At 39.6% G+C, this 126,853-nt stretch overlaps 9 protein-coding genes across 10 annotated transcripts; 4 read left to right on the forward strand and 5 right to left on the reverse strand.

Moving 5' to 3' along the window:
• Positions 1-252: 252 nt before the first annotated feature.
• rapgef1b (Rap guanine nucleotide exchange factor (GEF) 1b) lies at positions 253-28,727 on the forward strand. Its single transcript, XM_055231471.1, is given in 29 exon segments — positions 253-540; positions 15,793-15,938; positions 16,265-16,443; positions 17,842-17,998; positions 18,073-18,161; positions 18,242-18,391; positions 18,566-18,616; positions 19,099-19,213; positions 19,281-19,467; positions 19,548-19,850; positions 19,853-19,905; positions 19,907-20,072; positions 20,567-20,665; positions 20,668-20,745; positions 20,748-20,767; positions 23,979-24,071; positions 24,784-24,869; positions 24,952-25,057; positions 25,487-25,562; positions 25,664-25,748; positions 26,084-26,176; positions 26,260-26,445; positions 26,520-26,604; positions 26,686-26,780; positions 26,848-26,926; positions 27,012-27,113; positions 27,198-27,295; positions 27,381-27,509; positions 27,588-28,727. Coding segments are annotated over 29 exon segments (3,285 nt in total). The 5' UTR covers positions 253-512; the 3' UTR covers positions 27,739-28,727.
• Positions 28,728-29,148: 421 nt separating this feature from the next.
• On the reverse strand, positions 29,149-31,089 carry uck1 (uridine-cytidine kinase 1). Its single transcript, XM_033989416.2, has 7 exons — positions 30,932-31,089; positions 30,361-30,520; positions 30,194-30,290; positions 29,967-30,109; positions 29,805-29,899; positions 29,681-29,729; positions 29,149-29,605 (listed from the first exon to the last, which is right to left on the reverse strand). The coding sequence occupies exons 1-7, from the start codon at positions 31,019-31,021 to the stop codon at positions 29,418-29,420; spliced, it is 822 nt and encodes a 273-aa protein (XP_033845307.1). The 5' UTR covers positions 31,022-31,089; the 3' UTR covers positions 29,149-29,417.
• A 54-nt stretch (positions 31,090-31,143) lies between these two features.
• Positions 31,144-32,669, reverse strand: dnlz (DNL-type zinc finger). Its single transcript, XM_033989919.2, has 3 exons — positions 32,344-32,669; positions 32,112-32,251; positions 31,144-31,333 (listed from the first exon to the last, which is right to left on the reverse strand). Exons 1-3 carry the CDS (start codon positions 32,665-32,667, stop codon positions 31,186-31,188), a joined length of 612 nt encoding a protein of 203 aa, XP_033845810.1. The 5' UTR covers positions 32,668-32,669; the 3' UTR covers positions 31,144-31,185.
• Positions 32,670-33,062: 393 nt separating this feature from the next.
• On the forward strand, positions 33,063-38,715 carry lrrc8aa (leucine rich repeat containing 8 VRAC subunit Aa). Its single transcript, XM_033989408.2, has 3 exons — positions 33,063-33,203; positions 34,068-36,195; positions 36,410-38,715. The coding sequence occupies exons 2-3, from the start codon at positions 34,078-34,080 to the stop codon at positions 36,683-36,685; spliced, it is 2,394 nt and encodes a 797-aa protein (XP_033845299.1). The 5' UTR covers positions 33,063-33,203; positions 34,068-34,077; the 3' UTR covers positions 36,686-38,715.
• A 670-nt stretch (positions 38,716-39,385) lies between these two features.
• phyhd1 (phytanoyl-CoA dioxygenase domain containing 1) lies at positions 39,386-41,851 on the forward strand. The gene is made up of 11 exons (XM_033989471.2): positions 39,386-39,463; positions 39,606-39,764; positions 40,040-40,115; positions 40,195-40,242; positions 40,317-40,372; positions 40,839-40,901; positions 40,993-41,014; positions 41,118-41,246; positions 41,322-41,438; positions 41,564-41,690; positions 41,769-41,851. The coding sequence occupies exons 1-11, from the start codon at positions 39,431-39,433 to the stop codon at positions 41,815-41,817; spliced, it is 879 nt and encodes a 292-aa protein (XP_033845362.1). The 5' UTR covers positions 39,386-39,430; the 3' UTR covers positions 41,818-41,851.
• On the reverse strand, positions 41,844-44,843 carry dolk (dolichol kinase). The gene is made up of 2 exons (XM_033989379.2): positions 44,719-44,843; positions 41,844-44,371 (listed from the first exon to the last, which is right to left on the reverse strand). The coding sequence occupies exon 2, from the start codon at positions 44,238-44,240 to the stop codon at positions 42,669-42,671; it is 1,572 nt and encodes a 523-aa protein (XP_033845270.1). The 5' UTR covers positions 44,241-44,371; positions 44,719-44,843; the 3' UTR covers positions 41,844-42,668.
• A 376-nt stretch (positions 44,844-45,219) lies between these two features.
• Positions 45,220-100,556, forward strand: nup188 (nucleoporin 188). The gene is made up of 44 exons (XM_033989378.2): positions 45,220-45,272; positions 45,760-45,814; positions 45,905-45,978; positions 46,058-46,142; positions 46,238-46,318; positions 46,434-46,478; positions 46,553-46,645; positions 46,713-46,832; positions 46,913-47,124; positions 47,202-47,316; positions 47,396-47,596; positions 47,671-47,751; positions 47,835-47,924; positions 48,074-48,193; positions 48,365-48,491; positions 48,573-48,731; positions 48,800-48,926; positions 49,006-49,093; positions 49,155-49,231; positions 49,308-49,422; positions 49,498-49,618; positions 49,694-49,760; positions 49,876-50,001; positions 50,080-50,320; positions 50,397-50,603; positions 50,850-51,019; positions 51,098-51,167; positions 51,238-51,305; positions 51,381-51,576; positions 51,647-51,724; positions 51,800-51,885; positions 51,954-52,099; positions 52,161-52,339; positions 52,425-52,625; positions 52,709-52,795; positions 52,867-53,019; positions 53,100-53,237; positions 53,298-53,372; positions 53,439-53,654; positions 53,732-53,863; positions 53,930-54,003; positions 54,076-54,205; positions 54,284-54,454; positions 100,546-100,556. The coding sequence occupies exons 1-43, from the start codon at positions 45,247-45,249 to the stop codon at positions 54,452-54,454; spliced, it is 5,223 nt and encodes a 1,740-aa protein (XP_033845269.1). The 5' UTR covers positions 45,220-45,246; the 3' UTR covers positions 100,546-100,556.
• On the reverse strand, positions 54,719-76,871 carry cdk5rap2 (CDK5 regulatory subunit associated protein 2). Of its 2 annotated transcripts, XM_055231895.1 has the most exons (50): positions 76,681-76,871; positions 73,712-73,767; positions 73,305-73,366; positions 72,622-72,732; positions 72,425-72,501; positions 72,222-72,345; positions 71,977-72,146; positions 71,753-71,894; positions 71,615-71,668; positions 69,771-69,890; positions 69,543-69,662; positions 68,959-69,051; positions 68,670-68,888; positions 68,434-68,604; positions 68,249-68,359; positions 67,855-67,992; positions 67,599-67,778; positions 67,305-67,499; positions 67,003-67,194; positions 66,790-66,919; positions 66,564-66,700; positions 66,360-66,455; positions 66,146-66,289; positions 65,944-66,056; positions 65,709-65,848; positions 64,791-64,919; positions 64,597-64,706; positions 64,380-64,523; positions 63,884-63,937; positions 63,642-63,805; positions 63,285-63,558; positions 61,900-63,217; positions 61,693-61,794; positions 61,293-61,438; positions 60,955-61,211; positions 60,636-60,886; positions 60,002-60,047; positions 59,337-59,500; positions 58,570-58,860; positions 58,362-58,487; positions 58,175-58,285; positions 57,905-58,094; positions 57,460-57,581; positions 57,160-57,372; positions 56,592-56,666; positions 56,258-56,511; positions 56,041-56,190; positions 55,820-55,958; positions 55,698-55,744; positions 54,719-55,132 (listed from the first exon to the last, which is right to left on the reverse strand). In XM_055231895.1, the coding sequence occupies exons 1-50, from the start codon at positions 76,731-76,733 to the stop codon at positions 55,109-55,111; spliced, it is 8,049 nt and encodes a 2,682-aa protein (XP_055087870.1). In that variant the 5' UTR covers positions 76,734-76,871; the 3' UTR covers positions 54,719-55,108. The 2 variants fall into 2 exon arrangements, with proteins under 2 accessions (XP_055087870.1, XP_055087871.1); XM_055231896.1 differs by lacking the exon at positions 61,693-61,794 and having other exon boundaries at positions 76,681-76,838.
• Positions 79,469-115,357, reverse strand: col27a1a (collagen, type XXVII, alpha 1a). The gene is made up of 61 exons (XM_033989381.2): positions 115,006-115,357; positions 112,567-112,637; positions 109,667-111,129; positions 108,061-108,114; positions 103,700-103,753; positions 102,707-102,760; positions 102,569-102,622; positions 98,862-98,906; positions 97,626-97,679; positions 97,356-97,400; positions 96,270-96,323; positions 95,808-95,852; positions 94,158-94,211; positions 93,584-93,628; positions 93,203-93,256; positions 93,076-93,120; positions 92,828-92,881; positions 92,051-92,104; positions 91,919-91,972; positions 91,787-91,840; positions 91,632-91,685; positions 91,507-91,551; positions 90,321-90,374; positions 89,853-89,897; positions 89,721-89,774; positions 89,577-89,630; positions 88,346-88,399; positions 87,526-87,579; positions 86,370-86,423; positions 86,176-86,220; positions 86,040-86,084; positions 85,436-85,489; positions 85,047-85,100; positions 84,801-84,854; positions 84,660-84,713; positions 84,519-84,572; positions 84,340-84,447; positions 84,207-84,260; positions 83,756-83,863; positions 83,622-83,675; positions 83,476-83,529; positions 83,217-83,273; positions 83,080-83,133; positions 82,950-83,003; positions 82,801-82,854; positions 82,662-82,715; positions 82,442-82,549; positions 82,243-82,350; positions 82,056-82,163; positions 81,929-81,982; positions 81,627-81,689; positions 81,502-81,555; positions 81,393-81,428; positions 81,286-81,303; positions 81,170-81,205; positions 81,065-81,091; positions 80,939-80,989; positions 80,685-80,856; positions 80,504-80,613; positions 80,204-80,422; positions 79,469-80,128 (listed from the first exon to the last, which is right to left on the reverse strand). Exons 1-61 carry the CDS (start codon positions 115,056-115,058, stop codon positions 79,982-79,984), a joined length of 5,250 nt encoding a protein of 1,749 aa, XP_033845272.1. The 5' UTR covers positions 115,059-115,357; the 3' UTR covers positions 79,469-79,981.
• Positions 115,358-126,853: the final 11,496 nt, after the last annotated feature.

Here is a 126,853-nt window from a genome sequence, read left to right on the forward strand (position 1 = left end):
TAACAGGCTACATCAGCAACAGTACTGGCCTAAATAATAGACTAGACTTAAATACCTACTCCTTCGTGAAATACATCCGTGAATGAAATCATCTGAGGAGGGATGGGAATTGACAAACAACACAATTGCAAAGCGTAGAGCTGGAGAGTGTCGAGTCCACGCACCTATTTAGAATTGATGCGAAACACGCCCATCCTCTTGTTGTCAGAGCAGTGTCTGTCATTCCTGCCGCAGGGGGCGCTGTTCGTCTGAAAGTCACCGCTCAAGTGAAGGCTCAAGACATTACCAGCAGTGTGTGTGGATTCAGTGAAAATTACCCGAACGCGGACTGCCTTTGACCGTACCAATGTGTCTCGTCTGCAGATACAGGACCTTCATACTGGCTAATTTATTTCATGGACGCAACAGAATATCAGAAAAGATGGAATAAGTGAAGGAGACGTACGGGAGCCTGGTCCGCAGCAGCGTTTTGTTGAATTGCGAGTGGGATCACACAGCTGCTGGCTACGAAAATGTCGGGGAAAATAGAGAGCAAGCAAGGTAAGAGCTACTAGCACAATGCTGCACCTTTGATGCCATCTAACGGGAATGCTGGCTTTGACACGGCGAGGCAAACCGATGGATACGGGAAAAACAAACACACTTGTGACTTATATCACACCATGAGGATTGTAAATTGTGCTCAGTGATTGGGCCTCTGTGGTTTTTCAGGGGGGATCAGTAAAAACACGTTCCAGTCCAGCATCGTGTGGATCCCCAGCATTTTGAGTCCTTTGTATTAGGACGATAGACGAACAGCCTGTAAAGATGTGATTATTTTAGCACGAGTCCCATTAGCTCATATTAAGCTAACTACCGCCTAACAGACATTAGTATAAATGATTCCGTGGTACCGGTGTTTTCCTCGCCTCTTTTCACCCCACAAACCTGTCTTTGGGTATTGGAAAACGTAACTAAATCGTCACTATCATTGTATGAATTGACCACTGGATATGGTTAATGTCTGTAGCTGAAATAAAATGGTAGAAGGTTATGTTTGTTAATAATTGCGTTTGCCTTCATAGATCCGCGGTGCTAACGGCCGCTGAACCGTAGCTCTCTGAGGCTAACGTTAGCTTTGTTACTCGTACAATGGAGTGTTGATGAGGCCCAGAACCACACTGAACTGTTACATTTGTCTATGGATACGTGGCATTTTTGATCTGTGCAGGCCTTCCCTAGCATTAATGGACTGATGTAGTGACAAGGACAAATCTGTGCAGGGTTTACTGAGCACGAGAGCGTGTTCTCGGCTAAGCTATGCATTTGGAGGGTAACTTTATACCCATAACAGCTACACTTACATCCTTCCATACCAGTTGTCTATGGTCCAAACACCGTTTAACAAACTAGAAAGGTCTGCAGCGAATGGAGACGCGGCTCCCAGAAGCAAACAGAGGGAGTGTCATTCCTCAGAAGCGTAATAGTTTCCGATTCCTTCTGTCTTTCTGACAAATGCCTACATATGGTCACCACAGATTGAAAACAGCCCACACTGCTGACAGGCTTCACTGAATTTTGTCCTGTCGGTCATTCAGTTGTTCAGTGTTGGTGAAATCCAGCTCAGTGCATGTCACATGTGTTCACTGACGACACAAACAAATCCAAAGCTGGACTGGAAACTGTGTGTGACACAGGTGATGTGTCATAAACTGTATTTGTCCATGAAAGAAATGATTCCGGTGACTGAGATCTGTGACGCTGATAGTTCAGGTCTGAAAGATGGACTTTATATTTCAAATTGAATCCTACTGTGTGTGTTTACACCCACATTACCTCATCTCTCAGGCAGCACAATCTGTGAGACATTAGCAGTTACTGTCTTGTTGGTAACAACATTGTCATTCTTTCTCTAGCATTAGTGGAGGTCCAGTGTTTGGATGGTGCAATCTTTAAACAATACATGTAGGCCTACAGTTTGTTGTTTTATATTGTCTTAAGATGTACCGTATTTGCCTCTTCTGAGTCTTTACATGTCAGTGTGATCAGCTAATTTTGGCGCTTAGAGCATGATCAGGCTGAACAGTTGAAGGAGTGGGTTGGGAAAAGTACAGAGCATGTTTCTATGTTACCGTTTAAGCATAGAGCTGCATTAATATGAACACTGACAATCTCTCTAGATTTGCAAGTTGACATAAAGTCCAATCACTAAGAAATTAGAAATACATGAGTTGGCCGATATGTCTGACCAATATTTGCACTCTTTTAGCTATCTGCCTTAAATCTCCAACATGGGCTGATGCGTTGTTTCAGCTGACCCCTGACTAAAGGAAAGACATTTAGCTTTAATTGAACACTTTAATATCAGCTCTATATATCAGCCCTAAAATAATGGTAGAGCTTATTGGCGATCGATTCCCATTAAAGAAAACGCTGTATCGGTTCATCTCTCTACTGGAAATGACATTTTATCATATCACCCAATCAGTAATCAGTAAATAAGTTAAACAGCATTGTTTCATGTTGGTCAAAAAGAAGAACATTTAATTGGGGGAAAAAATAGAACTTCCTGTTTCCACAAAGCGATTGTCAGATTAGCACATTCCCCCTTTCAGCCAGTCCAGCATTTTTGTCTTGTCATTGCCGTTTTAAAAGCTGTGGGAGCTGCACTGTTTTATAATTAGTTGTAGACAACTCTTACTGGACAGTGACTCCATCAGTTCCTTATTTTAGCCTCCCTGCCCCCCTGCCTGTCTGGTGAATGTAGATAGTGGTTGTTCCTTTTTAGAAGGTTTAAACACAAGTAGTTTACTCAAACATTCCAGGACTTAACACTGTAGTGTGGACCATATTGGTCTTGTGTTTGCCAAGTGGTTACGGTGTCTCATGTACAGAAATGGAGCCACATACTTCAGTCACCAAAACTCAGAGCAACAGTAAAAGAAGTGGTGATTGCAAAAGAGTTCCCCAGACGATTAGGTTTGCACATTTCTGCGAGTTATCCCACTGTGGCAAAGGGCATGCTCTGGGTCTGACTTTGACATGCTGCAATTTTGAGGTTTGATGGCATCAAGCATTTCACGTCCCCCTGCCACAGAAAGGGAGGCGAGCTATTCCCATCCCTGAGCTGTGTAGTAATTATTTTGTGAGTGCTGTGTATGGGAGAGCGAGAGTGCAGAATATTCCTCTGAATATAGGAAAGAGAAAAAAGGGCAGAGATAAGTATAGCATGGGAACCTAGTCAGACTATAGAAATACATTGACCTGATAATGTTTGCCCAATAGGAGCATCTGCAGGTGATCATATTTTCAAAGGACTCCCAAAATAGCTTGCTTTGCTGCTGTGCACTATAAAAACACAATCAAGATTCATACACAGCAGCAAAGAATGTGTTTTTACAGTGTTATACTGTGTATTTACAGTCAATACAAATAATTTAGTTAAATATAATTTTTTTTATACTTCTAATGCTTTCCTTTTAAGGCTGAGTCAAGTGTGGATGATCACAGTGGGTTATGTGACTAATTCTTATTGTCAGAGTTGTGCTGGCTGCTAGTTTTGACAATGCAACACAACAGACTCGAGTGCAAACTGATAACAAACTGCCTCTTCAGGATGGATACAGAAATGTTACTAGGTTAGCTTCTATTCAGCTGGCTGGAGCATCATTGGGTGTCTCCATTAGTGTTTAAACCTTCCCTCTTCATTGTTCACAGAATGGTGACAGTGTAAGTGGCGTTGCCCCTTTGCTCTGGCTGTGCTGTATAGGCTGTGAACAGTAGAAATGAACTGAATAGGATGCAGGGGACATTCCTGTTGTGCTTTTCGTGTCGTGTGGCTTTACAGAACGTGCTCATTTGCTCTGCACAGCCTTGGGTGGACCCGGCATAAGCTTGGTCCACAGTCTTCTCATCATCATGGAGAATTTTATATAGATTTTACTATATAGTTTTAACATCCTTGGTTTTAACATTATCGGTTTCAAATGATGTTGCTATTTCCCCGTGGTCATGATCAGTAATGTTCAAATGACAACGTTGTAGCTCATTGAACAGGTATGGATGTTGAAAAAATCACATAAAGAGTACAAAATTGGACTGGTTAATTTTAGAATGGTCTCAATCTTTATTAGAATAGTTATGACCACAGGATGATATTATAGAAACTCTTCTGTGATTTAAAAAAATATATATATTATCAAAATCAATACTGAGCATCAAGCCTTTTCCTTAGTACTGAAATCGGGTTTGAAATTTTAGTACTATGACAACACAGAGCATTGGTGCCACTAGGGACCCATATCTTTTTATGAACTTCATTATTTCATTATGTTGTGACCATAAACCTTAGACTTACCGTAGTTAGACTGCAATTTCTCTGCATCGTTTTAATGTTACATATTGTGTTTTTAGCTTGGGCTCGAAGACACTAGGGACATTGTCAAGCTTATTTGGTTAACCAATAATTGGGATTATGCAGGCCACAATATTATCATCAATTTAATCTACAGTCCAAAAAAAGTAACAATAAATGAGAAGTTTTTTATCTGGCGGTTTATGTCACACTAACCTCACCCAGAATGATCTATTGGGCTAGATAGAGAGAGACACAGAATTACATTTCTGCTATTTGAAATGTATGTCATTTACTATTTCACAAAATACATGTTTTTGTCTAGTTTTTGTAATGGGTGGGGTTAGGTGGGCTGCTATATTTGCCATAGTGATCGTAACTGGATTCTGTGACTGTTAAAATTGATTTTTGACTGCATGAGCTTGCACATACTTTTTACATTGTTGTTGTATGTTGTTGTTGGACACTTGATTTGTGAAATTGTTATTTAACCTACATTCTTGAAATGTATATATTTTTTTATTTGTTTTATTTGTAGCTTTTGATCTTTTCATCCCAAATCAAACTGAAGAAGTGCATAATTTAACTCTATTGGATCTATCATCAGATTTTAGAATGTGATCATCTCATACACCGATATCAGGCTGATATTTGCACCTCTAAGCATAGCAGAGGCCAATATTTAGTTTTGGCTGACCTGCTGCTTCAACAGTCCACACAAAGCTCTAGTTGACCACTTAAATGCGAAGAGGACACTGCAGAAAACTTGACTACACTGCTCTCTGAAAGGCTTATTGTAATAAAAGGGCTGTGAGTGAGATTGTAATGAATTTAAATTACATAATTTGGGCAAAATAATATCTGCTCAAAAAATATCAGCAGAGCTCATCAGCCATTGATTTCCCTGGATTCTAAAGAACTGGTATCAGCATCGGCCATGAAAAAAACCCATATATCAGTCGATCTTTAGCCATGCTACAGGATGGGGAGCAAAAGCCATATTTTCTTGTACTTCACCATGAAATATCCAGAAAGATAGACTCTGGAACTCACTATATTACAACATTAAATTATGTATTAATTAATATTGGCCTATACAATGTTGTTACATCATCTGAAACCCAGCAGTAGAATAAATAAATAGCTGAAATTGTTGCAGTAATATTAAGTGTTATGCTTCCAGACAGAGGAGTTTTATGTCGACTAAAGGGGATGTATGGGTGTCAGGTTGTGATCTTTCTTATAAATCAGGAGCAGAGAAAAAAAAAAGTATATAAATAAGTCATAGTATCTTCTGGGAACATGTCTGGAAAAAAAAAAAAAGGTGGTGCAGTCTCACTATGTTCACATGACCAGTGGCTTGGTGCTGGACTAACTGCACTGCAAGCATTGACCCACTTCCCATTAAACCGCATTGAGACAGGTAATAATAATGAAAATAGGTTTTCTTTTCAATGAAACATTGTCATAGGGTTGGGCAATTAATCACATTTTAATAGAAATGAAGAGATCAAGTAGTTGGGGTCAGTAAACTTTTGTGGTAATGTTACTTTTCCTAGTAATTATTTAAAAGTCTGTATTGTTTGTGTTTAGGAAATTAACATTGAATTAGTTTTTAACCAATATAAAATAGAATTATACATTTTGATTGATCATTTTAATGAATAAAAATGTGATCTTTGTGTGCTTTTTTGTCATATTATCCAGCACTACATTATATTGGCAAAACTGGAAGACTTTTTGCTGCTATCATGGGATGTGATGAGTACGAGTACTTCATTTTGAGTACTTGCCAATATCGACTACCAATACAGACGTTATTATTTACAGTGATAAATCCAATTCATTATTTATGCTATTACCCTATTCATTTTTTCATTGTATAATTGATATATTTTTTTCATTATATTATATTATTATATTATTATTAGCCTGCTTTTTCACAGGATTACTTCTTTGAGAGGTTGTTTTAAATTGCTTCCAAACTCAAAGTTAATTTCAATATAATTTAGTGAAATACCTTTTAATATTTACTTTGCAGACCACAGTTTGCACTACCTGGCAAGGAGCCACTTTTAGCAAAACAATGAATGTTCTCTTAAAAGACCAAGACTTGACCAATATGGACACACAATTGACCTGATTCCACCCCTCCCACTTTTGCCATAAACTTGACTAAACAGCACTTTTTTTGTGGTGGTTAAGTGGGAATCCCATCCATTTCAATAGAGAATTTGGGAAAAGTTTTACTGCTAAAATATGATATAAAGAAGGTTTATTTGTGTAAAATGTTCTATGTTCATGTGCACCATCAAGTCCACACTGCGTCGTTTCTCTGGGAGGCTTTAAAACGGCTTTGTACTTATTTGCTGCCATGTTTGACAACCCCAGCAAAAAAATACAACCCAAATGACAATGGCAGCACCCACAGCAACTATCTCCTCTTTTAAAAGCTCTGAACCTGCTCTATTCAGTTGTGAGATTTGTTTTTCACCTACAACAAGTCCCAATCCTTCCACAAGCAAAGAATCACCAGCACCACTTAGCCACGTTAGCTTGCTAGTATGTGAACACAAGCACTCTGCCGATATCCTTTTGCAAACTATAAAAACCTTTAAGAGTCCTAAATATTTTTCATAGTTAATTTGATAGTCACATGTGATTAACGCTGATCTTAATGTGCATTCTTTAGCCTTGTTTCCATTTGTTCACTTTGGAGCAGTGGTATGGGCTGCAAGTGTCTCCATGTACCGTCCTGTCTGAGGGGTCCGAATAAGATGATTGATTAAGAGAAAATGCACACTCAAGACTGCAAAAAGCAGATATAAACAGAAAATAATAATCTCTCACCAAACGCTGACTTGATCTTGTGAAAAACCTCCATATTTTCAGTGATGATGACTTTATGTGTTGAGCTGCTATACGCTGCAAAACAAAGCACAAATGCTACAGATGTTTCCTATTTATTGAATCACAGCAGTTGAGTATAAATATCAAAAATGTTATATTTCCATTGCAGCAATGCATCTCACACGAGCCAAACCCACTGCATTACATAATGGGAGGTTAAAATGCGGGGCAGAAAAGTAAAATAAATTCAGAAAAAGCCACGTCTCTCAGCACCACAAACTAAATGTCTTTTTGTGAATTGCTGAAATCTGCTTTATAATTCTGAGTACAGTTTTATTAAGAAAACATTTGTAATTTTTGGGTGATGTAAATGTCTCATGTAGCAAAGCTCTACTACGTGTTCAGTGTGTATTACACAGCTGAGGTGAGCTGTGAGCATCAAATAAGATTCAGTGCAGTTATAGTGGTATCGGTTCTTGGCATCGGCAGGACATTGACGAGTAACTGACGTAATTGACGATACTGATAGTATCCAATATCGGTATCGGCGATTTCAGGGAATTGGTTCAAGATTAGGTAAATTAAATCAATTCATGTTATATTATGAACTACACCTTCTCAAGAAGTGTAACTCTGCAAACACCTCAGATGTCCAAGCTAAATGTCAACATTTGTGGGAAAAAAATCTCCAGATCATTTTTGTCATATGTGCACAGTCTTAGTGCAACATCACATGCCTTAAGATCTTGCAAAATAAAATGGACACATTTCTAATATTCTGGCTTTGAACTCTATACAGTGCTGTCCCAGAGTTACTTGAACAATAAATTGAATTTGTGTTTGTGTTTTAAGGAAGAGCGCACTGCACTGGTGTTGGTTTTAAATGTGGTATTGGTAGCTTTTTCAGTTCTTAGTGCATGGCTTATCAAATGACTGTTTTAAACTGTAAAGATCCAGCCTTATTATTATTATTATTATTATTGTAATTGCATATAGAAACCAAATGTTTTTGGGCTCAAATGTCTGATTTGGCAGCTGCCGGTCAAGTCATATACAGTGAAGTGGTTGTGCACAAAGCGTCAAGAGGCTAACGAGCAGCCTGCTGCTCAGACAACATGAGCTTTGTGTAGTATGCTTCGTGAGGAGAGGGGCACCACTCTTCTGCTTAAGGCCCTTTACTTCACAATACTGCTGCTGTGTAGGGCTTTGTGCTGTTAACAACGATGACTTCTCCTATGGGACATTGCAACATTCTCTAGTGCTTTATTATGTTTGTCTCTCCACAAACATCTGTCTTCATCTGACAACTCTCAACTCAGTTTAGTACATCACAACCACATCACAAAGTTGTGAGCTGTCACACTTTCTGCCCTGCTCTGTCAGTGATGCTGTTTGTATGATATTTATAGCATTTGTTTAAAGGTGTTGTGGTCTTATTTTATTAAAATCATTCTGTAAATCCCTTTGAATTACTTTGCGTACAACTTGTGCTATACAAATAAACTTGCCTTGCCTAAAAGTCATAATAAAGCAGTAAAAATGCAGTTGCTGCTCAGTATGTGTCCATATGTGAAGTCCAGGTGGGAGCGGCTCAGAAGGACAGGAAGTGGTGCCCATAGTCTTGGCGTCACGGGAAGGAACAGGAGGAGCCCTTTACATGTGTGGACCCAGCCTTGTCCAGTGACCTGTAACATCCAGACTACACCGTAGTAGTAAGTGATGAATAATGAGGGCATACAATGTCAAGTATCAATACTACTGTGAGTTTTGGCTTTATAGTACTTTATTTATTTATTTTATCAATCAGTATCACTTTATTTGTCTCCTAGTGGCAATTTAAGCACACTCAGCAATAAAATACAATAATAATAGAAGCTCAAAGAGGTAGGGTCATCAGATTCAGTGTCAGGGCGGGGAGTAACAGCCCTCAGGACAAAACTGTCCTGCAGCATTACAACAGCCTCCAGGCGGAGCCAGGTGAACTCTGCAGACAACAGAAAAGCCTCTTCTAAGCCTCACACTTATATAAGTATAAGTACTACTATAAGTCGTGTTTTGGGGGGAAATTTATTTTACAAAATCTGAGGCCAAGAACAGACATTTTATCTTTAAAGGCAAGTTATAATAATAACAATAAAATAGAGAACAGGCTAAATAGCAGAACAACATGGTAACATAACACAGACCACGAACTGAATACATATCTGTATGTATGTTAACGTAAGATATTAACTTAGTTAATCAGATAGGGTACGCTAATGTAACATATGCCGGCTTGTCGACAAACACAAGAGACACGGGAGTTCTTTTCGCTGCTGTTTACTGTGGTCTTACTTCATCACAGTAGAATGATCAAACACATAAAATATAATCTCTGCATAATATAAAATATAATATAAAGCTCTGGCTCATATTGCATATACAGACCACTTTGGCCGACTAGTAAACAAACTGGTGAACCGAAAACTTTATATTTTACTTTTCAATTGTTTCTTAAACAGCGCTCTGTCAGGTAAAGACTTCACATCAGTGAAAAAAAAAGGCTGAACTGGAAAACAGGATGTAGTTTTCCTGACCTTAAACTAGACTTATGATAAACGAAACATTTACAATATTGTTCCAAAGGAAAATGTATCACCTTTATGGTCTTGTAAATGAAGGGGAAATAATTAAGGGGGAATTAAATATGAAATGTATAAAAGAAAACGAGTCAAGTAAATTTTCTTACAGGTATTACAAACACACCAGCACCATCTATTGGTCAAATAAGTGAACTGTATATTTATGTATAACCAACACATATGTGTACAACAAACACATATTTATTCAGCTACATGAAGCATAGACAGCGAACTGAATACGTGTCTGGTTTGTTAACGCAAGATTAATTACATAACTAACGCCTAAAAAAACCAAGCTAACAATTTTACTTTGTTTCTTCATCCTTGGTGTCGCTTCTGAACTCCTCCTGCTCCGGAAGTAGATGAAGCGTCGCTTCTATGTGGCTGCCATACTGGTACACAAGCTCAGGAGATGAAAAACTATATATTTTAATAATTTCTCTTTAAGTCGCATTTGAGTATAAGCTGCACCCCCGGCCAAGCTATGAAAAAAAAAAGTGTGACCTATAGTTTGTATGGTGCTCTACTCTGTTGTTTCAGTCATTGATCAGATGGGACATTCCCTTGAAGTGTTTTGCCGTATTTGGTGTAGAAAATTCATTGCATTATAAAAAGTCTGTAGCATTTCAGAGCTAACTGAGTAGCATAGGTAGCTGTATGCTAGGTTGCTATGGATACAGGAAAAACAAACCACTGAGATCACACAATCCAAAAGTCCTCAACTTCCGTCTATTTAAACTGAACAAAATGCACTTCTTAGTTGGTCAAAATCCAAAAATATGAAGTTAAAATGTAAGATAAAAGTTTAAAAACTGCTCAGTGTGCCAACCAGTCAGTCACAAGAGGAGTCAACCACGACCATGGCAACCACAATTAATGAAGTATAGGACAGTCAATGTGTCAGAAAATGTCTTCAACATAAATATGCTGGAGTTGCTGCAATAGCTATTGGATGCTGTTGAATAATAGGATTTGTTGTCCAATAAAAGTTTAAAATTCATTTAGACAGCAGATACATGACATGGTGACAAACCTGAGACAAAACAGAGAAACTTATTTACAGAAAAAAACCTCTATTTGACTTTGGTTAAAATGGTCCAGGATAAAAGCATAAGGTCATCTATGCATACAGTGCGTGCATAACTGGTTAATTTTCAACCAATAGTTCTGATATTAATTGAACTATGGACATGGGATTTGCTGTTTGTGACTCAGGAGACATACATTTAGCGTACTCTAAAGAACCTTTAAGAAAAACAATTACCGTATCTGGATACGTATTGAGTTTTGATTCTCTGCCTGTTCTCAACTGAGACCATGGTAAGCGCCAATGGGTAAGCGCTAACAATGGCGGTAAACTAAAGCATCTTAGAGCTTTATGTGTTATCAGTGGAGATGGGACAGTTAACATTAACACGGTTAATACTTAAGATGGACAATAATTGTTCATGGGAATTTTTTTCTTTTTTAATCTTGATAATCACCAACAAAGATAATCAATGTCCAAAATGTGCAGAAAAAAGCTACTTCTCCCTGACGTTCTCTTCTAGATCATTGTTTTCATTTATTCAGTACTATAACAGTTATTTAAATATGAAACCTATTTACAATGTTAAAATTTTAATTATTCATATACATAAAATGGGTTAAAGCAATCATTAATGATTGTCAGCAATCATTATCGCAATATAATCGTTAATCTTAATTATTTTGGCCGTGATAATCATGACACCAAATATCAGTTCCATGCACAGTTATCACGTACTCCTTTTAGGGGAGTCCTAAAGGTTTTTGTTTTGTTTTTTAATGGTGGTGGAAACCAAGACAGACGTTGGGAGAACGTGCAAACTCCACACAGAAAGGCCCCACACCACCCAGAAAAATTGAACCCAGGACCCACTTGCTCTGAGGCTTAGGGTCTAACCACTGTGCCACGGTGTAGCTGCTTATTCTGACAATAAAAGACTTAGGTTGTGTCAGGCCAAGCCATAGGGAGTGATTCTGTCCCATTAAAGCTGGCATTGTTAAACATATTCAGTTGTATTAAGGATGTATTCAGTTCTCAAACACATTTGTAACCATCACAGTTAAATTTCACAGACTAGGACACTCCTTAAGCTGTTTGCCTGTATTCACATAGTTTGAAGCATGCTTTGTGTGTGCGGCTGAGTGAACGCTTCAACATTGTGGGATCTGTTGTAACAGGACAATTGAATGACCCAGACCTCAGGGCACACACCATAGATGCACTGGATCGGCCTAATACATGACTGTATGAGCTGTTCAGATGCCCACCACTAGGCTTTGACCTACATTAAATCCATCCAATCCAATGAGCTGTGCCAGCCAATAGATGGGGATTATTAGAATATTGAGAATGCATGAAAGGTCTCCTGAAGCCTGCAGGCACTGGTGCACTGGTACACTGAACTTAGGATAATTGCAAATAACCACTTTCCTGTTAAGACATGCTGTTAATTCAATAGGAATAAACTCTGTTAGAAACTTTACCCCCTACACTAACTAGTGGCATGTGAAATTATCTCCACTGTAAGAGCTAAATGGCACAATTGTTCTTTCCTTACATTACATTATCTTTGATTATAAAACTTGCAAAACACCCAGAAAGAAATTGAATGAGATTGCATCTACTCTACAAGCTAAAGAACAAATTTTTGGGACAGAATAAAACAACAGCTTATCTCTCAAGAACGCGGAGGTGTGTAGACTGACCAATTACAATGGCTAAGGTCATTGTAATTCAACATTATCACCTTTTTCTAATGTGATATTAGGTGAGAGAAGTTCCATCTTTATTTGGATGGTACTGAGATCGCGTGAGTCATTTGTATAATAATGACACAACTCCCCCTTTGCAACTTCAACACTTGTGGTGTGGTTAAACACACAGTTTGCATGGTTAGAGTGTAAATTAATTTTCAGCTCTTCGTGTTGGCAGGTTGTGCCAGGTAGAGTCATTCACTCTTCTGTATTCATGTGTGTGCTCTGTCCTCTTGAATGGCTTCCCTTGCAACCATCACCTGTGTCATTTCACTGATAATTGCATTATTTTTGCTTTTATAGTTTTAATCACCATTTGTTGATATATATTTATTATGCTAATAGCTTAGTTTGTTGTAATTTGGGTGTCGATCTGAGACCAATTCAGTCGCTCAAAACTTAGACGGGGAACTAGATATGCATTTTTATGACATTATTCAATATGGAGATAGAATTGTGTTTTGAAATAAAAGCTGTTTCCATATAGCAGTAGATTGTGTGTAATGAGTTGAATATCATCTGGAAAATATTTAAATAGTTTTTTGAACATATGCTAAATTACAATATTGATTATATCATCCATATTTTAAAAAAATGTCAATATTGGCCACCCCAATGCAGAGCATCAGTTCCAAATGGCTGCTGCTGATTTTCTGTACAGCACCTCAATGAAATGTCAAATGTTTTTTATTCCTAAACTGAGTCAGTGCTTGCACACTTTGACAGAGCCATCCTGACTGTAGGACACAACAGCTAACAGCTGTGACTCTTGTGTGTTCCATCATATGTTTCTGGTTTCATTCTGTCCAGAGAAGAAAGTCCCACCACCACCACCCTGAGGGGCCCCAGCTGCCCCCCTTCCCCACACTTCACACCTGCACTCAACAACAACCACACAATGCCACGCTCACCAGTCACCACACTGTGATCATGTGGCACTGTGCTCTGTATTGTTGGCCAAAAATAAACAGTCAGACATTCCTTTCAAAGCTAGTGCTAGGTATATTCATGTTGGAAATATTGTTTCTGTCTTCCCACTGAATGCTGTGTCAGGCAGGGGAAGCCCCTCTCATGTCGACAGTGCTGGGGTCAGACATGTCAACTGTAAAGTGTAGGAGCTGGGACACTGGAGCAGGTGGGTTTAACTGGTGGTAGGGAAACCCCCCTCCCATTCCCCCAGGCTGCAACAGAGGGACTACTTAAATTATACTCGAATAATTGAACCAACACCATTTCTCGCCACAGGAAACCGTGTCTATGGTGCATTGGTGCCTTTATGTTCCCAGTGAGCCAGTGTCTGCATTTATTTCACTGTAACAACTGCTCAGTATGTGCTCTCTCAGCTGTACACAGAATAGTGTAGAACTCTCCCAGGGTTTGTTCCTGAATTGTTCAAATGTAACCATTTGTTTTAGCTCTCCCTGTGGTCTGTTAGAGCATGAATTATTTACCTTATTTAAATGGCCTTCAAAGATTCACTTGCTAGGAGTGATTTTATCCCAATAATTAAGTAATAATTCCCTGTGAAGATGCCGGATGCAATATACTTGAACTACGTCCTATTAAATGACAACATGGTGTAGTAAGCATTGCCTTGCAGCAAAGGCCCTTGTTTCTGTTTCCAGACAGAATAGGGCTTTTATGTGGAGTTTGTGTTTGGGAGTTGTAGATGATTTTCTGCATTTTAGTGCAGGTTTCCTGTTTTAAATAAAGGTCAAATGAAAAGAGAACAAAATTACTCTTCCTTTGAACATTTGGGCTGTGCTTCACCTGACAGACATCTTACATACATCTTTGTTCCATCTTAGTTTTTTTGTAGAAATAATGATACATTATAAAGTTGTTTGCACTAGTCAGTTAGAATACAAGTTAGTTTGTGATGACCTCACTGAGTCTCATGAAAATATGGCAGAAGCTGGCAATGAATGAGAATCAGGAAGTGTGTGTCCGTCTGGTTGTCTACACTGCATGACTTTAACAGAGCACTTCTGTTCAGTGCTTTTTCTCTGCTTCTGCTTGTTCATTTATTTGTGTGGTGATGGTGATGTCATTTCCAGTGAACTACAGTAGTGTCTGGCCCAGAGGAGGGGCATTTGTGGCTGTTCTCAGAAGAGAAGACAGCAGTGGGGAGGTAAGGAAGGACAAGGCGTGTAAGGCAACAGCTGACTGCAGCCACATCTGCAGGACTGCTGCATCGATCAGGCTGGGACAGTCAGATCTGACTGTGAGCATGGATAATCATTATGTTGCGGTAATTTATAAAGTGTGACCAAAACATCACATCATTTGTACTTTGTCAGAATCTCAAAAATGGCAAAAACACTTTCTCCAACTCTCCTACTTTTGCAGTGTTATTTTATGTGCCACATGTTTTGTGTTATTTTCTGTTTGGTACATCAGATATACACATAACTCCGGGTTGAGATTCACTTGGCTTAGGCTCTTTGGACTGAGCTGACAGTATTGAACAGCTGAGATGAACAGGAATTTTGCAGACCTGTACAGTTACCACTGTGGTTCTTTCTGGTCATTGTGGGTGAGTTTACCACTGTATTTTTATGTGTGGGGTCAAGACGCCCAGCATGCACCACTTCCCTGGGTTTCTCTATCACATAAGATGTTAGTGAGCAAACAAACAGTATCCCAGACATTGTAATTCTAAAACTTACAGTTTAATTATCTCTGCTCATCACAGAAAGGCGTTTCTTAGCTAATCAATGTGTCTTCCTAGGTTTACTGGGAACTTAATGTAGTGAGTATTAATTGCATAAAATATAAACCTTAGTTAACCGAACTTAAAATGAAGTCACAGTATTCTTAGAATAAATATATTGAGTGTCCAGTTTCAGGGCAGCCATTTGTTACACATTGAGTGCACTATCATCCCTTGGGCAGTAGATTGTGATCAAGACATTATACATAGAAGCTCTCATGGTGATGTTGTGAGCTCTTTCCTTAGAAAATAGCTGATGTGGAATGCTGCTGTGGTCTTGGCTCTTGTTTGAAATCCAGGATGATCAGGATTAGTGAGGAGAGACTCAGCTGTGGAGTCTCTGCATCATGTGAATAAATTGTGCTGCTGGTTGGAAGTCTGTAAAAAGGAAATCAAAAGTAGCCAAATGTTCACACTTTATACAAACCAACTTTTGTCACAGATTTAAATGTACAACTGTGACTTTATTTTGTTTTCTTTTTCTCTGCCATCAGACTCGCAGAGGTCCCACCTGTCCTCTTTCACTATGAAGGTGATGAACAAATTCCACTCTCCCAAAATCAAGAGGACACCATCCAAGAAGGGCAAACCGCAGCAGCCTGAACCCGAAGCCAAAAGTACAGAGAAACCAGCCAACAAGGTGTGCAGCTTTAAGTTAGTTTGTTTATTTATAGTTTTCAAAACAACACTGTATTTTAGTGCTTCATTATTCTATGGTGTAAGTACAGGTGTCCTTTGAACTATAAAGGTACTGATAGGACCCAACTGCTTCCTCAAGCAACTACTTCACAACATCATTTGTTTCCTGTACTATTTTTCCTTATGATTATCCAAATGAAGAAATTAGAATGTGAAAACTAGATATAAAACCTGCCTATCTAACAAATTATAGGCAAGTAGGAATAATGCATAGCTGATTAAAATAATGTCATGTGATGCTGATGTTTTTTCGTTCTGTGTGTCCAGAAGGTGAGCCGCCTGGAGGAGCATGAGAAGGAGGTTGTGAGTGCACTGCGTTACTTTAAGACCATTGTGGACAAAATGGTTGTTGAGAAGAAAGTGCTAGAGATGCTTCCAGGTTCAGCCAGCAAAGTACTAGAAGCCATCTTGCCCCTGGTTCAAGTGGAGGCCCGAATACAACATAGGTTAGTTATTTACGCTACATTTTGCTATGTGTTGATGTTAAACATTTTTACAATTATGTTACACTGCAGATTTATTTACACAGTAACTTCATCAACAAAAATTAACAATCCTTTAAGTGTTGTTCTGGCTTTTCTCCTCATTCTTCCCATTCTTGTCTCTTTAACATTTCCGATGCTTCTATCCAGGCAAGTCCCAACTCGTGATGCGTGAACTAACATTCAAGTAGACGTCTGACATCTATCAAGATATCCTGTGTGTTTTATTTGGCAAAAAAGCTGCTTAGTTGCTTGGTAGTTATTGAAACTTGGATTTTGTTAGTACTAAAATACTAGTAACAGTCTAGATTTTAGCTTTAGAAAAAGTTCAATGCTTTTAGTCATCTGTCAGTGCAGATGAAAGCAGGAGGTCACACATGATGGGGAGTGCATCTGAGTGCTCTGTTTAGTGACGATTGATGGACTGTTGTTGCAACATTGAGGAACCGCCATCTGTGCAAATTTGACTCCAGCCACGACTCAAACCCCTCTAGATCATAGGTGGATGTACATCTTGCAATTTGTCTTTTTTCTTCTTACCTAGCACATGTTTGTACATTGCAGTTGCAACTAGTTAATGTCAAATATTGTTGTTAAAATATAGGAAGTACTATTTTGTTTGTGTCTGTGTATATATATCGTAATGGTAGGTGTGGTTGATTTATTTTCACACTGCTTAATTTGTAACACTGCAGCCTGACACCTGTAACATGTTAAATATGTTAATGCAGCTTCTCCAATTGTGGTTCTACTTGCATGTATAGTTCATATCAAAGTATATTATCCACTCTACAGCTCTCAAAATTTCTGAAACTAAAGCTATAGCTCCACTGTCGCTCACCATCCTCAGGTCTTGCATGGCCCCTTTTCATATATATTTATTTTTATAAGCTGCTAACAAATGTTCTAGAAGCAACTGAAAGAACCTGATTCAGTCATGAATGTCCCATCTCTTGTGCAGACACTGGACGGATATCCCAGCCCTTGTGTTCAGCTGCTGCATGTTAATACAGGCCTCTGCCCCACCTTTACTCATTTCTGTGTTGGAAGTTCACTGTAAACGCAAATAAGACTAGTCCACTCATACACTCTTGTACAATCTCATGTGCAGATATTCTTAACCCCTCAAGCCTCTATTTACACATTTTCCCTGGGTGTGTACTTTGTAGTAATTGAGGAATGTGCCTTGCAGTCATACGGCAAGGTGTTTTGTTTTGTTGTATTTGTATAGTTTGTTGCAGTCACCTTTTTTCTCACCTATTTAATTTCCTCTCTTCACTGCAGGCCTCCAGTTCTGTTTTTGTATTAATATAGCGACTTTTTCCAGTTTGGTTCAAAACTGCTCTTTTCTTCTTTGTGCAGTACTGCGCTGTCTTCCTGTCACAACCGAGTTTACCAGAGTCTGGCAAATCTAATACGATGGGCCGACCAAGTAATGCTAGATGGCATAGACTTGGAAGACAAGGAAAATGTGGCTGCGGTCACCAGTGTTATCAAAGCTGTTTTGGATGGTGTTAAGGTACGAGTATAAGCGTGTCATCATACGTCTATTTTAATTGGTAACAGACAATTGATTGCCATATTTCTTTAAAGGAACTGGTGAAGCTTACCATCGAGAAGCAGGAACAGCCATCACCTACCACTCCTAACAAACCTGTACCACCTGCTTCCCCGGCAGAGAAGTAAGCACAGTGGTTGCAAACACATTGGAACCTCTACCCATATTTTAGTGGTTAATGTTTTAGCTTTTTTGTCGATGCAGCAGTGAGACACCTTCACTGGAGCAGGAGCAGGAACTGTCCCCAAAAGTGACTCCAGCATCTCCTCCAGCAGAGCCTGCCACTGATGGACCAGATGAGGATGTGGCCCCCCCAAAACCTCCTCTTCCTGAAGCCAAAATGGCAGAGCTCAGGTGAGAAAAAACAATACAGTTTAGAGTGGTAGGAAATTGATAGATTGATCTTGAAACGTCTGTTAAATCTCTCTACGCTTTTCTCTGGGAATGGGTCATGAGTACAGTCAGTTTTCTGGTTTCAAACTCTTTCTGCTCTTTTCCATTTGTTTTATCTTTGGGTTCTGGGTGCAGAGCACAGTTGAGTGCTGATGCTGGCCAAAGAAGACCTTGCCAAAAGGAGAAGTATGTTAGCTAGTTGGATTGTCTCTTTCCATTATAACACCCTACAGTAGATAGTCCATTTAAAGCTTCTTGATTGGATGTGTTTTGGTCTGCATGGTTGCATTGTCCCAAAAGTCTTTCCTCCAAGGTATTTCCAGAAGAAGACATCCAATCAGAAGGCCATCCAGTGCATGACTGTGTGTGCCCAATTATGCTGTTATAATGAGTCCCACATCGTGGTCCTGTATATTTTAATCTGTCCATAACATGACTTAACAGCCAGCTACACAGAGTGGCTTTATTTCATTCAAGTCTAACATGATGCCCCTTCTACTTCATCTCACTGTTCACCAGAGGGGATGATAATATTCATGTATTCATACAAAGTTAGTGTGTGCATACATGCCATAAAATTATGTATAATTGCTTGCCTTGTAAATGAATTACTGTAAAAAAGACACTGTATTATTGAAGTATTAAGTTGATTTATTATGTTTCTATAGTCCTCCACCAGCCTTACCACCTAAAAAACGTCAGTCGGCTCCATCACCAACGCGGGTTGCAGTGGTGGCTCCTATGAGCCGTGGATCCAGTTTACCGTGTAGTGTTCATAGACAGGTGAGAGTTTGCCCTATCTTTAATGAATACACTTTTAAGATAATTCTCTAACATTGTACGTATGCAGCAGCAGGACTATGAGCAAGAGTTTCTTCAGAGGCGATTCTCAGGTGGAAGCCAGTCATACGGTGGAGACTCCCCTCGCCTGTCTCCATGCAGTAGTATGGGGAAACTTAGCAAATCTGATGAGCAGCTGTCCTCCATGGAGCAGGACAGTGGACAGTGCTCTCGTAACACTAGCTGTGAAACTCTCGGTAAGTCAAAAATTAAACTAAATAAAATGGTCAAATGACGCATTTAACAGCACTGACTGGTTATGCATTTTCCCATTTAGACAACGCAGAAAATTATGACCCAGATTACGACTTCCTTCATCAGGACTTGTCTAATGGAGAAAACCTGCCCCCTATCCCTGTGGGGGGATGTCTCAGCCCCCTCCCAGAATCTCACAGTGAATCCTCTTCCCCAGTGCCTGGACAGCACCCTTCACATCCTCGCTTCAGCGCACCCCCACCACAGCATCCACCGGAATACTGGACCCCACAGCCAAACCAGACCAACCCTTTACATGCATCCCGTATTAGTGCACCACCTGCATTGCCCCAAAAGAAGAGACGAAGCACTCAGACGTCAGCCTTTTTCAGATGGGGTCTAGGGTGCTGTATGAACGTTATCCCTCTCAATATGACAACCTTGTCAGAAGAGGAACTGCATCCAACACCACCTTTCCCCCTTTTTACACCCATCTCACCAATGCCACAGTCAAATGGGGGCGTTTTTGTTGCTCAGTACATGGCCAGTGAGAATGCGGATGTGCCCTCCAGCCCACCACCACTGCCTGAGAAGAAAAGTCGACACAGTAAGTGACGAATTAAAGGGCTGTTTTGAGACATGGTGGATATTGTTAGGTCTGGAAAAAAAAAGTTTTAACTTTTGACATAAAATGTTAAGAAGATAATTCCAACGAAAATGCAATCAACAATTTTGCACATATTTTATGGGCTATCTTCACAATTTGCATAATTCTCATCCATTATTATTGTCAAGCTAAGACATTTTCCCATCATATTACAGTATTATAATACAGACAGGAAATGGGTACCGGATATGCTACAATGGGGCCAGGGTTATTAAGAGGGCCACACATTGATTTTCCTGACCACACCTGCCTCTTCATCACTTCCCCTGGGCTACTGTATTAGGTCACTTTATACAGCCCTTCCTGTCTGTGTTCATTCATCACATATATGGCTAAAATTATACAAACCTAAAATGAATTCTCATGAAAAACAATGCAGTGTAAAATAAATGTTTACCCTTTCTCTCATTATGTTTTCGTCTTCTTTGTATTAGTTCTCCAGTACATGCAGTTTGTGGAAGACTACTCTGAGCCGCAGCCCTCTGTATTCTACAAATGCCACAAAGTGGAGAGCATCTATGAACAGCGTAATAAGCGCTTTCAAGAGTATATGGCTTTAATGACTCCTTTAGCAGCACGGACTCTGTCCATGAGCCAGTTCAACCTCCAGCGCTACCCCAAAGCAAAGGCAACTGGTAAGAAATACTGAATTTCTAAAAGATGCTTCCTAAAATAACTTTTTATGTTTGGTTTAAACAATAAACACTGCCAATCTCAAATTTATTTTCAGTCTTCTTCAGTTTAAATTAAACCAGACTTTCTTCCTATTTTAACTTTTCTCACCTCTGTCTTTATGCAGTACTTCCTACATCACTCTGCACTTACACTTGTACACATAAGGCTCTTATTGAGATAAAACTAACCTTTATAAGCATTATAATAGACCAAATTTGCAGCACTTGTCTCTAATAAGTGACACTAGAGCTGAAGAGGTTCAGGAAAAATAATGTAGTTTAAAAAATCAGGATTCAATTCACAATCCATCAAAGTAAACTATCCCAAGAAGAGCCTGATCAATGGCTGTATCAAATTGATCAAATCTTGGAAAAACAAAATCTCAAATGTAGCCCATCTGATTTTAGTGATGGGTGGCTAACAGAGCTAAGGCTGGGACAAGCTGATGTTTGCAGCAGCAAATCCTAATCTTGCCGCATGTTGTGGATTTGATGAAACTGTGACCTAGCTAAAGACCATCTTTACAAAACCGGCCTTACATGCTCTCCAGAGTTTACATGGATTAAAAAAAAACCTGCAGAGAGAAATGCATTGTGGCCCCATTCACACCATGCTATACTTAGTAGTTGACCTGTTTTTTACCCCTCACAGTTACAACATTTGTGATTTTCTTTTTTATACATTATCCTCTGGTAAACTGCTCTGAATTATTCTTTATAACCACCTTTCACCTCTGCTCACTTAATTATTAACACTTTCTTCTCTACCTGTCTTTTTCCTTCCTGGCCCTTGGTTTCTTCTCAGGCCTCTCACTCCTCTTCCCCTTCCTCCTCCTCTTCCTCTTCTTTGTCTTGCCACCTCCAGCCGTCTGTGGCGGCCATGGAGGACTTGGGCTCAGGGCTGGGCCTCAGCATGTCTGTCTCTAACTCTTACCTGATTGGCCAGACATCTCTGACCACGCCCACGGTGAGTCCATCGCCTCAGCCCCATCTCCTCATAGTCCTGCATGGCCTAGGTGCTGTGTGGTCTGCACCGGTCAAGGGTCACCTTCATCTTAGTGATCCCCATAAAACTGCCTGTCGTGTTCACCTGCCCTTGATGGGCTGGAGATGTGGCTGCTGTGTGTGGTCCTGTTTTGTTCACTCACCCATTTGTGTGTGCTTTAGCTGTGTGAATTCATTTGTTTTGTCTTTAGTTTAAGCTGTAGTGTCTTTGTACTCGTAAAGATTGTTTGCTGTGACACTAAGCTTTTGGTAAATCTGACTTTTTTGTAGGTAATATACATGAGGATTTGGAGAGGGAAGAAATTGAAATGAAAAATTAAAAAGCAATGATATCAAGCAATTGTGTACTTATATCTTATACTTAAATTTATATCTAAGTATAAGTAGTTAATATGGTTTTCTGACTATGATTTCGCAGTGAACTTTGCTGCTGATGGTGATGTAGGACTGTAATGGTTGACCCAGTGTAGGAGGCAGGGAGGATGTCCCTCAGGAGATCTGTGGTGGAATGCAGCTCCAGATGGACCTGATGGAAAACACATTTCTCTGTATGCTCCATCATCTCATCTTCTCATCATCTGACCGTAGCAACATAAGATGTACTGGTGGAAGTATTTTTCCAAATCCAACAAGTTTCCATTTCATCTGTTGTTATGTTAGTTTAGTTTATAGACATGTTGCATTCAAAACATCACATGTCTTATTTATGTAAACAAGTATTTAGCTTTTGCTTTTATACAGCCATTAAATATAAAATATTTGCTCTTTAATCTGTCAAACATCTACGGAAAAGTTTACAAATGGCAGGTGTCATACTGTGGTTTACTTTTTGCTCTATAGATAAAGGTGTGAACTGTGACCTCACACCTATATCGCCAGACAAAACCAAGCTTTTGTTCTAACCAGGTTGTGAGCTGTAAACTTCTCATCTCAGTGCCCCTACATGTTTCTGTCTCATGCCTGTCCTTTTTCTTTGGAATGTTTGCATTCCTCAGTTCCTTAGGGCATGAGGTTTTGAGGATGTCATAGAAGAGGAAAGGGTGCTGGGAAAGCTGTTTTGCATAGAGTGGAATAGGAAAGGCAGAATTAAATGTTATCGTTGTCATTTGATTGTAAGAATGAATTTCCTATTCTCATGAGCATTTATTCAGGGATTTTCTGTGTGCCTGCTGGTGCATGAATACATTTGTCTGCAGTGTTTATCAGGGATCTGCGTCTGAGCTGCTGGTATGTTGAAACAAAGTTGGTATGTGCAACGTGTTGCTACAGGTTAACAGTACCTCACTGCCCCTGCTGACTACCACATACGCATTTACCGTCAAGCCATCTCCAAGGTCAACTTTGCACATTGTTGGTACATTGTTGTTTTTATTTTCTGGGGATCATTTTGGGCTTTCTCATGGCAGATGTTTGTCTTGCTGTCAGTTTGTTGCAAATGGCGTACAGAGCATTATTACAGGTTGAGGCACATCATTTCTAAAGCTCTGGTTTGCCACATTTTTTTATGGAAGCTAAATGTCCCGTCCTCTGATTTGAGAATATCTTTATTTTCTTTTCTGTCTTAACCTCTCTGCTCCTGTGACACTTTCACTTCTTTTATTCCTGCCTTTTACCAATCACAGAGCTTGGACCAGGTTGCCTTGACCAATGCCACCTGTCTGGATGGCAGCGGGGGCGGACCCAACGGTTCACTGACTGGCTCAATGGGCTCTGTGGCTGTCTGTCTTCCCTCTGAGTCTTCTCTTACTGATTCTCTCCATACCTCTGCGGTGAGCTAACAAATGGACAGGCAGCCCATGTTTAGTAAAAGGTGTCCAGGATGTAAATGAAGCACTTATCCAAAATGTATGATACTATGAGTGGCCCTTGTTATCTTTATATTTCAACATCAATGACCCGTGACAACACTTTGATAATGTAGAGAGTCATGTTTGCTCTTTGATGACTGCCCTATAAACAAGACTCTAGTACAGCATTTTGCACTGCATGTTGTTTTGCCACTAATGTTTAAATGATGCACTCTAGTACCCCCTGGTGGTCTTTCAGACACTCGTGTGATACAGTCCTTTGCTAGCTGCTATCTTTGCCCCAGTCCCACCCATAGAAAACATGATTCCCCTCTCCGCTCCTTATGCTCTCGGCCTGTGTTCCTCCTCTCTTCCTGTAGAGCGAGAGTGCCAACGACGAGGGTGGAGAGGGGGAGTACGTCAACTTGTACTCATCCAGCCAGGCCAATGGGGAGCTGCTTCTCTCCCACAGAGTAAGTAGCAGAATGCCACCAGTGAAAGGTCAATTCCATTTGTGCATCGCATCACTTCAGGACATGAATCAATGAGAATAATATTTTTAAATTCAGAAGTTTGTGAGATTGATTCATATCTTGAACTGTTCACTCTGAAATGGAACTTGAACAAAGACAAACCTGACAGCATGAGCTCTGCACTAGTTTAACTGCAAAGAGGCTTTTGTGCATAACATATGGGTGTATGTTCGTACTCTTTGGCTGGCGACTGCTTTCTCCACTTGCTTTTCAAAAGCCAAGTGCTTTAACACTGCTTCATTCTAACTCCTGACATTTTGGTGTTCCTATTGGGGACTACATGGTTTGCAGGAAGTAGCTTTTCTAAATAATATTTGTCATAATGGCTATGTCTTGGTATGTATGTATGTATGTGGTGCGCTCTATGGGTCTGTTAATTTAGTCTGTGGAACCACAATCAACTAACTAGTTCTGGTTGATGATTGTGTGATTGTGTTTGGTTTTGTCATTTTAACTTGGTGTCTCAGGGTTTTTAGTCGTCTGTCATGGATGCAATAGTTCCACGTTGTCATCTTCTCTTACTACATGTCAACTTAACAATAATATTGGTTTATATGTTTCTACGCATTAGTCATTCCATTTAATTATTTACTGACAATGGATTATACTTTAAGGCTAATATTAGATTTTGCAATTTTCTTATATTAATCAGGAAACTAATGCTACTGAAGATGTACTTCAAGATCCAACCCCTCAAACGACATCGACTAATAGCAAAGAGGCTATAGACAAAGGACGGTAAGATCTGCAATAGTTGGTTGCATCTAATGTTTAGATCTAGTGCTGCCTCCGTTATGAGTGTGTTTTTCTTTCATTACAGAAGACCAAAGTCTGCAGATTCAGCTGAGAGTGACGAAGAAGATGTTGATGAGTTGTCCCTTATTGACCACAAAGAGATTATGAGCAGGTTAACACTGAAACAAGAGGTGATTTTTCATTATTTTTAAACTATTTTATAATGTAATATTTAGTTAAACCAGTTTATTATAGTTACCAGTAATAGTGCAGAATTTATAGGACAACATAACAAAGAATAGCTACTAAAACTCCCTCCTCTAATGAATGTTATGTTATGTAGTTCCCCTGTAAGATTAAAGTAGTGGTGCTACTGCTATAATGGAAAATAAATTTAACAACTAAAAACAAAGACGGGTTGTGTGATGTGCTTGCAGAATAGATCTCAGTTCTTTGATTATCAAGCCTTGTGTAAGTCTGGTTACTGCAGCCAAACATTGGATACTGTATGTGCTCCTTGAGGAGGAACTTAGTATGAGTTTGGTTGTCCAGCTGATGTTTTCTTTTCCTACCTTATATCCTGTCATCTGTTTCATTGTTTTCCTTTGTGATTTTCTCAGAATGATGATGGCCCAGATGTTCGAGCTGGATCGGGGGATATTTTATTAGTCCATGCTACAGAAACAGACCGAAAAGGTACAGTACAATATAAAGGGAACAGTTCTTATTTCTGTTTAGATTCTGTTGGCATTAATTTTCCTAACAGAAATTGAAATGCACTTGTTTTTACTTGACAGATCTGGTTCTCTACTGTGAAGCATTTCTGACAACATATCGGACTTTTATCACCCCGGAGGACCTTATTAAGAAGCTACATTACAGATATCCTTTTCTGATGACAATATATTTACTCTAGTTATTTACATGCTTATCTTATGTTTTTGCCCTTTCGTGTTGTTTTGTTGTTATTAAATTCAATAAAAGGAATAGTCCGTTAGTAGATGAGGCTTGTAATGGCGTCAACGCTTATTGTTTATGCAAAAGACAGATCAGTGTCTTGATGCACTCAGTAGGGTATTATGTTTTTAAATGGTATTTGCTTGTTTTTCTTTCTTTTCTTTTTTTTTTTTGCAAACAATGCATTTCAGTTTAACGGTTATAATCTAATTTTGTTTTGTTCTATTTGTTGCACTGTGTTATTCTTGACAACACTGCACATATACAAGGTTTTGTCACAGTCCAGACATATTCAAGAAGAGGGTCAGCAAGAATACTTTCTTTGTTCTGGTCAGAGTAGTGGATGAGCTGTGGTGAGTTTTTCAACTGACTACTTTTGAATTTCTGACATGGTTTGTTTAGCAAAGATTCAATTATTGTCTTAATTTTTGTTCAGTCTTGTGGAGCTGACCGAAGACATCCTTAAACAGTTAATGGACCTGGTATTCAGGTTAGTGTGTAATGGTGAACTAAGCCTTGCTCGTGTGCTCCGTAACTACATCCTGGACAAAGTGGAACAGAAAAGGTTGCTGCGCTACACCAACTCCCTGAAACCCCTCTCGGCACGGGGTGTCTCTGCCAGGTATTGGAAAAGTCAAACAAACACAAAATCTCCTGGACATCCAAGTGTAAAGAAGGTGTTGTGTGTGTTGACAGGCCTGGTACCCTCCATGACTTCCGCAGTCATGAAATTGCAGATCAGCTCACTCTTCTTGATGCTGAACTCTTCTATAAAATTGAAGTAATTATTTAGACCAATGTATTTTGTTTTCATTACTCCTCCTTTAAAATTGTATTTACCAATTTATCAATGTACATTTAGATTCCAGAAGTTCTACTTTGGGCCAAGGAGCAAAATGAGGAAAAGAGTCCTAACTTGACTCAGTTTACTGAGCATTTCAACAACATGAGTTACTGGTAAGACAAAAAGATCTGTCGTTTTGTCCAGGGAACTTGTACAGTCTAACAAAGTACTTTTTTGTAGGGTTCGCTCTTTGATAATCCAGCAGGAGAAACCTCAAGACCGAGAGAAGCTGCTTCTCAAGTTCATTAAAATAATGAAGGTTAATAAAATCAGCTGTGTTTGTCCTTTTCAGCTGTGATTGTCCTTTTCAAATGCCATAATTACATTTTTTTTCTTTATTGTAGCACTTAAGAAAGTTGAATAATTTCAACTCGTACTTGGCAATACTGTCTGCACTGGACTCTGCCCCTATTAGGAGATTGGAGTGGCAAAAGCAGACTTCTGAGGTTAGATAAGTTTGAAAATGTTGTGTATGTATTATGTATATATGCATCATCATATGTACAATATATATATGCTTTACTCCTTAGGGATTGGAGGAATATTGCACATTGATTGACAGCTCCTCCTCCTTCAGAGCATACAGAGCAGCTCTTGCTGAAGTGGAACCTCCATGCATCCCCTACTTGTGAGCCATTTGATAATGCAGTCAGACTTATGAGTGTCTTCATTATGTTTGCAGTTTGGTGAAAATTACCCTTTCTGTCTCTCAGGGGTCTTATTCTACAGGACTTGACATTTGTGCATTTGGGAAATCCAGACCTCATTGAGGGAAAAGTCAATTTCTCCAAACGCTGGCAACAATTTAACATCTTGGACAGCATGCGTCGCTTCCAGCAAGTGTATGTCTACTACTGTGTGAATAAAATGTTGGTGATGCTTAAAATTGCCCCTTTTTAAAGGCTTTCTGCTCATTCCAGGCATTACGAGCTAAAACGAAATGAAGATATTGTGTCCTTCTTCAATGACTTCAGTGACCACCTTGCAGAAGAGGCGCTATGGGAGCTGTCACTTAAAATAAAGCCCAGGAACATTGCTAGACGTAAAACGGATCGTGAGGAAAAGACCTAGGCCCATTGGGCCTCTATCCTGAGGCTTTAGAAATGACCTCCAACTGTGCTTCATGACACTATCTCCACTTTACTACAGAATGAAAGAAAGAAGAATGGATGCTATATACCTGCGCTATGGGAGACTCGTTTTGAGAAAACAGTGATGTTTACAAGGAGCTCCACTGCTGTGGGAGAAGTAATTGGGATTACTGCAGCTCTGGTATTTACACAATGAGTGGTGACGCTGAAATGGGAGGATGCCAGGGGACTGAGGAGTAAAGAATTTTAAGGCAGACAGGGCGACACTGGTAAAATAACCAAAGTCTGCTTACTGGAATCTGTTTTGGAGTGGAGCTGTTGAGTGTGAGTGAGCTTGAGGTGAATGGTCCATTACTTTGCAATTTGCTCTTTCCCCACCATTATATTATGTGCCATTTATTGGTCATGTTCTGAAGCCTGACTCTTCCTCAAACAGCAGAGCCTCAAGTAGAGCTTGCAATGAACTGTCGCGGGCCTGGGAGTCTGCTGAAGCTAGAGAGGAACTGAACTTGAAGAAAGGATGACCTTTTAAAGACTGGAACTGATGAGTTTGTTTTGAAACATTTTGTCAGAAATCAACTATGGTTATAATATGTATTATATACAGTTCTCCTTTTGTTTATAAAAGGATGTTTGTTTATGCTAATGAGAAGAGCTTGGCTTCTCGTAAGTGCCATACATATGTGCACTAAAAAAGCAAAAGCAAAAAATTATTGATTACAAAAGATGCTGTGATCTATGTACATCATACTGAATCATTGTGTGTTGTGTTTAACTGGGGAACCATCAGGCAATCACAATCGGACGTAAGTTTTGTGTGTCTGTGAGAGTGAAAGTGTGACTGAAGTCTACTGTGACTTGTGTGCTTGTCATTCCAAAATGTTCTAAAGTAAATCATTTCAAGTCATTTTTGAATATTGGTCAGAACCACACGTCACACTCTTAATCAATAAAACAAACGTTTCTACACATGTTTCCAAAGCTAATTCTTACTTTATGTAGTCACATGTTTTACCTTGTAAATTCACTAAGATCAAGAGTGATCACTTGAAATAAGACAAAGACACAGGCAGGAGAAATACAATGAGTATTAAATATTTAAATATAATACATATAAACATAAAACATATCATCAAACCAAATACAGTAAAAATGGAAGACCGTTAAAATAATTATTCTTGACATTAAAACGCACATTTGGATGGTTTAATTAGAACAAATTAAACCACAAATCTGTGGCAGTCTCATTTGTTTGTACACAGGTGAAGGTTAATAAGTTTTCATAACTTTAAAGAAACTGAACTTTGGTAGACTTATCACACTTTTAATTTGAAATTGATGTTAGTAATATTATAATTAATCATTATAATATAATAATAATTATTAATTAAAGGAGTTGCTCAAAAAAGTAGTACTGTTAAGTCTATTGTAATAACATAATGTTTGGGTGTCATTGTATCTAAATATTTTCAGGTTTTTTTCATGGTACATAAAATGCCACAGAATCTGACATTTATGTTTTTTCTTCCTGATCACGCTAAAATGGTAGCTTAGCACTTCAATAGTACCACCCTTTATAAATATAGAGTCCAAGTACTATTTGTTTTTGCTACACTACCCACCTCTGCTTACACAGGTGAATGATCTGCAAACCATTTCTCAGTGTGGTCTGCTGCTGGGTTCCAACAGGATCCTTTTTCCTGGAGGATTAGCAATGCCATTCTGTAGGTTGCCCTGCTCTGAAACGGCCCTCTTAAATCCACGACCACTGATAGATGCGCGTTGCCATTTGCAGAGGTCGCCATTCAAAATATCTTGAATATGCTGGACAATCAGGTTAATTGCCACTATAGCATGAGGACAAAAAAAGACAATGATTTAATACAGTTTACAAAATGGCAACATAAGAAGGTGGAACATACCCATATTATCAACGCCTCTTGGGATTATGACATCTGCATATTTTTTTGTCTGGAGGATGACAAAAGGAAAATATTTAAGTGACTGACATTAAACAAAAACGGGGATATCTGTCTTAATACATACAGGAAGACAGAACTCCTCAAACGCAGGCTTGACAAATGTTGTGTACTGAGTGAGAATTTGCTCCAAGTCTCTTCCTCGGTTCACATCTCGCAGAACTGAAGATAAAGATAATTGCTGAAGAAATGTATTTCCATGTGTGCTGCATGTTTGTTAGGGTCATACCTCTGCGGGACAGCCTGACATCCGAATCAGTGTCCACAAAGAGCTTCATATGGAACATCTCTCTCACTTTTAGTGGGTAAAAAACAAGGATGCCCTCAAACAAGACTACATCTGCAGGGTAAAAGGTAATGCTCTCTGGAAGTCTGGAAATATTTAGAAAAAACAATACACTGAAGAAGGATGCAAACAGTGCTGAAATAGAAACTGGATCATGTGATGGCTCATACCTGGAGTGAGTTACAAAGTCATATGTTGGGATTTCAACGACTCTGCCCTCCACAATGTCTTTCAATGTTTGGTACATCAATTCAGTATCAAACGCCTCTGAAGAAAAACAAAACAAAAATATTTTACTTCATTAAGTTATGAATACCAGTTTAACTTCATGGCTCACCTGGATGATCAAAGTTGTACTGTCCTCTAAGGGCCTTGGCTTTTTGCTCAGGAGTAAGTATTTTGTAGAAACTGTCTTGGCTTATGATGGCAACCTTTCTTTGGTGGCGGTCCACTTTATTCTGTCCCAAAAGCTCCATAATTTTGGCGCAGACTGTTGACTAAGAATAAACATAGACGTTTTATAAATAGTGTAATATTAGGACCAAGTGCAGAAAGAGCCTTGATAAAACTAAGAACTAAAATAGCATGCTTATAACCTCTAAACCTTCAGTGCAGGGATGCCGGTGTGTGATGCGTGTGATGCTTGTGATGCATTTAACATCAGCTAGGCTATGTTGTTTTCCACGAACAATGCAAATTACAATAAACGTCAGGGAATAAGATAGAGTATTTTCTATTTAGCCTTAGTTTCTCTTAATAAATCCTTATTAAATGGCGTGCCGCATTTGACAGCTTGGGCACCAAACAGGTAGTGAGTTTATGCTAGCTAATGCTAACCCGCTCAGCTGATCAGAAGTGCTTTGCTAATGCACATTTTATTGAAATGCATTAAGTCATTGATACTATACCTTGCCGCTAGCAGTTCCCCCGCTAACGCCAATTAAGAATGGATGATGCCGTGGCTTTTCCGATTCATTTAATAGTTCAAAAGCAGCCATATCAATATTTGATATTTCTACAAAGCTAAATGCTACTTAATGGTAGCATAAACAAACACGTGATCTCGCGAGACTGTGGTCATGTATCGTTAACGGTATAGTGAAGAACAATACACTCCTGATTAAAAAATACATTTTATTACCACATGGGAATTTTCACAGTTTTATGTTTTTGGTGTGTTACACTTTTCTTTATGCAAATCATTTTGGCATTTATCATTCTGAGATTCATCCACTAGTATTTCCAGCGCTGAGCTGCCTTCAACTCTCTTCACTATCTCACCTTTTGCAGCAAGAATTTCTTCAATATTCCTTAAAAGAACAAAACATGATTTATCAGTTTATCAGTAGACAGACAATAAAGAATTCCTATATAGTATTGTAATAAAAAAACATGTTAATGTGATTTATGAATAAGTGAGCTCAATAAACAAATTGTAGACCACAAGTCTCATCTGTATTTATTATTATTGTGATTTACAACTTTTATTAGCCACTCAAAGCGTTATACTCTAGTACTTTTTCATTCACACCTGGTGGTGAGGTAGACTACCTCTACTTGAAAGAAAGGCAGTCTATACAAATCACTTTCATACATGGTGAAAAGTTTTGCTCAAGAAAGCAACAGTACGCATGCAGCAGTAACCTTCCAGTCTATTCAATGCTATAGATTAGATCTATGGAGTTTAAGCAAATCTATTTATTTCCATCCCCGTTCCTTCCCTAGCTTACAGCTATCAAAATGCATTCTCAGATTCATATCATAATCTGATGGGCTTTATCTAATTTAATTCATCCTATTTCATTTATCTATTTTTTTGCATGAGAGATTGTCAAATAATAATATAACTCCATTGTTAAAGGAGCATGTTTATTTGGGTAGTTAAAACTTTGCTGAACCCTGAAAAGAGGGTTCTCTCTGACCTAAACCATGATGCCATATGACCATAGACCCCTTTCAGCATCAGACTTTACAATACTGAAGTAAAATGATTATCCATTCCGTTACCCTCAGACCAGTTACCCTTATCTTAGAGGGATATTAAACCACCAACAAACATACATAATATAGCATTGGATAAGTGCAAACCTTTTTCCTGCAAGGTCAGAGAACCAGCCAAGGTTATCAGCAATTATGTGATGATTTTTGCATCCTGAACATGTCACAATCACCACTCCTTGATGGTACGCCAACTTGGATATCTTCTCAGTGGATCTGGTCGAACAAACCTGCAACCCAGCAATACAATACAACATGATTTTGTTTCATTTTAGCAGTTACAGTATCGTTTCTTGTAATCCAAAAGAAACCACTATGGTACCTTGCATGTGTAAACAAGATGATAATGTGTTGATTTGACTTTTCCAACAACGTTACTACCTTCATCTGAACAAGTCGTAAAGGCCCTGAAGTCCAATCTTGGTCTGTCGTTTCTCACAAAAACATTCAAAAACTGTCCCCGTTGAGTGGAAACATGCGTTTCTGTGTTCAAAGCTGATGTGAAACCAGATATTGAAGTTCGATGTCTGTGGAGAACTGACCCAGAGCGGTAACCCCTCAATACATTTATGAACGTGTGTTTTTCCCGTGATCTTAAAATAGCCGAACGGATCATTGTAAACGTTTGAGAAAGTAGGGAGCTCATTCTATAAATATTTCTTCAATCTATATAAAAAAAAAAAAAAATCTGCAATCTGTCGCTGTTTGATGACATCACAATTCAATGAATATACAACACGTAGATATGTCCCTAAATATATATAATAAAACGCATCAAAAGAGTTACATTGTGCACATATTCTCAAAAAAAATAAAATATAAAAATAAATAAATAAACAAATCAGCAATCTGTCGTTGATTTATGACGTCACAGCTTTATTTCTCAACTGTAGCATGTTTTTAGATTTTACAATTCTTAAAATGCAATTTAGTCTTCTAGGTGAATATACAACACGTAGATATGTCCCTAAAATATATATAATAAAACACACCAAAAAAGTTATATTGTGTACATTATTCTCCAACACAGTAGGCGGCGTCAAACTGTCAAACAAAGGGAAAGCTCACAGTTAGTTCTCCGCACGGGGCCTTCAGTCTAAAACACTACAGCCCCTTAAAACGTGATAGAAATGTGTGAACCGAACGTGGGGAGGATTACAGAAATAAACTGCAACAAAGCTGGTAAGTCTGGACAGTGGAAGGTGATGATGCCTTTAAAAACGTTCTGTTTGTCTAGATAGGAAACAAATATTTCTCCGAGTGGAAAATCAACTTTCACTGAAAAGGTCGCCCCAGGGCTCAAAATCTTGAACCATTTCCAGACGTATAGGAGCTGTACACCGCTGTATTTACATTTTTTTTTCTTTTTGAAGAATGTTTTGTTTTTTGAGGGAGGGTATATATGTAGGAATGTGCATCAACTCGTGGTGTGATGGTATTTTAGGGAGCGATAACTAATGTGTTTGAATGGAATGTGGACTAATGCAAACACGCCTTTCAGAGACTTCTCCAATTTCTATATAATTATGGGCAATAGACCATGATAAAATGAACCAGATACAGCAATACATGTAATTAACATGTTGGTCATTATGCGTCTTGTTATAATACAGCATGTAAATAAGCTACTGCATATTTACCAAGTACCTATAGTCAGAAGCACTTTAAAACTGCAAATAATTGCTCTGATATGTTTTGTTGTTGCTTGTTGCGCCTGGAGCATTGTAACAGAAACTAGAGGAGAGTTTTCCATCTTAGTGAATCATCACTATTCTAGGTTATACTAGGTCCTGCAGCAAATCTTGTTATTTCCTTGGTATGATAATGAAACCGGGAGTAGCGTGTTTACATGTAGAGGAGTGTCAGATTATTGAACACCAATAATTATATGTAATTATTGTTGTTTTTGATTACTCTTATCTGATTTGGTTAGCCATGTAAATGTACCCAGTGATTTAACACATTTTTTTTTATGTGTATATGTATATGTGTGTGTGTGTATGTATATAATTTAATATATGTATGTTTATTTTTGTTTCTTTTCAGATAAACCATTATGATACCCATCACTGAACTCCGGTACTTTGCTGACACTCAGCCGGCGTACCGCATCCTAAAGCCATGGTGGGACGTTTTTACAGACTACATCTCAATCGTCATGCTGATGATTGCAGTGTTTGGTGGGACACTGCAGGTCACTCAGGACAAGATGATATGCCTACCTTGCAAGTGGGTGAGCAATACAACCTGTGAGACTCGGCCAGTGCCAAATATCACCATTCCCTATGCACCGGAACCTAAAGGCATTCAATATGACCTTGACCGCCATCAGTATAATTATGTGGACGCTGTGTGTTATGAGAACAAATTGCACTGGTTTGCCAAATATTTCCCCTATCTGGTGCTGCTCCACACTCTTATCTTTCTTGCCTGCAGTAACTTTTGGTTCAAGTTCCCCCGCACAAGTTCAAAACTGGAGCATTTTGTTTCTATACTTTTGAAGTGCTTTGACTCCCCATGGACAACAAGAGCTTTGTCAGAGACTGTGGTGGAGGAGAGTGACCCTAAGCCTCCAGGCAAAATGAATGGCTCAATGGATAAGAAAGCATCTAGTATCAGCGAAGATGTGGAGGCTAGTGTGCCCATGCTTCAACGAACCAAGTCCAGAATTGAACAGGGGATTGTAGACCGTTCGGACACTGGTGTTTTAGACAAGAAGGAGGGTGAGCAGGCTAAGGCACTTTTTGAGAAAGTGAAGAAGTTTAGGATTCATGTTGAAGAAGGCGATATAGTCTACTGTCTTTATATACGACAGACCATCATCAAAGTAATCAAGTTCATCCTAATAATTTCTTACACTGCTTACTATGTCCAGAATATAAAGTTTAATGTAGTGTGCAATGTAAAGGCCATGGAGAAGCTCACAGGGTACGGCATGTTTTACTGCGCCCACCCACTGGCCACTCTTTTTAAGATTTTAGCTTGTTTTTACATTAGCTTGGTTGTTGTTTATGGTTTGATCTGCATGTACACACTTTGTTGGATGCTCAGTCGCTCCCTAAAACGGTACTCATTTGAGTCAATCCGCGAAGAGAGTAGTTATAGTGACATACCCGACGTTAAGAATGATTTTGCCTTCATGTTACATATGATAGATCAGTATGACCCTTTATACTCCAAACGCTTTGCAGTTTTTCTCTCTGAGGTGAGTGAGAACAAGCTGAGGCAACTCAACTTGAACAATGAGTGGACTCTAGAGAAGCTTAGGCAGCGCATCACCAAAAACTCTCAGGATAAGCTGGAGTTACATCTCTTTATGCTCAGTGGCATTCCAGACACTGTATTTGATCTGGTGGAGCTAGAAGTGCTTAAACTTGAGCTAATACCTGATGTTACTATTCCTCCAATTATTGCACAGCTTTCCAACTTGAGAGAGATGTGGCTTTATCACACTCCAGCCAAAATTGAGGCCCCAGCGCTGGCTTTTTTGAGGGAAAACCTTAAGTCTCTCCACATCAAGTTCACTGATATCAAGGAGATTCCATTATGGATTTACAGTTTAAAGAACCTCAGTGAACTGCACCTAACTGGCAACCTCAGTGCTGATAATAACCGCTTTATCATCATTGATGGCCTCCGTGAACTGAAACGTCTCAAAGTGCTGCGTTTGAAGAGCAATCTGACAAAACTCCCCCAGGTTGTGACTGATGTTGGTGTACATCTTCAGAAGCTCTCCATCAACAATGAAGGAACCAAGCTCATGGTTCTCAACAGTTTGAAGAAAATGGTCAACCTCTCAGAACTGGAACTGGTTCGTTGTGACCTTGAACGTATTCCGCACTCCATTTTTAGTTTGCACAACCTGCAGGAAATTGACCTGAAGGACAACAACCTGAAGACTATAGAGGAGATCATCAGCTTTCAACACTTGCACCGACTTGTGTGCCTCAAGCTGTGGTACAACCAGATCGCGTACATCCCCATTCAGATCGGCACTCTCACCAACCTGGAGAGGCTCTATCTCAATAGGAACAAGATTGAGAAAATCCCCAGTCAGCTGTTTTTCTGCCGCAAGCTTCGATTCCTAGACCTGAGTCACAATAACCTGACGAGTATTCCAGCAGATGTTGGTTTCCTCCAAAACTTACAGTACTTTGCTGTAACTGCAAATAGGGTGCGTAACCACATTTTTTCTTATCCCAAATATCTAACATATTTGTTGCTGTTGTTAGCTTTGTCTGACACTTTGCCTTTCATCACCTTTTAAATATTCTTACGGCAGACCATACATATTATTAGTGGAAACACTTACATTTTATTGCTGTGATAGCATCAGCATTAAATATTTAAAACCTTTTCTGAACACTTTATTCTGGGCATTATTTCAGATTGAGACTTTGCCTCCGGAGTTATTCCAGTGCAAGAAGCTGCGCACTTTGAATCTTGGAAACAACTGCCTGCAGACTCTTCCATCACGGTTTGGAGAGCTCACTGGCCTCACTCAACTGGAGCTCAGAGGGAACCGTCTGGAGTGCTTGCCTGTGGAGCTGGGGGAGTGCCGCCTTCTAAAGAGAAGTGGCCTGGTCGTGGAGGAAGATCTGTTTAACACTTTGCCATCAGAAGTGAAAGAGCAGCTTTGGAGGGCTGATAAGGAACAAGTCTGAGTCAAACACAGTCCAAAGCTTTACTGTTGGAGGAATATGAGAAAAACAAGCACACTCCTATTGTTTTTATGATGGCAGGCAATCCTAACGAGGTGTACTTTTTAGGATTGCCAGTGTGTGCTTCTGATATTTTTGTTAGTACTGCCTCTATATCAAAATCATGGATGTCACTGTAATTGGCCCATTTAAATATTCACCACAGTGACTCTATATAATACTTTTTCATCTTAACAAGAAGGCCTTATGTTTTCTGACACCAAGCATGTCCTTAAGAGACAAACAAAGCTAAGTTCACCATTGGTCTAATCATGCACTAGTTGGATCAGTGTTTTAGCAATACTTTGCAATCATTTATTTCTATGAGACCCATGTCTAGCTTTCTTTCTTGCTGCCCTCAAGATGAATCAACAGCATACGTAAGCCTTAATCTGACATTGAACTATACCAATGGATATTGATTGGAACAACACTTCTAGATCATGTCTGAATGAGCACTTTGCATGGTAAATAATAAACAATTTCTTGTTTAAGTATGACTCGGTTCAACTTAACTGAGATCGTAGGTGAGTCTTAACATTTGTATCTCTTGAACCTGACATTTATATAGCATGGTTTTCATCCACACGTCATGTTTGAGCATGTAAAAAAGACTGATTCACAAAGGCTGGGTGCAGTTCTTTAACTAATGTTTTTATCCGTTTTTATTGCCTTTTTGTATTGTATATGCCTGTAATCCAGAAATGACCTTTATCCAGTATATGGCAGTATGTGCTTTACTATAGTGTAGAGTCCTATAATGAGGTATACCTTTTGTACAGGGTAAATAATATTTGACAGACTCCACACATAGTGCTTTTTTTATTGTCTTAACATGAATGACGCAAGCTTGCACAGTGTGATTGAGATATTTAAAGGTTTTTTTCTTCACTACTATTAGGCTAAAATACTTTAAGGGTGGTAGTATGAATATTTCAGATACAAGCAGCCACAGCATGCTGAATGTATCTTAGTAACAGGGTTGAATGGTGCAACTAACATGGATTAATTGAGTTAAGTTTACTCTAACCATGACAAGCACGACTTGTTAAAGCCTTATTATAGATGTATGTGATATTGAAAATTTAAAAAAGATTGCCTTGCTGGTACAGTGTATTACCAAAATGTAACTTTGGTACTTTTGTTATAACCAGATGTTTGTTTTGTTGTTTTTTTTTACAATGCCATTTTTAAAAATGTTATATTTCTTTTTTTCTTTTTTTTTCTTTTTTACATTTATTTATGTGGCAAATGATGTTTAAGGTTCAGTCTTTAAGAATGGTCTGTTAAATGAGATTCAAATAGAAAAGTCTCAAAGTCAATGCTTTATCAAAGAAAAAAACACATTTCGAAGCAACTACTTGTTTTCGCTTTAAGATGACCTTTTTCTGAACACAGACTTTTTTTGCTTTACTCATTTCCCCTTTTAACACATTTCGAAGCAACTACTTGTTTTCGCTTTAAGATGACCTTTTTCTGCACACGGACCTTTTTTGCTTTACTCATTTCCCCTTTTAATCATTGCTAGGTCTGTGACTCTGGTGACTCAAAGAAAGTTGTATCAGCAAATTCAACATCTGATTATTGAACAAGTTGGTTACATGATGTGTATTTATATTTAAGAGATTGTACTTTACTGTTTGTTTATTTTGTACCACTTCTGTAAACATATTTTAGGGAATATGTTTTTATTTGTGCACATTTTGACAATCCAAAAAGTGATCTTTAGGCTTTTTGTTTTAATTTATGCTCTGAATACAATGATGTTTTAATTTACAGATGATGGAGTTCACTGTTTTCACTTTACAGAAGTCTCCTTTAGTGTCAATGTTTTTATAAAGCGGACAGTTTGTTTGACCAGCTTTGAGTCATATGTATGCGGCAGGCGATCGGTGCGAACATTCTCTCTAAAACTTTTCTAATTGAAAAACAAATTTGTACACTTAACAATGGAAAGCAATCAATAAAATAGCAACATATCAATGCAAAATTGTAACATATTTTAACATCCTTCTTGTGACATAGCCATATACAGTCAATGGACATATGCCTGCTTCTAAAGGGTACACTGTGTAACTTTTTGGTGGAAGATGGCCTTCTGTCTGCTCTTTCATGGAGATGTTATTGCTTGGCTGGGGATGTACTATAGTATGACATGGAACTTGAACTTGTATATCTTCAGGCAGGTCAGAAATCTATAAGAAGTCTCTGGTAAGAATGCAAGTTTTTGTTTCTTTCTTAGCAGTAAACACAAAAGTATAATTGCAATTCCACACTGTGAACATTTTGGCAAAGTAATAATATCCCAATGGAGACAAGCTTTTAGTGGACTCTAGCAGAAAAGTGACAGTATAATTGCACTTCCACGTTGCTCCTGAGTCTGTTTTCCTCTGCAAAACCATGGACGAAACACATGACATCTAGTGGTTAAAATGCATCACTGCACATGTGGGGAAAAAAGTCTAAAATCCGATTAGTTCACTACTATGTAATCACATGATCGGAAACGACTTGCGCTTGGTTCAGTCAGGGGTTCAGTCCAGTGGGCCAACCCTCCAGCAAAAGTCAGGGGTCTAGTCCAGTGGTCCAGCCCTCCAGTAGAAGTTAGAGGTCCAGTCCAGTGGTCCAGCCCTCCAGCAGAAGTTCCAGTGGTCTAGCACGTAGAAGTTGACCATTTCGTCCTGTAAAGCCCTTGCAGAAAACTAAAACATGGACTTTATGACTGATTGTGATGTGCAAAAGGTTAGTTGCAATTTTACACAAACATATTTTCTGCAGATAGGCTGTGTGCATATAGGGGTTTGTCTCTGGTTACATAACGAGGCGAGAGTTTGCACAGTACGTGAGAGCTCGTGTCTGGATAGTTAAGCCTGTTTGTGTTCAGTACATAGAGGATGGCTATGTGGTCTTGGACGGACTGCTCAGCCCACAGGAGTGTGATGAACTCAGGCAGAGGATGACTGAAATTGTGGAGCAGATGGACGTCCCAGAGCACTGCCGCACCACGTTCTCCACCTACCACGATGAGCAACTTAAAACACAGGTAACATAATCACATGCACTTATTTAACATGATTTGGCGTGTGACTTTTTTCATTTACGTGGAATGCTTCTTTTGCATGCTTAATTGTGAAGATGCAGGTAATTTTCCACCTTTTCATGAGAACTGTCCTGTCCTGATCAGTATAGGCCTGTTTCTAGTGTTTTCTTTGACCTTTGTGACTTTTTGTGTAAAAGAAAACTCTTATGTCAACACTGTTTGACTGACTTTGGCCTGTGCCGTCTGTAAAGATGACCAATTACCTTTACAACTCACAGGGAAATGCAGATTATTTTATCACAAGTGGAGACAAGATTCGATTTTTCTTTGAAAAGGGAGTTTTTGATGACAAGGGTAGGTCTAGTGAAACAGTATAATTTTATTGTTAAATGTAATTGCTGAGGCCATATCACATTTTTGTCTTCTCTTGCAGGAGAGTTTATTGTTCCCAAAAATAAGTCACTCAATAAAGTAGGACATGGTGAGGAACAACACATTTTTGTCTCTGTTTTCATTTTTGTAGACCAATAATTTCTTTCAAATGTTTTTCTCAAGCCCTTCATGCATACGAGCCTTTGTTTAAAAAGGTTACACATTCACCCAGAATACAGGTGAGTTGACACTTTAGAATGTCACGCAGCAGCAAATACGTGTTTCCAAAAGGTGTCATTGGTAGGGTATTTTCTCCAAAGCAAAGTCATCCACACATGCAAAGAAATCAACCCTTGACAAACTATTGCACACATGAAAAAAAGAGGGTACGGAAAGGCAAAACACCAGCTGAGTTTTGTCTGCATTAGGTACTGAAGGATTTTTAAAGACTAAAAATGTCAAGGCTAAAAATCCAAAAGTGGAAGGGAAATAATTTCACAGAAGAAATAACCATGATCATGCTGTCCCTGCACATAAAATAATGGATATCTGGATTCATTTCTTTGCATGTTTAGATTACTTATGCAATTTTTCATCAGATATCGGTAATAACATAACAAAAATAGTATTCAATATCATCTGCAGCCAATGTCTAGAGAAGATACACAGCAAATACCTGTTTTAAATGTTTGTTTGTTTTCCTAGGGTATAGCAAAAAAATTGGGCAAAAGCAGGCCTGTTATTTTACAAAGCATGTACATCTTTAAGGTAGGTTTACAATTTATGTGCTCGAATGTTCATTGTTGTTAAAATGGTCTGTGCGTTGCTAGTTAACAGTCTGTTTTTTTCCATTACGTAGCAACCAGGCATTGGAGGAGAAGGTGAGATGATACCTTCTTGTACATTTTCATTTTCATACAAATACTGTTTTATATTACAATATTTTGCTGTATTTTACTTTATGTGATATTGTGTTTTCTTTAGTAACACCTCATCAAGATGCCACGTTTTTGTACACTGAGCCACTGGGCAGAGTTATGGGTGTATGGATAGCTTTGGAAGATGCTACAGTCAATAATGGCTGCCTTTGGTTTATCCCAGGATCACAAAAGAGTGAGTTCTTTACACTTTAAAGTATACCTCAGTCATCTGTTTTGAAAGTCATAGTTAAATGATATGTTTATGCAGGTGGCATAACCCGACGTATGGTGCGTACTCCAAAGGGCACCTATCCACTGACAAACTTCATTGGTCAGGAAAAGACATATGAAGAAGATAAATTTGTCCCTGCACCAGTTAAAAAAGGTACATTTGGAACATAATTGACAATTTACTTTCCTTTGTTACACAGTCCTGCACATTCACTTTTTATTTGGCAAAAATTAAACAGACAGGTTTATTTTATAACTTAATAATAATAATTGGTGCAGGTGGTGTAGTCCTTATCCATGGTGAAGTAGTACATCGAAGCGATGAAAACAGATCAGAAAATTCCCGTCATGTCTACACCTTCCATATGATGGAGTCCCAGGACACCCAGTGGAGTCCTGAAAACTGGTAAGTAAGGGTTTTATTTACATGGAGAAATAAAAATAATATTCTATACTATTATACTAATACTATTCTTATTTTCAGGTTACAACCTACCGAAGAACTCCCCTTCCCACTCCTCTATACAAAATAAAATGACTTAAATAAATAAACATGTCAATTCAAACCTTTTTATTCTGTTTATAATTGTTATTGTAGTCACTTTCTTCCAGCATATTGGGCCCATTATTACTGATAACCTTTTCAGCAGATGGTTTAAGTTTTTTCATTGTAAGACTAAAATAAATTAGCATGTATTATAAATAACATGGCATTGGAAATACACTGAAAACATATAAGCATTTGAATAATAATAAATTGAAAGTCACTGTAGTTCATCTCTTATGGTATCGTGCACCGTCACCTTGTTTTCACAGTCAAGATTTAAAAAAAACTATTAGTAAACAGTCATGCAGGTACAATGTTACATTAATATGTTCCTGATAATGATATCCAAACTGAACAGAAATGTTGTTGGGTACAAAAACACCTGAAAAGGAGCTTTTTCAGGTGTTTCTTATACCTACATTTTGCAAAACAATATATAAGGCCTTTGCAAAAAGCCTTATGATGCATGGGCTCCTAGGCATGTATTCAGACTACTGTTTTCAACTGTAAAAAATATTAAGGCAAACATATTTTTTCACATTTCACAAATAGGCAAACTTTACATATTTTACATCAAAGGCTGTTCTTCAAGGGCAATATTATTTAAAGGGTTAAGGTAGTACCATTTTGCTTGCCAGTTTTTAAGACAATAATCTTGAGAACAACAAAACCAATCAAATCATTGTGCTCCAAAGTTTGAATGCTTTATATCTAATAAATGTCATGTCAGGTGACAGAAACAATACATTATATTGCCAACTTGTAGTTTTTGGTTCTTACAAAAGACTTTCCTTGTGTATATGACAATTTCTGAACATTTTATTATTTATTGCTTGTTTAAAGCAACAGGAGGATGAAGAGGTACAATGGCAGGAGGAGATTGTCGATTTGTGAGGTGTATGCTTCTAGCATGGCCACCAGAGTGATGGAACCAACAATCCATGAGTAGGTTGAGTTCAGATTGATATTCCCATCAAAGATAAGAAACAATGCCACAGCAATGATTTGTGCAAAGACTGATGTTGCAGTTCCCTCCATGGTTTTCTTTGTGCCTGGCCATCGGATCTCCCCCATTGTGCTGCCAAATATAGAGGCCACAGTGTCTCCAACGCCAACAGCCAGCACACCCGCATAAGGCACCAAACCTCCTGCACCAGGGAGTACCCCTTTAGGAGCACAGGGCCCTGGGAACAGCCACACCGGTAATGACATTCCCATGAGCAGATAGATGTGTGTGAGGATGAGAGGCCCAGAGTCTCTTTCATCCAGGAATAATGTAAGCAACTGCCGTAGAAGCTGACCTAGTGGTCGTATCCGGAAATAACGCACATATTCCAGGAACAAAAACACAGCAAGGCAACCCACAGATGCCACATGGAGCAACTGTCGGTCATAGATCAGCCCAGGAACATATGTGGCCACTACAATTAGATGGAAGTACTTTCTGACTATAGTTGATGCTTGATGTTTTTTGGAGCCTGACTGTCGCTGATAATTTTGATGTAAAACAACACAGGTGGCCCCTACTGCAAGTAAGACCCAATATCCCAGAAGACAGAGTCTCTTATCATTTAATGCGAGAAAGTCTATAAGCCACATAATGGGATGACGTCTAATAAACAAAGCCAGCCACGGCAGGAGGATTCCAAGGCCCAGCACAGCAGTCATTATGTGAAAAAACAGTGATGAAACCCATGTTTCTGACTCCATGAAGCAGAAGAGTAAAGCAAAAAACATTCCCAGTAACAAGGAGCCCAAGACTACCACTGGCAGTAAATAGTTAACTGGGTCACCTTTTACCTCTGCCAGATTCAGTGAGCGTTTAATGAGCTGGTTCACAATGAAACTGATTCCTCCAACAATGAGAAGTGCTTCTCCAGGTGTGAAGCAGCGAGGCAGGAGGTAAAGCACAATCAAGCTGAGATACACAAATATTAATAGTACCTCCAAAACCTCAATGACCTCAGAGACGGTGAGAGTCTGTTTAGTTGTATAAACAATGGCACTGGCAGCCATACCTGCAATAATGCAGGTGTTTGTGGGCAGAGGTCTAGTGATGCCAAGAGCAATCAGAGAGAGAAACAGAGCCAGCATCATGCCTGTTATTGTGATGACCATGGAGAAGCGCTCAAAGTAAACATTTCCTGAAGCAAAGCATTTTTCTCTTAATGCTAGTCCGAGTAGGGGCATGACCATAGAGGCTGGGACAATGCCACTGTTTGCAGAAGGACGAAACTGAAATACAGCGCCTCCTGATTTGAGCAGACGGTCCCATTTGTGTTGAACATAAAAAGCTTGAATGATGAGGGCTATACTACACCAGGAGTGCTGGTTCCAGACTACCAGGTGAACACACAGCACCACGGCTAACACCACAATGGACTCCACTATTGCTGGGTTGATCTCCATGGCTGCAGGACCAGAGCGTCAAAAGTTCAGGGAATGAATCGGAGCAGATGATGTGCAGCGATGAACCTCTGTCACTTCCTCGGTAGGACACCATTCATCCTCTGGTAGGGTCTCTAGTGTAGTTAATGCACCTGAAAAATAAAATGACAATGTTAATATATTGATAATAAACTCAATCAGACAGAGAGGTTGTGAGACAAAGGCACAGAGTATTTCAGCTCATCTTACTTATCAACATGTCAACCTTAAACTTACCACTGGAAAAATAATATATTTACACATTACAACGATGGAAACTCAAGTGGCTGACGTGATTTTCAACAAGAGGGTAAATTCTTAAGGCTTAAAATAATGTATGCATAGTGTATTACTCACTATAGGGACGAGTCAAGCTAACGACAACACAGCTGCTCATTTACACTGACAACGAGCACACTGTGGATATAACGTGTAGTAAAAACAAACAAAGCATACATACCGCTTAAATGTTGTACTATTTCACACGTAAGACTCTCTTGTGTGCTCTCTGGACACAGATTAGTGTTTTTTGTTATCGACTGTCGCTTTTCTCACACCCAGAAGGAGGGGGCCATATTTGACAGCGCGGTCACGTGGTCACCTTCTTAAAGGGGTTGTGTCTTGCTTCTTTATTTAAAATGCAGCTCAGTCTTGAAAAACCCTATAGTGATCGGAATATATATTTAGCCTATATTTAAGAGCAGATATACAAAAAAGTTCAGGCCATGTTATGTAGGTTAATTCAGGTTTTAAGTCACATTTTTATTACAAGGTGCCGTTTTAATTCAATCAGCATCAACTTCAGGCTCACACACAACCAGGGTACATTGTATAATTTATAAAACACAACAGAAAATCCAAGTGAAGAAAATATATGTACACAAGAGGGCAGTAGTTAAACAAATTTCCAAATGTCAATATGTCACGAAGAAGAAAAAAAACAACATGACGTCATTTCCAAACAGCCAATCAGAAGTCGGGGGAGAAAATGGCGGATTCAGGGGTGGTCGTCAGGTAAGAAGTTAGCTATAAACCTTTAATAATTTACGTATTCCTCTTAGAAGTGTTCAAATAGTTTTGGTTCTCTTCTTTCACCGTTATAGTTTGTACAGTTTTTTCTGGGTAAAGAGGCACAAGTGTTTGGTTTTACAATTTTGGCATTACCATGCTAATTTAGCTTAGCATCTGCTTGAGATTCAAACGGTTCTAGTTTGCGGTGTGTTCGCCACATGACAACAACTGACATGTGAACGTGTTTCTGCTGACAGAATTAAAGCGTACAATATAAGCAATTAACACTAAATACGTTTTAGATGTATCTTTGAGTGGATTTATTCAGAGAAACAACAACCTGTGTAGCCACCACTAAGATGATATAAGAAATTTGAAAAGCCCCCCAAAATTATACTTACTTTATACTTTATTTTGAAACACACCTGCCACGTAATATGACATGCTGATAATGGCACAACATTGTCTTTATTGTCTTTGTGTTTTTAAGGAGCTGCAGGGAATTATGGACTATACTGTTGGGGAGATCTGCTTTACGTGAGCCGGTATGTATTTTTGCATTATACGGTTCACTGTGTTATTTCTTTAATTTAATTTATTTTGTTTCATTGCATCATATTATTTTCATCCGAAAGGCACAAATAGAAGAGGAGCTTGATAAACACTGGGACAGATTACACCAAGGTCTCAGTTACTACAAGCCACCCAGGTATAGTCACGCATTCACACAAGTCACACATGTCTCACTAATATTACACAAGAAATAAATATATTTGTTCCAAAACTAGCTCTGCATCTGCTCAGAAGCTAAAAGAAAACAAAGATGTTGCTCAAGCATTGAAGGATTTTGGTCTCAGGATCAGCAAGCTCTTGGTGAGGGTTTATCTTTTGTCTACTGTAAAGTCAAAATCAAGGCTGTACACTACATGATTAATATTGTTTGTTTGTGTGTTTTTTTTCTGTAACAGGGTCTTGATGAGCAACAAAGTGTCCAACTTTTGCAGTGCTACTTGCAAGAGGACTATAGAGGAACACGAGATTCACTAAAGGTGTTTGATTTAAATGTTAAACAATTATGTGAATATATTGGCTAATAGACAGAGATATTTTTTATATTTTTTTCTACAAAATAATTAAAAACAAGTTTGCATGTCTCATGCACAGGTTGTACTGAAAGATGAGAGGCAAAGTCAGGCTCTTCTTCTAAAGGTTGTGATCTTTGCTTGCTTTTTGTGAGGACATCATTTGACTGGTTCTGACTGTGTGCTTTTATAATTTTACAGATAACCGACTATTACTATGAGGAGCGTGTGTGTCTGCTTAGATGCATCCTCCTCTTACTGACGTACTTTCAGGATGAGCGACATCCCTATAGAGTAAGAAGAATATTAGAATAAACGCATATGTTCATATGATGTGTTGTTGATGTCCATTTCTGCACAGGTGGAGTACTGCAACTGTGTAACTAAACTTGAAAAAGACCTAGTGAACAACTATCAAACACAGTTTAGAGAACTTTTTAATGCTGAAGCCCCAACATGGGAAACCCATGGACCTCTTATGGTGAATATTTCTCTCTTCAGTTACATATATATGTGTCTTGCAATTTTTTGTTTTTTGTAATTTACAATTTGTACTTTCAGACGGAGCGTCAGGTTTCACGATGGTTCTTCCAATGCTTGAGAGAGCAGTCTTTGCTTCTAGAGATCATTTTTCTTTATTATGCCTATTTTGAGATGACCCCATCAGATCTCTTGAGTTTCACAAGAATGTTTAAGGAACAAGGCTTTGGTTTGCGCCAGACCAACCGGCATCTGGTTGACAAAAGTATGGATGCTCTGGTGGAACGTATTGGGTAAGGAGATTTTGGCAGGTAATTTACATTTATTTAATTGATAATTAATTAAATTTTAAATTTGTTTTGTATTTTAGCTACCTAAGCTCTCTTATTTTGGTTGAGGGAATGGACATAGACTTTCTTCACAAGTGTGCTCTGGAGGATCGTACTGAACAGCATCAGTTTTCAAGTGCTGTTGATGTAGTTAAGGTCATTATCTAATTTGTACTGAAACATTATTGATGTTGAGACCTGAGAAAAACAGATTTCTTTTTTTTTTGCATTTAAGGTGATGGACCAGCTATTAGTTACATTTGGAGACATTAACCATCATGGTCCTGTCCTGCTGGCATGGGTCCTATTGAGGCACACACTGAGGCCTGAGGAGACCAGTCCTGTAGTCAGAAGAATTGGCAACACTGCTCTGCAGCTGGGAGTTTTTGAATACCTCTCTACTATGCTCAAAAGTCTTGGCGCTTCAGGAAACAATGTAAGAAAATATACACTTTTGCAAAATGCCAAAACATTAAAGACAGTCAACAATAATTATACATTTTTTCCCAGTGCACAGCAAGCACAGCAAAAATGTGCATCTATGGCCTCCTGTCTTTTGTTTTCACTTCATTTGAAGAGGATAGTCTACAGGTACAACCGATTCCAGATGCTATTTTACACCATAAAATGTAATAATTATAGTAAATATATGAAAACAAAAACTCCTTTCACAGACAGAGAGAGGTACAACTGGTTCTCATCTGATTGATGCTGCCTGTGAAGTCCTCTCTGCTCCCAGTCTGGCGGAGATCTTCTGGGAAATGGTGAGAATTTTTTACATAATATTATTCATATACACCATGGTGATGAGTGGAGTTTGTGGCTGGGCGATTTAGTTTGTAAAAATTTTAGATTTAGAAGGACACACACAATGGTGTAGCTGGATTTGTTAATTGGATACTTTCTCTTTCAGAAGCCCAACATGGGATTAGGGATGATTTTGGACAGTGCAGTTGGGATGTTTCCTCATAAAATCGCCCCTTTGTTGCAACTGCTAACTGCTCTTTTATCAAACAAGACTACAGTCAAAAAGGTATACAGTCTTTCTTTTTGTTTGTTCATTACTGTTGATTGTGTTTTGTCTCTCCTCACACTGCTCTATAGTCATAGTTATTACATACAGTAAACATAAAAATGTAAATGTTTCCAAATTAAGAAGAATTTTCTACTTTGAGTTTATACTGGTGTTGCTTTTGATCTACAGGTTTACAACTTTTTAGATAAGATGTCATTCTACACAGAAATTCACAAGCAAAAACCCACTGACATAATCTCCAAGGATGATGAAACACTGTGGAGAAGGAGGACACCAAAACTCCTCTATCCTCTTGGTTTGTGTTATCCTTGATGCCCCCAAGTGATTCAAGCAGTCATGTTTCTTTCCCTAATAATGAATCTGTGTGTGTCAACAGGTTCAGGGCAGACAAACCTGTGGCTGCCTCAGGGTGTGCTCGGCCAGGTCCTGATGAGGCCTGAGCAGGACTATGTGGTGCGCTGGGATTATTCCTACAGCGCCTGGACTCTGTTCACGTGTGAAGTGGAGATGCTGCTCCATGTTGTTTCCACTGCAGGTATGGTGTTTTGTATAGAAGTGAGGTCACTACATCTATAATACTTTACTCATTTGTGTTTTTACTAGATGTTCTTTCGCATTGTACTCGTGTGAAGCCGATCCTGGACCTGGTCCACAAGATCATTAGCACAGACTGGTCTGTGTCAGATTGTCTTCTGCCACTCACTTCCCGCATCTATATGCTTTTACAGAGGTAAACATGGTACCTAAATGTGAAATGGAATATTTTAAAATACTACACAGGATTGTGACTATTTTCATTCTATGTGTAGATTGACATCAGTCATTAGTCCCCCAGTAGATGTAATTGCATCGTGTGTCAACTGCCTGTCTGTTTTGGCTGCAAGGTTGCCTGGAAAGGTAATTTGAAATTACATGTGTTATGATATTTGTCTTTATAATTTATTTAAATATCTCTTAGGTGTGGTCAAGTTTGCAGCACACAGGTTTTTTACCATTTGCATCTAATGCACTGACCTCTATGGCTCAGTGCATAAGGTAAATTATCATCATCAAATGTATTATCACTCTTTAAATGCATAAAAATAAAAGGAGCTAACACACACCTTTGCAGTGCTGAGGGCATGAAAGCGGGCAACTATGGCAATCTGTTGGTTCAGATTGAGCAGCCAAGAGGGGAATACCCTGTGACCATTGCTTTTCTACGGCTTATTACAACTCTGGTTAAGGTTTCTTGCAACAGTTTTATAAGATTTATTTGCTCACTGTTATTGGGGCTTTTACTCATCCACACTTTCTTTTAGGGTCAGCTTGGAAGCACACAGAACAATGGTCTGATACCTTGCGTGCTCTTGGTGTTAAAGGAAATGCTCCCCACTTACCACAAGTGGAGGTATAACACCTATGGAGTACGTGAGAGAATTGGTGAGTAGTCTTTTTTTTTTTTTAAACAATCAACAAGTATATTCTATTATGTAAACAAAACAACACTGTTGGCAGGCTGTCTGATATTGGAACTTATCCATGCCATTCTCAATCTGAGCCCTGAAGGAGAGAGTCCGGGGAGGTAAGTTATACTTCAGACCTTGTAGGATTCTAAGTGTAAAGAAAAAATGTTTTTGTGAAAGTTATGTTTTACATTATACAATTCAATGATTATACACACATGTCTCTTCCTTCAGCACTCCTACTTTGCAGACCTTATGCATCTACAGTTTGGCGAACACTGAGGCTGGTCAAGCCATCGTGAATATAATGGGGGTTGGTGTGGATACTATAGATGTGGTACTGGCTGCACAGCCAAGCAGGTGAATAGCTTTTAATTTGTATAACGCCTTTGTGATTTCCCAAGATGAAATGAGTCTTGACTGTCATCTCTTGTCTAGTGGTGGGTCTGAGGGTCCAGGTCAAATCCTTATTCAAACTGTGAAACTGGCTTTCTCCGTCACAAACAATGTAATTCGCCTGAAGCCTCCCTCAGATGTGGCCTCACCCCTCGAGCAAGCTCTGACACAACATGGTGGGCACGGCCACAACCTTGTAGTTGTCCTGGCAAAATACATTTACCATAAACATGACCCAGCACTGCCTCGACTTGCCATACAACTTCTCAAACGTCTTGCCACTGTAAGCGCTATATTCAATCCAAAAGCACTTGTACTTGGAGATATCGCTCTAGTCTACAGTAACCTTGTGCTTACAGGTGGCTCCCATGTCAGTTTACGCCTGCCTTGGTAGCGACGCCACAGCTATTCGGGATGCTTTCCTCACACGACTGCAAAGCAAGACGGAGGACATGAGGATCAAAGTCATGATTTTGGAGTTTCTTACAGTTGCTGTGGAAACACAACCAGGCCTGATTGAACTCTTTCTTAACTTAGAAGTCAAAGAAAGTAGTGAAGGTTCAAAGGTGAGAATGCCATGCATTTTATCTTGGGATGCACTGATAAATTGAGGATAGAGACTGAACTGTCGCTGACATCATACTGCTCTCCCCTTTTCCCAGCAGCAGAGGGAGAAATAGACTTTTAGTCTGGTTTAATTAGATTATTGAATCAAAATGAACAAATAATTGGCTTAAAATTTCGGTGCATCCCAAATTTGATCTGTTTTGAGTACTGGCTGTATTTGATAGAACACTGATTTATTGTGGCAGGAGTTTCTTCTGGGAGAATGGAGCTGTCTTCATGTGGTTTTGGACCTGATTGACTCAAAACAACAGGGTAAATACTGGTGTCCACCGCTGCTCCACAGAGCTGCTTTGGCCTTTCTTCTTGCTCTCTGGCAAGATCGTAGAGATAGTGCCATTTCTGTACTCAGAACCAAGTAAGTTTGTCACATAATATTACTTTATTTTAAAAATAATTGCAAATTTAGAATGAGAACTTACAATCCTTGTTTTAGGGAAAGGTTTTGGGAAAATTTGTCCACACCGTTGTTTGGGAGCCTTCCTCCTCCTTCAGACACAGCAGAGGTATTTTTGTTTATTTACACAAACGTACACAGTGCATTGCTTGACCCATTTTTCATACTTTATTTTATAGCCTTGTGTACTTGAAACCTGTGCTTTTGTCATGAAAATACTTGGCCTTGAAATCTACTATGTTGTGAGGTAATTGTAGACAAATGATCATATGGTAATTATTTTACTTGTTTGAATCTAAGAAAATACCTTCTGTTATTTAAGTGGCTCTTTGGAAAAGACTCTTAAGGATAGTCTCCAGAAGTTCTCCAACAGTCGGCGCTACGAGTATTGGTCTCATTATGTCAAATCTCTGGTGTGCCATGTCGCGGAGATGGAGGAGGAGGGTGTCTGCTATTTTGCTGAGACACAGATGTTGATTGCAGCCTGGAGAATGCTGCTTATTCTTGCCACCACTCACGTATGTTCCAGTTTAGTGAAGTCATTTCTATCCAAGGTATCAGATATTATAAAACTGCTTTCAATTTTAGTCTGAAGTGATGCATTTAACTGAGGATTCAACCAAGCTTAAGCTGTTTATGGATGTTTTAGATGGAGCTAAAGCTGCAGTAAGTTACTGTCATGAAGTTTTTTCGGTTGTATTTCAGGGCGGATTTTACTTTGACATGTGCTGTCTCTTTTAGCTCACAACACACACATCTGTGCCTTGTCTACGTCTTGGCTCCATGATGACCACTCTGCTACTCATTCTCCTCAAGCAGTGGAAAAGGTTTGCATTTCCTGTGAGCTTGGCAGATATTGTCAGGATTACATGTGAAGCAACTGTTCTCTCTCCAGTGTGGTAGCTGCTGCACCTGATGTCCTCTGCCCCCTCTCACTCATTCTGGAAAGTGTCTTGCAAGCTGACCAGCAGATGATGGAGAGGACCAAAGCCAAAATCTTCTCTGCTCTGATATCTGTGCTACAAATTCAAGGCCTCAATGGTACAAGATGGATTTATGTGATTCTTTTAGTACTGGCTGACTGTGTCTCTTTATGTTCTAGGAGGAGAGATTTCGCTGCTGCCTCAACTTTTACTGTCTGTCTGTGAAACCGTAAAAGATGAATCCTTGGCTCTCATTGACAACACTCGTTTACTGCGCCAAGCGGGAGAGAGCTTGGATGATGAAGACAGTATGGAAACAGACTCTCCTCGTGGCCAGCAGAAGGATCGGAGAGACGGGGTGAGCAACCACTAAGAGTAAATGCCCTATTATATGCTATAGTGGACTTTTGTTCTTACCATATCCTTTGCCGTTTTTCCCCCAGGTCTGTGTTCTCGCTCTGCATTTAGCAAAAGAACTGTGCCACAGCGATGAAGATGGGGAACAGTGGGTTTCAGTGATGAGGAAAGTACCAGTGCTGCCCTCTGTTCTAAGTGCCCTGGAGCTCAGCCTGAGATCCAAACACAACCTTTACTTTACTGAGGCTGCTCTTCACCTGCTGCTGACATTGGCTCGCACCCCACAGGTAACTAGTGCTTGATTCAGTTGAACCATGCTATTTATCCTGCCATCTTCTTCTCTTGATTTTGTAACATTTATTTTCCTCAGGGGGCTGCAGCAGTTGCTGGAGCTGGCATAACTCAAACCATCTGTCTACCTCTCCTCAGTGTGTATGAAGTGTCCACTGTATCCCAGGTAGTAACAGCTATATAGAACAAATACTCTTCTCTGTCAAAAAAATAAATAACATTAATATTTGTGTACAGAGTTTCTCACGCAAGTCCCAAGACTCTGCATGCTGGCCCAGTGTCTATCGTCTGTGCATGTCCCTGATGGAAAGTCTGCTCAAAACGCTCCGTTACACCTTCATCAATGAAGCCTTGGACTTTGTTGGAGTGCACCAAGAACGCATACTACAGGTAGAAGTCTAATGCTGAACTGCTTGAAAAATGAGTTAATTATTATTTTATTATGTGATTTTTTTTGTGCACATCTCCAGTGTCTGAATGCAGTGCGGACAGTGCAGAGCTTGGCTTGTTTAGACGAGGCAGACCACACTGTTGGCTTCTTGCTTCAACTTTCAAACTTCTGTAAGGAGTGGCAGTTTCACTTGCCCAAACTTCTTAGTGACATACAGGTAAGCCCAAAGATCTAGAACGGCCATAGAGTCCTGTCTTCACCTAATTGTGTTCCACAGACAAATCTGTGCTACCTGTGTCAGACATGCACATACCTGCTCCACAGCAAGAAAATGCTGCATCACTACCTACAGGTCAGTCCTCTTTATACAGCCACATCCATGATGATTTTATCACATTCTTAACTATATTTGTGTCAGGCAAAAAATGGTGAGGCGTTACCCCCGGGTCCCCTCCCACGGACTAGCCGGCTGCCTCAGACCCCCTCAAAAGACACGCCCAATGGAGGCGAGAGAGACGAGGTGGAACAGAAAGCCCTGTTGGCCGTTCAGTGCAGTCTCCTTAAGATCCTCAGCAAGACATTAGCAACACTGCAGCATTTCACTCCAGACTGCTGCCAGATCCTTCTAGATCAGGTCATTAATCAATTAACACATGTAACATAATAACAGTACACCAAGATAACAGAAGGTTTTGTCTGTATTTGTCATAGTGCATGGACCTGGCAGAATATAGGATCTTATTTGTGCTCAGTTTCACTACTCCTGCATTTGATCCAGATGTCCCTCCTTCCTTTGGGACTTTGCTGGCCACCATTAATGTTGCTTTGAGCATTCTGAGTGAGGCAAGTCTTCAGCATTTATATTAGGATATAAATGTTACTTTGCTTATATCTGAATTTTTACTTTAGATGGACAAGAAGAAAGAACCAGCCTCTTTGAGTATTGCGGCACTTGCTTCATCAGAGGAGATTCAAGCCCTAAAGTATGCAGTATTTTTTTTTGCTTATTATTAATAAAATAAAAAATTATGTTGACCTTAATGTACTCTCTCCAGGTCATTGCTTATATTCACGATGGAGAACTGTTTCTATGTGCTGATCTCTCAGGCTGTTCGATGTCTCAAAGACAGTTCTGTCCCTCCCAGAGACAAACAACGGCTCAAACAGGAACTCAGCTCTGAACTGGTAATGTCTTGATGAAGCACTCTAGAAAAAAAATACTTGCTCCAGGAAATGAGTTTGTGTTTTTTCTTCCTTTTACAGAGTACTCTTCTATCAAGCTTATCGCGACACTTTCGTAGAGGTTCTCCCTCCTCTCCTGCCAGTGGTCTCCCTTTGAGTCAAACCAAAGCTGCCACTCCCAAAAGCAGTCACGAGGGACAGGAGCCTTTTATCCAGCTGGTGCAAGCCTTTGTCAGACTTGTACAGAGATAAGACTTTTACATCCCATTATGTCTGTTCATAAAGTAAAGCAACTTTGGGGATGTGCATGTATTATCGTTCATCTCTCAGAAATGACTTGCAGTGTTATGGTCTAATGGCAGACTCAACACATCTGCTGCAAGTAAACTACCATATTTTGCATCTTTTTATATTGCAACTAACTAGAGCGAATTTCATAAGGCCTAGTTATATAGGTCACTGGGCATCAGAAGCAGCTGGCTGATGATGCTGTAAGTATACACAGGTTCCTTTGTATTGTCCACCCTATGTGACTTGTATTTTTATAATTGTTTCTAAATTGACTTAAAGAAGCTACCAAAGACATGCCTAAATTTGTCATAATAAAGCAACTTTTGTATCGGCAATTATTTTATTTTTCTTTAAAAATGTAATACACAAATTGCTTATTGCATCTTGAGACATGGTTAAATCCATATTTACACAAAGGCACTAAAAGCAATAGTAAAATTTTGTTTAGGAAAATATTAAGTACCTAGAATATCTCATTGCTCTTGCAAATAAATAAAAGTGAATCTGGATTAGTTGACAGCAGGTTTATCCGAGTTGCAGAGAGCTACAGCTCTTCTGTCCCTTTAAAGTGCTGAACAGTCTCAAGACCATCTCCTGGATCTGACTGCATATCTGCTACAGGCCAATCGCTGGGATCTCCTGTAAGAGGAATAAAGACTTTAGTACTCAAATAAAAAATACCCTTGAAGTGCACTAGAATATTGGAGATCTTTTTGGATGACGCTGCTAAACCTAACACATGTAAACAGTGAGGCTGAGTACAAGCCTCCAGCCTCAACTGGACACAGACCTCCTCCATCAGACATCGCACCAGGACGAAGGAATGGTCATCCTGATACGGTGGTTGGTGGCTTACATTGTAAAAGGGTGAAGGTCAGTGATTCACAAAAGGGCAGCATAAAAAAGGACAATAACTCTGTGTTCATGCAGCATTATGAACATATGCATACAGTAGGTTAAATTCTCTGCTGAACACAAAAAACAATAGTTTGGAAGTGGTACATGCATTAAAAAAACATCACGCCAAGTTCCATGCGCCAAGTCATCACTACCCTATACTGACCTTCCGCTGGTGATCCAGACAGACCTTTGAGCGTACAATAATTTGTCTAACATTTTTATAGAGAATAAGAAGGAAGAATGATTTTCTACTAGTAGATGTATTTAAAAGTTTTGTTTTTTGAGTAATAATAAACTCACTTACCTCTAAATTTCCTCTTGCTTTCTTCAAAATCCCATGTGTCAAGGACACTACAGAAAACACATGGAGGGAAAAATTATAAGAGGCTTCCATTTACAAGACAGTCTAATAACAAAATTACATACACTGATCAATGATGACCCTCTCCATTCCCTCTTTGAGCTGGTTGGTTGTTCCAAGACGTTTAACAGCTCCACTCAACATCTTCTCCTGCTGTAGCACTCTGTTCTTCAGCCTGGAGATCTCCCGTTTCAGCTGCTCATCCTAAAGTGAAGATCAACGTGAATCATTCTGGGTGCCTTTATAAGGTCCGGCTTCAGTTCAGTTCTTAAGTTGTGAACTGTACCTGCTGGTTGTGACCCATGTCTCCTGTTGTTACATTGATGGGCAGAGACACTCGCCATAATAGTTTGAGCAGACGGCTGGCCTCCTCCAGGACGTGCTGCAGTGAATTCATATTGGTGCACAAACTCTTCAGAGGCTTCTGTTCCTGAAACTAATCAGGCAGTTTAATGTAAATGTTAATTTATATTTATTAACATGCAAAACATTTAATCAAGTACCTTGTCTGAACATTGTTCTTTAAAGAACAGTATACACTCTTGTAATTGTGTATCCATGCTGTGGGAAAGTTTGCGCCCTTCTGAGATGTGCTTGCGAAGAGCACTGTAGTCCTCAATCAAGCCCAAAATATGGCGGCCATTGCGATTTGCCCACATGCGGTGACCGGGTACCAGGCGAGAGGGAGCACCAGAAGTACTGTCCATCGAGCTACTACTCAAAGATCCTCCATCAACTACAGTTTGGTGTTTTTGATCTGAAAACAAAACATAAGAATATGAATAACACAAATAATCTTACCGGTAATTTTACGACAAACAAAAAATTGTATCAAACCATGGGTGTTTCTAGCACGTTCCCTGTGATGAGAAGGATTCAAGTCGTCCAGACCTTGTGTCCTGACTGCCTCATCTACAACAAATGCAACATAAAATTTTTTTACTTTGATTTTTGATTATTTACGATAAATCTGGATCTCTATTGTCAAAGCCTAAAGCACCAAAAGTTTTTTTTCTAAACTATTTATTGTGAAGTAAAATCAGATTTTCATGTATAGGACATTTAAAAAACTACAGCTGACCAAAGTTCTTAACATGTGAACCACAATACAAAGAAGAAAACAAAACTAGATTAAATAATAACAATAATAATAAAAGCTGCATGTGGCAATAAAGGCTCTCACCCCCCAACCGTGGGGCAATAATCGGTCAATATCGGTTGCTGCTATGTCCAGTGTTGTTTACTACTTAATTTTTGCAATTTCTGGGCTCCAAACACAATTTTAATTAGTCCCTCGGCTCGGGCCTAATAATCAGAATCAGGATCATAATGATAGTTTGACTATTACGTATTGTCTGTCTCATATGTTGTGCGTGCTTTTTCCATTGTTGTAAAGTGATATTACCTGGAGAAGAGAGCAGGTAATTGATGTTAATGGTCTCAGAGTGGTTCGGTCCATGGTTGATCTGCTCCTCCAGTCTTTGCCTCAGAGCGTTGTTGGTCTGGATGCTCCTCTCCAGCTGAAGTCTCAAATGTTTAATCTCAGACATCAGCTCTCTCAGGTCCACTGAGCCAGACGAAAACCCAGGCTCCTCTCCACGTGGTGTCTGTCCATCTTCTGTTTACAGAAAATAATCATTATTGTTAAATACAATAAAAACACTAGAAGTCAAGAACAATACAATACAAAAAACCTGTTTTGTACCTGTAGATTTCAGATCTTGGCTCTTCAGTTTTTCATAAACCTGCAGCTCTACACGCAAAGACTGGAGAAGATGGTGTGAATCCATCAGCTGTTGGCCTTGAACTTTCACTTCACACTGAAGCCTAAAAATTAAAATAAAATAGATTGATGCAGTAATCTGATTGTATGGTAACAGCATTGAACTGTGAAAAAATGCAAATAGAAACCTAAATATAAAAAGCTATAAACAGGAGATATTGAGGTATTTAGAAGGAAAGTGGTGTCAGGTTTCATTTATCCCTGCGTGTAAACTGAGGACTACCTAACCGATTCTCATGTTTCAGCTTTGACAAACAATATTGCTGACTCTAATAGTCCATTGAAGCGGACATGTGTCAGTGAAAGTGTGTCAGTGAAAGTGTGTAGATTCCATGTAAAAGGTTCAGTCATATGTCCACGTTTGTACCTCTGGAGTTCCTCTTTACTGGAGAGCAGAGAATCTTTTAGTTGAGCATTTTCTTGGCTCATGACCGCCAGTCTCTCTTGCACTTGCATGTTGTCCTGCCGCAGCTTCTCACACTCCTTTCTGCTCTGCTCCAGTTTTGCGGCCCTTCTAGCCAAAGTCTCACGCAGTTTGTCATTCTCTTTCTGCTTATCTGCAAAATACAAAGAAATGAACTATTATTAGATGGTTATTTTATCTGATTTTTTACCCGTATCTGTAATTTATATTTACCTTGAGACTCTGAGATCAGCTGCTCTTTCGAAGTTTGTTGATCGTGATACTGCCTCTCTTTGGTAACTTGACTGTGCTCCTCACGGTCTTTGATGAAGATGTGAGTGCGCACTAGGAGATCAAAACTATGGTCAGTAACAGAACAAGGTCTCTTTGTAAAGCTTACGCATTACAAGTGGGAAAGTACCTGTGTCTTTGTGCGCCTCTGCAAGCTTCTTCTCCAGTTGTTCCCTTAGGCTGTCGTTGTTTCTAATGCTTTCTTCAAGACGTCGACGCAGAACTCGGATTTCTTGTAAATGCTCTGCAAGTAGGTCTGTCAAGAATTCAAAAAAAGTTTAAATTGTATTGTAGTTACTTATACAATAACATGGGCCTATCAACAGTGATGTTAGTACCTGAAGTGAGCGGACAGTCCCTTGGAGAGCTGCTGTCTGCCCGTGGTCTGTCTTCAGGTCTGGACTCACTGTGACCCTGTGAGCCGTTCTGAGCCATGATGGTACACTGCAGGTCTAGTTCACTGCGCAGCGTGGTGTTGAGCTGCTCGCTGCTCCTCAGTTGTTCCTGCAGCCGAGCGTTCTCCCTGTGCAGGGCCTGCAGTCTGCCAACGGTGTCACGGTGATCAGACACACCCCTTTCCAAAACCCCGCCCCCTTCGGCTACCGGCCATTCAGCGGAGTGCGATCGGCCTGGACAATGTAACATGAAGAGCAGACTAAGTGATGTACATGGGCTCTTAACAAGGAGAAAGCTTAGGGAATGGCTGCTTTGAAACTACTCCAATTATCATTCTCATTGACAATAGTATTTAATTCATAAAGAAATGTGCATTAAAACATTGAACTGGATACGTGTCACTGAATAATGCAACTTTAAGAGGGAGGTGGACTGTAACTGGACACCCGCTGTGCTCCTCACCCTCTGTTGTTCTACGTGAGGCCTAAATGCAACAATAAGTATCTGAAAAGTGCGGTTAAAAGCTCTATCTATGCACCGCTAATCTCATTGGGGTGTGACTGAATAATTAACAGTTGTCCATTATATTATCCTAAAAATTATGCATGATAAAAATGCATGTATTACGATTGTAGTCACTCATTTGGAAGACATTTGATAAAGGGAAAAAAACTGTACACAATGATGTATTTTAGTTGCATAAGCTTACTCTGTGCTGGTTTGAACTCCTGGCTGCTGTGGGAAGATGAGGAGGTCTTGTTTAAGTTGTGCAAATTAGGATGAGAGCTGTGGTGACTGCCTGAACTTTGACCACTGGTTTGACTCTGCAAGTTTTGGATGAGGCGGTTCTTCTCCTGCAGCTCGTTCGTTAACCTGAATAATTCAAATTGAGTAAAATAGGTTATACTATTATGAGAGAAGAATAAAGTATCACCAGAACAGAAACGATGAACACAGTTTTGAAAGAAACTAGAGGCACTACTAGTCAACTAATTCTAGAAAATAAGTTGGAAAGTAGGAAATAAAAAGCTCACTGCACACTACATCTCCAACTAACTCACAGGTCCAGCTGGTCCCTAGTGCAATCAGCCAGGGTGAGGTTTTGGTGGACTAACAGGCTGACATGCTGCTGTAGCAACTCCCTTTCATCCTCTAGATCCACTCGTAGTCTATCTATTTCCTGCTGAATCTGAGCTGGGCTGTCAGAAGGGGCATGTTGCTCATCACTGCTCACATCAGGGACAATGATAGAAACAGCATTTTACATCCAAACAACTGTTTGATTGATTAAACTCATTTTTTAATCTAATTTTGTCCTCCTCCTGTTTAACTCAATTAAAAGCAGAATGAACATGATTAGAAACAATAACGAACCTGTGTGAGACTTTTGCACTGTGTTCACTCCCCAAAAGAGATTCTCCTGTTGAACAGTAGAACAATTATGTGATTGTGATTATGCGATTGGTTTGTAAAACACTTAAACAAGTTATGGTCACAGCAGCTGAGTTGTGCCAACACGTCTAACAGAAAAGTGTCTGAGTGAATTATACTAATAACTAACGTCTTAGTCTTATATATCGCTTTTTCAGAAGCTGAAAGTCACTTTACAATTTTGTGCATTATTCATTCACTCACATTTGGTGGCGGTAAGGTACTATTGTAACTGACAGAGACAAGGCTGCCAATATGCGCCACCTGCCCCTCCAACCACCACAACACTCACACACATACCAATTTCATACTAGGCAATGTGGGTGAAGTGTCTTGCCTAAGGACAACAACAGTCTTTGCCACTGGCACCTCACTGTGGCACCTGAAATTCCCAGCAGTGTCCCATGCAGGCACTAACCAGGCCTTAGCTTCTGAGATCTGATAAGATCAGGCTTTGACAAGGAGGTTTGGCCACTAAAACTAAAAAGATATTTGCTGCTGAATTTCCCCTGTATATGTATGTCATGTGTTGTTATATACAATAAGAGCAACATCATATAGAAGTAAAATAAATTACCTTCCGAACGGTGTTGACTTCTATCAAGACGTCCTTCCAGACTGTCCATAATTGCAATACTTCTATCAAGCTGCTTTTTGACCTCCTCCCCCATGAGGTTGTCCAGTTTAGCAGACTGTATCAGATTACTAAAGGCCTTGCCCAAGTCCTCAAGCTGCTGCCGTTGCAGGGCTCCCAGCCTCCGACTGTCCTTGATCTCCTGTCTCAGCTGGGACAGCTCCCTGGCCTGGGACTGAATCAGTGACTCCAGTCTGTGGGGGACAAACAACAGTGTAACATTGTACCTTACATCAAGAATCTAATGAAATCAAACTCAGACCTGGCAGGTGATGTTGAGCCACTTCGACTGTGGAGCAGGTCACTTGTGCTTAAGGCGAGTGATGTTCTTCTCTCAGAGCTCACATTCAGGGAGCTTGTTTTGTCCTTTAGTGCTGTTCCCTTTAAATGCATGGATTTGTTATCTCTTTCGTCATCGTGAGGTTCTGCATGGTCCTCTTCTCTAATTGCTGAAGGTTCATATGTGCTGGCAACCACATCACTAGATAATGAGCTTCTACGCAAACTTTTTATGCTTGCCTAGAAAGAAAATGACACACAATGCACCCTAAATAAATACATCAACATGTGTTCAAAAGCAAACTGCATTTTTAGGTTTACCTTAGCGGAGCTTAGGACAGGGGATGTAGGGTATGTGCTGGATGCTGAGTAAAGGTTTTCTGTAGAAGAAAAAATTGTTTGTTCCTGCTTCAACAGGGAAGGCAGACTAGATGCACCGCAAATGGGTTTAAATCCGACCTCCAAATCTGTGAAACATAAAAACATACACATCTTATCAGATGCTATTTAACAATATTTGATAATGAGGTCTACAAAACGCAGGCGACATTCCCAGAGAAAACACATGCAGTTTTGGTCAGTGAGAAACCGTTAAAACCAAGAACCGTGCAGCAGTTATTATTAGACCCAACCAGAAAAGAGCAAATAGTCAAATTTTGTCCACTCTTCATGCAGAGATCATCCTGTTAGTTTTCAGACAGTCTGCCTAAGAGCCAGCTACCTGTGCTACTGCTCTCCTCCCTATCGTTCTCACTCTTGGCACTCGTTTCGTAACCCAGGTCCTGCAAATCGACCTGCACGCCTTTCTCATCTTGCTTCAGAGCTGGCATTTGAGGCAAGACAATATGTAATTAATGGGTTCATTGACCAGTCATCACATTAAAACATGTTAACAAGAGTAAAACACAGGAAATATGGCATATCTTACCTTTCGGTGTAATTTCTGGACTTGGTGTTTTGGACTGTGCTGTGGCTAATTTCTCCTCTAGGTTTTTGCAGATCTTTCTTTTTTCCCTCAGTTCCTTGTGAAGAGTCTCGATCTGGTTCTGCACATTCGGTGGTAATGCTTTGGTGTTTTGTAAAGGTCTCTGCACATCTGAGCTCTTTTGTGAGGCCTGGAGGTCTGACAGTTTTTGTTGAAAACTGCTAAAGAGTTCATACAGGATTTGTAGGTTGTGATGAGGACCTTGTTGGTGTTGATCTTTAGATTGAGGTGAGCTGGAGCACTCTGCATTGTTAGTTTCAATACTAAACTGTGTGATGTCTCCAAGTGTCTCTTTTTCATTGAATGCACTTTTTAACTTATCTAGACATGTCTGCAGCTCAGTGGAGGTCACTGATGAGCTATCTGTACAGTGTGCAGTCAGAGACGCAATGGCCGACTTAGTGGCATTGAGACAGTTCATTAGAACAACCACAATTCTTTTTTGTGAATCGCTCATGTGAGAACCTATTGTCTCAAACTGGTCTGATGGTGTTTTGCTTGAACTATCATCATTTTCATAACTATCATCATCATCTCTCACAACAGAATCAGCAGTTTCAGCATTTGGGGGTAGCTCATGACTAGATCCAGACAAATCATCTTCACTCTGTTTTTTGCTGTAGGGATTTCTCTGCAAAACAGCTTTGATATCAAGGGCACTCGTACCATGGTTTGAACCGTGACTTTTTGATGAATTTAAAACTTTATCAGCTTCATGAAGTAGTTCTGTTAACTCACAAATATACTCTTCCTTCTCATCTAAGGCATGCTCAAGTTCTATGCATTTGTTTTGAAGTGTGGCATTTGAACCACTTAGGTCAGACCCAAGAGCACCCTGGCTATCTAGACTGCAAGCAGTTAAATACGCAATAGTGGACTCCGCTGCCTGGAGGGCCTCTGTATACTGCAGAATAAGACGCTCTTTTTCTTGAAGTTGGGTTTGGAGCTCCTTTAAGTCTGCTAGATTTTCATGAAGTTCACTGATTAATGCCTCCTTATCCTGGCACTGTTGCTGAAGTAGCTCTAACTGTGTTGCGAGAGGAACATCAGGCGGAGTGCTGCAAGAGGTTTGTTTGACCTCAGAGCTACTGTCAGACACAAGTGAGTCATGGGAGAAGGAGCCAGACTGTGATGAGAGGGAATTTAACAAGAGAATTTGCTGATCGCTTCCATGGACCGCATCTAAAAGCTGATGCTCAAGTGCAGCACCAGTAGCTCCAGCTCTGCGCCTCACAGGGATAGGAAGTCGGGATTGTGAAGCCTAAAAAAGGTATTTGATTAAACAACTTGTACGCATTAAATTAGTGACAAATTACATGTTAGCTTACCTTAACCTTTTTGTGACAGGATTTAGTGCCAGGTTTGTGTTTTGAACCAGTAGATGTCTGCTCTGTTAGCTCTTTGGTGTTAGCCTCCTGGATGCCAGGTTTGATAGATTTTGTTTGGTCATTTGATGTCACATTTTTTTGTAGACGGGTCATTTCTCCAGTTTTATGTGCCAGATCCATGCCATCACTGCACTCCTCTGAGGCCTCCACACACTCTTCTTTTGGCTCGTGTGATGTTTGTTCTTTTATCTGTATAGTTTTATCAATCTTCTCTCTGTAAATGAGAAAAAAATGTACAATTCAGAAAAGAGAAGCAGCCACAGCATGAGGTAATTATTTGGACAGGCACAAACTCACTTAAAGCATGACTCAGAGCAGGCTTCACCGAATGGACTTGAAATGGTTATATCATCCACACAAACATCCTTGTCTTTTGTGTCGCGGCCAGATGGAGTTTGTCCTCTAGTCTTATCAATTGTATTTTTAATACTTTTTTTACTTGACAGGTCTTGACAAATATTCTAATTTGGGAATGATACAAAGCAGTTTTAGCTCAAAATTTTCTATTTTGGTCATAAGAACAAAGACAACGATCATACCCGGTCCAGTGTGGCATCTGTCTGGCTCTCTTTATCCTGGTAAGTCAAAGGCAGCTAGGATAATGACATGGAAGGCGAGTATGACGCAGATGATTTGATAAAGAAAAAAATAATGGTGCAACAGAATCAATAAAACACTGCACAGTAACAGTTGAATGGCATGGTGTGTCTAATGTGGTGTGGCAACAAGACCAATTTATGGGACACAGAGATACAAGAAAACAGGTTAGGAAAGGTAAAGGACAGAAGAGACAGCTTAAGCTATTGTTAACAGATTTGTTAGTTATCTAAGAAAGCAATTCATAACATTAAACTATATTAGGTAAGAAACACAGCATGCTTGAAAAACTGAAGGTTTAAGACAAAAGGTCACAATATCGAAAGGAATTAATATGATAGATGTTTAGAAATGATCACAGGTAACTACATACTTGTTAGGTTTATGTTGTTTTGATAACAGAGTATAGGTTACCAACAGTGTTCTTCTTATGCTAACCTGTTTCCAACTGATTTGTGAGCCCATCTTCAGCTCCTCTCTACCAGGACTTTGAAGATGTGACTTTTCCAACAAGCTCAATCTGTTCTGCAGGTCTCTGTTCAAAGCATGTTGTCTGCTAATATAGTCCTGGAGCTCTGTCACCTGAAACAAAACACATTATTATTTTTAAAAATAGGCTTCACTTATTACTGTTCCATATGAATGGTGTATTAACCTTTTCTCTAAGCTCCTGAGATGTCAACTGGGACAAACTGTCATCCTCCTCTTCTCCAATACAAATGCTCAAATAAGATGTCTGGTCACCTAAGAAAGTCAAGGAGTCACCTGAAGGACAGAAACACAAAGTGCATCTTTACATAACCAGTTTACTGATAATGTAACATGTCCTGTTCTTGATAAATCACCCACTGTCATTGGTTCCACCCACACCTCCTCCACGATTCTGGATGGCCCCCAAGCGAGCCTGCAGTGACACATTCCAGCGTTGTGCATCTTCTAGTTGGTTTCTCATGCTCTCAAGCTCCTTAGGGTCAATACCTGTAGAAGAAAAAAAAATATATAAATTTCCCACTGCTGTACAATTGCCCAGAAAAACACATAATATGTAAGAAATACCTTGCTTTATACGATACAAAAAGATGTACATTGAATACAAAACATCACATTTATACAAAATAATAAATTTAGATTTAAGAACTCTCAAATGTTTGATGTAATTGTGAGTATAGGACTGGACACTTCCTATTTATACACCTGAGACTCAAGTGGAGGGATCAGAAAGCTACACAGGGGTTCTGACACCTTTAATCAGCCTTAACCTCTGCCCCTATGGCACTGTGAATTAATGCTCTAAACAACATTAAGCAGATTATGTCACAAGATAGTAAAGTTAGGGTGCCTTTATTTCAGGCGCATTACATTTCACAGTCATCAATAAATTATTATCCAATAATATATTTTATAGGGTTGGGATACTGCCACAAACACAAAACAGTCATGACAATAAAAGTGATTGTAACAATGTGAAAGACAGACTAAGTTCTTTATTTAGGTTAGACAGGTTAAAAATGAGAGTGACAGTTACAGGACCATGAAACTGGTTCATGCTTGGAACAACATGCAGGTTTATGAAAAGAAAAGAACAAACATTGAACAGACATGAAAGACAGACGAGGGGAGAAAAAGGATGTGCAGGGTAAACAAAATGAGATTAGTTGAGCAAATTGAACTTTGTTTGACCTCTGTGTACAAGATTGTTTTAACCTAAAATGTTTGTTTTTATTTCATTTCCAAACTCATCTGCAACAAAGTGTGTTTGCACTGCACCTTCTCTGAGTTTGGCCCTGCGCATTTCTGTTTCCAGGTCATCTTTAAGTTCATCATTAGTTTTGATGCTTTCCTCCAACTGCTGTCGAAGAAGTTGCACAGCTGTCAGCTCTAGCTGTAGAGCATGGAGACGTTGGGCGCTGAAATTATAAACATTTTTACATTATTGTCATATATTTTACATTATTCTCATCCATTTTACACTGAGTGTAATTGTCATTTGCAGTTTTCCTACCTGTTCTGCTCTTTAACAGTCCGAACCAGACTAGAATAAAGCTGCTGTTCTGTCTTCAGGGCTTTGTTGAGGGCCTCATGCTCCTGTTGTAAGGCTTTAAAACTGGGTATAGTCTAAAGTAAATAAATCAAAATAAACAAGATTATATGTCATGGCAATTTTACTATAGAACTATTACATTTTCTAAAGACTTTAAAATTACCTCTTCTTCATTGTCTCCACCAATCATGGTTCGCTCCCTCTGTGGAAGCTTAGGAGGAAATCTCTCTGTTCCACTGCTTGTGGCCTGATCATGTGAATCCTCCTCTAAAGATTCAGACTTTTGACCAATGCGTTGGTGGAGTGTCTGTAGACATAACGCAGTTATTCATACAATTCATTTCTTGTGCTTAGTAGAAAAAGTTCCAGTTTCTTACTTTGATGATGTCATCCTTCATCTGTAGAGTGGCAGTGAGGGACTCAATGTTTGCAGTTTTACTTTCACAGCAAACTTCAAGCTCATTTAACAATAACTAATTTTGCAAATGAAACCAAACAGCATTTAGAGTAGTCAGAACTCAAAGTCAACTCAATAATACATTTTTTGTCAACGCTGTTTTTGTATACTCAAACTTACTGACCTTCAGTTCAGTCTCTCTTTTAAGTGCTTGGTTCAGTGCTTCAGTTACTTGAAGTAGTTCTTTCTTTAGGATGACGATTTTCTTTGGGAGTGGAAGAGTGTCATCTTTATTTTCTTCAGTCTTTGTGGACAGCTCAGCTTGTGGAGCAAAAAAGGGATATCCATAAAACTCATTCGCCACACAATTTTATTGTTTACGGTTGTATAAGTTTAATAAAACCTCTCACCTTCTTTTTCATCCAGTTTTTCCTGCATAATCTGAATGGTATGTCTGAGCTCCAAAACATGAGATGACTCCTCTTTTTGCCTAATCTCATTTGAATACCGGTCTCTTTCCTTTGCTTGTTGAAGAAGATTCTACATATTTTATAAACAATACAAGCAAGGTAAATCAAAAGATGTCAGCACTGAGTTTCAAGATGGTATTGTGTTGAGCTTACAGTGATGAGACCATCTTTTTCGTCCAGTCGAGCTCTGAGCTCTGCAGCCTCTGACAGAGCATCCTGTGTTCTGGCTGAGCATTGCCTCTCAGCAGTGTTCAGGTGCTGTTGCAGGTCAGAGAGCTGCTTTCTCAGGTCGTCAATCTCCTGAGTGCGCTGAGACATCATGTATTTGTAATGTTCACCTGACTCCTGTAAAGACAAAAAACATATTCAGGTAATTACAATGGCATAATAGGGAAGATCCTTTGCCAATGATCATGGATATTAATTATTTTTATCCTTTATAATTTATTAATGACCTTGAGAAGTTGATCCTTGCTGTTTATTGTAGCTAGGAGCCTTTCTACCGCGCTTTCGTTGTCAGCAATCAGTCGTTCCCTGATTTTAACAGACTCTGCCAGCATAGCTTCAGCAACTTTCAGTCTTTGACCCATCTGTTCACCAAGGTCCTGTGTGTGACTTTGGGACTGACTCAGCATTGAGGTGGTCAATTCCTAAAATAAGATCATGTATAACATAATAATGTGTAACTGGGGGATTGTCAGAATTTTATATTATGAACACTAAACACATAATAATGACTTTCAGCTGACCGTCAAATGTTTTGTTTTGCCTTCTAAAGAAAGCTTAAGCTGATTGATGATGGCATCCTTTTCCCGCAAGGAGCGACTCAAGTTTTCTTCTATTTCTTGTTTAGATCTCTGCAGATTCTTCAACGTGTTGGCAAGATGCTGTAATTCCACATCTTTCTCTTTTATCAGACTATCGAGACTCTGTAGAATACAGCAGAATAAAGAGTTTATAAAGCTATTTAAAAAACACTAGTCAAAAAAAATACTATCTACTCACATTAATAGTCTCTTCATTGTGGGAAACTAAATTGTTTAGTCTTTCCAAGTCTCGGTCTTTCTCTCGTAAAGACAGCTGCAACATGTGTATCTCATTATCTTTGTCTTCAATTGCAGCAAACTTTTCATCCAGGGCTTGCTAATATAAAAAAATAATAATAATGATAATACATTTTATTTATAATGCACTCTTAATTAAACAAAATCCCAGACTGCTACATTAAAAGAACATTAAAATACTAATTGCTAAAAACTAAAAACATCAGCAGTAAGCTTTTCTAAATAAAAAGATCTTTAAATTAGCTTTAAAAAGTCCGTGCTATGTGTGGCTCTCAAAACAGTATAATTGTAAAACAACAGTTTATAGCATGACTGATTAAAATAATCTTACTCACCTCCAGTGCTTTATCCTTCTCTTTAAGTTTTTGTCGCAGCATGGAGAGCATTCCGTCAATGCCCTCTGAAGATTTGCTGTGCTCCAAGTCTCTGATCATATTTATGTATTCCTGACAATGATGCACAACATTAAAATAATATGTGTAGACAGTAGAGTAGTTAGCTGCCTTGTATTCTGTCTCACTTGGAGTTGTTGTTCTTTGTCCATTAGAGAAGTTGTGAGCCGTTGGATGGTCACTTCATGGGCAAGGATCTTTTGTTTTGTTTGATTCAGTGTTTCCTGGTATTGCTGCTCTAAAGCACTTTCTCTGTCTTTTATATCCCCACTCAGCTTTTTAAGCTGATTGTTTAGGTCCTAGAATAATTCAATAAATATTCAATCCAAATTATAATATTATCAAATCATTACTTTTTACTCACATTGAGAGCTTTGTCTCCTTTCTTTTTTTGCTGCTGCATGTCCTCCAGTTCCATCTCCAGTTGTTCTTTGGCCTGCTGTAGACCAGTCAGCTCCAGCTCCTTCCTGTCTAGTGCACGCTGAAGCTTCTGAGTCTCAAGTACCTTGGCATGATGCTCGCCTTGGAGCTGGGCCAGTTCGGTTTGCTTCTCCATTAATAGATTCTGATGCTCTTCGGCTCCCTGGAAATGCACCGCAATTACTTGTGTTGAATAACCTAACTAAACAAAAATACAAAAGTTAAAGATCTACTTGGTATTTTTGTAGCTGGGCCTTGTGTGCCGCTTCTCTTGCTTTTGAAAGTGCTTCATCCCTGTCTTCAATCTCATGACACAGCTCTGCAATCTTTATTTGGTCACAGATCATAAATGGGTTATAGTTCAGTTTTAGTTTGTGGACCCGATCTTCAGTTTCTTTGTTCAGGAAGCAGGTGGCTAGACAAGCGTATGACACTAGCTCTGGTCTGGTGTTTGTCTCCTTCCACCAGAGGATATTAACAATGCATATTGTTTGGGAATTGGTAAATTTTGTACACAAGTAATTTATCTATAGATTATACCAATGTCAGAATATCATAAATTTCCCTTTCCACAGCATATATTCACAGCAGTTTTTAAAACGTATAGCCACATTAAATATGTTTTTCATTTCATACATGTGCACAATAGAAGAGTTATATGATTTTTTCTTCAGTTTTTAAACAGTTATTTTTACTCTCCCGACAGGCCCTCAGTCTTAGTGATGACACAGTCCAGAACAGAGCAACTTTGTCAGAAGCTGTAATGTGCGATGCAGAAGATCGGGCCCTATTTTTGTTGGTTTGATTGTAAGCTCACCTCATTTTCTTTTTCACGAAGGATCTGAGTGAGACCTTGAATTGTTTTGTCTCTCTTAAGTGCATTTTTCTTCTCAGAATTGAGTTCATTTTCTTTCTCCTCCAACTTTTGAGTCAGGACCTGTTTAGACATAATGTATGTGCCTTATTAGCCAAATATATGTTGCAAATAAATAGCATAACAACAACATTTAGAACATCAAAATATGTAAAATGAAAAGCAAAATACCATAGTTTCATTCTTGGTGTCTTCAAGTGTTTTAGAGAGGATTTCATTGGAATTTTTTGCTTGGGTAACCTCCTCAGTTAGTTGTTGATTGAGAGACTTTAAACAATTAAGTTCACTCTTCTAAAAAAACAAAAAAATAAAAATAAAATAATAATAATAATAAATTTGCATTACATGGGGACAAAAACATTTTTAGTTCTTACAAAAATCATGATACAATCTAGCCAGTGATTGATCAGCACAAAAGCAAACTACCTTCACTCTCACAGGAGTGTATTCATCATCAAATTCTTCTGCTAATTCATGCAAAGTCCTGTTATCTTTATGTCTGCAGTTTGAGGGAGGATAGAGACGAGTGCTACTGATTCTTCTGAGGATAGGAATGCGGCTCCCTGCTGGGACAGAGATTTGATGTGTGCTGATACAACACAAGAGCTGGATCAGATCAGAGATGATCGAGGGTTGAGTTGAGCTCTGGATCCTGGTCTGAGACTTTTCCAAAGAAACAACAGGAGAGTTGAGTCTACTTAACCCTTTGACTGCTTTAGGTCTTAGTGTAGACATATATTCTGAAAGAGAGTCTCTATTGAGCGACTGCAGCGATGCAGAGCGTCCTTTAAACCCATATTTGGACTGTGGACAATTGCGATGGACCAAGTCTAGGTACATACTTTGTGAGCGATGTCGTGTGCCTCGAAGACTGTAAGACCTTATGGGGCCTTGATACTCCAATCCAAACTTTATGCCCCAGTGCCCTATACTTTTACCAGCTATTCTGTCCAAACTCACACAGCGTCTTACACGACTCTTTGGGTTTGTTCTTCCTGCTTCTTGACATTGGCCTTCAATGGCCTGTTGACCAACAATTTCAATACCAGGACTGGTAACAGCCGATGAATTAACTTTAGTTTTAGAACATCTTTCGCCATCATTCTTGTCCATTTCTGGGTTGTTTTTTTTGTATACGTGCACCATGCACTGTATAAGGTGATCTTTTTCAGCTTGTAGCCTCTTGATGTGTATGGTGTAGTCATCTTGTATATGGCTGATGTCCACATCACATTTCACCACCTTCTCGAGTTGAAACACACATTTCCCACAAAGAAACTCACCCCGCCCATCACGGGTCACCTCTCTTCCCAGCACATGAGACAGTATCACCTGCAGCTTGTTTTTGGTAGAAGGGCTAAAGATCCAGCGACACTGGTTTCCAACCAGACGAGCCCGACAAATACGACACAGGTCCTTCATTTTATCTGATTCACCACTCAAGTAAATAAAGCAGTCCAACACAAAACAAACAATGATTTAGCAAGTAGCAGCAACAGCAACTTTCTGCATCACAGAGAAAGGCCCAAAGCTTAATGACAGTGCCGTCCAAAATAAGCCTAAGCTCTTAATAATCCCTGATCCCGCCTTCCATTTCCCTTGCCGGCATTGGATAACTCTAAACTGATGCAGTGGTGTCAACAAGAATCATTTTTTTTAAAAGATCTCTTTCATGCAAAGTGTCACCAGTCCAGAGGAAACACAAGAACAGTATTAGTACAACATACGTCAACCATTACACTTCAGCCTTACATGGATTTATATCAGGACACATTATTTTAATTTTACAATTATTTTAGTCTTTCTCAGTTATCACTAGTTGAAGGAATTCTTTACAGCGCCAATCACTTCATGTCTGATGGTCAATAACTTGAACTGACAAGTTTATGCATTGGAGAGACACTACTAAACCTCATTCACAGTCAAATTTCAATTCTTCAACATAAGTTCAGAATGAAGCAGACATTCTGTTACAATGGTGTTAACAATGATATTTGTGATGTCCAAAAACTGACCTGAGATTCTGAAGGAATTTTGTTCCGTTCTGTTTGCAGTTCACCTCTTAAAGTCTAAAATAAATAAATAAATATATGACTAAAAGAGACGAGCAGACTTTTAAGAACATATCAGTGTGAGCACTTAAACAACCATACCTCAATCTCTAACTCTTTGTGTGTGATGAGATCAGTTAGTTGTTTGACTTGATCTGCTGATGGTGCATCTCTTGCTTGCTCTGCACAGTTTTTCACCTGCAAATTGGCTTTATTTAAATCATCCTGAAGTCGGTAAATGATACTGTGGAGAGTTAAAAAGAAAATAATAATTTAGTCAAAACAAACAGGTCCATAAGTCATTAACTTTAATGCCATATACTGACTCATCTTTGTCCTTCAGGGCTTCCTGCAGTTCGTAAACTTGGTTAGGATGAGAAGCTGAAGTGCTAGCACTTAGGATCTGAAGCTGTTTTTCCATGCTAATATTTTTACATTTCGCCTGTTCAGCTATCGATGCCATCCTATCAATCTCCAACTCTGCAGCCTGCAAAGACTGTGGTGACAAAATATTAAAATGGACAAAAATGTATGTGACCTAGTAATGCATTTTTGTGTAAGACATTCTAACCTGCTCCAAGTCTGCAATTTTCTTGTTGAAAGCATCGCGAAGAGCATCCATCTCTTTCTGAACTTGCTCTCGCACTTGATGAGGCTCTCGTGAATCACGGCCAGCTAGACTCTCCAAAGCTTTTCTGACATTACCAGAGCACACACATGTTCAGCTAATTCCTCACAGATAAACAACTGCTACTTAAAGCAGAGGACACTTACGAGGCAGAGACCAGAAGCTCCTGCTTTTCTGCCATCTCTCTCTTCATAGACTCCAGCTCAACCTTCAGCTCTATATTCTGAAAAACATGATAAAATTAAATTCAAACAAAGCAAAGATAAAAGCACAATACTAAATATTTTGTTAACCTACATGCTAGTTTTGTTCAATAAGTAATTTAAAAAGTAGAGTAAATCACCGTCTTAAAAATGTCCTCAGTGGAGTCATCACATTTCTGTTGCATGCGTTCCTCCATGAAGTAAATTCGCAGCTTTAGGTTAAAGTTTTCCTTCTTCAGAGCTGTAATTTGCTGCATAAAATACATTTATAATATAGTCAGTCAAACTATACAATGCGTTACATGCAAACACAGTTCGGTGTTAGTAATAAATACAAAATGCATAATTATTACTGAAGGGGAAATTTGTGTGTGCAAGTGTGTGATGGTGTGTGTGAGTGTGTGATGATGTGTGCATGTGTGAATTAGACTGAGCATCATTGTGCTTGGGGGCTGGGAAACATACATCTGTTAGTGGGAGCTGGGTACAAAAAGAAGAGAGAATGTAAAAATCTAGACCACTATAAAATTAATCCCCTAGAAAACAGACAGACAAGAACCACATGTGAACAAATGTTTTCCAAATGTATTCAAACAATACTGATTTTCTTGATCCTATTATTGCAACTTTCCTTTCAGCCTATGATTCTATATGAAAATGAAACATATTTTACGGGGTCAGTATTTATTGTATGCATCTTTGTTTGCAATAGTGTGCATAAATGCATATGATGATGTAAAAGACAATTTTTGTGATTTGTAATTAGAAATTTGTGTTTAATAAATTTACCCCAGGCTTCTCTGACATACCAGAAATTACTTACATTTTCGTAGTCTTTCATGGTGAGAACTTTGACTGGAGACATCTTTCCAGGAAAGAATGGAGCTAAGCACAAAAGACAGTATCTTTCTCGGTGATTTGATCAAACATATTAAACGTTTTATAACACAAGTATTATAACAAATTCTTGAGTAATTTATTTTAGTAAAATTTTTTCTTGATTTTAAGATTTGATTTTGACCAACGATATCTTAATCTGAGCTCTTCCTTGTGGTGTCAGTGCACATCACTCCCATTAAACTCATTAATACCTCATGAGCTTTAGACTGTCAACCACAGGGAAAACCCCAGGTTTATCCCAAGGCAAATGGGATAGCAACGTATTTTTATCTTTTACTAAATAAAGAAACGCATTCATTTATGACAAACACATGATGCCGTTATACGTACCCGTCATGCTTTCAGCAGAGTACTCCGCAGCATCCATGGAGTTTGCTAATCGGCAGCTGTGAATAAGAAAGTCTTATTAGAAATATATAGACATATTTTTCTTCTTCATCATGAGTAAAAGGATGCTTATGTCTAGAAGCATCTGAAAAAGTGTTTTCTGTCATGAATCTGTGCCACATTACTTACAGTGACTGGCTGCCCTGAGGATGCTCCAAAAATAGTCTATGCACAGCCACTCTGTCCCAGCCTCAACACTGTGTGTAGTGAAAAGGGAGCATGTGCCAGTGGCAGCATAGACCCGTTGTTACTAGAGAAATGATCATGTCGAAGGCTTTCACTAATGGACAAATAGTCTGCTGTGGCTGTCATCGCACAACCATAAGAGAGATACAGAGTACAAAGAGCACAAACATCAGCTACACACACACTACACTCTAGACACAAAACCAAGCAGAGCTGGACTGGTTGACTGATCACCATTTAAAATGATGTTTACCAACTAGAAAGGTTTAGAAATGCCTCAAATGTCACAACACAAAAACATGTGATGTTCAATATTTACGAAAAAAAAAAAAAATGTTTAAAAATGTGTGAAAAAGTTTGAAAGCTTGCTCAGGGATAATCAGCTGTGTTAACTATTGACCACAAGAACTATAATTTTATTTAAAATCTGTTTCTGAAACTTTATAAATTAGCAAGTTATTAAAGCATCTCATCGAATCTTGCGGTTCAAATGGCCTTTTTGGACTTAAAACAACTGTGTTATGGATACAAGTCTTATATGTCTTTGAACTCTTAATATTAGATTTTTTTTTAAGTATATGGGAAATATTAATGCAAAAGTTACTTTTAGAACCTGAGTGAGAGGTCACCGATGAGCTCCATGTAGGACCTAAAGGAGCACAACAGGAAGTAAAATTCCTACTAATTTTTCCCATAAATATTTTGACAAAAATTTATATTAAAATCTTGCTCTGGGCTAATCAGCTACGTGGTGACTAATGGCCACAAGACCTATACGTTGTATAGGTCAACGTATATATGTAAATATCCGTTTCTGAAACATTATAAACTGCTAGGTGCTAACACTTTTGCAGAATCTTGCTTTTTAAATGCGCTTCTTTCACTTAAAACAACTGTGCTATGGATATTAGTTACTGCATAGCTGATTAGCCTCCCCCATGCCGTCTCTTGATACTTGAAGTTTTCAATGGAAAAAATGAACTAAAGATTTACTTCCAGGGCCAGAGCTCCCTAAGGAAAATCATGAATACAACCTGCCTTTTTGCCATTTTTTGTACAAAAACAAGAACTTTCTGTAAAATGGGGAACCTTGTGTTGTTGTGATATATTTATTTTATTGTGATATTGGTTATTGTATCAACCAATATTGTGTTATCAATATCAGCCCTAATATTAACCAAAATTGATAATGTGATTACCAATTTGCCCATCACAACATATTTTCTTTGTACATGTTTCACATTAGAAACCCTTTTACAATCTCATTATGCTGTATTTATGTTTTAATCACAAGCATTTATTGCATCAAAAAAATTACTATACACAAATGAGAATTTATGCTCCTTTGTGCAAGGAGTCCTGTTTTATTCAGAAGCAAATGATTCAATTCACTCTTCACATCTGATTTCATTCACAGACCATTTTGATCTTGGATCATATTAGCTTTTGCTAGGCTAGCTTCTACTATGTTTTCACTAGGGTTGTCACGGTTTTTATTCTGCACTTTTCTCCTTTAATGTTAATTCTATGATGATTATTTTTGATTATTTATATTTTGATTACTTCTATTGTGATTTTAATGCCTATCATTTCTGTAAAGGACTTTGAATTACTTTGTGTAACTGTGCTATACAAAAAGCCTTGCTTTACTAAAATGTCCTGACTATTACTGTACTTAGCTTGAAAATCGGAAGCTGCAAGACTTGTAAGCAGCAGGAAGTCAGTCAGAAATATGTGCTTACAAGGCTTCACATAAACAACCAATTTCCTGCATTTCCAATACTCAGAAAGTGAAGACAAAGTATAAAGACTGTAAGCGTTAAAACATAAGTCTGTAAGTTCAGCTGACATCAGAAGACATCTGAAGCACCCATCGGTGTGGATAGACATATTATCAAATATATATTTGCTCAGTTAGAGCAGTATGTATGTATGTGTATGTATATATATATAATATATATATATATATATATATATATATATATATATATATATATATATATATATATATATATATATATATAAAAAGGTATTTATCAGGTTCTTTATGGGCCATAAAGAACCTGACCGTGGTCATACAACTCGGTTCACATCTTGAATTACCAGGTACGCTTCCCACCTGGATGCCCGATCTACAGAGCACAGCTGAGCACCGCAGAAAGAGAACAAGCCAGACACGCACAGACATATCAATGGCATGAAAATGTCATAACCTTTAGCTTTAAAAGTAAGCAACTCAAAACAGAGAAACCATGGTTCCGCTTTTAGAGAAGATTATAGTCACAGAGACAATCCTGAGCTCACCAACTAGAAACAAGTTCAATATTTAAACTTAGTTAACAGTAAACTACAGAGGTAGTTTAGTTATATTTGTCATATTTTTAACGTTATATAAATGGTTAATGGTGTGAGTAACGGTGTTGTGTTAATTTCCTGATCATTCTAGGCAGTGACAGTCTGGTACGTTATAACAGTGATTACAGCCGTAAACGCTCAAGCGTAATCGCATTTGACGTTAGTTACAGAAGCTTTGTCTATTAAAACGTATTTCTGACACAGAAGATATCCACTATGCCAGCTAAAGATTAGTTTAAACAAAAGCCATATCCGTTTGGGAAGCATCGTTCGCAGAGTGTTGGGTTCACGGAGATGTTTGTGTTGTGGTTATGTTACATGCTAATGCTAAAGTTAGCAAAGTTAGCAAGCATTCGTTTGTTTAAAATTACCTTCCATTTAAATCCACTGGGAGTGTCAAGTCGTCTCCCACGACAGAATCCATTATTTTATGCTCACTTACTTTATGCCCTTGCAAAAATCCATAAACTATTTTCCCTGGCTTAGGTTTAAACTCCAGGAGCGGGCGGAATTCAAAATAGTGCCTAGTACCGCCATCATGGGCTGGTCACGTCACCACCGCGCACGCTGGAGGACGGTGATGCGTTCAAGTGACATTCGTAAGAAAACAACAAAGAAGTCTTCCGCGTATCACAACAATTGTTTTCTAATATTCTTTTTTTTTCTAATAATGTTTTCAAAGTGAAGGTATATAAATCTGAATAAAACATTGGAGCATTAGGTAAGCCTATTCCCCCTGAATGTGTGACGAAAGTGCAGCGTTTATAGTGAGTTCAGACTGGATCTGTTTTAAATCTGGTCTGGATCAATCTTTGAAGCAGAGTGAGACAGGATTGTGACACAAAATAAATCAGGCTTTGTCAAGTTACAAAAAGTTAATCATGTAAGCAAACACCTACCTCCAGTTAGGCCTATATGAAAATCATGTGCTGAATTGCTGCCTTTGTGTTTTCCATTGCTTTGTCACTTTGCTTATAAAAAAAAACCAAAAATGTTATGGAAATAAGATGTTGATTTTGTTTTGAGGTGTGTAAATATATGTGTATTTATGGGGCTTCATACAATCTCTATAATCCAGTATCATATGAAACTTTTTGGACAGACCTTGCACCTTGAGGTCTGAATAAAATGTGGTAGCAGAAGCACATACAAACCTTTTCTGAATGCACCCATCTCAATGATTAATCTCAAATTATCCCGTATTCTCTTCTTTGAAGGTTGCATGTTTCAAGATAGCAGCCTTTGTTGATCAAAGTTTGGAAATGGACATTATGTAAGGGTGTGCAATGCATTGACAATTTGTGATCTGATTGATGATAATATGCACATTTCCATTTCTAATCTAAACAGATAAGATTAAGTCTACTTTATCATCTTATTTGGCCTAAGTGGACCAAAGGTTTGGGACATTGAGATGGGATCTTTGTACAGAAGATCACACCTTTGTAAATTATTTGATAAGTGTGTATTTTTGCTAGCTAGGCAAGTAATAAGTAAGGGCAAGTAAGACAATTTCTCAGGGCAACAGCAAAGACACTATTTTATCTTAATGAGTAAAACCAGACGTAGCCTACAACGTAGGCTCCAGCTAAATATAATAATTAACCATGTTGTTGAACAGCCAATATAAGTAAATAGAAAAAAATAGGCTTTGGATGAAAGTGCTTGAAGTGGTAAAAGCAACAACAACTACTTGGTTCTGACTCAACAGTAATAACCGATCTATGTAAGCCTGTGCTACTAAAACATCAACCCACACACAAAATAAAAATATTTATTAAACTATCGACACTGAACAATGACTGGGGTCATATGTTGACCAACAGGAGCTGTATTCGGTTGGTTCCATAAATGTTCTCAATACAATGACCATGATGTTATCCCAATTTATGTCAAATGTGAGGTATGAATTTTCAGCATGTTTTCTACAAATGTACAGAGAAGAATTTTCACAAATCTGAACCTATGGAAAAAGGCAATCTTATAGCAAACATCTATTACAGTACGTGGTTCATTATTCTAAGACACAATGACAGACACAAAAATATAAAAAAATAAAAAAATAAAAGATAATTGCATTACATTTGCTCCCTTGAGCCATAAAATTTACACAAATATAAACTCCAAGACCTGTTGGGTATGCTGATAATGTTGCGAGAGTAGTATTACTTCAGAAATAAGCTCCTTCAACAACCATGTTACAAATTATTAAATAACATAAATTACAAAAGGGGATTCACTGTATACAGCAAGGTTTGCACAATTATATACACGTGTCCAGCTACACAAGATCAACATTTATTATTAAATGATACTTTGTGTACCCATAAAATATTACATACAGCTGCAAAATCTCTATACAGAAAATGGAATACTATTTTCCAAAATACCGCACATGCTGTTACTTATTATAAATACACAACATGATGAAGTGTTTTTAAAGTGAGGGTGAACTACTGTAGGTTTTCATTTTGAGTATAGTGCATTAAAGAAGATTTACTGTTCTTTCACATGTCAACACCAAGTAAGCATGCACTATACGAATAATGGTTCAAAGAGTGGTGTAATTACAGCACAATAGATAGCACCTCAAAAATGTTTATGTAGCACCTTACATAAGCAGGGGATAGAACAGAAGACAGAGGTTTTGTTCCATAGAGCCATTTTTCTTAAATAATTAAAAACTACGAATAAGACTATAATAATTTCACTTACTTAATGGTAATGTAAAATTATTCCAAGTTACTCCACAGTTACGAGATCAATACATTACCACTCAGATCTAAATGCCTTGATTAAATCCACAGCTATCCATGGGTTTCAGAATGATGAACATTTAGGACCATTGCCACAACAATTAATAATTTAAAACAAAACATCTTTTGAATGGTGAAAAATTCTCAAAATGTTCCCTATAACAGGAAGCTGAAACCCATCAATAGCTCCCCAATCTGTCAGTGGCTTCCAGTCCATTATTATTACATAACTCCTAAATGAAATGCACATGAATTCTCTCCACATGGACCTGTGTACAACATTGTGAGGTGAATTTGACCATTCTACTTTTGTTTTTCTCACATTATAGAATTAATTGAAATGAAAAGTATTTTCATTTTGCTTTTACACAAAAATATGTTGATGGTATCAAATAAGATGGCCACCAAAGATAAATAAATGGCAAGTTTAAAACAATTTGTCTTTTCTTTTTCTATTGCACATACATATTATTTCACATAGCATACACATGTGTAAAACGATAGGAACAATTTTATTATCTGAATTCGTCCCAAATAATACATATCAACTGTATACATACAAAAATAAGTTAACTATAAAAGTCCCAAAAATATTTATGGACTAGATCTCTGTCTTTGCAATGTTCCAGAGAGAATGTGTGGTAGTTCTCCAAGTTGCCACACAACTTTCTTGAGGAGCTTTAGCCGTTTGGAGAAGCTATTAGTGCAAGAAGTCTCCTACTCCTTATAAGCTCACCTATATAATCCATTCTTCCCCCATTCCATTAGCTTCCTCTTATTCGCAGTCCAATGGGAACAATGAAGCAATGAAGCAGTTAGGGGGAAGGTTGTTCTCCTTTTGGAGAGTGCTGCTGTTTGGTGGAGACAAATCTCCTCCACACCATGTCAAGAGACAGTAACTCTTTTAGAAAAGCCTTCACAGAAAACACACTGGTCCGACCTCAAGGTGGTAATGTGCACCAACAGCTGGGTTCGGTAGATTGTAGATGTTTACCACAGGTAGAAGAGCAGGGTCCAGCGAGTGGAGAACAAAATGTGTCTGGTGCCAGCGTCCATCTTTAATCTGGAATATAAAACATTGTATATGTCCAGACGCTATCAATTAAATAAGTAATGATTTACAAAGATGTTTTCCTACCCAGCAAGTGTCTTCAGTTACTTCAGGTTCAAGCTCCCCTCCAGCCTCTATCACATCTCCACTCCAGGCCTTAAACTTTACAGACAAAAGATCAGGAGGTTGACCATCAGCAGACCTCCAGACTGAAAAGTTCAGGCAGTGGATGATGATGTGTTGCACTGCCTCTGCGCTCAGCAAGTGGAGAAAGTTCATTTGGACCCGACCAACAGTGTATAATGGCTGTGCAAAAAGTTAGAACATGTTTATGCAATTTCATTGAAATAATTTCCAGATGATGTATTATGTATTTATTAATAATACCTTTGTTACTGTTATTGGTTTGACGCAAGTTTGTCCTCCTCCAGTAAAGTTGCAAGAAACTTCAATTGTGTCTGATGAGCAGCCCAAGTTTGGGTCAATCCAATAAGTGCCTGGGATATGCATAGAGTTAGTTCTGTCGTAGAGTGACTTTAGATATTTATTATGAACAGACTATACTGACCATCATTTAACCTCTGTTCACAACTGTGCAGGTCCCTACAGATGCGGGCGGGGTTGTCTTGAGTACCAAGTGGGTTCTTTAGGCTTTGTATCAGGTTACTGAGGTAGTGGAGGGTCTTAAAGATCTCTGCACTCTGATCTAGCATTGGGAAATCCATCATCGGTTTATTCCTCTGTATGATGTATAATAATAGTCAATAAAAATAAAACTCAATACGAATATTTTTTTACAACCAAAAGGTAGCATGCACAAACCTCAGTCCTGAGGGGGACATGTGAATCCATAAAAAGCGCACCATCATCTTTCTGTAAAATTTTAAAACGGTTATTGGAAATTGGCTAATAGATTTTTTTATATTAGTCTATGTCATAATGTCTTACAAAGGATACTGGGACTCCTGGACGGCCCTATACAGAATAAAACACCATGTTACAAAAAGAGATCTACGAACGTTTGATTAAAACCTACTACGGTAGAGGACTTACTGGAGGTCCAGGGGGTCCACGAGGTCCAGGGGAACCCTAAAATGAAATAGTATTTAAAACACTCCAATTAAAGGTGACACATATAAATGCAGTTCTATTGCTGTTGAGAAACTTACCCTTGGACCCTGTAAACCCTGTGAAGAGAAAAAATATAGGTACATATAGTTTAGAAAAGACAATTAAATAATCTGTGAATATTTTATAGTAACAAGTGTTAACTTACAATCTCCCCACGGTTCCCTTTATCTCCCCTAGGACCCTATTGAGCAAACAATGAAGTAAGTATAACCTAAATAAAAACATTCATGTATATTTTGCCATATAATACTTACTGCACTTCCAGTGGGACCGATAATTCCCATAGGGCCAATCACTCCTCCACTACCCTGATGACAACAAAAGATCAATAAAATTGGGTTTTGATGAAACTGGTTTGATAAAACATTTGTCTTCTTACCATTGAACCCTGTGGTCCCTTAGGTCCTCGTATGCCCTTTGGGCCAAAGTCACCAGAAGGGCCCTAAAAGAGTGTTTACCATATGGAGTAAATGTCACAGTATTTATATAAAATAAGAATTGTGGTACAGATACAATCCAAAGCACAGCGCCTATCTAATGAAATATTATTGAAAAAACAGATGATTTGCAACAAATGAGGAGAAATAACGTCAGCAGTATAAGCGTGTGGCTTTACTCTTTGAAATATAACAAGAGAAAGAAAATGTGTCAGATGTCTAAAAAAACATAATGAAACTTTACCTTTGGTCCAAACACTCCTAGAATTCCTGGAAAACCTGGTTCCCCTACATCCCCCTGAAAAACAAGAGACAGAGACACTGTCAGACAGAGACCACTCATGATGAATTTCACTTTTCCCTCTCCTTACAGGCTGTCCTTTTTGTCCCTTGTTCCCCTGAGGCCCAGGGAGTCCCATTCCGCCATAAAATCCTTTCTTTCCTGGTGGTCCACTTTGGCCCTTCAATCCCCGTTCACCCTGCACAAAATGTTATTAGTTACTATAAAATAAATCACTTGAACTGTATGCCAATCACTTTTAAACAGTAATTGCTTACCTTTGGACCAATAGTACCTTGGTCACCTGGAAGTCCAATAACACCAGGCTTTCCACGTAATCCAGCTTTGCCAGGAAGACCATACATCCCATCATCTCCATGCTCACCCTGAAAATATTTAATAATAACATATTGGCCAATATCACAAAATAACGTTCTCTAATAAAATAATGTTTTTTGGATAATAATATATTATTACCGGCATCCCTTTACTGCCATCCTTTCCAGAAGCTCCATCTGCCCCAGCCAGACCTTCTTGCCCCTCACGGCCAACCACACCTCTAGGACCAGGGGGACCACCTATGCCCTGTCCAAAAATATTGCTGATTAAATGGGATATTAAATGACACAATTTACAATATAAAAATGTGTTCAGTGATGTATAGTAGAAATGAATTTCACATAATATGATGATTTACCTCTTGTCCTCTGGTTCCTTTCTGTCCTGTCAGCCCCTTTTTGCCTTTTTGACCCTTTAAAAACAAAGGACTTTGAAAGATATTTGAACTGCAACAATGTAATGTATTATCTAAATTCAATTTGTCCAAATTTAATTACTTGAGCTCCTTTTGATCCTTTCGGTCCTTGTAGTCCTCGAGGTCCTGGTTGACCCTATATTAGGCAGAAATTGTTTTTTTTTAATTTTTTTTATAAAGATTGGCTTAAAACTTAATAAATTAAGGTTTATGCACAGCATAACAATTCACCGGTAATCCAGGAGCTCCCGTTCTGCCTCTTTCTCCATCAAAACCAATTAGACCCTGACACAGTAAAAACAGGAATTCAGAAACTATGGAAGTAAAATCAAGGTCATTAGTCAATTATTTAATAACTAACTTTGTATCCTGGGTCCCCTGGTTCCCCTCTCTCTCCTCTGTCACCAGGAGAACCCTGGAGTCATGAAGATTTAATTAAAACTGAACTATAGCATGGATAATGTAAATGATAATGCAGGAATAAAACATGCAACTTGCCATTTCACCAGGTGGACCAGGAGGACCTTCAATCTTGCTGTCATCACCATGCTCACCCTGGTGAGGACATTAAAAAGACACTAAATACATATGCCTAAACCATAAACGTGGCTATGATCCATACAAAACAATTTCAATTTTGTTAATTTATTGTGAGCAACAATGCATTATTCTAGCTATTCCATGTAGCCCCAGACAAACGACAACAAAAAGAAATATAATCAAACAACAAAAAGAAATATAATCAAACAATATGTACCTTTTCACCTTTTGGTCCGGGGGATCCCATTGGGCCCAGTGGTCCTTGGTGACCCTGTTAGGCACAACAGAAAATATTTTTGAAATAACAGCATACTTGAAATAAATTAACAAATAAATATGAGTAATTTTAATGTGAATGGCTACCTCATAACCTGCGATGCCAGGTTCCCCCTGTTGTCCCATGCGACCAGGTGCCCCCTTAAAATACAATAATAATTCATAGTAAATAAACATAATATATAGTATACCTATATTTAATAAAGAAATAAAAGGTTTACCACATGTCCTGTGGTCCCTCTTGATCCTTTGGGCCCAACAAAACCTGGTGGGCCAATTTTACCAAGTGGCCCTGTCTCCCCAAGGTGACCCTGGTGACCTTTAGCACCCTAAAACATAGAGAGTGTGTGAGTTGACATGAATAAACAGTATGTATAGCTGTATTTTGAAGTGACAAACCAACAGTGTGGAATTGTGTGGAAAGCAAAGGCGGAAATATGGACCATTTTGTTTATGAAAAATGTGTGGAGACATAAATACATTTGTGGATATAAAAGTTGTTTGTGCTTTTCTCTTGGATTCAGCAAAAGTTTCATTTCTCTTCTATTAATCTGAAACTTGCATCTTTTCCCAATTGCCTTCATAGGGAGTCGCTTCAGACTGATAATTTGAAGGACTCAACTCAAAAGTGTCATGCATATGAATCTGGCTTCTGCTTCTGAGCTGAGGTACCTTTGGTCCGGTTTTGCCTTTTTCCCCAATTTTGCCAGGTTTCCCTTCAGGTCCCTGGACATAATGAAGAAATGAGCATGCAAAATGTCTTTGAAGAAACATAACATAATTGATAAAGGAAAAACAGCCTCACCCTGACACCAATGAGCCCAGGATTGCCCAGAAGTCCTTCTTTTCCCTTAAGGCCAATTTCTCCTTTTTCTCCCGTCTCACCCTGTTGACCCATGTCACCCTTTTCACCCTGAAGAAAAACATCAAGTTGAGCGTCATTTACTTGCACACTGAACGGGGCAAAGAAAAAACAACGCACACCTTAGCACCATCAGGGCCCGCTGGACCAACCTCTCCTTCGAGACCATGTTCCCCCTGTTTGACAGAAAAACAAATACATCAACTCCAATGAATAATTACACTGTTAAATATTAAACTGTGGAAAAATTTATTTGAATATACCCTTGGTCCTATGAGTCCTTGTTCACCGATATTTCCCGCAGGACCAATATCTCCCTGAAACCACAATCACAGGATCTAGGTTTGAGTCAAATTCTAATAATACTGAATGAGTTAAATAATTGCAGATTTATGGGAACCTACCTTCTCGCCTGGCTCCCCTGGCAGCCCTGGTTCACCTTCTTTGCCTGGAGGACCCTTATAAAACACACAAAAATAAAAGGAAGAGAAAACCATAACATGATCGCATGCTAATGACTTGAAATTTGTAATAGATATTCATTTGTTAAATGTGACTTGTACTCAGTAGAACAGTGTTACACAATTGATGATGATGATGATGATGATTTTGCACTACCCCATGCTGGTTTACTCTGCTATATGTCTCACCTTGTGTCCTATTTCACCTAGAATTCCCATAGCCCCTGGTGGTCCAAGTGGTCCCTAGGAACAACAACATAAAATATCAATAACCATCGCCATGAGAAAAACTATGAATATATTGTGTAAAACACAGTTTGGTTGCTCTATCATTGACATTTTTTCTATGAATGATACGATGGGTGAAAAATCGATTTATCTATTTGACCATATGTCCCATAAGGTCAATAATAATGTTGTATTCTGTCTCAACTTTAATTAATGTTTTTAGTAACATTACACCTATGTATTTATTGTTCAAACTACCTATTAATCAGCTCTAAAATGCAAAAGAAAATGTAGGTATGTTTGATTGTATAAAAACTACAAAGCTTGAAGGGTTAGCTGGTTCTTCATACCGGTTCGCCAGGAATTCCTTTATCGCCAGAGGCTCCTGAAGGCCCTGGAATTCCCTGAACATAGAAAATAAAATAGTCACAAAAATCTTGAAATCAACATGATCCCCATTTATTGAATTATGTTTAATTTCTTTTTACAAGTATATCGAATATTTCAACAAACACACAAAAACAATACAGCACAGCATAGTCTATACACATAAACTATGGGCATAACCTTACTGGTTATGTCTAAAGATATAAGTATCTAAGTTTAACAATAAACTATTGAAACCAAGGTTGATCAATACTATATTGTCTCCTCTTCATCATTTAAATTGCAGGAACAGAGGTCACCACAGAGCCATCCCAGAAGACCCATCACCAGAACTTGAGCTAGGTAGCAGATTAGCATTTTGGAAATAACCTGTTGTGCACGTTTTATATTGATCGGGGGAACTAGATCATTCTCAAGGGAGCCCACCTAGACTAAGGGACCATGTGCAAACACAACACAGATGGGCTCTACTCTGTTTGGGAACTGAACATGGGACCTTCTTCCTATGAGGTAAGAGTGCTACCAACACTAGTACATGTGAGCTATGTACACTATGAACACACATACGTGAAAGCCTTTAGGTCCGACTTCCCCTGGCTCTCCAATTTTCCCCTGTAGATGGACAAAATAAAATTATGATTTTATATGTATATAGATAATATAAATATATTAGAGTATAATATCATCATGTTGTATTAATTACCTGTGGCCCAGGAAAGCCTATTTTTCCTGGAGGACCACTGGGGCCCTGTGTAGAGAGGGAAAGAATGATAATTAGACAGAAACGGTGAATTTGTGAATAGCCGTACCTTGTTTAAAGTCCTTATGATAACATATCGTTTTGTTCATGTACTCAAAACCAAATTAATAATTTTACTTTCCAGAGGTCTCACTTACCTTCTTGCCCTCTAATCCTGTCTCTCCTGTTGGACCATCAGCCCCTATTGCACCCTGAAAGACAAGACACATGTCACTTCTCCAACAGAGGTCACTGTAACACAACCTGATACTGAAATATACAGTAAACAAATAAGTAAAGACATCTCTGTTGGAAACTGTCAAAGCACATCAATGTCTCTGTTCCAAGAACTTACTAGCTCTTTAAACTTGGCACTATAATTAATTTATACAATATGGAGCTTGATGAGTAGCAGTCATTAGTCTGTGATACTTCCTTTCCCATAGCTGTTGTCTTAAATCTACCAATTTACATTTTGTAACTCTACATATATGACTTGAATCTTGTATCTGAATTATTTAAATAACTGCAAGTATGATCAGTGCAGTGAGCAGAAGGTAGGTGAAAACAGAAATTTTCAAGCTGCCATTTTAGAGGAAAAGAACAAAGAGATGAACAAGTAAAGGGCCCATTTTGCGCTATTTTATGATCTATGTTATAATGTTGTTTCCTCATAACCCATGCCTGAGTTGTGTTTTGTTTCATTTACACATGTTTAATATACAAATCCTGCTTATTTAGGCTGAGTTCTTCTTTCAAACCTTGTGATGTCATGTGGTAATAATAATAAGAAGAAGAATAAGAATAAGAATAATGCTTTACACTAATGCGTTTTTACAGGCTTGCCAGAGCCTCTGAAAGCGCTACACTTTAATCATTATTCATCCACACATACTCAAAGATGGTAAGTTACTACTGTAGCCACAGCTGCCCTGGGGCAGACTGGCGGAAGCGAGGCTGCCAATCTGCGCCACTGGCCACTCCGACCACTACCAATCATTCACACACATACCACTTTCATACTAGGCAATGTGGGTGAACTGTCTTGCCTAAGGACACAATGACAGAACTTTATCCGAGCGGGAACCTTCAACCTTTGGGTTGAAGGACCACTAGCACTTTGGAGATATAGACAGACTAACAGTGTTTTTGATGAAGTAACAACATTCCAACATGACTAAAAGTTCACAGGAGTCAATTTTGCACATTACAGGACCTTTAAGGATGGACACAGCAGATGGAACACAGCTCCTATTAAAACTATTACACATGACACATCATTTATTTTAAAAATGGCAACATGGCAACACATACCCTTAAGCCTTTGGGTCCTCTGGCACCACTAGGGCCAGAACCTCCAGGGACCCCCTGAAAAAAATGAATACTGTATAAGTTACACTTTATTGTCCCCATAGGGAAGTTTGTCCTCTGCATTTGACCCATCCTTCAATGCTACTGCACCTCATCAGGAGCTGTGGACGTGCAGTGCCGTGCCCACGGACGCATCTTTGTGATCTTGTAGCTACGCTTGGTCAGGACTACCTTAGCTTAGCTTACCTTAGATTATACCTAATGTGTATGTTTTCGGTTGATAGAGAAAACTGGAGCGCTCGGAAGAAAACCATCCAGACACAGGGTGCAAATGCATGCAAACTCTGAACAGAAAGGCCCAGGTGGTCCGGGAATCAAACCCAAAACCGCTAATTATTTTGATAAATTTAAAAGAAAATTTCATAAATTAAAAGAAAAGAAGAAGAAGCAAAGCTATCATAAACACAAGATAACCTCAGAAAAACATTTTAAGTCCTTACTCAGAAACCCTGTTGTATCAATCATGTTTATGTTTATTTTGGAAAAGTGCGTCCGTAGTCAGAAATTTGGCCTTTGCTAATTAAGCTTTGGTAATTAACCTCACCATTGGCTTCTAAATAGTTAATATAGTTAGTTTTTGTGGGACAGTCGGCTAAAGGCTTGCCACAGTCTCATTGAAGGATGGGTCAAATACAGAGGACAAATTTCCCTGTAGTGTACCTAACCCAAAGGAAAGTCAAAGAAACAAAGCATATAATTTTACACCTGTTAATATGCTGAATAATGTGGATAGAGCAAAGTAAAATAACTCGTATCAACTCACTGGTCTTCCTGGTGGGCCCGGGAGCCCGGTCTCCCCTGGTGTCCCTGGGTGACCCTATGTATGCAAGCACATATACAATTATAAGACAACACATGGCACTATGTTTCGTCTAAGATAAAACACAACTTATAACACTGTAAGCATTAATGAACATCATTCAACAGAAAAGTCGATATGGAGCATGTTGTCTGCCATCACTGGCGTTAGTTTAGTGTGTGGTAACACAAAAAATGACTGCACTACGTTAAACTTTACTATATCTCAACTCTTGAACATAATTATTGTGCAGTTAAAATAGAACATACAACCGACTGCCTCTCGCTCTTCGAAATGATGAGAAATATACTTTGTCTTGGATAGATACAGATAGATAATTAAATCTTCAGTACAAATTGTGCTGTAAAAGCTCTGTCCGCAGAAGAGCTGCCCGCTTCTTTGTAATAGTCAGTCTTTTTTCAGAAAATCTGTTTCTGTTTTGTAACAGACAGAATGAACAGAGAACTTCCTTACAGAAATGTGTGTGTGTCTGGTTAAGTCCTTGAAGAAGTCCAACTGGCTTGGAGCCAGTAGGAAAGTTCACTCTGTTTGAGCATGAATGATGACTACATCCTTATTCATAGCTGCCCAGCTACAACTGAATGTGCTGTGTTAGATGTTCTCCTGTCAGCCTAATGTTGTGCTATACCAAGATATTTCATACTATTGAGTAAAAGGCAAATGCTATTTAAGTAAGAAGCCTATCCAAGATGGCCAATGCCATTGTATTATATACCGGTACATAAATTAGCTAAAAAACAAACAAAAAACAAAAAATAAAAAATAGATGTATAGCTTGCCTCTAGGAAAACAATAAATTAACCTCAGTTCATAAAATGTATGTTTACATAATATTAAATAAAGTTAAAATCTCTTATCCCTAGAGTAATTATGAATTATGAATTTAATAACTTATGGGTAAGACTTTTGTTCAGCTATGATTCTAAACACACACTATATGTGTGTGTAGAGGTGTGTGTGTATATATATATATATATATATATATATATATATATATATATATATATATATATATATATATATATATATATATATATATATATATATATATATATATATATATATATATATATATATATATATATATATATATATATATATATATATATTCCCATGGGAATAAAAAAATGTCTAGTTTGGTTTGTGGCATTGCACACTATTTGTTGAATCTTACTGTTGATCCTTTCTCCCCGGGTGGTCCTGGATGTCCCATCTCGCCTCGATCTCCCTGACATAGGATAAGAAAGATATATTATGCAAAACTGATCAATGCTTTGTCTCCACCATGTCTCTGTCACAAATTTAATTTGGATTCTACCTTCTCTCCTGCTAATCCTGGTTCTCCGACAGGTCCAATAAAACCCACTAAGCCCTAAAACACAACAATAATTGTCATTACAAAATGATTGTGACCACAATTATCAGTAATTACAATAAAGTTTTTTTTTACTCTTTCTCCCATTGGTCCCACTTTTCCTGTGATGCCAGGCTCTCCCTGTAAAAAAGACATTTGTAGCTGTTTGGTGGTTGTTTTACTGTCATTTACAATATATTTCCTACTATGGACCCCAACAGTCCCATCTACCTTGAGGTCCCTCTAGACTTTTTGAAAAATTAACATATTAATATTTTGAAGGAACAAGAGAGAGGCAAACCAGCTATGTGATAACTACAGTCTATGATGAGGTCATTTTTACTTAAAAAATAATTAAATAATCTTTAAAATCTGAAAGTTCATAACTTTTCAGAAATATATTGTAAATGACATTATGTGTCTTATGATCATTCAAACTTGTATTATATATTTTTTTTGGAAAACTCTATTGAATTTTACTTCCAGAACCCAAGAGGTGGGTGGGACTGTTGAATTCCGTAGTATGATGCATTTTATAATTCATATATAAGTACATATTTTTACCTTAAGTCCTTCTTCTCCAACTTTTCCCGGAAAACCTTTTCGTCCCAGTCTGCCCTGAAATAAAAACATGACATAAATAGTCTGTTGATGCCCTAATTTTTTATGTTTAAGATGAGCAGATTAAAGAAAAGCATAAGTCAGTTTTCCACACACTGTCCTTCAATAGACTGTTTACTTTTGGAACCACAGAGAATTAGAAATATTTATCATTTGGAGATATATCAAGCCCCTGATCTTCAGCTTAAGATTTTTATCTCTAAGAATCAAGACACCGGTGCATCAGGGATTTTGTGTGTCAAATATTGGCGTAAGAACACATAGGACTCAAAGCAGAATGATAATATAAAGGGGTGAACAGCCAGGTGTAACTCAGAGTTAAGTTAAAATGCAGCTGGTGGTAGTGGGGGTTGGAGAAAGCAGGCGACAGCACCGAATCACAGATGGCACCTGGCACAGCTCCTGCACCACATTCCCTTAACTCTCTATTATGAGGAACTCAGTGTGCATAACATGTGTGTGGCAAGGAAATACTGGATATCTCATTTAGACTTAACAGACAGTTTAATTTGAGATATACAACATTTAAGAAAAATAATATTTGCTTATAACTATTTTAATTACTGTGCTTGTGTATTGTGTATTTGTGCTTTCAGGTAGATAGACAGACAGATTCATATTTATTAAACCTCAAAGGGAGATGAATAAAGACTCCATCTATTGTGTTCCAGTAGTTTACAGCTAGTAGAACACTAACCACATGCAGAGTAAGTAGTCATAACGCCCTCTGGTGTGCTTTTCAAGAAACAGCATATAGTTTGTAAAGAGACAAACACTATCCAATAGTATTCAGTTAACCTGGAGATCCTTACTTTGCTATTTATTCTCACATATATCTATATGTATATATGTGTATGTGTTTGTTTGTATAAGATATATATATATATATATATATATATATATATATATATATATATATATATATATATATATATATATATATATATATATATATATATATATATATATATATATATATATATATATATATATATATATATACACTTTACATAGTACAGAGCACCTTTTATTTTGCATGCTATCCATTTTTGCTAAATACATTTAAGATTAGAAGTACTAATTAGTAATTACTAGTACTAATACTACTATAACTACATAAACAACTCACCTCTAGCCCTGATGGGCCCGGTGGTCCGAGAGGGCCTTCATCACCCTGAAAAATAACATATAATCTATGTTAAAATTATGAGGTTCAACATATTTCTTCTGATCTTTGGGTGTCAGTACACTTACATCCAAGCCTGGCACCCCTCTAGGACCTGGTAAACCTCTGACTCCTGGTTTTCCCTAAAATGATAAAATATTATGAGGTTAATGTTTAAGGCCACATACAATTTCACTACCATCTATAACATCCATCTGTTAATAAAAATCAAAAGGTTACTAACTTTTGGACCTTCAATGCCGTTTTCCCCAGGTGGCCCCATGTCACCAGGGAAACCCTACAATTATGAACACCAAGACATCAATATGTTGTAGTTCTTTTAACATATACATGGTGAAGGTAGATAAATACAGACCTCTGGGCCCGGTGGTCCAGGTAAACCATCAGGACCCCTCTCTCCAATCTTGCCCTGTAATTGAAAACACAAGGTTTCTCTGTTATAGCTTGGTTTGATTAATCTAAAGATGCTATAATATCAGAACACAACCTGTGGTCCTGGTTTTCCACGGATGCCTGGTAACCCTGGTGCCCCCTGGATGCCCTGTTCAATTCAAAGCATATATAAAACTTTTTTTAAAGACGTTAGAATACAGCAGTGGGTACTTGACAGTAATTACTCACAATTTGAGGGTTATGGTTGTGCAAAGTGTGTTCATGTCACAACATTATAAAAATCTCTTCTAAAGTGCATATGACAGGTTTTCATGTTTTTTTAAATTTAATTATTACTTTGCTTGGTGGGATAGTACTTAAAAATAATTATGGTTTTACACTACTTTATGAAGAAAAGTTGGAATATTATATGAAATAGCTCTGAGGCTTAAAAAAAAGTAATCTCTCTAATTATAGCAAAAATGCAGGGACAATAACATTGTATATTTTTAGATGTGAAATAAAACAGTTGCTACTAGCTAACAGTTAAGTCAAATGGACATGCCCATCAATATATTGTCCGGAATGTCCCACAGACTGGTATGAAACTTCATGGACCCAAACATGTGACACACCAAACCAAAGTATTTTTATGGCAATTATAATGGCTTCAATTGCATAAATGCAAGATATATCAGTTTATACCATGTGGAACATTCCAGGCAATGCAGTTACATTTTCATGAGACAGGTAGCCAACCTTCCATCAGAAAATGTACATGGCGCACCTTCAAAATTTATGTCGTAGACACAACTTATTAATAGTTTTTGACATTCAATCTCAAGCTTTATAGGGCAATTATCTAAATGCACTGTACAAACTTTTGTTTTACCTTGTCTCCTTTGTAGCCAATCTCCCCTTGCATGCCAGATAGTCCAACTTCACCCTACAAAAAAAAACAAAAACAAGTAATTTCTCATACCCAACAGGAAAAAAGAGTAAAACAGCATTCACAGTGATTAAAATATTCACATATTTTTACAGACAGTAAATTTAGCCATTTAACACCATTGAAGAGGGACAACTGAATCAACTACATATAGCATATTCACAGGACAATAACGTGAATATTCAGATCACCTTATCACCTTTCAGTCCTGGTTCTCCCGGGTTTCCTGGTACCCCCTGCAACAGACATGACAGTCAATTCAGAACACTTATGATAGTTTGTTTATCTTTTTCATTTAATTTCACAGGAAAACATTACCTTCAATCCATTAGGTCCTGGTATACCCATCTGTCCCACAGGGCCCATGTCCCCCTGGGTCACAACAAGAGACAGTGAAGAGTTACCATGGTATTATTAACCGTATAACTTCATTTAATATTGGACCTTTCTTCAAAGTGATAACACTTTACATTTGTGCATAATTCAGTCCACAGTCAGAGATGTACATTTACGGTTGAGTAAATCATCATACATCTAACATGAACATGTCACATGGAAGATGGATACAACTGCATATTCACAATTTGAAGGTTGTAATAAATCATGTGTAAATAGTGGCAATGGTACATAGCTGCATGTGTTATATATACAGTTATGCTATCTAGTTAGTCAAGCATTACTTTTATGAGTGCTACTCACAACAAGTCCAGGCACCCCGATTGGACCCTGGGCTCCCATTTGGCCCTGGTGAAAGAGAATGAGAAAATTGCATAAATGCAGAGAGAGAGAGAGAGATGGAGAAGGTTTCAGGGGTTATTGGCTCTTTTAAAGCAAACACGCTTAGAAGAGTGGCTCTGTGTGGATCATAGCTTATGAGAGAGGGCTCTGTGAGTCTCTGAGGTGAACGTGGTAGTGGGGGAAGTGACACTCGATAACTACCGTTACAGTTTGGGTACCAAACCCACAGGATAAGTAGGTGGCTAGAGCAGCTAGTTTACTGTTGACAATGGAAAATGCTGCAAGACAAAACAACCAATTTCCTCTGAGATGTTCAAAGCAGCAGGTTTTACAAGGGAATACCTAATTATCCTCAACAGGGGAAGTAAAAGAATACAGTAAATACTGTCTGAAATCAAAACCAAACTTCAAACAAACAAGGAAATAAGTGCTGGCCACTTCTAACATATTCCAGCTTTATAACATGAGTGTACAGTATACACTGAGCATATGTATTTGGTCCAGGACATTTGATGTTTCAGAGGATGTAACATACTGGCTCTCCGTCTGGTCCAGGTGGTCCTCTCTCCCCAAAATCTCCTGGAAAACCCTGAGGACACAGAAGGAGAGGCTTTTGAAACGATTATGCACCAATAATACTAATACTAATTGTAATATTAATACTAATGATAAAAATAACAACAACAACAATACTATTATGCCTACTACAACAACAACAATAATAATAATAATAATAATAATAATAATAATAATAATAATAATAATAATAATAATAATAATAATAATAATAATAATAATAATAATAATAATAATAATATAACAATAATAACAACAGTTACTTTCAGTCAAAAACTAACAAAAATAATTGAGCAAGAAGAAAGCCCTGAATAATGAACATCTTAATATATTGCACTTCTCTATTGAATTAAAGTTATGCTATGAGAGAAGTGTATTATAACAATGGCTGCTGTATTTTAATAGCACTGTGGATTTATGAAAAACTGGGGAACGTTCTCCAAACAAAGTGTTCAATATTAATTTTGTTGTAATACTGCAGTAAGGAAGAAGGGCACATCCAAGGTAAACATAAATGTAGCGAAAGTCTATGAAATATGACTGAGAAATCCTAAATCATAGCTGTCACTCACCACATTTGTTTTGTTATGACAAGATAAATGTGGGAATCACACACTGGCCAAGTACTACTATTTAAAAACCTCTTTAGAAGAGACTTTAACACTTTAACAGTCACTTTAACAAAGTCAGAACCTTGCAGGATAGACAACTACAGCACATAAAGTCCGTACTCGCATCTTTAGGCATCATATTGAAAACAATGATAAAAGCAGTGTCCTTATGCCCAACATAACCACTCACACAAAGAGAGTTTATGTCTGCAGAAAAAGGTAAGCTAAAAAGCAGAAGTCTTGGCCTTAAAAGTGTGGAAAGTGGATTGTGGGTTTTATAGTGTGTGTTCAGGTATATCTACACACATGGCATGTGTATTTAAGTGCGTGTCTTCTTGACAGAGAATAAACACTGTGGTTTTGGCTATTAAAATGATCTGGCCCCATCTTCTTTTGTTGGACAGAAGAGCAACAATCTGTTTTCAAAAGTAAAACCTTAATATGTGTGTGTTTTGTCCACAGGCATAAAACCTATTGCCTCGATTAAATATTTAAAGTTGTAAGTTAAATCTAAATGTGCTCTCACTAACTGGAATCTGGCTTTTGCTGAGTTGAGCTTTCACTCAGTTTGATGAAGTTTATTACCAAGAAGCCAATAGGCAACAGCTGCACAGTGATGTCAGCATTCAGTAGTACATTCTGACTTTACGTGTCTAATACACATAGCAGCACAAACATACACACAGATCCCATCGAGGAGAGACAAAAAGCCCCTCGCTTCAACAAAAGCCTTTTCTTGCTGCATCCAAGACTGACATGCCCCCCACCCCCCACCCCAGCAGCAATGGAAACAGTGATCTGACTCAAACAATGACGTAAATACAGCCCTTATAAATCGATGTGTAGATGTTACAGTTTTGCATCCACTGTTCTAAAACTACATAATAGAGCAATCTTCAATTCACTTCTTTTTTCAGTTGGACAAAGAGTGATTACACAACAGGTTATCACAATTGTAAAAAGGAGTATGTGTAAAGTATGTTTAGACAAAACTTTACCGGCCTACCCATCTTGCCCCTCTTCCCTGGTTCACCAGGAATTCCCTGAAATTCAAAACAACAAAAGAAAATATAAGATACAAATAACAAGAACAAAACAGATTCTAGACAGAATACAACTTGGCTGTCACACTGAATCTTTGAATCAATGATCATAAATAGGCTTATATATATATTCAAGAATATATTCAAGAAGCTGCACAGAGAAACAGTGATTCTCGATGAGTCCAGTCAGTTCAGAGGCACTGAAAATGGGAATTATTTATTTAGTCAATTGGCCTCTTATGCATGTTGGTAGAGGTTTTTAGACAAGTGGTTGTTTCTCACACTCAAAAGCTACAGGGAAGGTGAAGGCAAAAGGCTGATTTAACACTGCTGTTATACACTGGGTTTATTAATTAATCATCTATGCAATATGTACTTTTTTCATGGAGTCAAATACGGCTTAAAAACAAAACTCACTCTTTCTCCATCAGGCCCAGGCAGGCCAAAAAGCCCTGGGATTCCAATAAAACCCTGCAGCGGAAAACAACAGAGAGCAAAAAGAGAAATATTAATAGGTTTAAAGGGCCACATCCATCCGGGCTGTGTTTGAGGGGAGACACCATGGACAGACAAGCCTCGCATGAAGAACAAAGCCATGAGGCAAGTGTATATGCCCATGGACTGCATGGTGCTGGCTTCCACGATGTAGTCCAAGGGCACATACCCTCACGCCAGGGATCTCTGAAGATAGTCAGGTCATCAGACTGAGCTGTCAACACAAGACAGACACACAAAGACACACAAATACAGAGGAACACAGCAAACAACAAACTGTTGTGAGAACACTTAGACAACACATCACAAAGATGAAGACCTTTAATTAGGAAGAGTGTATGGACCATATAGAAAGGTGCTTCAAGTGCAAGAGAGAGAACTAAAATGCCTCCTTAAGACAGCAGGGCCTCTTACGGAGCTTAAACAGGAAATTCCAGCCAGTGGGGGCAGGGGAGGTTGAGCAGCAGAAAAAAATAGTTGATTGGAAAGTACCTTTATTGGAACTAAAATTAAAAAAATCTTTGTGTTCATGACTCACTGTTTGTGTACCTTAAGGGTATATATGCCGGTAACCCAAGTCTTTCATGTGTATTACAATGTTTACATTTAAGTAAAAGGCACCCAGGTTTGGAGCTATTAATAGATATAAACAGTGCTGAGGCTCAGTATAGTAGTGTATTCATACATAATTTCCTAACCATAACCTAATGGACAGTGAAGCCTTCAAATACCCACACTCTACTGGCTAAACACAAAAGCTATTACAACCTATAAGACTTAAGGGAACACAGTCAGAATCAGGTGAGTGCTTTGTCCAAAGAGAGCTCCAGGTTTGAGTTTTTATAAAAAATGGGAAAAATGGGATAGACAGCAGGGACCAGTCACATATACAGACCAAAGGAAACGTGGGCTTTGGGTTACAACTGTAAATGAGGCATTTTCCAAAAATCTGTAGTTCGTTAATTGAACCAAATGACCAAATCAATAATTATGTACTCTAGTACTTACCCGAACGCCTTTAGGCCCTGTTGGTCCTATAGGACCTGGCAAACCCTGTAAAAGTAAAGAAGAATCTTGAGTTTGGCAAAATTCTATTAATAGTCTGGGCAAAACCTTGCATGTCATGGCACTGCATAATATACATGGAAACAGGAAGTCTGTTTGCAAAAATTATATAAATTTCTCTCTTGGGCCAGCTAGTCTAGTCTCATTTCAATTGTCTATTTGTCCTCTATGGCCTTAACTATGGTACCAGTCACAGCAGAGGATTTACTGCACCTGCCTGCCAGGATAACCTTTGGCACCTGGGCTTCCGACGGGACCTTGCTCTCCCTGTAGGAAAAAGAGAGAAAGGTGGGGTGAGAGACCCAAATTACAGTGGCACACAAGAAGCCCTTTATGTACAGTAGCAGATTTAGAGCAGGAGACACAGCGGAGGGGATGGTCTACAATGGCCCCTTCTCTACAGCCATGTTTAGCTGCCATAGTATATACCTGGACCCCCATGGCTTTGCTAGACTAAATTTACTATGTAGTGATTTTAGAAATAATTTCTAAAAGGTTTCAAGATACACACAAACATTAAAAAAGAAACAGGTTTGTGAAGCCAAATTGCTACCTTAAGCACATGCTAAATCTCCGGTAAATGCAGTGCTTGCTGTTTTACTGTCTGGATAAATATAGAGAATATTGCAGTCTGTTAAAGCAAGACAAGAATGCAGCTGAGCAAGATTTGGATATTTCACTGCCCAGAGTAGAGGAGGGGTGTAGGCATATTACAAAAACAACGAATCATCAACATTATATGTGGACCAGCTGGCCTCTCTGCAATGTTCAAGTAGGTTCTTGGCCAAACAGTTGTGCTTATTACTCAATTATCAATGTAATGATGAGTCACACTGGCGGTCTGATCAGTAAAGGGCGTGTGGGAAAGAAGGGGGCGTTTGAGGTGCATGCGCGTGTGCACAGTGCATGTGCATAAGAGTCATGTAATAAATAAGCTTTTTGGACACTGGCCCCATCATGAGTAGGATCTCCCTACACTGATGTCATCATGTGGGACTTACCCAAAGTTAATCGCAATCACTGCACTTTCTGTGACTGAGGGCTTTCCTTCCTTACACTACTTTGCAGACTAACCCTATTTAGTTAAAAGGGAAAACCAAATTAGGATTTTCATTGGCAGATTCACTTCAACTTTTCCCAGTCTTTTCTCTCTCCTTGGCACAGTTATGTGATATCCTGGAGAGCATCAGCACAGTGCTTTGGCCAGATGTCTGCGCTTGCCAAGGTTTCATAACAGAGTAATCTACTCTCTCTGGCATGCTTTCAGCGCATGCACAAACAAACCCAGCGGATGTGAATAATAAGGATCTGGGTCACAAATAAACTCCTGAGCTGAGTTTACACACATATAACCCATAAAAACACCTTTGTGTAGTTGTCACATTTATAAATATCCAGGGCTGCTTAAAAGGAAGATAAAAAATGTCTGAGATATGAAAATATACATACAGGCTCTCCAGGGAGTCCGGGTGGACCAGGGTACCCTTTCTGTCCCTAGAGAAGCAGAGACAAGGTCAACAGAGTATCTTGTATACTGTGTAAAAAGAATGAGAAGACATAGTGTTGAAAAGGAGTTCAGGCAAAAGTCCAGCAGGGAAACACTTTGTAGCCTGTGGTGAGGTTTTGTGTAAGGTAAAATATATATATATGTTGACACTCAAACAGCAGTGAAAGACATCTAAGGGCAATGTGTAAGTAATCAATCTGCTCCACTGTCAGACCATCAGACTTTCCACTGTGTTCACATTTTGCATGAGAAGGACTGTGGCATGCTGAGGATATAAATGACTTCCTGATTTAGTCAGATAGTACTCCTCCTTTCGCCTGAGGAACAGACAACACCATCACACACGGGGTCTGCTGATTTCAGCAATATAGACCACCAGAACTTAATTAAAGGTGGGGATATCACTCCTGCCAAGATAAAGTTTATGTGAGAGGAAAGAGAAGGAGACAAAAAGAAAACAAAAAAACAAGCCAGTAATGTATGTTGTCCCATTTTCCTGAGCCGCAGCTCCACGAGCACTAAAGCCAAGACTCAATTCCTGTAAACCATCCTCCAGCTAAGATATCTGACTCCAGAACAGGAAGAAGACGGCTTCCTCACAATATTACACAATATTTCTTGCTGACTTGCATCTTTAGAGGAAAGCAGCACCAGTCCAATACTGCCATAATATTTATTGTGTCCTTGCATCAAAACAACATTACATCCATGGATATGAATCTAAGGGGATGCAATGACCCATGTATTTAAACAGAAATGTTCTTTAAACCATATATCACTAGATTGTTACTTCACACTATGTTTTAGATAAAGGATTTATTTTACTTTTATTCTTTAGTTTTTTTTAATTAATCAAACCATAATAAAACTGTATTTTTAAACAAATTATAATGACTGTTTTTAGTATTTTATAGTCAATTAGTTATAATCCAAACATGTGTCACAGTTTATGTTCACAGGCTTAGCTGTGAATGTGCCCTCTCTGTGGCTCCTGTGTACTAACCACTATCTACCAATCTCCATGAGACCGTCTCTTTATATTTCTCATTATGAGATTGCTAATTAGAGCCGCTATTCCCAATGCCACTTCCTTAACGAGCATGTGTGTTTAATCAGATGAATCCACCTAAGAACTTTTCATTAACAGCAGCTCTACAAAAATACAACCCACTAAGTCCAGGAGTGTCTGGAAAAGACATATAACTTTCAGAGATGAAATGAAAATGTTTCAATATTTTATATGGACTTAGATGCCTCTTTGATTTGTTTATTTTTCTATTTTTCAGGACATCTATATACATATATACAATTGAATCAAACCACACTGACAACATGTCTCTGCAGAACACAACAGACAAGAACTCACTGCTCCGCACAGGCTGGAGTGCAGTCAACAATGCATATTTCCCCTAAGCTACACGGCATACCCTATCAAGAAAAATGCCTTAAGTCAACAGTGCCATAAGGCATCACATATAGAAACTACAGAATTTTTTATTAAAAAATACCTGGGGATTTTAATATAAAAAATTATACAACTTTCAATAGAAACAAAATGGTTTATGACAGGCGAACAAGCAGCGCAAAACATTAAGTTCTCATGCAGCTTGCAGGGGTCTGAGAGGCCTTATGTCAGTTAACAACTGTAAACCACAAATGATGTAGCAGAACTGCTCTTCTCACTTCATAAATCCTGGCTTTCATCTTTCCACCTCTGCCACAGATTGACACAGTGGCACAAAGCTACTACTAAGGCCTTTAGTTTAGCTCTGTACATGTGCTGCATGGCCAGTTGTATTTGTTTATAATTTTTGCATTGATCTTTGTATTTGTGGTTTTAGTTCTGAGCTATGATTATAGTGAATAGAATTTCACATTATACCAAATACATATTGTAATAGACGGAAAAGCATATACCACTAATTATAAAATGGTGTTTAAACTTCTACTTCAACTTGCATAGTCTAACCTGACCTCTGCAAAACACAAACCCAAATATTTTCAACAACCAGTAATTTTAGATCCAATTAAATCAACATACACCAGATTATATAACAACCTGTATATTTGAACTATTATTGTTGTCAGAAAGACAGATGTGGTAAAAATGCTGTAACTGTTCCCAGAAGTGGCAGAATTAAACCTGGAGACAGTAATGTGAGATGTGTGCTTTGTAATGTGGCCTTATAGCTGAGGTTAGGCCCTGAGTGCATGTCCCTCTCCCTGACCTTGTCTGCCATACTGAAAACCCATTGAGTCGACTCAGTGCAGCAAATGTTGTACAGCGCACGGAACACGCTTGGCTTGTCTAACAGTGTAAAATCACACTCTCCTTTCATACTCTTTTCATAGCACTTCTGCTTTTTCCATTAAAGATTCCCAAAGAAATAAATGGCTGCCAAATTCCTAAATTCCCAACAGTAGTGTCAGTCTCCTGGCTGGATTATAGCATGTCCTGTGTGAGTGCTTAAAACAAAAAGGAAGTGAAAAGTCCATATAAAAGACACAATGCTGCTGTTTGTCTAATTTTCCAAAACCACAGGTAATAGAGTAAACCAACCAAGTCAGACGGAGCATGAGCAAAGGAAAGAGGAATAATCCACAAAGAACTTTCAGGGTGGCCCAGCAGAAATAATAAAGGCTGTGCATTTGAGTACTGTATAAGCAGCACCGTAGTCTAAACTTAATCCGACAAATTGATCTGACAGGACTCATTGCACTAAGCCAAGTGTGCTGCGACAGAACAGCTGGAGGAGAGCTGACTCAGCAATAACATGTTTTGACTTGATACGCACAACCAAGGCTCAACCAAGCACTACTTTATTGTCTAATGCAGCAGGTGACAAATCTCAATGTTTCCACAGGGGAACAAAGCTCTTGTGGTTTATAATAATCCTCCCTATGGTAGACTGACCAGTACCTGACTCTTTACTGTGTTGATGAAGTTGCTATAACAACTACTTCCCGGACCTGAGAGGATGATGTCATTCTGATAAAGTCCCTGTTATGGACATGCTCTAATTGTATATGTGTAATGTATTGAAAGCTTCCAACATCTGGTTTATCTCCACAAGACACCAAAAGAAATGTAAAATGTCTGTTAAAGCTTCCACCTGATGTCAGCTATCAGTGTTTCTTGTTCTCCTATAGAACGACTCTTTGTGCACCTTTTTGTCCCAAAGATGTCTGATTCACACATTACCCAGTAACGTTTCTGACTAGCTTTTAAATTATTGCCAGCACAGTCTTAAGGAAATTAGTGAGTGTTTTCCACCAGCTTTACATTTTCCATTTTGGCTGTGTGGGGATGGACTAAAAGGGAGGGGATGGAGCACAAACAAATGGAGATAAAGACAAAAAAATCTGGCTTTAACAAAAGCCACATGTTCAGCTGGAGGCAGTGATTCTGCAGAGTTGACTGTCACTCTTATGGAACGCTGCAGTTATGACAGTGCATACATTTGATCTTGCAGTTCCTACCTTATACCTTTACTCTTAAAGCACTACAACATTTATAGGCATTTAAGTGGTACATTGATTTGAGGACAAGTGTGAAACAAAAATAATAAAGAAGAACAAATGAATAAGGACAAAAGCAGATAACAAAGACATTAAAAGCATTAGAGGAGTTTTACACTGTTGTCCTTACCTTTCGTCCAATTTGGCCAGTCAATCCAACTGGTCCAATAATCCCATAGTCACCCTGGAAAGCAGTTCAAATATGTAAATGAAATCACAAACTTAAATACGCACTAAATATTTCAAAGTGCTAAAAATGTGCCGTTACTTTTTCTCCTTTAGGTGCTGGTCCGGGTGAGATGCCTGGGTCCCCTTTTCTACCCTGACAAAATATAAGGAAATAAAAATCAGCATTCATCTACTTTTATTTGATAGTTCCTGTACAACACGTCTGTTTAGGTAACAGAGGAAAGCTAAAAGCACAGCGACAACAGACGTCCACATCAAAGCCATAGCTTGTATAATAAGCACCAGGTAACCCTTAACTTCCCCAGGATACAGGGGCTTTTTACAACCTTGTTTCTTTTATTAATGATGAAAGAGGACATACTGTGGTGCACAGCAAGACATCAAACATCGTTCATTCAGCACACAGCAGCAGGTAGGAAACTGCTGCTTCTAGACAACAGTGACACACTTATGCAAGGCACAAGACCAAAAAGTTACTGTAATGTTAGTGTGTAGCTGACTTGTAATAACATTGATTACATTTTAGGTAGACAGGAAGTGGAAAACAAGTGTGATATGAAACAAAATTAACATAAAGGATTAAGATTTTGCAAGATAGTATTAAATTATGTACAACTGAAATAAAAAATATCTCAAAGGACATATAAGGTAGCCAAATATATAGATATTTTTGGCACTTTTTGCTGCTGACTGATTTATGCTTTTGCCTGAGAGGTCTAGGGATTATTCCCTTGACCTCTCAGGAAGAATGCAGTCCAAACATAAAAGTGGGGAAAACTTTGTATATTTTAACCTGATGACATGGACAAACATTTTAAAGTTTAAAGAGGTCAGGATTGTAATAATAGGGGTTAGCTGTGAAGACTGTGAAGGTATTTTTATAATGCATTTTAAATATGGGTATGGCATATGCTGTGTGTTCCTCAAGTAAACAAAGACAAGGGACACTGGTGGAGACAATTCAGAAACAGTTGTAGGACATTATTTTGGATTGTGGGTCTCCCATTGTTGCTATTGTTAAAAATTCTGAGCTATGTTACAATACAGTTTAATGATAGTCGTTTGTGTTTACCTTCAACCCCAGTGGTCCAGGTGGGCCTGGGTTTCCAAGGGGGCCAGGGTCTCCCTGTGAAAAAGACAAAGAGAGAAAACATAATCAGATGAGGTGGGATCAGGCTCAATTCATCTTCATTTTGTGAGGTGCCAAGCACAAAGTGTAGTATTGCTACTGTGGAAAATGAGGAATGGCTTTGAGACAGACTTCTTTAACCTACTTTTCTATACATCAACTTTGTGTGAGGTATTTAGAGTTGGGGGTAGAGGCCTATGGAAAATGGGGCACTGTGCAGGAGTGCTGTTTCACCATATGGTTGTGTTTTTTGTTCCCAGTAGAGTCAAAATCTCTTAAATCACAACACAAACACTTTTGCCAAAAGTTACAATAGTAGAAGAGAATAATAATTTACTTTTCTTGCATTCTATGGGAGATTTTGTGACAAAAGAAGCTCACTCATTATCTGACAATATTTATATCATTATTTTGCACGTCACATGCAGGCCAAAAAGAACTTGTGAACCAACAGTGAGAACCACAGGTCGCGTCACTGGCATCACTGTCTGTCTTCTCTGTCTATAAATAACTTTTTCTTGGATTTCTGAACTCAGTCCAGCCCTCCACTTGGTACAGCGACCTTAGGCCCCTCAGTTCCCCCACAAAAGTTCAAGGGTCTGCAGAATACTAGGCAAAGGTTTGCAGCTACTCTGTCAATGAACTTACTTGCACATAAGTGAGTCAAAACAAACCTGAAATTAAAATTCTGACTAATTCTCCAAAGGGGGGAAAACATAAGATAAGCTTTTGTGTCATTAAGTTGTGCGGCTCAACAAAAACCCTTTGAGAGAAGTTCAAACACAGATACACTCACCAGTAGCAGACAAGACACCATTCTTTTCTCTGACTACCATTTCCTGCTCAAGGAAACTTTGATGACAGACTAGGCTGATTCATTCCGCGAGATGTGCACAGACTTGACTTGTTATACTGTAAATATACAGCTTAAATAGCACTTTTAATGACATAACAGAAAACACTAATAAACAGCATTTTTCACTCACACTCTGTCATCTCTCTTTTCATTTTTAGTTTGTGCGGAGCTGGCATTCCCTTGAGAGCCACTGCCCAGACACTGTTAAGGCCCACTGTTGTGCCCTAAATAAACTAAAACAAACTAGAATTACACGCTTCCAAATTAACCCTGTGGCCAACCACATTTTGGGCAGTACACCGACTGGCATGGGCTGGCATAATGGGACAGTGCTGCATGGTTGCAAACAGGTGCCTAATTATAGTGGAGCTGGGTGGGTACAGGCTGAGGGTTATCAGATGAAAAAACAGTTACTTTTTAAACCACAAAGCACTGTGGAAGTCTTAAACATGAATTTCAATCCAATATTAAAATGTACATTTACTGTTTTTAGGCACTTTGTGTCTACAGCATAACATTCACCATTTCAAAATTATGACAATACAATGCAGAGTAGAGGTGGTAGAGTAGCCAAAATTTGTTCAACTAAGAGTAATGATACTTTAAAATAGCATTATATGTGGAAGCAAAAAGTAATGATTCAAATAATAACTATAGCAAGAGTAAAAAAGTTTACTTCCACTTGAGTAAATGTTTGGATATAACATTAATTTTAAATGTAATCATCAGGCAATTGATGCACACATTCTAATAAATCCAACATACAGAGTAGAGTTCATATTTGATACAAATGTAATTATATACTATTAAATAATACCATTACCAAGCATCTCTTTCATAGTCATTTCTTTAATAGTTTCAATATCTAGTACTCGTCTTAGGATCAATTAGTATTTTTTTATGGATTTTTTAGACCCCACTGAGGGTCGGGTACAATAAATGCAAATGTTGCTGCTGTCAACATACATTTTTTGCTACTGATAGACTCACAATGGGAAGACTATCCAAAATGTTTATTCATAAGTGCTATTACATTACTCAAGTAGAACTGAATGTAGTGTCAGGGAACTACTCTTCAAAAGCTACTCGAGTAAATGTAACAAAGTAAATGCATCTTTATATAATCTTCTTCTCGCACAAAGACTTGAATGCACTTGCTGCTTTTAAATTCATCCGACTGACATCAGCCTGAGGTTATGTTCCCACACTAAGTATGTCAGACTGGCCCTTTTAACATGTTTAACAAGTGGTGCTGTAAACAATGTCTGAGTCTCATAAAGAACATTTAAGCATTCCATCGCTGTATAAGATGAAAGGCCTTGTGTATGATACTGTGCCAAAAACATCAAGGATAGTGTCTCATTAACAATTAACAAAAGCAACAACTTGAAGTACCAAAATCAAGATTAAGCCTCTTAATAACTAAAGTAGTCAGGCTGAATAAAATGCACTGTGCACTGAGAAGAGCCATAAAACTGCACTGAGGTACATACTTTTAATTACTTATTCAGGGCACTAAAAGTTTATAGTAATTATATAGAAATGGATTTAAGAATTGCACAAAAATAACTCAAATGGCAAATACAAATCAATGCAATAAATTGGAAATGAAGCATATTCAGTGCCAAACATTTTAAGAGTGTATTAAAAGCTGAAAACGGACTTAACTATACGAGCTGTATGTCTTGGCTCCTTACTTTCTTGGATTGTATTTCTCTTCAATATACACAGTTTACACCGGAGCCAGGACAGACCTTTAAAAGAATCTGGTGCCAAAGCATCTGCCACAGCACAATACCCTCAGCACCTATGCTCATTAAACTTTCCAACAAGTCTCTCATAAAGTGCCTGGGATATGTATAAACGGTGCATGCAGGTGAGGCAGCATCGTGGAAATTGAGACAGTGCAACATTTTAAAGCAACAGGATAAGTATTTATTTATATATGTATACAAACCAGGTTACCCACAGTAGATGCAATTCTTAGCAACTCTCACACCCATCTACCACCTTCTGCATTTGAACCCTACAAATAGACTTGTGGATTCCTGGACCTAATTCCACCCAACAGATCCTACTACATAAGCCCACTGCTATGGTGACAGCAACTCACACTAACATGTGCAGGATCGGAGGTTAAAGTTCATGGGTTCAAGGTACCAGTGGACTCAATAGTGCTCTGTGTCATCATGTGGACTTCCAGTAATTCTGACAGGGCTCAAAGGGCTGTCTTTCCAGTAAAATGCTCACTTACTTTTTTATCAAACAAAGATGGCATTGCCTACAATTAGTCACCTGTGAACCTAAACACTATATTATAACTTCAATGAAGAAACTGTGTGTTCCCAAATTGAAGCCATATTCTTATCTGGCCAAAGGCTTGGCCAACATGTGTTTTAAAGTTGATGCACATAACTGAGCATGTTTGTTTGTGCATATGCACACACATATGGCAGCAGCAATTAAAGTTGATTAACGCTTTTGTTTACAAGAAAGCCTCAAAGTCTGCCCCGCTCTTTATATAGGAAATCCATAAACAAAACCACATACATGAACTACTCATTGCAGGATTAGGCTTTTGTGCAGGAGCTTAAGGTTAAATGTACCATAAGGTCCTAGTTAAAGCCAAATAAAAACAGCACTGTGTTATTATATTAAGGGGGAGATTTCATTGTTTGCTATATGCAAACCAATCACTTCTACTGACACATGCCGTTCACAGCTGCTTCACAGTCTGCAGCTAACAAAGGCACTTCTAAGCCACCAGGATGCATTTCTGTACGACTCCATGGATCTTACTCACAGTCGAAAAACTATGCTGACCAGACAGTCACGGAGGTATGTCCTATTTTGTCTATTTATTTTTTATTTTTTTTATATCCTTACACATATGCTTTCTTTTAGAAGCAATTTTTGTTATTTGTGATATGATTATTTCTACATAAAATGGCTGCAACACGCCTATATTCAGGATTAATGTGAAATTGTGTGTTCCTGTACAATAACTACTAATATAATTCTGTCTGAAGGCAGAATGTTTCATGGATCATGTATTCTGAAATAAAATGGCTGCGCACTTAACGGCAGAGTCCAAGTCACACAGAAACCCTGTCCATGTGTTCCCTTTCTGTTTACAGCACTTTTATAGGCATCCCGTGGCACAAGCAACCTTTTGAAAGGCCATCTTTTAGGAGCCTTCCTGTTTATGTTTAGGGGTGGGAGGTCAGCGCTCACAGGCCAATGCTGAATATGCTCTATCTGCCTGCATGGGGAATGTTCTATGGGCAAATAGAGTGTGCCTGCCGGCTCTAAATGATTAATGTTGTTTTTTTCTCATTATGTGGCAGCCTTGTTTATCTGTAATCAATCATCTGATAACTTCATATCTACAATTGTCTGTATGTTACACGCACAAAGAAATGTAAAATGGCAATTCAATAAAACTCACCCTAGGACCCCTCTTGCCTGGCAGGCCTGACTTCCCTGGAGGTCCTGGCAGTCCCTGGAGAAAGACAGGAGAGCCTCAGTCAATTAACTTATTGGTTAATGAGTAATGACATATGCACAACTGCCTAAGCTGAAGTGTATTTCCACAACAAATCATTCATTTTGGGCAGAAACGGTGTGCCCAAAGGCTTTAGGGTAAAAAGTGACACCTTTTTCTCTCTGAAGTAATTCCATCCCCAGGTGATGAAAGGTCAGCCTTATCCATCAGGAGGCACTGTGCCTGAGTGGCAGGAAACCGTAGAAACTCTAGAAATAACAGGTCATTTCCTGCACTTCTCAATGCCCCTGTGTGGTTTTATCAGGCCTGTGCTTATACGTTTTCTTTTAATCAAAAAAGAGGAAAAAGAAGAAGTAAAGGAAAACAAGGCTTGTGCTTTCTGTCGCAACTTTACAGAGCTACTATGAATGAAATTGGCACTCTCTTTGAGAAATGTTTTAACTTTCTTGTGATATGAATTCGTGTGAATGCATAATGCTTTGAAGCAGGGTCCAGTTAAAGCTCTTGAGTCAAATTATATTTGTGCTATTTATTATAAGGACAAACATACACTGAACAATAACACACACATGCTATCAGTGGTTAATTTGATGGACCATACTGTGCTCCTTTAATATCCCCATACAAAATACAAGCTTATCTTAAGTAGAAAGCCTTACAACTATGCTCTTAATCAGCCCATGTCCTGTCTAGTCTGCTTTAGACTGAGCCTTAAATAGTGCCACCACAGTACAGAAATCAGCACTTAGATCTGATGTAAATGGCATCATGGAGGTCAATTATCCTGGCCTAGACTCTGAGACATATGTAATCTACAAGAGAAAATGAAAGAGTCACAGCAGATAAAAGTCAAGGGACACTTATCAAACTGACTGTCCCTGCTCGTTCATGGCACTAAATGATGTTTACAGCATCTCATTACAGAGGCACTGCGTTCAACGATCGTGCAGAATGTGTCCTCTTATTCTAGCCCATTCTTGGGTGTAGTCAGCTTCTCTCCTATTCACTACAATTTTTTCATGGTAGATGCTTATTTCTAAATCTGAGAGCAATGTACGAAATTGTTAATACTATATGTAAACTAACTGTATTATTGTACTTTCCCACACTTCTGCCTGTCTACATCACAAAAAGTGCTCTACTTTTCCATTCAGTGTTAGTCCACAGTCATTGTGGTTGTACTAGAAAAGTGAATGATTATGTTTACTCACTGCATTGACCCTTGACCTCGCTTTTAAAAAGGGCCATGCAACCTCCTCTACATTCTGTGACTCAGGAATCTGGTGTAGAGACGGTAAGGCGTCAGACCTAACACATCACACCCAGCCTGCGAGGTTTTGTGAACAGAAGAAGCAAGGATGGATGACCTCTCTTAAGTACCGTCAGTAGGTCTCTAGGTCAATTAATGTGCAGAAACATAGACAAGATAAATGTGGCTTTGAAAAAAATCTAACTGCACCTGCGTGTCTACAGAAAGTTACATAATATCTTGTTGTAGTTGTAAAAGGCCAGTCTTAACTAACTGATAAAGCTGTAATTTGGTTCTCACCTGTGGGCCTACTTCTCCTTTCTGTCCGGCAGGTCCTGGCAGCATAGGGTATGGAGTGGGTGGCACTTCCCAGCTTTGGAAGCCATCTGTTCCAGGTGGTGTCATGGTGATGTAAGGAGGTTTGGAGGGTTTGGAGGTTAAAGGGGCCTTGGTCTTACTAGGCTGAGTTGGCTTGATGACCTGTTTGGTGGCTGGTTTAGTAGTTAAAGTTTTGGAGACAGTTGGTTTTGATGAGTTAGCTTTGGGTAATGGTAGTTTGGATGGAGAAACTTTGACAGGAGGTTTTGATGGAGTAGCTTTTGTAGGAGTCCTCTTTGGTTGGGGATATGTCTTCTTAGTTGGTTGTGGTTTCTTTGGGACAACACCTTCGTTAGATAAAGTGGACTTGGTCTTCGATGGTTTGGTGCTGGCCATAGTTGGAGCAGTAGTTTTTTTCTTGTCTGATGTTTTCAGCTTTTTTGGATTAATTGGAGTAGTAGACTTTACAGGAGGGGATGCTGATGTTTTATCATTTGGGGTTTTTGAGGGAGAGTGTTTTGGGGTTGGAGCGTTTGTGGGTGGTGCTTTTATCCTGAGTGGTACAGTAACTGTTTCAGTCTTGGCTCTGTGGGGTGGTGTAGTAAGCCCAGGCTGCACTGTGAGAGGCATCAAAGTCCCAAGAATTGGTGGAGAAAGGGGCTTTACTGTTGGTGTAGAGCTCACTAGTCTAACAGCAGAGGCAGCAGCCGCAACACTGCGAGCCAGGCTGATTCGTGGAGGTTTTCTAGAGGTCTCCGGGCCACTACGTTTAGCAGATGCAGCGGTAGCTGTGATGTTTGACTCTTGTTGTAAGATAGGCAGTAAAGGAGAAAGATTAGGCCTGAAAGTGTCAGCTTCCCTGCACTGTTTCTTAATGTACCTGCAGTAGTTATGAGCTGCCTGTGCAGAGGGGACCAGGTCAAACTGGCAAATTGCTCCTTCAAAATGAGCTGAGGCCTGCTGCTGGCTAGTCCGCCCCAAGAGGAAAGAACCCTGCAGCCCATGAGCCAGTCCGTCATCAATGTCCCACCCCAAGTCTGCATGAACACTCTGCTCTCCGCAGGAGGCATAAAGAGTTACTTTTTGTCCATTAATCCCCACTGCCAGCTGGTGCCACTGGCCATCATGGGGATCATAAGGCAGTGCCACAGAGTTGTTTGGTCCTGTGTGAAGAACCAGATTACCTGGTGAAAGCTGTAGACCTAGAAGAAGCTTCTTTTGGCCTGAATGCACTGAAAAGAGGAAGGCACTGTTAACACGGTGTGAGCGGACACTCAGGACCAGTGCCAGATTGGGCCAGATGGCCGGTGAGAAGATGGAGGGCAGTGAAGCCTCAATGTGGGCTCGCTGGTTGAGGATGATCCCTGATCTGAAGGGGATGACCCCAGCTGGTATCGCACGTGATTTCTCTCCCTTGAGCCCCAACTTTTGGAGAATGTCCACATCTGAAAAAAAAAAGCTGCAGTTAAAATATCTATGTTAGACTAACAGGACCATAGAGACAAGGCAGAGTGTGGCCTCTGTTGGTTTCTCTGAGAGCAAAAGCTGTAAATAGATGCTGTAGTGGCTTATGCTTTAAATATCAGCGGGATAGGATGCTAAAATGTCGGTCCATAATTTTAAGGGAGACGGTCTATATAATTTATAGTGGAACTGGCACTAACACATGATACACCCATACTAAATAAAAATGTTATATGAACAACCATAATATGTAAGAACAGATGGTGCCTTTTAAAACTTTTTTTTTCCCTTGCTGTCAAGAAGAGTGTATAATAACTTTTTACTTTTCAATAGACACTAAAAGAGAAAGGGAGACACATGGTCCAGTATGCAAAATTTGTTTGATGTAAACCTACTTTTTATATAGAAAACAGATTGTGCTGCGTGATCTTTCATACGTTTTCATGTCAAGACCAACTGAACATTCACTACATTAGGACTGTGACCACACTGATTGTTCTGTATCGGATCGAGTGTACTCATGTGTATTCTGTATGATTTAGGCCACTGTTCCTTGTCTCCCTCTGACCTCTGGTCATTAGGCCTTGACAAATGGGGATGTATAGCCATGCTTGTGAAATAATAGAAAGACGTTGCAGAGAAATGTTGATGAGACGAGAGCAATAGAGAAAAATGAGAGGATGCTTCAGCAGTTGCCATCTGTGTAAGTCACTGAAAACAAAGACTTTATTTAGATCCTACCATGCTTGCCTCATTAGCTCTTTCAATTGCCCCGGCCTTTGAACTTGTAATTACAAACCAATTGAATTTAACAAAGTTGAACAAATTATCATGTTACTCACACATAATTATTCTGCTATGGACCTGAACCTCATTTGCATAGTATATGTTCTTTTACGGGGAAGTAACTTGAACTGTATAAGTGACTGTTTAAAATACAACTATAACATAGGCATTGGCCATAGAGTTTTTCCATATATACAGTGCATAAGTACACATGGCTTAGGTTTATGGCTTTAGTCTGTGCCAAGTCACTCAAACAGGACAAAGGAGTGTGCAACGTGCCTTTTAGAGGATTATGTCTTTGAGTTTACCAATCCTTTTTGCTCATCCGTTCTAACTCATATATTTAGATATAGTAAAAATAAGAACATATAATAACTGAAGGTACAGTATCTGGATGAGTACTGTGAAGTATACTACTTAAAGCAGTATTATAAGGTAAAAAGATACAAGTGAAATGCATGTAATGTATGGGTACGTAAAGTCATGATTTTCTGACGGTAATAAGTTGTCTCATGTACGGTAAATATTATAATGGTGCGATTACACTAGTTTTGTGAAAAAGACAACTTCTTAAACATACAGGAGGAAAGAGTGAAACTGATGTTTGAAAGTAATTGTAAAAAGTGTCTTACCTTCAGGGTGGACTTGTGTAAGACCCAAGTAACAAGTACAATATATTATGGTGCAGAGCAATAGGGCTCTCCTGTTGGGTGACAAAAAAGTGTAAATTAGACATCAGAAGTTTAAGATGGAAACAAAATCTGATTAATATCAAATGTTTGTAGTTATAAGATTATTTAAATTATGCTAAAAGCTAAACAATCAAATTACTTTCTGATCATGGTGCCTTCAATTGCCCACATCAGATTCTGCAGTTTACATTCATTCAAATAATGTTAAACGCACAGAAATCAGATTATGATCAGATTTTGAACAAGACCAACAACACAACAAAAATAAATGCAGAGAGCAATCATATTAACCCCAAATTTACATATTTTCTGTATATTTACAGCACTTAATTTTCCAAATCTGCCCATAGACATTGTTTTGCTTTGCTTTCCTTAATATTAGGTCCATTCTCTGAGGCAATACAGTTTGTAAAAACTTTCAGAACTTCTCTCTAAATAAAACTGTGCAGATGACCATTCCAACATAACAATCCTAAAATACGGTGGGTATAAATCACAAAAGTAACTGCAGCCTCCAGGTGTGCGGGAGGGGGGAGTGATTGGCACAAGGACTGGGAAGCTCGGCAGGGGAGCCAGATCTAGTGACAGGAAGAGAAGCCACTGTTTACCGCTGGAGGTCATCCACACACGCTGGAGGAGGAAATGTATGTAACAGCTGTAGCTGTAGGGCAGTGTGTGGGTGAAGGACTCCAAACTAAAATGCAATGTTAAATGTATCTTGTTTGATTTTTAATATATGCATTAACTACTACAGTTGCAGCCTGTATTTTAGTTCAGCTGTATTTGAGCCATGCTGTTCAAAGATATTTCTTACATCAAAAATAATTCTTATTTTCAATAAGGATGAAGATTTGTGAACACAAGAGCAATAAACACAGCAGAAAGCAGGATTTTAATGTTTATTTTAAAGTTTTTCTTATTATCCTCTATTGATTGAAATCTCTTGGGCAAATGTGCAGTGAATGGAACAAGAATATGGTTTATTCCATCACCAAATTCACCACTGAGGTTTGTCTTACTACACCACATTATAATGCAGTCATTGTTAAGATGCTAAGCTCTGTTAGAGCTAATGTTTCTAAAGTTGGTAGTGATGAGGTCTCTGTAGACTAGAAGTCCACCAACCCTGTCTGGTGTGGTTTTCAACTAAAACATTGAGCTACAACATGTCTCCCTTTGGGAATTCACTGCTCAGCTCAGCTGAGTGGACAAAACACAGGCCGGCTGAACAATATCAACTCCAAAGCTTACCTCAGAAAACGGATAATGCTGTAAAAGTGCTCGGTAAAAAAATTATGTTTGAGGAGAGTTTACTATTTCTACACCAACAAGTCAGTCGCCTATAGTTTCAGTTTCTTTCCACAAGCTTTGACTTCTCATTCATTCCCCCCACACAGACAAACTCTCAGTGGAAAATTCCTGTGAATGAGGAGACCCCGACAGGGGCTATAGTGGGGCTCTGTACACTGGATTCTTCATAGTCTAATGTATGTTAGTTTTTGTAGTCGCTTAAATATGGTCTATGGTTACTTTTCTAACATTATAACTATAAATAAATGAAATAACAGCAAAACAAAGGACTACAATACTAAAACTAATATGAGGAAAAGTTGTTTGTTTATTATGGCTTTTGTGTGTCATGTTTAATGTGACCTTAATGTTATTTAAGTCGTTACCGGGCAAAAGCCTCATCATCATCAAAGAAACTGGCCTACAACTAATACAATGTGAGTTATTGTATAGAAGGGGGTGTGGGGGTGATTCATAAATAGCGACATCCAGTGGCTTTTCCATTAAAGGTTCATAACAAGGATAGATAATAATGTACACTGTTAGTCTGGAAGTAGTAGGCTCCTCCAACTGCACTGGTCATTCTTAAAAATATAACACTGTAAAACTACTAGGACTGCAGTAAAACAAAAATAAAAATAAATAAATTATAAAAAATAAAATAATAATAGTAATAATAATAATTCAAAAATATGCATTTATCTGTAATTATGTTAACGTTAAATTGTGGATACACACTCGTAGTAAAGACATTAAAACCATGGGCACAGACTACAGTCTGTTGCATTGTCACTTTGAGTGACAATATTTAATCTTTTTTGTTGTTCAATAAATATTCAATTATATTATGTTATGTTGTATTTATATAGCAAATCATAAACTTAATTCTGTCATTTGTGTGGTTTAAGCCATAATAAAGATTATATAAATAAAAATAACTTGGTGATTATAGATTATAGATGCCCCTATAAGACCAGGCCTATAAGTAGAAGTGAGTTTGATTTGATCTGGAGCCAAACAGACGCATCTTCTGTGATTCTCTCTCCTCTCAGACATGTGTGTGCATATACATTCAAAGATGATACTTACTTTGTGCCTAGATGAGAGGTTCTGCAATCTCTCCTTCGGATGCCTAAATTCATTTGTATTCATTTGTCCTGGCAGTCAAAAACCTGATCCGTTAATCACAGCGTGACTCCGTTGCCAAGGGGCAGAAGCAGAAGACACCGGCGGCCGTTTTACGCATGAGTGAAGTTTGACAAGAAGCTCCAGAGGTAAAAACTCATGTTGAAGTGCTTGTCAAGCCCGACATAAAATCCGTGTGACTGAACAGAGTTTCCCTGCGCCTTTGTCTGACGATATTCCAGTGTGTTTCATTCATTTATGCCGATCCAGGTTGAGTGACGCGCAGCCCAGTGAGAAAGAACAACTCTCTTGGAGGAGGTTACGGAGTCAGGAGCGTCGCATTCATCCCTTTCCTTTTTAAATAGGCCTCTGTGAGTAAAGCCATGGCGAATGCACCGCGGCACAGTGTCAAGTTACAAACCCAGCGGTGGAGCCGAGGAACTGCACGCGTGCAGCAGGGGGTGGCCACATGGAGCCGGAGGCACCTACAGAGGCGCACGTCCCAGTACATGCGTAAAACGTGTGATGGACAGCTTTACAAACACGGAAACTGACCGATCAGACACGTGTGTGGGTTGAAATGGCGCTAATCAATGGCGCTAAACGACGGCGTTCATCAAAACAAGATATTTTGAAATGCAAGGTTGCTTTTTAATTTTGAAATCATTTAGCATATGGATTCTGGGTCAGTTTTGCACTGTGCCAATTATTTGAGATCGGAAGCCTGTTGCTTCACTTATTTCGTGTAACTTCTAACTTCTTCTTGCCATTAAAGCTCTCACTATTTTTGCTATTTTGCTGTCTGAGACTTGGGACTCGACTTGGACTTGCAGACCAATGACCAATGACTTGACTTGAGCCCTGTGACTTGAGATGACTTGATGCTTCTCCTTAAAAAAAATATGTTTTTAGATTTTTCTCTGTTTTTTTTTCTTTCTTGTTTTACTGCAGCAACAGCTAAAAAAAACAAAGGGAACTACATAGACCATGATCTTTTGCTCCATTTCAGCGCAGACTAGGCCTAAATGAACAAATAACTGTTATTAACTACTTTCAAAAGTTAATTATTTGGATTAAGACAGTAATGATTCACACTAAAAAACGTTTAAAAAGGAAAAAGCTGTGTATTTAAAATGCTGTTACTCTCTCTAAAATATACCAATACATATCATACTCTGACATTTGGATATTCTTACATCCCTATTTGTAACCATGAGTATTTTAGGTAATACTATTTAGTTTAAAAAGCATAGAAATTGCAAAAATATGAGTTATATTTGGTTCTTCGGTTTTGAAGACTTGAAATGACTTGTGGGCCAGTGTCTCTGGGCTTGATTTGGACTTATTTGTCTGTGACTTGAGGCCAGAGACTTGAGACTTACAAAACAACAACTTAGTCCAACAACATTGTCCGACTCATACCTCTAATTTATAGATAGCCTAAAGGGCCACAGTTTTTACTTACTGGGTTGGTGTGTAAGTTTTAATCCAAATAACTGAAGTGTGAGGTCTATACTGTGTGATGACCCTGTGCTGCTGGAACAAAGGAATACAATCACACATGTATTGGTCTAATCCAGAACTGATGTAGGTTACTTTTTTATGCTTCCTACTAGTCTACAACTCGCAAGTAAAAGAATGTCCTCTCTGTTAAAGGTAACATGTGGAGTTGCAGTTGTTTGTTGTGATCTGAGGGGAGGTCATGGCCTGGTGAAGGATCAGGTCTGCCAAGGCCACAGGAGCTATTACCATCTGACATCTGCTTTGAGGTGGGTCTGTGTTAAAATACACATTCAGATGTTTTAATGGTGCTTAACCTTCACAATGGACTAAGGGCCAGGCATACAATCAGAACGATAAACAAATAAGAGACCAAAGGATTTCATGGGTGGTGCAACTACAGAGAAATAACTTGAGATGGATGAGGAGAGACAGACAAAGAAAGAAGTCTTAATTTACAGAGACAACTAAAGTTGTGCTCATCACACTGTGAAGCATAGAATCACTAATTAACGAAAACAACAGAGACCAATAATATGTTTGAGCCCCCCATTGCATCAAAATAGAGTATCCTATCATTGTGGATATTCAAGCTACTGCAGACCTCTTAAATAATTAATGTCTTTTAATTATTCTTATTGAAATAATTTTATGTGAGTAACTTCATTACCTGGAGTATACTGTAACTTTTTCACCCTAGCGTGCTGCAAGTGCACAGTTAAATAGGAGTTAATGACAAGTGTTTGCTCTTTGAACTAACCCATGGACTGTAGACCTGTAACTTAGCCTTGAATGACACTCTGATTGGGCGGTACTTGCTGCGTGTGTCACAAATGTGCAGAATTTTCTACATTTAAGCCTGAGGCCGTTGGTCAGTTGGCCTTAGGGTTGGGTGCTAATGGAGCCAAGTCATTAACATCCTCCTTTACAGTCCCCTTCACACACTTTATACCTTGTGTTCTGGAGATGGGTGCCACCCGACCCCGCTATGCACCTCCAATGAGCCACAGCAGCTCGGCCTCCTTCGTCCAAATTACAAACTTAGTGCTTGCTAGCACGCTCACTGCCACCCCTTAAAGGTGCTTGATTATGGTCATTGGCACCAAGTCTGAAAGCTCCCTTTATCCCCCCCATGCTCCAGAAATAGGCCCTGCCGAAACACACAGGCAGCCCAGATCAAACACTCCCCAAAGGGAAGGGGTCATTACTGGTGCACTGGGCGGACACTCAATGGGTGTTGAGCCACGCCTTGTGCCCAAATTGCAGTTTGGGCCTAGTGAGGACACAAGCCTGTTCTTTGATGCACAGCACAGTAACAGCAACTTTGGCTGTTTGTATATCAATGTTTACAGTGGCATGTTTAGTGTACACATACAAAAACAGCCAGTATAGTGTTTTACAAACCCAAATCAAAGAAAACTGATTGGTGTTGGTTGGGCACATTTGTATTTATATTTTAACTATAATTGTATATTATATAATTTACTGATACTAATAATGAAAAGTTCATTAAAATCCTTTTTTTGTAATCTGCCATTTTAATCCCAAATAAACAAGTCATGTGTAATAAAACATTGTGGTATAACCTTTAAGGAAAGTGTTAGCTCTGTGTAGGTGTGTTTTCACACTGAGCGGTGGCAGAGGTTGTGGACCGGGTGGCTGTGAACCAAGACAATGCTGTCTCTCTCAGTTCCACTGCGCACAAGTGGACTGTTCATTCTAGGAATTTGTGTCAAGTCAAATGTGCAGAGTGGGCTGTCTTAGTGGTCTGAGTTTTTTCCTTACAGGTGGTGTGGGATCGTCCAGTTATTTGTTCTTTAAGTCTGTCTCTTTCCTGTGTAAGGATTGTAAGAAAGTGGTATAACAATGCCTGATTTGGGTTCAATTTGTTCTATTTCTGTCTCTGTAAGTTTTACGCGTTGCTGCATCTCAACACAGCTCCTTTTGTCTTCATGGTTTCATCTGCTCTCCTGCATCTCAGGCTTCCTTTCTCTTCCCCTGTCATTCCTTCACCACAAGCATTTCCAGTGCTGGTACAACAATGCAAACACCAACCCCAAAACTGGTGCCACAACCATAATAAGCATGTTGAGTTCTCACTATAACACCAGAATAACCTGTGTAAGGGGCACTACTCAGACATGGATTTATAAGTGACAAAAATATAGCATACAATATTTTTCGGAAGTTATAGACTGGTGCAATTTTTAGCAACAAAACAATGTATTTGTGACAGTATTATGTACTGTGTATATACAGGTTCCTGTTGTAGCTCTTTTATCCAACTCATTCCTGACACATTTTTTGGCAGGCCCTGTGAGCTGACTTCGGACCAACTTGGCACCGTTAGAAAGGCCTGACACTCAGAGAAGTCCACACCTGTGTGAGTACATAGAAGATGTACTGTACAGTACTGTAAACGTGTGCAATTTTACGATGTGTATGTGAGTAAATTTGGCAGATTGTATGCTGTGAAATTCCACTATTCAAGCTCTGCCTTTTTTAAAGATTTAAACATTAGCAGAAACATTTACAATTCATTTTAATTTCCTGTTTAGCCATACACATATAAAGTCCACGCTGCTGCATTAGGTATGCCTATCAAATCCTTCTTCAATATCCGATTTTCTGGATATTATCATAAAATAGAGCCGAAACTCATTCTTATTCCGGGCACAAGGGTGAATTTGGACTGAGCCACCAGAGATTGGGGTAGCCTAAGTAGAAACAGCACAGCAGGCAGACTGAAACCTGCTCTTTTTGGCATAAAATCACTGTCCAGATTCCAATGATGCCTCTGTAAAAGGACTTCATTATGCTCTCAGAATATGGACTAGACAAATATTTGGCTTGGTCATTATGATGCTGTATCCACTCCCCCCATGGACCTGCCTGTTACACCGACCTTACTGTTCTGAATCCCAAAGATGGCTCACCCTACCCCCAACCAGACTGTTTTTCCTTTAACACAAACCAAATGGAAAAGACATTTACACCAGGCATTTCCAACACAAACTTATTTTCTTACCTACATTAAAAAAGATGCCCCCAAAAATATAATGAATCCGTTAGTACAAAGCTTCAAACACAGATTTATAAATATCACCCTGAATGAGCCCATCTCAATCTGGGTTTTGTGACCACCTTTATCTTTTTTGATTAAATGTATAATCATTCATCTTTTAACACTTTTAGAGTTTTTAAAGACCTGCGTGTTTGCTGTACTAAACTGCTTACAAGGCCTTGCTTGCCCCTTACCAAAATGACAGTAACGGTAAAATGACTAAGCTAAACATTTGATTCTCTGCTGGTGCTAACTAAAGCTGAACATGCCATACACACTGTGTGTGTGTATCCATCAAGCGCACAAACATTTGTCTGCATAAGTGTACTGTTACTATGAATCCAAACCATATCAGGCAGGGAATTACTTTCAGCTGGCATATTATCCAGCTCACTGTCATGATGTCAGTTTCCCTGTCCTCCCGTGCTCTCTCCCCCTCCCCTACCTGTGTGTCTGGAGCTGGGTGGAGTGCCTGACTCCTCCCGTGCACACCTGGGGTGCATCAGCCTAATCACCACCACCTGCTGCTGAGTACAAGAAGGCTTGGCAGTCTACACTCGGTGCCAGACCGTCCGCGTGTAAAACGTGAATGTTTCTTGCTAAGCTTTGTTATATGGTACTTTCCGGCAAATGCTCATTTGGATTTATGCACCCTCCAGATTCCTGCCTCTACTCGCCCAGCTCCTGCCGCCACGTTCCAGTCCCGGTATCGCTTCCAGCTCGTCTTGTCTCCTGCTCGTCTCGTCTCCTGCTCGTCTCGTCTCCTGCTCGTCTCGTCTCCTGCTCGTCTCGTCTCCTGTCCGGTCCTGGTCTCTGGTTTGTCACCCGCTCCCCGCTCTGGTCTTCGTCTGATCCGCCTGCCCTGGTACCGCACCTGCTTCTATCCCCGTCCTGGTCCTGTCCTGCCCGCCTCTACCTGCACCGCACCCGCCTGACCCGTCTCCCGCTCCCCGGTTCCTGTACCTGCTCTTGTGACCTGTTTAAAGACTGCATTTTCACCGCTGTAAATAAACACTGTTAAAACTGCTCTGGTCTGCATCCTTTGGTCCTATCCGCACCGTTACGACAGAACGGTCTGGCCACTATGGACCAAGCAGGCTCAGATCCGGACCAGACGCGCCGCCTCACGCACTCTCACCCCGAGGCGGTGCTGGGTCAGCATGAACAATCCATTCGGACTCTATTGGAGCTAAATCAGACATTGTCCCAGCAGGTGGCACAGCTTAACCACCAGGTGGCCGCGCTCCTCGTCACCCCGCCTGCTGCAGCCGGAGCGCCGCCACGCCTCCCGGAGCCGAGAGGCACGGATCCGGAGCCGTATGCTGGACAACCTCACCTCTGTCGCGGATTCCTGTTCCAGTGCGAGTTCATGTTCCAGCAATGCCCTTCTCGTTTCAGCTCGGGGGCCACCAAGATCCGATATATATGTGGATTACTCCGGGGCAGAGCTCTCCAGTGGGCAGAGGCGCGCCTAATGAAGACGTCTGTGGATAGCCTGGATTTTAATGAATTTGTGTCCACGTTTAAGCTGGTGTTTGACCACCCGCACTACCAGGACAATGCTGCCTCCCGGTTATTGACTCTCAGCCAGGGCTCCAGGACGGTAGCGGATTATTCCATTGAATTCTGGACACATGCGGCGGAGCTGGACTGGACGGACAGCGCGCTGCGGGCTGTGTTTGTGCGGGGCCTGAACGAGACTTTGAAAGATGAATTGGTTTCCCGGGACGAACCCCCCGACCTGCGGACCCTCATCTCCCTCACTCACCGTATAGACAACCGCCTACGGGCTCGTCGCCGAGAGAGACGCCGGTCACCGGTCCCGCCGGAGCCACGCGCTGCCCCGCCCCCGCCGGATGAGCCCATGCAACTCGACAGGACCCTTGTGTCGGCCGAGGAGCGTCAACGGAGGCGTCGTCTGGCCGGGGCTTGCCTCTACTGCGGTGAGCGCGGACATTATGTGGTCACTTGCCCAGTTCGGCCAAAAGGGGGGGCCCACCAGTAGCACTGGGAGTACTGGTGGGCGAGCAACACATCCTGGACTCTTCTAATAGACTGCGGCTCAGCGCCACCCTGTGCGTTCGCACAGAGACCTTATGCGTTTCCGCCCTTATCGACTCCGGGGCTGAGAGGGACTTTATTGATGCCCAAGTCGCGGAGCAGCTCGGGGTCTACCTGGAGCCCCTCGAACGCCCCTTAAATGCCCAGGGGCTCAATGGACGTTTTCTGGGGCACATCACTCACATCACAGAACCTGTCACCGTGATTCTGTCCGGCAACCACCAAGAGAACCGTCAGTTTCATGTCCTGTCCTCCTCCGCTTCTCCTCTGGTCCTTGGTTACCCCTGGCTACGCGCCCACAACCCTGTTTTCGATTGGGCCAGGGGCGGAGTTTCGGGCTGGAGTCCCGATTGCCACGCCAAGTGCCTTCGGTCCGCCCTCCCTCCGGCCGGGAGGTCCGTTCCTGTCGCTGATCCGTCCCCAGACACCCCCAATCTGTCCTCGGTGCCTGCTGAATATCACGACCTGGGGGAGGTTTTTAGCAAGAGCAAGGCCCTCTCTTTACCGCCCCACCGTCCATATGACTGCGCCATTGACCTCCTGCCGGGTGCCCCACTACCATCTAGCAGGCTATATAACCTGTCTAAACCTGAACGCGAGTCAATGGAGGACTATATCCGTGGGTCCCTGGCTGCCGGAATCATCCGCCCGTCCACTTCACCCGTGGGAGCGGGGTTCTTCTTTGTGGCTAAGAAGGACAAATCCCTGCGGCCTTGCATTGATTACCGGGGTCTGAACAATATAACTGTAAAGAATAAATACCCGCTTCCCTTACTGGACTCGGCATTTACGCCCCTCCACGGTGCGACCATCTTCTCAAAGTTGGATTTGCGGAATGCGTACCACCTGGTGCGCATCAGGGAGGGAGACGAATGGAAGACGGCCTTCAAGACACCCCTGGGACATTTCGAATACTTGGTTATGCCCTTCGGTCTCACCAACGCCCCTGCCGTATTCCAAGCCCTCATCAACGATGTGCTCCGTGATTTCCTTAACCGATTCGTCTTTGTTTACTTGGATGACATCTTGATTTTCTCGCGGTCCCCCCAGGAGCATCATCAGCACGTTCGCCAGGTTCTCCAGCGCCTCCTCGAGAATAAACTGTTCGTGAAAGCTGAGAAATGCGAGTTTCACGCAGAGGAGGTCAGCTTTTTGGGCTTCATTGTGGGGCGGGGCCAAGTAAGAGCTGACCCTGAAAAGATCCAGGCTGTCACTGAGTGGCCCGTTCCTACCAGCCGGAGACAGCTCCAGAGATTTATCGGCTTTGCCAATTTTTATAGACGTTTCATCCGGGATTTTAGTAGGGTTATCTCGCCCTTAACTAAACTCACCTCTCCTGCTTTGCCGTTTGCCTGGTCTCCTGAGGCGCAGACAGCCTTCGAGAAGCTTAAGAGACTATTTACCTCCGCTCCCATCCTGCACCAGCCCGACCCTTCACGGCAATTCATCGTGGAGGTCGACGCCTCCGACTCGGGAGTGGGGGCCGTGCTTTCGCAGAGGTTCGACCCCCACAACCGCCTCTGTCCCTGCGCCTTCTTTTCCCGGCGATTGTCCTCGGCCGAGGTCAATTATGACGTGGGGGATCGGGAGCTCCTTGCCGTAAAGCTGGCCTTGGAGGAGTGGCGCCACTGGCTCGAAGGGGCGGAGCAACCATTCATCGTCTGGACCGACCATAAAAACTTGGAGTACATCCAGTCCGCCAGGCGCCTCAATCCCCGTCAAGCTCGTTGGTCCCTCTTCTTCAGCCGCTTCAACTTTCTCCTCACCTACCGCCCCGGATCTCGGAACGTCAAACCCGATGCCCTCTCCCGCCAGTTCGCCCTGGAGGATAGCCCGGTCACCGCAGAAACAATTATTCCCTCCTCGTGTGTGGTGGCCGCGGTCCATTGGGATATCGAGGACACCGTCCGAGAGGCCCAGACCAACGACCCCGACCCAGGTAACGGCCCTCCAGGTAAACTGTTTGTTCCCGATTCTGTCCGGTCTCAGGTGCTCCAGTGGGTCCATGCCTCCCGTTTCGCCTGCCATCCTGGTGCCGGTCGCTCTCTCTCCCTCCTCAGGAGACGCTTCTGGTGGCCCACGATGGACACAGACACCCGGGCTTATGTCGCCGCCTGCCAGGTATGTGCTCGGGCCAAGGCCTCCCACTCACCCCCTTCTGGTCTCTTGCATCCTCTCCCAGTTCCTCGTCGCCCTTGGTCCCACATCGCCTTGGACTTCGTGACGGGCCTTCCCCCTTCCCAGGGGAACACGGTGGTTCTCACCATTGTGGACCGCTTCTCCAAGGCCGCCCATTTCGTTGCCCTGCCTAAGCTCCCCACAGCCAAAGAAACTGCCGACCAGCTGACCAGTCATGTCTTCCGACTCCACGGCATCCCGGTGGACATCGTGTCCGACAGAGGGACCCAATTCACCTCTCAGGTATGGCGGTCTTTCTGCGACGGTTTGGGGGCCACGGTTAGCCTCACGTCCGGGTTCCATCCACAATCTAATGGGCAGACGGAGCGGGCCAACCAAGACCTGGAGTCGGCCCTACGGTGCACAGCCTCCGCCAACCCCGCGACCTGGAGTACTCACCTGCCCTGGATAGAGTATGCTCACAACTCCCTCGTGAGTTCCGCCACTGGTATGTCCCCCTTCGAGGCATCGCTGGGATATCAACCCCCTCTCTTTCCCACGGAGGAGAGGGACCTCGCCGTCCCGTCTGTTCAGCGCCATCTCCAGCGCTGTCGCCGGATCTGGAAGAAGGCCAGGGCGGCCCTTCTTCGGACTGGAGCGCGCACTAAGGCGACGGCCGATCGCCACCGTGTCCCGGCGCCCGTATACCAACCTGGCCAGATGGTTTGGCTCTCCGCCAAGACGGTCCCGCTGAAGACGGACTCCCGTAAGCTGTCCCCCCGATTCCTGGGACCGTTTAAGATCATGAGGATCATAAATCCATCGGCGGTGCGCCTCCAGTTACCCCCGTCTCTCCGGATTCATCCGACCTTTCACGTCTCCCAGGTTAAACCAGTCCGGACCAGCGACCTGTGCCCTCCGGCCGATCCCCCACCGCCCGCCCGAGTCATTGACGGCCACCCGGCGTTCACCGTCCGCCGCCTGATTGACGTTCGTCGCCGTGGTAGGGGCCTCCAGTACCTCGTCGATTGGGAGGGTTACGGTCCGGAGGAGCGATCCTGGGTGCCCAGGGCACGCATTCTGGACCCCGACATGGTGAGAGACTTCCACCGCGCTCATCCTGACAAGCCTGGGGGTCCACCAGGAGGTGGACCTTAGGGGGGGGGTACTGTCATGATGTCAGTTTCCCTGTCCTCCCGTGCTCTCTCCCCCTCCCCTACCTGTGTGTCTGGAGCTGGGTGGAGTGCCTGACTCCTCCCGTGCACACCTGGGGTGCATCAGCCTAATCACCACCACCTGCTGCTGAGTACAAGAAGGCTTGGCAGTCTACACTCGGTGCCAGACCGTCCGCGTGTAAAACGTGAATGTTTCTTGCTAAGCTTTGTTATATGGTACTTTCCGGCAAATGCTCATTTGGATTTATGCACCCTCCAGATTCCTGCCTCTACTCGCCCAGCTCCTGCCGCCACGTTCCAGTCCCGGTATCGCTTCCAGCTCGTCTTGTCTCCTGCTCGTCTCGTCTCCTGCTCGTCTCGTCTCCTGCTCGTCTCGTCTCCTGCTCGTCTCGTCTCCTGTCCGGTCCTGGTCTCTGGTTTGTCACCCGCTCCCCGCTCTGGTCTTCGTCTGATCCGCCTGCCCTGGTACCGCACCTGCTTCTATCCCCGTCCTGGTCCTGTCCTGCCCGCCTCTACCTGCACCGCACCCGCCTGACCCGTCTCCCGCTCCCCGGTTCCTGTACCTGCTCTTGTGACCTGTTTAAAGACTGCATTTTCACCGCTGTAAATAAACACTGTTAAAACTGCTCTGGTCTGCATCCTTTGGTCCTATCCGCACCGTTACGACACTCACAGTCCACAGCCATTGCAGGAAATTGAGGAATTTTGCTGTGGACACAAATCATGGTTCCAAAATTTATATTTCATACACAAGCTATCACTGATACCAGTTATTTTTATCATAATGGAAAAAGACACAATAAACCTCAGTGTCTTCACAAAAACAAAATTACACTTACACTTACTTTTGTACCCTGAAGCTGTAAAATTTCATTAAGACGTCTTGACTGTTTTTACAGAAAGGAAAAGTATCTGCAAATACATTTCATTTGCTGTTTACCATTCTTTTAGTTTCACGATTTCCTGACAGATTCAGTTCATTTCCTTTCAACACAAGCTTTAGTAAATTTTTTATCAAAATGGAGGAAAACCTTTGATACTTCAACTTCGTGTTGCTGTGACCTTTTATGTGAAATTACCAGAGAAAAGATGTACGTTTTGTCTTGGAGTAAATATTGAATGAGTTTTTCCTTTGGAAATTGTATTTTTAGTGTTTAAAATAATATTGTGTCAGTCCTGACATGTACAGTACACTGTCACTTACATTACGTTTTTATGGAACATTTGATATTTTAAAGGTTGAATGTGACCTCTGTGTAAGGCCAAACCACACATCCCGTAACACGGGTGGAAAAAACACCACACCAATTTAAATGGCCTCTAATAACGAGACTTTGATGTACATTTAGAGAGAAGCATTGCCCTGTGCTTTAGTCGTTTGGCCTCCTTCATGTTGGCACCATGTTTTTTCGTGCATGTCCTTTGAGTTATATATTAAAGGATTGTTGTATTATGGGAAACCTTGCTCGGTGGTAGCGGGTATCTTTTAAGATTTAAATAACATATGTAAAATTGATCCAGAGTAATCTAATAAGAGTTTGCTTTGTTTACCTAACATTTTGCATCTGATACTGGACACCGCAAAAAATAACAATCACAGGACTCATACTCACTTTTAACTGGACTAGGGTTTAGCAGATACACCAGTAGATTATAAGAGAGCTGTGGGCAAACTCTTGTTAAATCTAACCAGCTGTTATTACAATAGCACATTGTTCTTTAGTATTGCTACCTACTAAATGTTATAGTCATAATAAGTATACCTTGCTCTCTGGTTAATCCTCCCTTTGTATTTAGATATGGAGTGTAGGCATGTTGCATTCTGCTGCTAAGCCAGGCACTCGCAGGAGGATTAGGAGAATATCACGTTTACAAAACACTGTTATTTCTCTTC

This window comes from Periophthalmus magnuspinnatus, chromosome 23 (genome assembly GCF_009829125.3).
Source record: "Periophthalmus magnuspinnatus isolate fPerMag1 chromosome 23, fPerMag1.2.pri, whole genome shotgun sequence".
Taxonomy (NCBI): domain Eukaryota; kingdom Metazoa; phylum Chordata; class Actinopteri; order Gobiiformes; family Gobiidae; genus Periophthalmus; species Periophthalmus magnuspinnatus.

Bases quoted from the DNA above. Each gene is read 5' to 3' on its own strand.
- uck1 (XM_033989416.2), bottom strand. From the start codon at position 31,021: ATGGCTGCTTTTGAACTATTAAATGAATCGGAAAAGCCACGGCATCAT. The intron at 30,291-30,360 runs GTGAGCCATGAA...GTTTTTCTTCAG, and splicing joins GTACAACTTTGATCATCCAG to AGGCGTTTGATACTGAATTG. The intron at 29,730-29,804 runs GTATGTATTAAG...GTCATCCTCCAG, and splicing joins TTGAGGAGTTCTGTCTTCCT to ACAAAAAAATATGCAGATGT.
- dnlz (XM_033989919.2), bottom strand. From the start codon at position 32,667: ATGAGCTCCCTACTTTCTCAAACGTTTACAATGATCCGTTCGGCTATT. The intron at 32,252-32,343 runs GTACCATAGTGG...GCTGGGTTGCAG, and splicing joins ATCTTGTTTACACATGCAAG to GTTTGTTCGACCAGATCCAC. The intron at 31,334-32,111 runs GTTTGCACTTAT...TGTTCTTTTAAG, and splicing joins TCTGACCTTGCAGGAAAAAG to GAATATTGAAGAAATTCTTG.
- lrrc8aa (XM_033989408.2), top strand. From the start codon at position 34,078: ATGATACCCATCACTGAACTCCGGTACTTTGCTGACACTCAGCCGGCG. The intron at 36,196-36,409 runs GTGCGTAACCAC...GCATTATTTCAG, and splicing joins TTGCTGTAACTGCAAATAGG to ATTGAGACTTTGCCTCCGGA.
- phyhd1 (XM_033989471.2), top strand. From the start codon at position 39,431: ATGGACTTTATGACTGATTGTGATGTGCAAAAG. The intron at 40,902-40,992 runs GTAGGTTTACAA...TCCATTACGTAG, and splicing joins AAAGCATGTACATCTTTAAG to CAACCAGGCATTGGAGGAGA. The intron at 41,439-41,563 runs GTACATTTGGAA...TAATTGGTGCAG, and splicing joins CCCTGCACCAGTTAAAAAAG to GTGGTGTAGTCCTTATCCAT.
- dolk (XM_033989379.2), bottom strand. From the start codon at position 44,240: ATGGAGATCAACCCAGCAATAGTGGAGTCCATTGTGGTGTTAGCCGTG.
- nup188 (XM_033989378.2), top strand. From the start codon at position 45,247: ATGGCGGATTCAGGGGTGGTCGTCAG. The intron at 49,094-49,154 runs GTAATTTGAAAT...AATATCTCTTAG, and splicing joins CTGCAAGGTTGCCTGGAAAG to GTGTGGTCAAGTTTGCAGCA. The intron at 53,238-53,297 runs GTAAGCCCAAAG...TGTGTTCCACAG, and splicing joins AACTTCTTAGTGACATACAG to ACAAATCTGTGCTACCTGTG.
- cdk5rap2 (XM_055231895.1), bottom strand. From the start codon at position 76,733: ATGGATTCTGTCGTGGGAGACGACTTGACACTCCCAGTGGATTTAAAT. The intron at 73,367-73,711 runs GTACGTATAACG...TTTTGTGCTTAG, and splicing joins CTCTGCTGAAAGCATGACGG to CTCCATTCTTTCCTGGAAAG. The intron at 56,191-56,257 runs GTACTTGATTAA...CTGCCTGATTAG, and splicing joins AAGAACAATGTTCAGACAAG to TTTCAGGAACAGAAGCCTCT.
- col27a1a (XM_033989381.2), bottom strand. From the start codon at position 115,058: ATGAATTTAGGCATCCGAAGGAGAGATTGCAGAACCTCTCATCTAGGC. The intron at 91,973-92,050 runs GTTGTGTTCTGA...TTTCAATTACAG, and splicing joins GTGGAAAACCAGGACCACAG to GGCAAGATTGGAGAGAGGGG. The intron at 80,423-80,503 runs GTATTATTAATA...CTTTTTGCACAG, and splicing joins AACCAATAACAGTAACAAAG to CCATTATACACTGTTGGTCG.